Here is a 144179-nt window from a genome sequence, read left to right on the forward strand (position 1 = left end):
TTGCCAGCAAAGGTCTGCATAATCAAAGCTATGGTTTTTCCAGTAGCGATGTATGGAAGTGAGATCTGGACCATAAAGAAAGCTGACCGCCGAAGAATTGATGCTTTAGAATTGTGGTGCTGGAGGAGACTCTTGAGAGTCCCCTGGACTGCAAAGAGAACAAACCTATCCATTTTGAAGGAAATCAACCCTGAGTGCTCATTGAAAGGACAAATCCTGAAGCTGAGGCTCCAATACTTTGGCCATCTGATGACAAGAGAAAACTCCCTGGAAAAGACCCTGATGTTGAGAAAGTGTGAAGGCAAGAGGAAAAGGGGACAACAGAGGACGAGATGGTTGGATAGTGTCATCGAAGCGACCAACATGAATTTGACCCAAATCCGGGAGGCAGTGGAAGACAAGAGGGCCTGGTGTGTTCTGGTCCATGGGGGTCACAAAGAGTCGGACACGACGTAATGACTAAACAACAACATGGGGTCCAAAATAATTCTTAGCATTAAAAAAAGTTTTCTGAATATTATAGTAGATTTTTATCTCTCTCCACTTTTTGAGGCAGAGCAATAAATTTATGCAGTATTCCAGTTACGTAAGTTTATATTCTTTTATTTAACATGGATATAAAATGTCATGAAAAGTACATGCATGAATATAGCATAAAGGTTTACATAAAATTATCACAAAAGTAAGATAGTCTCTTTGTCAAAGACATTCTATTAAAAGATTCCTTGTTACAATAGTAAGAAAAATCATTCAGAAAATGAAAATTATTTTGTTTGAGATCCATGAAAGATCTGTTATAATTATAAAAATAATTTCCTTTTTGCCATAGTGAAACAACAACTCACAATGCAAAAAAAAAAAACTTGTTGTTTAGTCGTGTCAAACTCTTTGTGACCCCACGGACCAGAGTCAGTGTAAGATTAGAAGTGTCAATTCATCATCTCTGATTTTCTTCCTGTTCCTGAATCTCATTTGAGATTTGCCTTATATTTATACTCCCTCAGTCAATAACACCCCCACCAAAGTTATCTCTTTTTTAACCAGTCAGAGAGGTTGTAGCCAATAAGGCTTTTATCTGCTGGCAGCAATCAGTTTTTACAATTTCATTCATTCATTCATTCATTCATTCATTCATTCATTCATTCATTCAAATTATTTAAATAACACCTTTCTCCCCATAGGAAGCTTTTTAGTCCTTGCTGTAAAAGGTCAGTTCATCTATTTCTGATTTGTGTTCTTACCTGGGCTGTCCAGTCTCCTTTATTTATATTGGTTATGTGTTTACAGTGTTTTATTGTTTCCTATTTTGTAGTGAACTGCTATATTATTTTAAAAATTGGAACCAGTAAACAATTGTTTTACATTTCATTTCTTTTTTTAATTAATCTATTACTTATGGTACCTTATGCATTTGCTTCCCAAATTTCTATCTGCAATGGTTCTTGAATATACAGTTTGGTGTTTTATCAGGATTAATTGTCCAGGCAGCAACATACCCTGGGGTTACAGTCTTTGCTCATAGGCTCACTATCTAATTGGCAGAAGGAAAGAAGGAAGGAAGGAAAAGAAAAGAAAAGAATTAGAATAATTGGTTCTTCGCTAAACAAGGAGCACAGTTTCCTTTGGTCCTTTGCCACTTCATCAACTGATGAGACCAAAGTCTGCTTCACTTTCAGTTATCTCAGGAATAAAGAAATAAATAAAATTTCATCTGTTCTTACAAGGTTCTTGGTCTTTGAAAGCTGCAACACAAAGAGAGAAAAAGCATATGCAAATATCCCCATTACAGTGTCTCCATTTTGAACAATGCTAAACCTCTGACATTTCTGTCTAACATCTCTGTACAGAAAACCCATAGAGCAAACTATAGTGAGCCATTAGTTTTGTAGCTTTTGCTTGTGGTTTGCATGGCAGAGAGCACAGGGGATGTTATTGTCACTCCATGTTAAAGCAATATGTAAAAATGTACTTATTATTGTGTATGCCAACCAGGCTTTTCAACAATTATGAGGAATTATGCTAATCATATGTGGAGGTACTAAGACATTTTGCAGGAATGCCAGGGGTAAAGTCATGTTTAATATAAAAGGATGCCTCTTTTAACAGAATGAATTACATAAAGGAAGAAAAGCGCTGGGTATTTGTAATTTAAGCACAATGAGTGAGCTTTACAAAAGAGATCATTAAAGCCATATGATCTGAAGAGCTCAAAAAAAAAATCAATAACTAACACTTTGGCCAATAAGCATTGGTTTGTGTGTGTGTGTGTTTGTTTTTCTCAAACTATTGTACTTAAACTGTTTTTGTTAGTTACTTGCCTAATTGTGTATGACTCCCCACTGACATTGGGGCTTACAGTTATCTCAGGAATGCTAGCAGATGGAAGAATGCTTTTACACCCCACACATGAAGCACCAATTATTGCAGTATGGTCACCCTTTTATTGTAAGTGATTACACACAGCGGTTGCTTTGAGTCTGGAAACCATGGGATGTGATTGTAATGCCAACTTCTTGGTCACACAGCTAGAGTGCAACTTCAAAATATGGAGCTATTTGCTTGTGTTCGGAGATAAAAGACGATATGGATTGACTCATCATTATATTTTAGAAACGAACAATGTGAAGCTGGTTATATTGAACCATCAACAGATCATTGAAGTTATAGCTGTTGTTTGTGCATATTATATATTGCAGTTTCATTTTATTTTTCCTCTCAAAAAGGGACTGCCTGAGAAACAGTCTGTATTTCTGAACCACAGCTCAATGGGTTTCCAATTTGTGATTCTAATTTTTATACCCAATACTTTTCTTCTTGTCCTCAATGTTTGTATTTTTGAGGTTCCTGCTGATCCCACCAGAAAGCCTTAGCTAATAGTAAAGTATTTGGACAACCTTTTCAACACATGTAGCCTGATCTTCTTTGCACCTGCGGATGTTGCACAGCTGGAAGAGGCTTAAGTAGCTGGATTTCCCTGCCAATGGCTTTGTTAGACCACCGGCCAAAGGAAGATCATACCAATGCGGTCAGCTCAGTGCTGCTCTCCTGGTTCCTGGTACTGGTCAGGAGTACCTTCTTCCTTATTGCTGTGAGGGGAATAAAAATCTCTTACCTTTTAATTAGGACATTGATTTTCAACAATGCAGACAACAGACAGCTGCCGCTGCTTCTGTGAGAAGGCCAGCTCCAACCAGAAATTCTTCTCAGCTTGAGTTGGAAAGAGTTCTCAGAGATCCTGTGAGATGCAATTTTCAATGAATATGATTCTAGGAAAGGGAGGGAGGTGGCTGTAGTGGTCAAAAGTATTGGTTTAAATAAACTTCTCAAGGCTAGGAAATCACAGGAGTTGAGGCTAGGAGAGACAAGGAGATTTCTAAAGCTTACCTTTGTGCCCTTAGTTCTAGAAAGTGTCAGTAAGAGGTATAATAAATGTGTTGCCATGGTCTCAAAAACTGCTTTTGGGTCTGTCTTATTCATAAGAATCAATAATGAATTCATATAAGATCCCAAAGAACATGCAACATAATACCACGTACGGTATCTTAAAAGTAAGTCCCATTGAATTCAAGCAGAATCATGAACCCATATATATATATATATATATATATATAGGTTCATTTTATATATATATATATAGGTTCATATATATATTCATGAGTCTGCTTGAATCACAAATAAACATGAAGATCACAAAAGCTTTCTAGCCTAACATTAGCTCATTACTCTTTGAACTTCCCCCGCCATAACATTGAAAGGAATAAATCTTACTAAGCATATTCATATTTTATTGACTTTGTATGATGTTATTTATGGGTAAGCGATTGAGGATATGTGGCCAAGTAATATCAAGATTGAGATCAATAGCTGTGGTGTTTCAAAATGACAACGCTATGTAATCCTCTGATAATTGTTTCCTTTGTTGTTAATTACTCAGGATGATTACTTGGTAATGAAAGATGATTATATTGTAATGAAAAAAGTATTATAAAATAGTATGGTCTTTTTTAATCATAAACTTTAATAAATCTAGTTCCCTTATTGTAAAATATTAAAATATAGCTAGTAAAAATTATGTTCATCTATGTTTGAGATCTCTCCTTTTTTTCCTCTTTTTAATATTTTCTCAGTTTTTTCCTCAGGGAAATGGAACAGCTTTAAAGGATGATATTTACACCAATGTTTCTAGGGAAGAAGGTCATGGCATTTTTAAAAAAAAAAAAAACTAATATTAAATAAAACCAAGCTGTCTACTTTAAAAAAGGCAATGTGAATCTTTTATAGAAAAATCTGAAAACATGTTATAAATGCAGTATTAAAGGATACAATTAATTTTCAATAGAAGGCAGCTAAGACTGGACACACAGAACAAATGTTTTCTTTGATTTTTTTTTCCTAAAAGAACTTTTCAAATTCCCAGATGCCTTCATAAATGGAACGGAAAAATGTAAGACTTTAAAAGTCTGAATGTTTAGCTCTCAAATATCTGGTTTTGAAACTCTGTATATTCAACCATATGTCCAGAGCTGAAATAAAGTTGTCACCGGCAAGGTGGTGGGGAAAGATTTTACACTTTTAACCTTGGCAGGCAGGTAGAACACAAACTTCTCTGTGCTGGGAATATCTTCTTGTTGTTTAATTTGGTTAGCCCATGCAGCTGAGAATTTTGTTTGTTTGTTTGTTTAATAGGAACATGTCAAAATATGCAGATTTTATTATGTGGGATTTTGGCAACACCAAAATCAGATTGATTATGTTCTCTGCAACCAAAGATGGAGAAGCTCTATACCAGTGGTTCTCAAACTTGGGTCTCCAGATGTTCTTGGACTACAACTCCCAGAAACCCTGGCCAGCACAGCTAGTGGTAAAGTCTTCTGGGAGTTGAAGTGCAAGAACATCTGGGGACCCACGTTTGAGAACCAGTGCTCTATACAGTCAGCAAAACCAAGACCTGGAGCTGATGGTGGCTCTGATCATCAGCCTCTTATAGCAAAATTCAAGCTTAAGCTGAAGAAAGTAGGAAAAACCACTGGGCTAGTCAGGTATAATCTAAACCAAATCCCTTATGAATACACAGGGGAAGTGAAGAACAGATTTAAGGAACTAGATTCGATGGACAGAGTGCCTGAAGAACTATGGATGGAGGCTCGTAATATTGTACAGGAGGCAGCAACAAGAATCATCTCAAAGAAAAGGAAATGCAAGAAAGCAAAGTGGCTGTCCAACGAGGTCTTACAAACAGCAGAGAAGAGAAGGGAGACAAAATGCAAGAGAGATAGGGAAAGTTACAGAAAATTGAATGCAGACTTCCAAAGAATAGCAAGGAAAGACAAGAGGGCCTTCTTAAATGAACAGTGCAGAGAAATAGAGGAAAAGAATAGAAAGGGAAAAACCAGAGATCTGTTCAAGAAAATTGGAGATATTAAAGGAACATCTTGTGCAAAGATGGACATGATAAAGGAGAAAAATGGTAGGGACCTTACAGAAGCAGAAGACATCATGAAGAGGAGGCAAGAATACACAGAGGAATTATACCAGAAAGATCTGGATGTCCCGGACAACCTCGATAGTGTGGCTGCAGACCTTGAGCCAGACATCCTGGAGAGCGAAGTCAAGTGGGCCTTAGAAAGCCTGGCTAACAACAAGGTCATTGGAGGTGATGGCATTCCAGTTGAACTGTTTAAAATCTTAAACGATGATGCTGTTAAGGTGCTACACTCAATATGCCAGCAAGTTTGGAAAACTCAGCAGTGGCCAGAGGATTGGAAAAGATCAATCTACATCCCAGTCCCAAAGGAGGGCAGTGCCAAAGAATGCTCCAACTACCGTACAATTGCACTCATTTCACATGTTAGCAAGGGTATGTTCAAAATCCTCCAAGGTAGGCTTCAACACTATGTGGACCGAGAACTCCCAGAAGTACAAGATGGATTTAGACAGGGCAGAGGAACTAGAGACCAAATTGCTAACGTGCGCTGGATTATGGAGAAAGCCAAAGAGTTCCAGAAAAACATCTACTTCTACTTTATTGACTCCGCAAAAGCCTTAGACTGTGTTGACTACAGCAAACTATGGCAAGTTCTTAAAGGAATAAGTGTATCTGAACAGCTTATCTACCTCCTGAGAAATCTATATGTGGGACAGGAAGCAACAGTTAGAACTGGATATGGAACAACTGGTTGGTTCAAAATTGAGAAAGGAGTACAACAAGGCTGTATATTGTCTCCCTGATTATTTAACTTATATGCAGAAAACATAATGTAAAAGGCTGGACTGGAGCAATCCCAAACTGGAATTAAGATTGCTGGAAGAAATATCAACAACCTCCGATATGCAGATGATACCACTCTGATGGCAGAAATTGAGGAGGAATTAAAGAACCTCTTAATGAGGGTGAAAGAGGAGAGCACAAGAAACAGTCTGAAGCTCAACATCCAAAAAACTAAGATCATGGCCACTGGTCCCATCACCTCCTGGCAAATAGAAGGAGAAGATATGGAGGCAGTGACAGATTTTACCTTGAGCTCCATGATCACTGCAGATGGTGACAGTAGCCCCAAAATTAAAGGACACCTGCTTCTTGGGAGGAAAGCGATGACAAACCTTGACAGCATCTTAAAAAGCAGAGACATCACCTTGCCAGCAAAGGTCTGCATAATCAAAGCTATGGTTTTTCCAGTAGCGATGTATGGAAGTGAGATCTGGACCATAAAGAAAGCTGACCGCCGAAGAATTGATGATTTTGAACTGTGGTGCTGGAGGAAATTCTTGAGAGTCCCCTGGACTGAAAGGAGATCAAACCTATCCATTCAACCCTGAATGCTCATTGGAAGGACAGATCCTGAAGCTGAGGCTGCAATATTTTGGCCATCTCATGAGAAGAGAAGACTCTGTGGAAAATCCCCTGATGTTGAGAAAGTGTGAAGGCAAGAGGAGAAGGGGATGACAGAGGATGAGATGGTTGGACAGTGTCATTGAAGCTATCGACATGAATTTGACGAAACTCCGGGAGGCAGTGGAAGACAGGGGGGCCTGTTGTGCTCTGGTCCATGGGGTCACGAAGAGTCGGACACGACTTAACGACTAAACAACAAGTGGCTTACAGTCCGAACTGGTAGAGACGTATTCCTCTCATGAAAGATGAGCTCTCCAAAGGGTTGAGTTCTATCTTAGGCTATTTCCACCTCTCTGAGGCTTTGCTGAATCTTTATCATCTGATACCACATCTGGGACAAAAGGTGGCACATGAACCTGGTACATGACTCAGCTGATCTTTGGAGTTTTGCCTCAAAGCTGACTCAGTGATGTGGAGACCTTTGCCTGCCACTCACCTTTACAGCTCTGGCAAGAAGCAGTACATAAAGTCAGTGCCGGAGTTGGTCGGCGAGAAAGCCATTTCTTAAATACAACCTTTCTCTATGCAGAGAAAGATGTAGAACTCTTGCCTTTTCCTACACAGCAAAAGATGGAGCTGGGAGAGGGAGTGGGACCTAATGACATTGAGAAGGAGGGTATTGCCATTGCCTGTACCACCAGATTGGTCCCAATAGGGCCCACAAGAGCTAATTGGTTCCTTATCCCTGCTCTGTCAAGTGATGCTCAAACATTCAAAAATACCTGCAAAAACCAATTAGATGAGGCATTCTAGGTAATAATGAGGCATTCTATGATGGGATGAAATATTGCAGGGAGTGGGTGTCAAGAGAGCTCAAGACTTTGTTGGAAAAAAACTGAATGTATCTAGATATACAATTGCACACAGACAGAGAGAATCACAGTTCTCTCTCTCTCTCTCTCTCTCTCTCTCACTCACACACACACATACACACACACACACACACACACGCACACACACACACACACACATCCTTGGACTTACACATTCAGGGTGCCATCAAATAATGAAATAAATATATACAGGCATCCGTTGTTTTGTACTTCTACAAGGTCAAAACGAATTTTGTGGCTTTTTTATTCCATGGTTTGAAGGAGTGCTTCAGGAAATACAGTGCTTCAGGAAATACAGCACTATTAAATTATAGAGGAAACTGGAGAAGTTATTGTTTAATGATTTCTTTCTCTTTTGCTTTGCTGTGCTCAAGAAAATTTCAGATCTTAGATCAAACTCCAGAAATTGGTCTCGTATCTAAAATCCCTAATAGCAATACATCCCATGGAAAGTGCACTGTAGTCTACTATGTCCTCGCCTTGAAGAACTTTGTAAATAACTTTAATAAGCTGTAGAATTTATCCCCATGCACCAATGACATCCAAAGGCATAACTCAGAGAGGGTGCATAAAGACGCCTAAGAACATGGAAACATGTTTCTAACAAACAAAAAATAGTAGAATTCTAATTACTGGTAATTACCAGCTAATGAAAGGAACAGAGGGTCAGTGCTCACAAATCTTTCACATTTCTCTAACCACTTCATTGTAGTCATTGTTCTACATCCTTAGCAGTTGCTTGTTCATAGCAAAAGAACCATCCTTAATTCATTTCAGCAGAAGATAGAATTTTATCAACCACTGCAAACATAACAATGTGTGTGGAATATTATTTTATCTACATAAGGGTCAGGTGGATTCACAGCTACTTGATGAACAGCCACTTGAGAAATTAAGACTTGCTACATGGAGCCTAAGGACTTTTTTTTTTACATTTCTTGGGAGCAAGATCTTAGACTGGGGCTTTACACGTAATGAGGGAGTTTAATGAATGAAATCCCCCAAATATTTTTCTACCATTCAGGTTATGCGGACCTGGATGATTAATTTTATTTTCCTTACTGCACTGGGTTCTCAAGTATGAGTCAGCTTTACAAGATTCCACCATTGCCACAGCAGTTAAAATTAAGTAGTTAGATTACTAGAGGTGCCTGGCCTAGCCTTTTGCTCAGATGCAATTCAATTCTTTCTCAGCAACATCCTTTTGTGCTTTTCTAGTCTCACAGTCTCTATTCCAATTGTTGACGGACTCTGTACGCAAATGATCTCAGACAATTGAGTCGCTGGTTTAATGCTGCATGCCTTTGCTACATTGTTTCATGCTGAACATATCACTCATGAAGCACTGAATATTCTCAGTCTTGTGAAATAACTACAGTGGAACCTCAACTTATGAACGTCCCTACCTATGAACATTTCAATTTACGAAGGGCTCCGTTTGCAAAAATTTGCATCAACTTGTGAACGGAGCCTTGACCTATGAACAACAAAAAAAGAAAGAAAGAAAAGGCAAGGGAAAAGGGTGGGAAATTCACATTTTCCCTTCCTTTTTTTTTGTTCTATTCAAACCATTGGTGGCGAAGAGGCTGCTCTTTCGCCCCAATGGTTAGGAAAAGGGACCCCCAGGAGGTCTCCGATGGCAGTGGGGAAGCCCTGCGAGGTCTCTGCAGTAGCAGGGGACCCCCAGGAGGTCTCCGATGGTGGCAGGGAAGCCCTGGTAGACCTCCTGGGGCCCCCGCTGCCACGATCACAGGCAGTGGTCACCCACTGCTGGGAGGCTTGAATTGGCCAGGTTTCTTTGGCCGTTTCCCTCCTGGCTCACCTCCCGCTCGCTCCTCGCCGCCCTCCACCATTTGAATTTGCCACCATGGGCCCATGGAGGGTGGAACAAAGCAAGTGGGAGGTGAGGTGGGAGGCAAGCAGGCGAAACCTGGCCAGCTCAAGTCTCCCACCACTGGGCGACCGCTGCCTCCACCATGGCCAGGGGCGAGTGGCCGAAGCACCCTGGCCAGGCTCAAGCCTCACGACGGCGGCAATCGCAGCAGTGGGGATCCCCAGGAGACTTTGGACCGGTAAGTGCTGCTTTTTTTCTTTTAAAAAAGTTGATCTGGGTGGGTTTTGGAGGGTTGGTTTGGGCTGGGGGGTATGTTTCTGTGTTGTTTTGTTTTTTGGTTTTTTGGTTTTTTGGTTTTTGTTTGTTTGTTTTTTTGCAGTCCCAGTGTGAGACTTGCTCCAATGTTTATTTTTGGATTTGTTTTTTTTTGTTTGTTTGTTTTTTTGCAGTCCCTGTGTGGGACTTGCAGGGGTTTTTTTTTTTGTATTTTTTTTCTTCCCCCGGAATGCATTAATCGGTTTTCAATTCATTCCTATGGGAAATGGTGCCTTGACCTACGAACTTTTTGACTTGCGAACACCGTTTCAACACAGATTAAGTTCGTAAGTCGAGGTACCACTGTATTTGGCAACACTTTAGTACAATGGCTCTCAAATTTGGTGTCTTCTTGGACTGCATTTCCCAGAAGCTGTGCTGGTCCAGGCTTCTGGGAGTAGCAGTCCAAGAACATCTGGATTACACAAGGATGGGAACCACTGCTTTAGTCAGACCTAAGTTTACCCATTCTATTGACCTGGAAGCTTTATGGAGTCTTCCTGAGGATAATAAAACCACTAGCTCAGGACTTTGGCTCACTAGCTTCCTCTTTTTATGTACCTTTTGGTATCTTCCAGAGAAGACGGAATAACGTGTGTGTGTTGGGGGGGGATTATGGCTTTATTTGACACTACTTAAGTCACATGAAACCAAGCCCCCTTCTCTCTAAAGCTCTTCTCTCAGTGTCAAGTTATGAGACACTCAGCTCCATATTTAAAAATGGAACTCCTCAAGTGCAAAAAGACACTTTGTCTTGGGATGAACTTTTCTTACCATCTGAGTTTTCAAATTAACTTGCTTCTTTTTTTTTTTAATGATTGGTTGTCAGGAGGTAAGCATGGGGTTCAATTGCATTTCTGTCCAGCTGTCCAGGCATGGCATTGCTGCAGGACAAGTGTTCTGCCAGCTCCAAATGCAAGCTTTTTCTCCAGCTGTCCTCCCACTTACATACAGGCCTTATTGGCTCCTAGGGCTGTACCTGACATTCAGGGTCTGCCTCTCCATAGATACATCTCCCATTAAGGACTGCCTTTATAAGGCACTGGCTTCTGTGATGTGACCTTTTCCCCCCTTCTTCCTTCCTCTATTGTCTGCTATTGTCCTCTAGATTTCTTTATAGGAGGGAAACTCTTAGGAGGACTTCTAATAAGAGGTTGGTTACAATTCTCTTTAAGGCTCTATCTATAGCCACTGCCTCCATTTCCAGATTCTCTCTATCTTATGTTCCTGTTAGGGTGGCTATTGGTCCAGATTTACCTCCTCTTGATCTAGCAGTATGCTCATACAGGCCAGAGAAGAGCTGAAGCATGGTGTGCAACTGTAGCTTTGTTTGTTGGTTTGACTGCCAATCACACTGTGTTTCCTTTTTGTATTGTTATGATGTTATGGGTTACTCAGAAGCTTTGCCAGAAATATGTACCCTTTAGCCACCAAGGATGACTGACCCTCAGCCTGGGCATCTATGACAGCCCGTAAGAAAGAAAAATCATGAGTCCAGCAAACAAGTGAACCCTCCTATTGGCTGGACCTATGGCTGGACCACTCTTATTAACAAAGAGCAGGAAGCTCTTATTGTAGCAGCAAAAGCAGGAACACAGCCATGATCTTGCATTGCCTCATAGTCCACCTCACTTTGGCTCACAACCATTTAGCTGCAGGGGAAGATGTGGGCAGACAGGACCACATAAGAGGCAGAGCAATTATATTATCAGTCTGTTGGCAGTACGACTCAGAGCCATGCAGGGCAAAGAGGAGTTCCATGAACAAAGCTTCCCCAACCTTCACCCTTCTATCAGGAGGTGCATAAGTCATGTGGCTAGGTCACAGTGTTCTACACAGCATTTGTACAGTATTTCTATATTCAACTGTAGTAATTATGTCACATTAGGACTACAGATGCATATATTAGCTTAAATTAGTTCATGAAATTGTAACATAAAAATGACTTCCTTTTTTGGTGATCCTTGGTTTACATGTCCTTTTAAGCTATTGCAGTTCTCTTACGTGGTGATACATTGGTGGCCATTTAACATTTAGCTTCTTTCCTCCCTGCTTTCTGGCTTCCTTGGTTCTATCAGTTTTCTTCCTGTCAATATTCTCTTTGATTGTTTCAGTCTCTCTCACCTTCGTTTTAAAAGCTCTTCTTCTCCTGTCATCCTACCTCTAACTATTTCATTTACTCTGTGGGCTGCCCACATTGGCATATAGATATGGGTATATGGATCACTGAAGTCACAGTTTGGATCACTCACACACACACACACACACACACAAAGACCTTGTTTGCAAGTGTTTCTACTTAAAATGATCCACCCTTCCCCTTGAAGAACAGTTGTGCACCTTTCTGGCCCAGTGATAGGGCATGCATTCTTTTTTGGCATACTCAATTTCACTGGGAGATAGCAGCCTCTGGCACCTAAAGATTCTGAGGGAGAGTTAGAAAGTGAGGGCAGAACGAGGGAAGGGAAGCAGGTGGGAAAGGGAGAAAATATAATGGAGCTGAAAGAGGAAGAGAGGAGTAATCTTAAAAAAAACCTAACTTCCTTTGACCCCTGGAAACAATGAGGGGGAACAGTTAATTGACAGTTGGTTGGGCTACAAGGTGTTGTTTGGTTTCGGATGGGAGAAGCATGTCAGATGGAACATTGCTTCTCCCTCCCCATTTTCAACAGACCCTTTGTAGCATCCCACATCCAGTCTGGACAGGTCCTTTTGTTGACCTGCTCTGACTTCTCACTCTCCAATAGTTTATCCTCTTTCTGGCCTCCTGATGTTTTGCTATCTGATTCTGCCTCTTCTCAGTCAATATTCTCTTCTCATCAGTTACAGCCATAGTGTGTCCTTACTGCTACTCAACACATGAAATATGCAACACCCAGGACTAACATTGTTTTGGGTACCCTCAGTCAATTCTAGGCCAAGCAAGCCTTGACTTCAATTGGGAAACTGGGAAATGTCCTTCAGTGAAACTTCAGAAAACCCAAACACATTTTTTTCTCAAAAAAGTATCTTCTGTGATAGAGAAAAGATAACGTAGGCATCTCTGTCTCCCATATAGAAATATGTATCTCTACTCCAAAAGAGATAAAGAAATATGTCAGCATTCTCTCTTCTACACTAGTGTTAAAATGTTCTTTTTGACAGAGATATAGGCCAGGTGAGTACAGTATACCATTTCCAATTTTCTACCTTGGTTTGTGACAGAGCTTGGAATATTATTTTCTGAAAGGAAGTTGTGTCACTTATTACTTCTCTCTAGCCAGGTTGCTCTTACTGCTCTGACCACATAAGTAATTTCCTCACTTGCTGTTAACATGTGGCTTTCTTACAGAAAAGCTATGTGATCCTTGTACATAATCCAAAGGCAAGAAGGGGATGATATCTCTATTAATAATAATATAATTTATTGTCATTGTAAGTATATACACAGTATATCATACAACGAAATTAGACTACTAAACACCTGCAAATGAACACTTGTTTTTGGATAATACAGGCCTTCGTCAGAGCACCATTGTCTGGTGCAAAATAAAATAAAATAAAATACCAGAATCCCATGATCTAGCCACATTTTTTGGATCTCATGAATTTTTACATGATGCCTAGCCTGATGAAAGTCCCTATGGGCTCAGAGCTAGCATCTGTTGTAATTTTTATAGTGGACTAATAGCGTCATCACCCCTTCCTTGCCTTTGGATGCTGCTGTTACCGGAAGGCCAGAAAAATGTAAAAATAATAATACTCTTCTGGTTTCTTCTAGCGGACAATTCAGATGGTTTACTTCATAAATATTCACCAAAAGACAAAAGGCAACACTAAAGATTTCTTCCGTCACCACTTAGGATTACTAAGGAAGTAGCATAAAAACCTGAAAAATATCTGTCAAAATGCATCTTATAATACCTCTGAAGTACCTTTTGATACTAGAAAGTGTTATACCTAAACAGTAACTTTGTAATTATTTGGCGTATTACTTTTACCATCACTTTGCAACTACTCGTGCCTTATATCTTTTCAAAAGGAACTAGTTACAAGTAATTTGCTGCTGCCAAGCTCTGATTTGTGGCTGTCAGGGCATCATAAAGCTTGCAGGGAGTAAGAAGCCTCAGCCCTTTGCAAGCGTTTGCAGTAGTCTGTAGTCAAACTGAGATATCTCTGAACTTTAATGTGACTTGGCATGGCATGAATAATGTAATGCGATGAGCTGGCTAAAATGAAGAGAAAGGGAGGCCATGCTGGTCCTGATTGGATTGCCACTTTTGATCTGTTATCTCTGCTCCCTCTGACCTGCCGCAGGACAAGGTGAATAGCTCAGTGAGGGTGCCTGCAGCATTTAGCAATTGGCTCATACCAAAAACATCAAGCCCAAGTGAATTATTTATAAGTGATTCAGCATAACGTTTCTCTTTGCAACGATCCAGGGGTGGGGGTGGGGGGTGTAGGATGACTCTTGCTTGTTGTTCAGCATATGAGAACGGGATCATATTAATTTTGTTTTAAAAATAAGAACCAAAGCAGAACGTCTTTTTTATCATTACTATTTGAAAGGCATAAATAACAATAGCAAATGAATATCTATGGCCTGCCGGCCGGCCTGAAGCTATTTTAAAAATACAACATCCTTTTCCATTTAATCTAAACTGCATTATACGACAGTTAACAATACAGGATATATTGCTGAATGTGCACTCCTTGAATTCCTACATGTATCTCCAGGGGGATGACTGGTGCAGAGTAAGAATATTTTTCAAAACATATTCAGAAGAGTAAGTAGGATCAAGAGTTATGCAGAGGGCATGAAAACTAGACGATCCTAGACGTCTCTCTCTGTGGGATTTTCACAGATTACTTTTACCTCTCCATCTGCTTATAGACTGGAAAATGTGTCATGGGGCAGTGAAGAAGTATATATGATCTGACACTGAAGACTGCAGGAAGAGGAAGGACTTTGCACACATTACCACCCATCTCTTATCCTCCAATTGGATCTGAACTCCCTCGGCCAACAAAATAAGCCCCTCTTTTCCTGGAGCAGTATATTTGGATATTCAGCACTGCAAACCACCCTATGTAGATTCCCGCCATTTTTTTTTTTAAAGGAGGGTTTAGGATGGTTTGCAGAATATAAAGCATAAACTAACTTAAAACTGTAACTTACATTCAGAGTAATCCATTGTGTTATTTCTCTTCTATGTGGTTTGAGCCCAGTACAGTCGTGCCCCACTTAACAATTGCCTCGCATTATGACAAATCCGCTTTATGATGTTTTTGCATCGCAATTGCAATTGCAAAATGTTTTAAATGGGGTTTTTTCGCTTTGCGAAGATCGGTCCCCTGCTTCGGGAACCAATTCTTCGCATTACGACAATCAAAATAGCTGATCGTTGGGTTTTCAAAATGGCTGCCGGGTGCTCAAAATGCCTCCCCGCTGTGCTTAGGGACGGATTCCTCGCTATACAGGCACAGAAAACGGCCGCCATATGGAGGATCTTCGCTGGACAGTGAGTTTTTAGCCCATTGGAATGCATTAACCGGATTTTAATGGGTTTCAATGGGTTTTTAATTTTCGCTCTACAGTGATTTTGCTGGAACAAATTAATGTTGTGAAGCGAGGCACCACTGTAGTGCTATGATTTTAAAAAGGAAAGAAAAACCAGTGCCTCTTAGAATACATCTTAGAATGCCTTTGAATAAGTGATCACTGGCGCAACAAGGTCACTGAGAGGGCATCTCAATCTCAGGCTACCACAGAAAATCTCAGAGTGGTGAACCCGAATGTCTAGAATGTACTAAGAGGCATGCCGAGAGAGGTTGTTCATATCATGATTCATACCCTTCCTACTTCCCAGCCAATGGTGAATTTACACAAGCTGACATATATTAACTGGGATTTTTTTTTGTAAATCTTACATTGTGCTCTATTAAATGGTTTGCCATTAGAATTTGTTTAATTATATACATTTCACTGGATTTAAAAAAATGGCCATTGCTACCGCCTCTTTTCCACTCAAGTGCTTTCTTTTCAAAAGTTTGCTTTACTCAATTTATTGATTGTGTTTGTGTGGTTTTTTAAAAATTGGGCTCCTTTTCCAGGCCTGCTGGAAATAGTGAGGGCTCGCACCTTCACCTCTCTTCACTACCACCCCTGGGATCACCTCAACCCCACTGGCATCCACTTTAGGCTGCAATCATCTGAGATGTCTTGTAAACATTTCAAAATCTGCCTACCCTCTGTGTTATAATATGTTAATATCTGATAAACCAGCTTGACAGGACAGATTTTCTCTGTGTGGGAAAGGCAGTCTAATTCTGCTACATAGCTTTTCTATGGGATGTTTGAAATGTAGTAGCATCTTTTGACTCATACCTGAAATGCTTCGCTTCTTTGGGCATGGTGTGAAAATAAATGCAGAAGGAAGATATTTTGCTATTCGTAGTCCCTGTGGTCAATTCCCTCCCTATCCTCAGAACAGATTTTCTGGAGGTTTTGGGGGGGGCACCTGCAGATGGGGGAGCAAAGTAGCAATATGCTAGAGAATTTCTGATTAGGGCCACGTTCAGTCTTGTCCATTGTGCTCATTTAAAATTAGCTAACCAAGAATCATCAGCCAACAACTCCGGAAAAATCAATCAAAGCCTGTTTCTTAGCACCAAATAAAGTGAAAAATAACAAATGAAAAAGACCCAGAAGAAAGAGGACTGCTTTTTGTTAAAAATAAAAATACTACATTATTAGTCCATCTCAGTAGAAAAGGAAACATGCTAGGTAATCCAGCAATTGCCAGGATGATCAATGGCTCATAGCAATGTATTGTGCTAGAAATACAAATTGCTTCTTTTGGGTTCATTGCAGAGGGTAATATGTTAGGATATTTAAACTTCTTGGAAAACATATTGTTACATACAGCACTGATGGTACCTGTCTGTCATGGGTTTGGAGGGAAAGTTCCATCCTATGGGGAGTGGAAGGCGGGACATCAGGGAGGAGGGGCTGTACTGTATATATATTTGGAGCTTGTGTGGAGAAGTTTAGTTGTAGGAGTTGGAGTCTGTGTGTCAGACTGAGTACAACTGTGTGTCAGTTGGTACATACCTGATAGGTTCAGGTTTCTTTATAGGTAGCCAGAACTGATAGGTTCAGGGTCTGTGCTTTACTTTATAGTGTTCTGTGGGAACCAAACTGTTGTATGTATGATTGAGACTAAGCCACGTTACAGTATCTTATTTACTTGATCTTTTTATTTACCCTGTTTGTTGTTTAAATAAACCTGGTTCTTTTGTTTGTTAAAAATCCATTCCTGGTCTGTGTGACTCCTTATAGGGAATGGTTGGTGGCAGCATAATGAAAGTGTGCCATACTCCAGTAGGTCTGGGGTTGTAACACATATTATAACAGATATGTCTGCTTTCTTTGTACATTTGAAGAAGAAAGCAATCGGAGAGTCACATGGCCTTTTCAATACCAATCTGTCCCTGCAATCCAATAAAGCTGATTGTTTAGATCAGTGGTGTCCAACCTTGAGCCTCCAGATGTTCTTGGACTTCAACTCCCAGAAATCCTGGCCAGCAGAGGTGGTGGTGAAGGCTTCTGGGAGCTGTAGTCAAAGAACATCGGGAGGGCCAAGGTTGGACACCACTCGTGTAGATGGTTCTAGGTGAGCTATTTGCATGACACCTTTCAGAGATAGTTGTGCATGGTGTAGAGAACACACATTTTACTGCTGGGATGGTGCATGCTGAATGAATGGCACTAGTTTAAATCCTGTTGTGTGAAGAGTGTCTCCTGGTGTGTCAAGAGGCAGGGTAGAACTCTCATTAAGTGGATGCAAGTGGCTAATTTTATAGAATTGTCAAGAAAAATGTCACAGAATGAATGCTTTAAATTATTCTCAAATACGCAATGAAAATAGGAATATTTTGCTAGTGTATTGCCAACACTGCACATGTCTTGGGGTGTGTTCTAAAGGTAAGTGTAGTCACTGTTCTGGAACTATAAGTAGCTGTAGGTCTTGCCAGTGTCTGGACAGGAATTCATTTGGAAATCCATCTATGCTGCAATGTGTTCTGTTTTTCGCAGAAAAGTAGGGTATAGTTGTTGGAGAAATTAACAATCTTGCATGCTTTGTAATATTGAGCATCAAAAGAGGGAACTTTTTTGGATCTAAAGAGATTCTCTCTTTTCCTATTAAGTTGTTTTTTGTACCGGTAGCTTGTCATTCCCTTCTTCCTGGTTCTCTTGTTTGATTTCATGTCTTCTTCTTCTCTGACCATCAGTCAGAGCAGACAGGTAGCTGCAATGGCAAACTGAGCCTCCCATACGGTTGAGGCTGCAATTTCTTTATTTTATCCTTTTTTATTCTTCTGAATGTAACTAAAAACTATCTGTAAGTAAAAAAAATCTTTTGTACTTAAGCTACTTATAAAGTGTCTTTACTTTTATACAGAAAAGTCTAGTGAAAACAAAGGGGCTGAGTGGAAGCTTGGATTTTTAAATATTCTTTCCATGTTTCCCTGTGTTGTAACTGTTTGTCTTTTATCTTTTACACTTAGCTTTTACACATGGGGATGACCAATTTCCACAATAAGTGTATTAAATATAAGTAAATGCGCCAACGGTTGTTGTGGGTTTTTCGGGCTCTTTGGCTGTGTTCTGAAGGTTGTTCTTCCTAACGTTTCGCCAGTCTCTGTGGCCGGCATCTTCAGAGGACAGCACTCTGGCCGTCCTCTGAAGTTGCCGGCCACAGAGACTGGCAAAACGTTAGGAAGAACAATCTTCAGAACACAGCCAATGAGCCCGAAAAACCCACAACAATCATTAGATCCTGGCCGCGAAAGCCTTCGCAAATACAAATGCGTAAACACTTATGACAGCCAGAAAAGAGGGCCTAAATCCCATTGCTAGTAAATGGGATAAGTTTTAAATCACCATTTAACAACTGACTCAGCAATTTGCAATTTAATTGGGAATACCAATTAGATTCAGGCCAATATCTATAATATACATATACTTTCATTCTGTATCTTTAGTTCCCAATGCTGGTAATGTGCTGTTTGTCAATCATTCACTAATGATCATAAATCACAAAATTGTTACATTCATTGTATTGGAAAGGTCAGTTATGTATGAAAGTCATACAGAATAAAACATAAAACACTGCTCACAGCATCTTACAGCACTAGCAATAAACTCCTCCCTCCCTTCCTTTGGCTGATTACATAGGAACAAACATCTATAAAACTAGCTCCCATGTATTTGTCTTTCTTTCTACATGTCTATTTATGATGTATGTGTGTATGTTCACATGGGGAGGGAGGGAGAGACTGAAAAGCTACAAAAGAAAGATAGCAATATTCACAGGAGGAAATAATACTGTGTAAACTACATAGGAAGAAATCTATGAAAACAGGGAAAAATAGACTACAATATCTTCATATTTCTTTTTTTGCAGTCTATTCATCTATGTTTTCTTTCATATTATATTCTGTGGGTTGGATGGGGTCAGAGACAAGGCTGGCTGGATAACTCACTGATTTATGTATCTAGCTGTGGAGTCAGGTGCTGGGAGTTTGATTCCTCACTGTGCCACGTAGGAGAAGAACCAGTCTGTGTATCCTTGGACAAGCTTCATAGTTCCCAGAGGTCCCAGAAGAACGCAGGGGCAAAATACGTATGAATACTGGAAAGGGTGGCCAGAAATCAGAATTGGCTTGACAGCACATTCTTATTACATGTGGGATTATTCTTATTGTATGTAGGATAAAGTGAGTGATGGAGAAAGAAAGTAAAGCTGTGAGAGAAACACACCAATATCTGCAGTAGCAAATGCTGAAAAAAAAACAAGGGTGATGAAATTGTAATGTCTAAGAAAAAAGAAAAGGGAAAGGGGGAAAAATCTCCCAGAATGTTTTTGTTTTTTTGTCAGCCACAAAACCAACATGATCTGAGCACAAAGGAAAACCTGCTGGACAACCAGTTCTTGGGAAGAATGTTCTCTTTGTGGACCTTTTCTTTCCCTGTGATAAGTAAACTGCCTCTTGTTTTCTTTCTAACAAATCTAGAAAGCAATACAACAAACTGAATCACATTCTGTCACCCCAACAAAGTGCCTTTTATTGCTGTCCATGCTGATTTCATTGTTGAGCACTTTGGGTGAGACTGTTCTGCTGCATCGCAGGAGATTTCTGAAAGGATTTTCTGTAGTAATTTCCATGGGAGGCAACCGCATTAATCTGTTACAGCAATATCTGCAAGTGCCTTATGGCACCTTAAAGGTTCACAAGTTTTGTCTGCCATAAGCTTGAGCAGGTTCACTGAAGCCCACTTCTTTAGAGGTAGGATTATTCAAGTGGCATCTTAAGAAATGGGGTGCAGTGTTCTCATCGCTTGGAAGCTACCGGCTTGATCCATTTATCTGTTTTGAACATGAATTGCTTGTGACTGGAGACCACAGAAAGTGCTTATATAACGTTCTTCAACATAGTTACTGTGCCCCCTTCTCCTTACACAACCTGGAAGACAATCGCTGACAATCACTGCATTATGCAGTCATATCATATACTGCTATCTTGATAAAATCTGTTTATCCTGAAGGAGCATCAGGATTCTTTCTTGTATCTCCTATGGTATCTCTAGGCAGAGTCTTACCCGAACTCAGCAAAAAAGATCTGAGTAAAGAAGTACACTTTGGCACATCTGGCTGATGCTCATGGCAAATGTTAAACTGCTTGAGTATGTCCTTTTACATGTCTTTCATGCAACTAGGACTGCAGTTTCATCCAGTGATGAAAGTTTGCGCATAGCAAGAGCTGTGTGCATGTATGTATGAATTATGTATGCATTACAGCAACTGAACTGTGCCATAATATGGCTGATACCTGCACATTTCACATTCTTCTGAAGAAGCTGCTTTTACCTAACAGTGTTCCCTTCACCATATTTGAATCTAGAATATATTCATTAAAAAAGAACAGAAAGCTGTCAAAAAAGAAAGTTTGTCTTAATACAGTAGATCTACATTTTTGCATCACATGAATTTGATTTTCAGAATGAGAAAGACTGTTTTTAAAAAGAAAAAAACAGTAATAAATATTTGCATTTTTTGTAGAAGACAGATTACAGAAATCAACCCTACAGATTTCTTGATCTGTAGATAGCATTAAAATAGATTAAATATAAGCACTCTTCATAGTGTGTAGATAATTCACAAGGAGAGCTATAGGGGGAGGAAGGGGAGGAGTCAGCAATTGGTCAGATTTTGATATTTAATTCTTCAGACATTAAAATTCTGGCAAATAAAAAACAACCCCCATCTCAGGTTCCTTAAGGGATTCTTTTCTCTGTGTTGTTTTTTTAAGAAGCCATTTGCTTCTCAAAAATGAACTGGGGGTGGTGGTGAGGGGGTGAGATTGTTTTTCAATAACTGGCCTTTGGGGAATGAATACAATGCACGTACCCACATTTCTTCAGTGTTCGTTGCTCATTTTTGTGAGTTCTTGCTGCTGTACAAGAAGGCCATGCTTTCAAACTTGTTCTGTTGGGCTTAGGTATTAACTTTTAACTTTTTCCTGATCATCATCCAAAGTTTAAGTTTTTTTCCCAATACAGGAAAAACTTAGATTTTCTCAATAATATCTGAAGTGGGCCACAGACAATGTAATTTGTAGTAAATGGAAGTGAAAGCTGAGATTTATAAAATCATCAAAAATGTTAGTATTGGACTAAGAGCCTTGCTTGAAAAAGAACAATTAGTGGTTTTGGAGGCCATCAGTGGTAGAAGTAAACAGGATATATGAGGTTAGAACAACAGTGCAAACCAGCAATTTATATATGGGAGTGAAAGATAGCAAAATTACTGGAACATTTGAGTATGTGCTATGGTAAAATTGCAAGCTAATTCCAAATGCTGTGAGATTATAGAGTAGTACCAAAAGATGGGAGTAGGAGATTCTGTATGGCCAGAATGGAACAAACAGGAAAACTTGCAACTTGAAGGAACCACATTAAGAAAGAGTATAGCAGTTTCCCCCTCATCCACTTTTCCTGCTTCCCAGCATTTCTAACTTCCATGCTATACAGTGGTGCCCCGCTTGATGATTACCTTGTTAGATGAGGAAATCGCTTAACGATGAATATTTTGTGATCGCTATAGTGATTGCAAAACTATGTTTGTATGGGGTTTTTTGTATGGGAACCAATTTTTCGCTTAACGACGATCAAAACAACTGATCGTCGGGTTTTCAAAATGGCCACCTGCTGTGCAAAATGGCTCCCCGCTGTGTTTTAGGACGGATTCCTCGCTATACAGGCACCGGAAAATGGCTGCCCTATGGAGGAGCTTTGCTGGACGCTGAGGTATTTTGCCCATTGGAATGCATTGAACTGGTTTTCAATGCATTTCAATGGGTTTTTTTTACATTCACTTGACAATTTCGTTCTACAGTGATTTTGCTGGAATGGATTATCCTCGTTAAGCAAGGCACCACTGTATGTTATATAGACTGCCAATTCAATAATTGTCCCTTGGCAAGATGCTAATGGGGATGACAGCAGCAGCATCACCAAGCTCCAGGATTTGCCAAGGGCCCCTACTGAGGCTTGCTGCACAGACAGCAACCCTTGTTGCCATATGAGCATATTTCTTCCAGTGCCTACACTATTAAAAGATAAGTTGGTATGACACTTACCTTTTCAGATAAGCAAAGTGAGTCACAAGTCTACATTATCTTTCTTTTGTTGATATAGAAAAAACATAAGTTATTCACCAGAATAAGGGGGCACCAGGTTGCTGTCCTCTGAAGATGCCGGTCACAGAGACTGGCAAAACATCAGGAAGAACAACCTTCAGAACACGGCCAAAGAGCCCGAAAAACCCACAACAACCATTAGATCCCGGCTGTGAAAGCCTTCGCAAATATATTATTCACCAGACATCAGTTTTCTGGAAAATGATATACAACACCTTCAGTTCTTCCCCTAGTCAGACATCTCACCATATGACCATTGACTGGCAATTTAGGAATCTCAAATGGAAAATGCACTGAGAAAACTTCTATATACAAACAAAACACTGAATGCATTAGTACCACTAAGGTTAGGAACCACAAGGATCCCAAGGATCTATATACCTCTCTCTTGCACCCAGTTTCCATGATGGGGGAAAAATATCAAGCCCTTCAGTGGCATCTATCTCTATTTGTCTTCGTAACAGGAGAAACCCCATCCACAAACACACTGCGAGAAGAAATCATTTTAGAAGTAGAGAGTGTGTTTTTCCCTTGCTCAGCAGTGAAGTTTTCTCCCTTTTACATTCTTCCTTCCACACACGATTGTCAACATGGTGGCAAGATTTTTGCTTTGAACAGGGCTGTACAGAAGATTGCTTCCCGGAATGTTTTCACTGTTCTCATTTAACATGATGCAAGAGAACCTCTCTGAAAAGAATTTCAAGGGAAGAGAAATTCAGGGGAAATTTTCATGTCCGAGGTTCTGGATTCTTGTGTTAAGGTGGCCAAGGAATACATTGCCTTTCATTATACAGTCACGAGTCAGCAATATCCCTAAGTTAATTTAAAGCCCAGAGGAAGATGTCATTCTAGTTCACTGCACACAGCTTTTTCAGGTCAACTGCTGGGCAGGCAGGGAATGTGTAGAGTGATGAAGAAATGTACAACAGAAAGGGGGGAAACCCCAAATACCAAAGGTAGCATTGTTGGTCACTTTGCAGTGTTATGGCAAACTCAAAAGCATGAGAAATAAAGGTGAGCATGGAGATTGTGGCAGAAAAAGAGAGGCCTCTTCAATAAGGAAATAAAGAGAAGTGGTATAGTTCAGCACTAGCTTCACAGGTTTCCTGGAGCTGGAAACTTCACTGCCTTCCCCCATTTCTGCCACCGGACTTCTTTGGGAGATTCAAAAAGTGCAAAACTCTGAAGAATCATAACCAACATTTCTCAGAAGTTCTGTTTCTAAGAGACATTTTGAGAGTTTTCTTTCTCGTTCTATCCAAAAAAAAAAGATAGGGTTTGCAGAATTTGTTTTCCAAAATTTATCCTACCCTTTCCTTTCCTTTCCTTTTTCAATGTCTGCCTCCCCGCTACCGCCACCACAATGACCTAGAATGCAGTAAGTAGGGGATATTGTGCAGAAAGCAAAATTATGGCAAGGCTGCCGGTGCTGTTGTTTTGTGTTGCACTGGAAGAAAAGAAAAGAAAAAACCTTGGAGAAATTTAGCGAAATGGTTCTCCCAGTTATCTGCCCACAAAAAGCTGGAAAATTCCCAGTGCCATATGCACATGACTACAATTTCGAAAACACCTATGCACAGCACAATCCAAGGGGAAACTCTCAGCTCAGCTCCCAAGATTTCCACAGATATTACGTATTGCAACAGATTGCGTACATGTGATATTATTATTGCTACCTTATGCTACCTTTCATTGTAATTTTTTGTTATAGTTACATATCGATATATCTGTTGTTCTGCGACCGTAATAAAGCTCATTCATTCATTCATTCATTGATATTACGAAGCAACAAACTATCTTGAAGCTGAGGTACTCTGGAGTCCTTTTTCCTGTCATGATGCACCACAGCTCTAGAAGCAGGTTCTTAGCACAGGTTATTCTAGTACATGTCTATTCTAATGTCCTACTGTCTAAACCTGACCCGTGTCAGTGAGATATGGTCCTTAGTAGGCAGGTAGCTGGTGATGTGAAACCCTTGTCCAGGTCCCTGCTACTGGGTCTGGTGCAAAGATCTGTCAGCCTAGAGTCAATATGTGATTGTGCTCTCATATGAAATAAATTCTCCATATTTCAGTGCCATATCACTAATATCTTCTGACCAAATATAAACGACCAACAAAGTGTACAGAGACATTATATTTGGTCTTATTCAAATCCACATACATAGTCCAATAAATCTTTCCACCATGTTGCCTGTGAATAGGTACATAATATACAGCAGTCTGCAAATCTGTTCCTTCAGCATTCACTTTGGAGTTCACTTAATTTTATCCTCTGTACTTTGGAAACACAATAAGAATTTATTTGGATTGTCTCTTCAGAATTTTTCCTTGCAGGCTTCTGTGGAACCTGAGCTATAGAAACACTGCAGACTTAAAAAGTCTAGTTACATAGCTGAAACTGCAGCTTTGAATATCCGTATGTTCAACTAAGGGCTTGATCCCACTGATGATAAAACCCACTGTTGTACCAGGTTCTGCTAAAAACAAAACAAAAACACAAAAACCAGTCCAACTTAAATTTATTGTACACATGAGGTACGTGCATGCATGGAGCACTGTGGCAAGGGAGTGAGGTGTTTTTTTTTTGCTTCTCTGCAGGAGGTCCATTTATTTGAGAGGGGGGCAAATGTGGACTTGATTCTGCATATGTGAATGCCCCATCTGCTTTTTTTAAAAAAGTTCTGCTATCTGATACAGTTATATCAAAAAGCAGGCATTTAAAAAAAAGCTGGTGACTGCCCACTCTCCCCCACCCACCTGATTGCCCCTCCGCCCACCCAGTCACCCTCTCACTTGCAGTTGCCCCCTTACTTGCTTGCCCCTTCATCTACCCAGTCACCCTCCTGGTCACCCCTAGAGACATGGCAATATTTGACTCCACCCAGTAGAAACATGACCTTGGAACAGCATTGGCATGAGAAAACAATTAGTTTGTACTGAAGTATTGAGAGAGAGAGAGAGAGAGAGAGGCGGGAGACAACATGGTATAATCATTGCTGCTGAACACAAAACAGAAAAGACTATTTTCTTTCTGCCTAATTTATATAATCCAGTGAGATCAGCATTTGAGCTGCTGTGGCAAAAGTCAAGGTTTTTATCATGGCATCGGGGAAAAAAAATCTTATACTATGCAGGCAGTCAAGAACTAGGAAGTACACAAAATTCAGTTTGGAAGAGCTCTTATTTGAAACCTGTTATGAAAAGTCAGAAAGCAGTTCTATCAGGCTTGGACCACTATGGAAACCAGTTCTTGGGACTGAATGCACATTCACATCAGGGCACAGGCACCATTTGGATGGAACTTGCAGGGCTATTTATGTTCACCTTCCTGTCTCCACCTATTTATTATCAATAAAGAATAATACTGCTGTTTGCTAAGGAAAGAGAAGATGAAAACAAATTTACAGTATAATGAATACAGTCAGAGAGGGAGAGAGAGAGAGAGAGAGAGAGAGAATGAGGCAGAAAAAAAAGGAGAATGACTTAGTTCCACCACAAACTCCCAACCTCTGACTCTACAGCTAGAGACTTAAACCACTGAGCTATCCAGCAGTCATTCCACCACACACTGGGGCTTAGCTTTTTTGCATTCTAGTTGGAACTACAGCTTTGGGAAAGTCAGGGCATCACCAGAACAATCACTGTTCCACACTGATGTACACTAACTATACCACATAGTTACAGATCAAATTGATGGTGTGATTCACATGTTCATTTTTCTTTCAGTCCAGAATGCTGCTTTTCTGTTGTCCACAGAGTGGGTGGTATTAGCAAAATTTCTCCTCTAATCTTCCCCTCAACCTTACCTGTCATCCTCCTCTGTCAATATAACTACCCTCTCTTCACCCTTTACCTTTCCTTTTATGCTTTGTACCTGCCTATCTGCTTCCTGCTCTGTTGCTTAAATGGGTTTTTAAAATACAGGTTTTGGATACATAGATTTACCTTTTTGTTGGTGTTGATCCTGTGTTTCATGCTCTTTTGAATATAACTCTTGTTTCAATGTCCTTTTAAAAAGTTCATTTTAACATCGATTTAGTGCTGAAATGGTGCAGCAATACAGTGCAAAAATTGTAGCCATAATTTTAGCTAAAACTGCAGTTTTCAGACACATGGGCATTTTTCCTGTACATGTATCTCATGTTTCAATGCCATTTGACTGTAAGACAAACTCTTTAACAAACACTACCAACAACAAACAATTAAGGCTGAAATGGATTAATGGTATATCAATATAGCATAAAATTATTTATTTTACAAACTGGAGCAATCATTTCACTGAAAACTGTCAACTGATCTAGTGCTTTTAAAAGGTGTAAAGGGAAGTATGGTTATTTTAGTGGGAGCCCACACCATGACTTACTGTATATATCTTGATCTATGTTCTTAAGACACATCCAGCAATATTGCAGAAGAAATGAAAAAAAGGAGTCACACAATTTAATTCCAAGCAATTTAAATTTCAGCAATTTTTGGATATCTGAAAAAGTCTAGCTTTAGCTGGGGAAAAAAGTATCTTGTATCCACCTCTCCCCGCCCTCAAGAGTCCTGAATAGCAGTGAGCTCACAAAGTATGTGTGCCAGAGTTAAGGCCAGCAACACAGCAATGGTTTAACAAAGAGCACCATTTTTCTGCTTTTCGTTAGTTTTGGCTTGAAAAGGCCACACATTACTCTACCCTGCTGAACAGTTTAGCCTTTGTTCCACTTGGACTGTAAATTAATATGCTAAGCTGATGGCAAAAAATGTGTGAACCGCAAGAGCTCCAGATGACTGACAGGTAATTAGCAACTGGAGAAGCTATGCTTTGTGAATCACAGATAGGACAGGCTGTGGACGCAGCTTTCCTTAATCTTAGTCCTTTGTACTTTTGTTCGGCTACCAAGAGCAATGCGACTAAGAGAAGAAAATGTGCTATTCCCACTTATGTCAGCTGTCAGAATTTCAATGTACCCAACTAGTCTAGCATAGAGTTTTAGGGCTGGCTTGAATGTGTAATCATTAACAAAATACACACATTCAGACTTCTCAAGATGTTGTAAGAAAGAAAACTTACACTTGTTAGAAAGTGGTTTGAAAGCTCATTTCAAGGCACCTGTTTATTATCTCCAAGTAGGCAGATACTCGTACAAATATATGTATTTCCTTGACTGTATTTCATTGTTGGCTATATGCACACCAGACATGAAACATTTAATTTTAGGGTACAGTGTTTTGCTTTCCAAACAGCTTCCTCCTTCCTTCCTCTCTACAAGAGGGGAATCATACAGAGACACCAAAAACAAGGGGAAATGGTTCTGCAATTAAAAGCAGGCAGGCATTAAAAAGAAAAGAGAAAGCCGCAATGGAGGTAAAGATGAAGTTCTGTTTTGATCTAGCCAATCAGCCCCAGATGAGATCCTTGCAGTCCTAGTTGCATGAATAAAATAAGTCTTCTGTTTGCAAATTCTGAGCAGTGCTGTTAATGACAGAACCTTCTTGAGGTCATTAATTCATAATACACTCACACACATACCAATAAATACTAGTTAAATGTTCCATTTTGTGCCCTTCGCACCCTACTATCTGCAGGCTCGGGATCACAAAAAAAGCAGGAAGTTTTGAACACATTCCGTTAGTATCCATTTTGGGTTTACTAGTCTTTATATTTTGGAGCTTCATTAAAATTCAAAGCTTAGAAAAATTACTTTTTTATACCAGATCCCCAGAATCCCCTCAGCCAGCATTTCCACTATTCATAACAGGCAAAGGATTTTAGGAGTTAAAGTTTAGAAATAAGGTTTCCATGCTCTGGGGCAAACCCAGTGATGATTATGGCCCAGCAGTCTGAGGTTTGAGCATATCACCCTGCTAGGTTCCTGCCAATGAGGCAGAAAACAAGGGGAACTGGCATCTCTTCCTCTTCCTCCTTGTTTTATCTCTTGTTGCTCTTCCTCCTGCAACTGATGGGAGAGAATGAATTTAGATGACATACAGGCCCAGGCCTGGTCTACATTCCCAACCCATCTGAGGTGCTGATGACTGAAACTCTTCCCCTGACCTCCAAGTGGGATTTCTGATCTCTCCTGAAGCCCATCAGAGACCACAGGATTGCACTGTATGGTGCTGTTTGAAAGGGGGAGGGGGAATATCACATAAAGAAGTTATCAAGTCCGAGGTAATGTATTAATAGAGAAAATTGTTTTCAATGCTAGTCTAGATTTTGTGACACTTAACAAAAGTCTTAACAAAAGTCTTAATATACAATGCTCTCTCTTGCAAATGATGATGTCCAATGGCAGTTTAAAAAACATGCCAACAAACCAGTTCCCACAAAATCTGAAATCATCTGTGAAATAATAAAAAAAGCTAAAGAGCACACAAGTTTAGGTTGTAGAAATTAAATATTGTTTTTAGTATTTTCTCTGAGAACTAAGCCCCATGAGAATGTCTACAAATCAAACATTTGTGAAATCTATTAAAACTTACCTTACAATATAGTGTTTGTCTCGTTTTCTCCTTCCTCTCTCTAGCCATTTTTTCTAAAGTTGAAAGAGGAGTTAATGAAATAAAATTCAGTAGACAATTTGAACAAACTGTATAAGGGCTGGAGTTTTATCTTTCATCTCAGGCAGCAAGTTATTTCTGATCAATCTGACTACAATAGTGCAGTTTAACCACAGCACCACACTTACCCAGGTCAGTTTATTTTAAATAACCTGCATAGATTGCTTAGCTTGTCCGAACCATGAAAGGTAACAAAATATTAGAGAGGGGACATTGATATAATTCAAGCACTTTATCATGGTCATGTTATTTTCAAGGGCCACATATTAAAAGTTTCATATGACTTTCAACTTGATTTTCCTGCACCATGCCCTTGATCCACAGTTCTCCTTCACCGACATGGACTCAGGATCTCACTGCTACTCCTTCTTCGATAGCACTGGTCCTTTAATTCATTGTCCCTCGGCCTGGTTTGTAATTGCCCCGGATTTCTTTCACTGAAGACCCTACTTTGAAATGAACGAGTGGCTGTCAGGAAATGTCTCCTGCTGTCGCCTTCATTTTTAAATATGAGTTGTTTTTAGAAGAAGTTGCTCCATTGCCAGAGCTTTATCTGTGGAACCCATTGTGCCATGCAGCACTTACTTCATTATGTGCAGCTAATTTTAAGGTCTGTGGAAGTCTTTTTGAATACCCTGCCCCAAGCAGTGCACTGAAACAATTTACGTGATTCAAAGTACAGCTGATAAATTATACATTGTCTAAAAGACCCCTCTTTCCACATGAAGACTTAAGAGAGTGACATAGAGTCAAAGCAAGAGCGGATGTTTTCCTGTTGCAGATTCTTTTGCATTCTAAAATTATATTGGTGTATATAAGCCACTGTAAGAGTACATTTTCCTGCCACTCGTCGACTGCTCAGAGACCTTCACTAGATCTAAAGAACATTTGCTCAATTACTCACTCTTGAAGAGACCGACTGTCTCAAAACATGGTGGCAACATGCTGAGTTTGTTAACCCTCATGAGATTTCTCACCTTCAGTGTGAGAAAAAGAAAAGGTTTTTTTGTGGGGGGCAAGGGAGATTTGAAGGTTTCCACAATTTGTACAAATGTTTTTGTGCAAAACTAATGAAGCAAGGCATATATATTCTACACACACATTTGTGCATGCAGGCACACACTCAAAGGAAGCACAGAAGCTCAGGTAAAAAAGATGCAGAAATCTGTTGCTTCTGTCTATGCAACAAGGCAAGGCAGCTATCAAAATTTAGTTATACCATTTGCATCATCTGTGCAATTTGTACAAAAACTGTTACCACAAATACAAAACCAGAGATTACCAGAAAATATCTTGCATGTGGGGAAAAGGTTTGCAGTTGTTGTGGGTCTAGCCAGCTTGCATCCACATCGAAACATGTGGGGACAATATTCATAGGTCCTATTTGTTTGAAATCCAACTGATGGCCCCCCAGCAAGTCCATGCATATTCAGTTCCCATCCAGGTATGGAAGAGTTGCCAAAATATACAGTATGTCAATCTGGGTATGTGTCTTCAGGTATATCTTTCTCTTTTTTTCTCTCTTGAGATATGCTGTGAAGGATAAGAAGCATCTCTTAAAAGTGCAGAAACATTTATGTGAATGTTCTTATTGAAAAAGGTAATTAAAAAGGATAGGGTGATAAACATCTAAAAGATTTGCAGGTATAGTTGCTATTTAAATATGTATTTTATAGAACTATAAACATATGAAAAAAAAATTTCTGCACCTCAAATGTTTGCTGCATGTGTAAATTGCATGAGATGTATAGATGCACTGAACAAACTAAAAAAGTGGCATTAAGCACATTTGCTCTTCCAAAGGGGCATTATATGTATTATTCCCAAAATGTCCAGTAATTCAATATTTCAGAACACTTTGATATAAGAAACTACAGAGCCTCTAGTTTAATGGGAAGTTAATCATCCACTATGGTGTAGTGAATACAGCAATGGTTTAGGACTTACAAGAACTGGGTTCAACCATGGAAACTCACTGGGGGATGGGATGAAATGATAAAACCACTCCTTAAATACCTCATTTACCTTGAAAGCCACAGTAGGGTCTAACATGATGGCACATCACACACACAATCTTAAGTAAATCTCTATGCAAGCACTCAACTGCAGAAGCAAAGGTTAAAAGTTTGTAAAAGCGTCGGTTCCCAATCATGTGCATCTTTCCAGCCATGTTTAAATAAACAGAACGCCTTCATAGATCATGCATGACAGAGGAAAATCTTTAAAAGAGTCTGTGTATCCAAAAAAAGTCTGTGGTAAGCATTGTGTACCTTTCTCTGAAACCTGGGTATGCAGGTGAATGCTTACATGGCAGTTTTGAAGAGGCAGAAACTCTAATTATGCATGCATGGAAACCAAACAGCAACCTGTCACCATTTTCCTGTCTCCAGGATCTGTCCTGGTGCTAGTATGCCAACCTTTAAGTACCTTAGAGAGACAAGAAACAAAAATAGTAGCAAGTATTCCACCAGATCAGAATTAGAACCCCTTGGTGCTGAGCTTGACCTCATTTCCATGGCACATATCATTGCACGTGCATTATCTTGGCAATATCTGAAATCAGGACATTAGTTTAAATGCACATTACATTCATTTACCAAGGTTTTTTTTATTATTATTTGGATTATTTTTTCAACATACAACTTCATGTAAGCTACAAAAGTTGTGATATGGCAATAAAAATGGAAAACTAAAAATAAGAGGGAATAACCACTAAATTTTGATTTTTTTTAGAAAAGGAATACAAACATATCTCTTTCCTTAACTAAGGTGATCCACATTTTGATGTATTATTTAATAAAACATAGCATACATTTGAGAAGGGACAATAACATTAAAGAAACTAATTCTATCAACAGCATGAGGAACCATTCATTGTTCATGGTTAAGAGACAGAAATGAAACCTCTAGGCACAGTTTGGGGCATTAGAGAGGACACAGAGAGGCAATAGGTTAGTGTGCAGTGTTCTGTACAAAAATACAGTCTGAATAAATTACATTGCTAGCCATAAGATCAAACTTCACTTGTCAGTCATTTCATGGCATGTTTAATAATATTCAGTTTACATGCTAATCTGTATATTTATTTATTTATATTTATATTTATATATATCTCTCACTTATATTTCAAACACATAGATCTCTCTATATTTATGTCTTTAAAATTTACATGTTGAGCTTACAAAAGCTAAACGTAATTGTGCAAGAAATCCAAGAAAGGTGCCACATAACTTGTCAGCACCAGACGGCATACTTTAAGCTTTAAAAGTACAAAGATCTAGCCCTGGTTGCAACATACGTGTGTGTGTGTGTGTGTGTGTGTGTGTGTGTGTGTGTGTGTGTGTGTGTGTGTGTGTGTGTGTGTGTGTGTGTGTGTGTGTGTGTACACATACACACATATTTGTAAGATAAAATAATACATGTATGAGGCAAAAATTAATCCTGTCAGTATACAAAGCCAAATAAGACAGAAGTGCTAACCCTTAAATAGAATGATTATACATTAAAATGTGGCCTTTTACACAACGACCTAAGTATTTAATCCTTTGTGAGGGAAGGGTATTTCTAGTCTGCATTGCATCTATTCCTAATTCTGTTCTGAAATATTCTTGTTGCTTGAATCATCTGTGTTTAAAAGAACATGAAAATGCAGCATCAACATTTGCATTTATATGACCAAAAATGGTGTGGACAAGATTGTGGCATTATCTTGTTTACTGAATTAATATAAAATAATAACCTGGAATTTCTGTCTCATTGTGCTTCCCCAAACCACCCGTTCAACTTGGTGAATGTTTTATTTTGTTAAGAGATTGCTCCTATAAATGCCAGATTGGTCCTACACATTCCATAAATGGAAGTTCCCAGTCCTAATGCACACAAAGTCTCACAAATGCATAGCTAACATCCCCCTGTTGAGTACAAAAAATATACACTACTAGAGGAACTAGACATGAACCTAATCTAATGTCATCCCATTTACTTCAATGGAACTGAATCATTTTGTATCTGAGGCAGGGTTCCTCACAATATTATCTTCCCTACATTCTTCAGTAGGTGCACATCACTGAACAAACAAACGTAAATGTAAAGCAGCCAGCTGAAGATTTTCTACTTATCAAGGTCACTAAAGGCTTTGAGATTATGACTAATTCAAATTTAGAAATATGCAGTTGGGCCTACTGGAACTGATTGAGGGATGAAAGTAGGTCACATCCTAAGTGCCTTGCCTTCCTCATTTGAAACATGAGAAGACAAAGGCTGCAACCCAAAAGATACTGACTTGATGTAATTTAGCTGAATTCAGCGGCTGATTAGGATAATCTTGAAAGGCCATAGTCATGAAACTGCAGAGTTATACTACTGGTTTCTGTGAGACCACTACAAAGAATAAATAACCAAGGCTTGAAAACTGTGCCTCAAGAAACCTGCCCGCATTGCAGAACTACTATATCCCAACCTCATTTTATAACCAAGTTCACTTTACAACCAACTTTCCTCTTGGGCCTAGTTAGTTAGATAACTCTAGCAACTGTCACTTTATCCCAAGATAACTTGCAGAGAATAAAGGAAATTAAGCCACTTCCTCTTGTTTCTAAATCCTATGTAAGGCAGCAATCCTCAGACATGGGTGAAAGAAATAACAGAGGCAGCAGAAGTCTCCGATCAGTCTGAGAAAGCAAAGGGCTACAGGTTATGCTATGGAGTCTGGGATTAGGTCTCCAAATTTTCAGAGAGTTCTTTTCCGAAACTATAAACAAGTGTGGCCCACAACTTAGCCTGGATGGTTCTTCATACAATGCGTGGTCACTATGCTCTTTAATGCCTATAGGAATGGACATTAAAATGGAAAATTACCACCAGGAGGGTGTAGCATAATGGTTGAAAAAAAAAAACTGGCCATCACTAGACTCAGTAATAGCTTAGTTTGCACTAGATGATCTCAAAAGTATTACTATACTTTTAACAACTATCCGTACCCAGATACCAGCCTTAACACCCCTGCAATGACAGAACATTTGTCACCTGTATTGTAACACTGTGCCGCCACCATTCTTTCACACCCTATTTTAAAATACTTTGGCTTGTTTAAGCTTCAGTGCCCATTGCAAATACCAGTCATCAAATATCCTCAGCTACCAGCATAATATCCCCAGCTACCAGCAAACAATTCTCTATCGTTCTTAGTATCCTCTGCCCTTCCTTTTGAGAGGATGATGTGCACCATGTATAATCCTATACTGCAGCCAGGTTGCAACTCTCATCACCCCTTAGCATGGGCTATGCTGTCAAGGGTTGATAGACAAGTTGCAGTCCAGCAACCTCTGGAGGACCAAAAGTTTACCACCTAACTGAGAGTTTTGTGTCCAGGGGAATTTTGTTTCTTTGTTTGGTCTTGTCCAATTCAAAGTGTGATCCATCACCATGAATAAGCATCTATTCAAAGTGGGAACTGATACCCTAACAGCCTGTTCTATCATACAAAAGTCATACTAGATCACTATTGACATACTGCTGCTTGTCAATGTAGAAGCTGTTGCCACCTGTTATGATGCGCACACAGCCCCTTTCTGTGGAGGGTGAAGTGCTGGTGTCTAGATCCTTATAATGATCTCCCCATAGGAAACAAAATATAACACAATCAACATTTTGTTCTTTGCTAATGGTATGTATAAAGACAACTATTCTAGCTTTAGGATGTGTCAAACACTGTCTTTTGGTGCATGTGTGTATTTTTCAGTAACTAAATATTCATGACTTTGAGGTCTTGGGCAACAATACTGAGCAGTACTTCTATCATTTCAACAGCTGTGCTCTTAAAGGACATCCATGGTAGGGTACATTTTAATTTCTGTATAGCAAAAATAATTGTTTCTAAAGTTGTATATTAGAACTGTATACACTGTATAAAAATATTTTCAGGATAAATCGAAAATATTGAAATAAGCTTATTGTAAACAAAAATAAATGGCATGTTGTTTACACCAATTTAAATGTCCACCCCAAATTAACTTGAGTCTTAATATCTTTATATATTTCAGCAAAATTTAAGTAACCAATAAAGGAGCCATGATAAATGCAAATAACTGTTGGTCAATCTATAATATCTGATGTAGAAAATGGAATAAACTCACACTACCCTGCTAATGTGTTATTTTCACAATTAGGTCAGGTCACTGGTAGCCTACTATGGAAAGTATGTTCGCTGGATTATGCTACAAAAATCAAACCTAAATCAGCTATTTGTCACATGGGCACAGCTCTTGCCTCTCTGAAATATAATGTTGGCATTTCTCTGTTAATGCCAGAGTATAAATATTCACCTACTGAGACAATCAAGTAGCTGCACTCCATGAAGTAGACCTGATAAAAGGTAACGGCAGCCCAGCAAAACTTACGCCAAATTAAACCTTTTTAGTCTTTAAGGGGCCACAAGTCTCTTTGCTGCTCAAATATAATGGCCTAGTTGTGGCACAGCAACCACTTTTATCATTTCAGTTACCAGGGAGACTCTAATACCTGCTAGTGCCACACACAATCAACATGGATGTGAACTAAAGACACATGCAAAACAAAAGGTCCTCCCACTGATTAGCAAAAGCCTTTCGGATCAGTAGGCACCATTTGGAAAGTTATAGAGCTATATTTCTTTCATTATGTCTAAATATATTAATTTTCTATAGATGCTACCATTTTTGAAAAGCATAGTAAAGAAGGCAACATTATGTTGGCCTTTATTTTAATCTTAATGCCTATGCCAAACGGACATACTGACTGCATTTGGGTATCATGATAAATCACAGTTTACAAGCTGAGGCAGGCCTTGCTCCACATGCCCTCTCTCTTCAGTTCAGAGAAATGTCTGATATTCCCTTCACAGCTAAAAAGGAGAACACAAGAGCGTGAGCACCTATGGCCCTCCCTTCCTATTATAACAATCCATAACTTAATGTAATGTCTACATGCAGTCAACGTCATGTTGTCTAACTGCAGGGGCACAGCAGCTGTTGGCATACCCTTAGTTAAGCTTTTATTTGATGGCTCATCAAGTTTGTAAATCAAAGAAATATGACAATTAAATCATTACAGGAATGTTTTCACTAAATTATTACAGTTCTATCCAATTCACCTAAGAAGCTCTTGAACATTTAAATTCACTCAACGTTTTTCCCGTTCACTCCATTATTAAGACCAAGCTGGAGTTTCATATGTTTTCTCTATACATTTTTCTTGATAGTAATAGCAACAAATATCTTCTGTAAAAACAATGAGAGTGTTGCTTGTGAGGACTTTACCGTGATGTTGGGAAATCAAATGTGTTCAGTGAAAAGGCAGCTCATGCATGTATTCTCCTTCTCTTTAAACTTCTATTGAAGGAGTCAATAGATTCCATTTAATTCTCCATGCTTTTTACCAGCACTTGGTTACTTCTGAGACATGAAGTCCAACCATATAATTAGAAGAGTGTGTTTGATATACCACAACTGACTGGAAAATGTGGATTGATGGATGTACAAAGGTGTGTTGCAGGAAACTGCTACATGTATTGATTAAGCATTACTCTTCACTCTTCTTAGCATCTGGATGTTTACAGGTTTAATTTCAGCAAAAGCCCCAGAGGATGAAAACAACCTTGTGGAATAAACGGACAACCCACCAGAAGGTTTGAATCATTTTTTGATAAGCAACCTTCTACACACTTCTTCTTCCAGCAACTCCTTTGCAGGCTATAGCAGGAACTGTGTTGTCATTCAATCTTCTCAAGATGGCTACTTACATTTATATACTTCAATGGTGCTGAACTTTGCTTCCCATAATGTATCAACGGCTTACATAGTCTGTTTATGCGCTCTGGTAAGCAAGTGTGATTTTTGCCATTCTTGGAAAAGGATCTTAAAAAGCTACTTGAAGTACTTGTAATCAAAGGGTAAAGGCTGACAAATCAATAGAGGAGACTGCTTGACACTCTACAAAAGTTCTAAAAACACTGATCTAGAAAAGACAGAACAAGTCCTTATGTTATTCTTTTCCTTTAAAAGAAGAAACAGCTTCTTTAGTAGTAGTCCTCATAGTTCTTAGGGTTCAGGCAATAAAGTATGGCACCTCCAAATGAAAATATAGTTGCACCCCAGGCTAGGCCATAGCCCCAGTTGAACTCATGGTATATTCTCAAATTGACAGTTTCGATGAACTTGATTGGGTAAAGGACAAGACTGCACACCTGAAGAACCACTGGGAAAAGACAGAAAAAATAAAGAATAAAAAAGACACCATGTCACATGTGAGCCTTCAATTGTTTTCTTAGAGGAAATCTACTACTAAAGCAACAAGACATATAATCTGGATACGTTCATACAACATATTTAGAAGTATCGTGAAACTGAACTGTATGATGGAAGCACATATTTGAATAACCTCAGTATAAAAATAACATTTATAAAATCAAAAGGGTTGCAGATCTGCTCAATTATATTATTTCTTGCTACAGTACTTTTTTAAAATATATATATATATATTTAAAATGTTAAACTCTGTCTTTCCTCAATAACCCTGACAATACTAACATAAGTTAACATGTCAATAGCTTTTTGAAAAATTAACAGCTTGGTAGTCCCATTCTTGTGTTAGTGAATTATGGTAACTTTGTCTATTATTTGTACCACAGCTTCATCATGGGCCTACACTAGGGCACCTTACTACACTAAGGAACCAGAGTTTGGCCATTAAAACAGAGGGAAATAAACAAATGAGGCAAACAATTCAAACAACATTCAAAACAGACATAAATTTCAGGAGCATAACGTGTGATAGTTTGAGATTCAGAAGAATGAACAATAAATACTTTCTATTACCATCCCATAATTCCTTTTCTTTTCATACATGCTTAACTGCAGCAGAACCCAGGTAACTAACTTAATGCTGTCTATAACTACAGTATATCACAATGGAGTCAGAAAAATAATAAAAGTTAATGAAGAAATCTAATACAGGAAAGCTCATTTATCTTGCCTGATCCCCTGAAATAAGTAACATTAATTAGCAGCTAATTATAACAGAATTCACGTGGAATTGTATATTAAATACATATAACCTCCAAGTTAAATTCTGTTTAATATTTAGCATCCCTACCAAATACATATACTTATCATCTTTGTAATAGAATAAATGTTTCCCAGTAACTGAACACTAAAATACTTGTTTTGCACAGTACATACTGAGATCAAAAATTTATCATGTTTTCTTTTAAAATTGTAAAGCAAAGGTATGATAGCAGAAACTTTAATATGGATGTCTAAGCAACTCTCGTAATGAGGGTGAAAGAGGAGAGTGCAAAAAATGATCTGAAGCTCAACATAAAAAACTAAGATCATGGCCACTGGTCCCATTACCTCCTGGCAAATAGAAGGGGGAGATATGGAGACAGTGACAGATTTTACTTTCTTGGACTCATGATCACTGCAGATGGTGACAGCAGCCACAAAATTAAAAGACGCCTGCTTCTTGGGAGGAAAGCAATGACAAACCTTGACAGCATCTTAAAAAGCAGAGACATCACCTTGCCGACAAAGGTCCGCGTACTCAAAGCTATGGTTTTTTCCAGTAGCTATGTATGGAAGTGAGAGCTGGACCATCAAGAAGGCTGACCACCGAAGAATTGATGCTTTTGAACTGTGGTGCTGGAGGAGACTCTTGAGAGTCCCCTGGACTGCAAAGAGAACAAACCTATCCATTTTGAAAGAAATCAACCCTGAGTGCTCACTGGAAGGATAGATCCTGAAGCGGAGGCTCCAATACTCGGCCATCTCATGAGAAAAGAAGACTCCCTGGAAAAAAACCCCTGATCTTCAGAAAAAGTGAAGGCAAGAGGAGAAAGGGACAACAGAGGATGAGATTGCAGGACAGTGTCACTGAAGTGACCAACATGAATTTGACCCAACTCCGGGGGGCAGTGAAAGACAGGAGGGCCTGGTGTGCTCTGGTCCATGGGGTCATGAAGAGTTGGACATGACTAAACAACAACAAGCAATTCAACAAGCAATTCTCCAGAAAAACTATTGGTTTTCTGAGAACAGCTGTGAAATCAGCTTCTTTTAAGCCAGATACTATTTCCCTATTAGGTTTAATATTAAAATAAGCGCATTGTACCTTGAAAACATGAATGTCTTGATACTAGTAACTAATCAAGAGGCTCATGGTGGAGTGGCTAAATTACAGTACTGCAACCTAAATTCAATCCTGACAGGCTTGGCTAGCTGGCTCAAATGGACTCAGCCTCCCATCCTTCTAAGGTCAGTAAACTGAGTACCCAGCTTGCCGGGGAGGGAGTGGTAGGCAGCAATGTGTAGCCTACATACTTAAATTGTAAACCACACAGAGAGTGCTTTTTAAGCACAGTGGGGCAGTATATAAGCAGCACACTTTGCTTTTTTTGCTTAAATCAATCAGTCAGTCAGTCAATAAATAAGTAAAATGAAGATGATGTGCATCAGAGCTCTCCTTCTCTTTCATTTTCTTTCCTCTGCCTTCTTGCTTCTCCCCACAGTCTGTCCTTCTGCTCACTAGTTTCCTTGCTTTGCCCTTCCATCCCCCATCTTGCATGTTTTCAGTGCATGGCTGTTGTACATGGCGGAATAGATATAGTGGTGGAAGCAGTCATAAGAGTGAGTTTTGGACACTGAGGATATAACAGGCTTATACTGGAATTGATCACAAAAGGGGCAGGTCGCAAAGCAAGTTAGATTCCCTGTATATTTTTACCAAAGTCCAATGCTCCAGGAGAGCTGATAATTTTCTTTTAAGATCATAATCATTATCACCCTCCTCCAGATAGCTCAAATCAATGATTCTGTCTATGTCTTTCATTTAGGGTGGCAAATATTCTGTCCCTCTCATTAGAAGCCCTAAAGTTTTCAGAGCACTATTACAATCAGTAGCTCTCTGTTCAGAATATTACTTGGTCTAACACAGCTTTTGATTGGCTCTCACTGATCCAGTTCATCCATGAAACACCACGTAAGTTTGGAACTGCCCATAAGAACTTAAGAGCCTCATGGCGCAATGGTTAAACTGCTGTACTGCAGCCAAAACTGTGCTCACGACCTGGGGTTCAATTCCAGGTAGCTGGCTCAAGGTTGACTCAGCCTTCTCTCCTTCCAAGGTCAGTAAAATGAGTACCCAGCTCGCTGGGGCGGGCGGGCAATGTGTAGCCTGCATAATTAACTTGTAAACTGCCCAGAGAGTGCTTGAAGCACTATGGGGCAGTATATAAGCAGCATGCTTTTTTAATGCCCAGCTTTGAAGAAGATGATTTATCATCAAAATCTCACTATTGGTTTATTTGTTTTTGTTTTGTTTAATATAATATGCCTAATGGTCGATTAAATATATCATCTGTTCCTGCTTAGCCTTAGATTTTCTTCTCCTGTAGTGGGCTTTTGAAGAATCTCCTTCCCTTACACTTAAGACTCTGAGCAAGCAGATTATGCCTAAAATATCTAAATTTAAGAATACTGAGTAATGAGGAGCTGAGATTGTCTCAGAGAACGTACATATCACAGGTAAAACAAAATTGCTGCTTTCACCACTGCAGATCTCTGTAGCTTTAGACCAGTGGCTCCCAAACTTGGGTACCCAGACGTTCTTGGACTACAATGCCAAGAAATCCTGTCCAACATAGCTTAGTAGTGAAGGCTTCTGGGTTTTAGTCCAAGAACATCTGGGGAATCAAGCTGGCAACCACTGCTTTAGATCCTCAGTATACACATACCAAGAAATCCATCCCACTTATTTCATCAGGACATCCTCTCAAGTAGGTCAACACAGAATTGTTGTCTACTTATCACTCTGCAATTCATGTATTTTCTTGGTAGTGCTGGTAGTGCTGAAGAAAGTCTTTATTTTATTTCATGACTCAAGAGTTTTCTGTCAACAAACTGAGATAGTCAACATATGTGAAATGTTCTACTCCAAAAGGTGAGGATCCATGAGACCCAGAAGCAAAGGTGTGTAAACTAACAAAAAATTATTTTCATGTCTATTCTCTTTGGACATTTCACAGGAGATGCCTGGATCCCAGCCCAGTTTTCTCTTTGGCTGGAAGTCTATATAATTTCCCATGCCCTGTAAAATATCAGCTGGGAAACTGATCCTGCTTCCTCAGTTTTTAATGTCAACGGCACTTTCATGTATCTTGCTCTCTGCTATGGGTCGCATTTTGAATATCTGCATTACCGTGTTTGAGATATAGGGTTCAAGGTGCAAAGAGAAGCAGCATTTGAAATGTTAATGGGAACAGGTACTCTGGAATTAGCTTTTAAAAGAAGACACCATTATTGGACTCGACCAATAAAACAGCATGAAGAGCAACATGTTTTTCATGAATCCATTTTGGAAACTTCTTTGAAAGATTATGAGAATTCTAGTACACTGGTTCTTAACCTTGGGTTACTCAGGTGTTTTTGGACTGCAACTCCCAGAAGCCTTCACCACCAGCTGTCCTGGCTGGGGTTTCTGGGAGTTGCAGTTCAAAAGCATCCGAGTAACAAAGGTTAAGAACCACTGTGTATACATAAACATATTGTCCAATTTCCTTAGTAAACTGCAATGGTTTAAAGAAAATAGTGGAAACAGCAGGGGCAGAATATAATACCCCTTATAATTACAGTTCTTGAAATACTTGAAGAGCCTATCTTTCAACAGCTTTATAAATGAATTTCTTAAATCCATCTAGCAGAGTAGAAATTTCTGTCATTCTCTCCATTATGGGCTATTAGAGTAGCCCACTGTTTCAGTTTCTGCACACACATGATTGACAGAATGAAGGAAAACTATGTTTGGAAAAAAACTGGGAGGGGAAGCCCCCTTTATCATTGGACAATCCAACAGACATTGGAATGCACAGAGAAATATGATTTCATTGTGGCTTTTTTTTTTATTGTATTAGATCGTGTTATTTATGTTGCTCTGTTTATGTTTTTTAAAGAAGTATTTCTGTGCACAAATTCTTTCCTTTGATGCTTTGAAAAATGAAATAAAGGGTTTACAGTGTGAGGGTTGTTGAAGTTAATAACAAAAAATAAACCTGAGGCAATGAAATTTATTTTTCCTGTGGAGTGTGAGGAAGCTATAAGCACCTTTCAGTTTAATCTGATTTATTTTCCTATGAATATTTTCTAAAGCTAATACTTAAAAAAGTTTTCTTTGACAAATTTAAAGAGAATAGCATTCAGCTTATCAGAGAATGCAAAGACAGCAAGTTTTTTTAAAAAAAAACCCAACACCATCAAAAGTTCATATAAACGACTCAGCCTACAAAAACTCATCTACAACATAGTGTGTTTTAAAGCAGCACTTGATATTACAAAACTCTAACATATAATAATGCTGGCTAGATAGCTCAGTGGTTTAGGTATCGGGCAGTAGAGCCAGAGGTTGGGAGTTTGATTCCCCACTGTGACTCCTCGGAGAAGAGCCAGCCTGCGTACTCATGGGCAAGCTACAGAGTCCCAGGGTGCCTCTAAAAGAATGGAATGGTAAACCACCCCTGAGTATGATCTACCTAGAAGAGCCTGGAAAGGGTTGCCATAAGTCAGATTTGACTTGAAGACACATAATTACTATATTAACATATAATAACAATGTAGGATTTATTTGTTCTGATAGTTAGGCTAGATGACACAAGTGTCAACCTTCTCCAGGCAGTGCTATTCCTGGAGACTTTATATTGTGAATTAAGCTTACTGTGAACTGTTGGACATACATGTCCCTATTGAGGGGGGAGGGGGATTGACAAAGCAAGAGCAGTGTCTCACTCCTAAATTTTAGATGGATTGCCCCACCCAGTTCCAGTCATGAGCCACTTACGATTTCCCACATGGGTAACTTTGTTCATAGTAGGCTTCCATGACACAAACATATACATAATTCTATTGAAGAATTTAATGGTGTGAATTTTCACTTTGGGCAGGAGCCACCATTAGTCATTTAAACGGATGAAATCCCATTAGGTTTAGTAGGTCTGCTCTAAACATGATTAACCTTGCAATTCTGATTGGTCAAAATGCCCAAAAGCCAGCTTAACATAAAGCTTAGAGATAAAGGCAATGTGTAGCCTGCATAATTAACTTGTAAACTGCCCAGAGAGTGCTTGAAGCGCTATGGGGCTGTATATAAGCAGCATGCTTTGCTTTTGCTTTGCTTTTTAACCGGTGTGTGCTGAATTCAGACCTCACCCAGCCTAGAGATGCTGGACATTACTTAAGACCATTCTTCTCTGATCCTAACTTTGAGCTGGCATTGTGATTATCTCCTTGGATCTGGAGTAACTCAGCTCTTTTCTTGCTCCATATCTTGTATGATCCCGTTTTGACTTTTCTGTTGACCGAACTTAGCTAGCAGAACAAGTCTTCAGAGTGCTTTGTTATAAAAACTCTGAGAACAACTGGCGGAAGCAGATTCTGATGGGACAAGGAGCTTTCTGGTGGCAGGTGAGTCTTTTGCTGAATTATAACCTACTACAACCATTACCGTTTTGAAGTAGAACCACACTGCTAAGTCTGGATCCCACATTTTACTAAAAACAGTTTAAATACTGTTTAAATTAAATTAAATTCAGTATTGGATTACTAGGTAAAGGTAAAGGTTCCCCTTGACATTTAGTCCAGTCGTGTCTGACTTTAGGAAGTGGTGCTTATCCCAGTTTCTAAGTCGTAGAGGCAGTGTTTGTCCATAGACAGTTTCTGTGGTAATGTGGCCAGCACGACTAGACACGGAACACTGTTACCTTCCCAGCGTGCTGGTACCTATTTATCTACTTGCATTTGCAAGCTTTCGAACTGCTAGGTTGGCAGGAGCTGGAACAAGCAACACCCCGTTGTGTGGATTCGATCCTACGACTGCTGGTCTTCCGACCTTGCAGCACAGAGGCTTCTGCAGTTTAACCCACAGCGCCACCACGTCCCTTGGATTACTATTGTTTGGCACATGAGACTGAAGAAGGCCAAAACGTGAAAATAACTGCAAAGAACTGCTGAATCACTTGAAACTCTCCAGCTTTCATCAGAGAAACATGTGGTAGTCTTAACAGTAGACTTCTACATGTTTTAGTATACGAGTTAAGAATTCATGGGAAAAATGTGACCAGTCTGTGTTCTAGAATGAAACTGAACCATCCTATGATTTTTCTTGTCAACATAAAGAAAATCTAATTATATTGAATATTCAACAACTTGTATACAACCTAAGGCAATGAACTAATTATTCCTGGATCACAGGGTGTAAGTTACATCTATTCTCTGCACAAGTGTAAAGCTTCACCTATATATGAGAATTAAAACTTTATTAGTATATTCACATATTAGGCAAATGCAGCTAGACCACAAGATTGTTAGTCAGGAGTATACTTTTCAAGTCAGAAAAAATCTTTCTTTGCAGTTTCCCAACTCTTATCTGAGTCAAGACTTATATGTAAAATATAAATCATCAAATGTTTATATATTTGAGAGAAGCAATTTGTTTACCTGCAGCAAACAGCATGACAGCAACTGGCCTGTAGAACCGCCTCCGTGATCCAACACAGATAGAAATTAATCCAACCAAGAAAGCTATAAGAATTATTGCAGCACCACCCAACAGCATAGAAAGTGTAGCGATCTGCCAATCTGTAGAGAGACAGAAATGATAGTACTGTAGTTGAAGGTGGACACTAACGTATACAAATATATATCTGTGGAGGTGGCAGTAGATACAGAAGATCTTTAGTAAATGCTCACTTGGAACATTAGAACAAATAAGTTCATTTATGCTTTTTTTCCAAGAGCTTTACCCACAGGTTGACAATTTTTCTCAGATTTAAGATACTCTCAGAGTGTATTTTCCTTTAAATATAAAAGAAAAGCAAGACTTTGTATATTGAAAATATGTTCACTATTCATCTTACCAATCATTCAATATGTACAAACACTTTTTTTTTCTGGACAAAATGTTGATAGGAACAACTGAACATACCTTTGACTTACAGCACAACCCTGGCATGCTTCCTCAGAAGCATATCACATTGTGCTGTGTAGGGTTTACTCTCTGGGAAGTGTGCACTGAACTGAATCTCAAAATAGCAACAGTTTAAACAGTTTGGCAAAACTTCATGAGACAAAGATAGATTGGGAAAATTCATGGTAAAATTAACAGGAGCTATTTGCAAATTAATACACCTTGATTTCAACAATTAAATAGTCACAATTATTAATGGCCTAATAAGTTTAGTTACATCCTAATGATGAATGAAACATGAAGACATGAAGGTGAATTTACACTTCTTGATTACTATTTCAGAGGCATCTGTTCAGGGTCTGGTCCTATGGAATCCTGTAAAACAAAATCTCACCAATCCACTGTTTGTCAGGAGCAGGGGTGGACTCAATTCAAGCCTCCAGTCCTTATGGTTACATTTTGGTATGTAGTACATGTGCAATACTGAAATAATGACTTAAGCAGAGCACATAAATGCAAAATACTGACACTGGCAGAGGCAACATGTTAATTCCTTACGTATGACCATACCATGATGGAATTATATATAAAAAATGTGCTGCCAAGTCATATGACTGATGGCCATGCTAACAGGGGTTCTCAAGGTACATGAGATATTTAAGGAGGAGTTTTACCATTGCCACTCTGCCCCACTGTTTCTCTGTCTGAACTGGGATTTCAACCAAGGTCTCCTGAGTCCTAGTTCAACCCATTATCCACTACATGACAGTGTCTCTCTTTGAGGTATATACTCTACAAAAATTGTATATGGAAGTACTCAAACGCTGGAGGTATCCAAGTGAAAATTGGATAACTATCTCTCAGATCTTCTTTGATTTGGGTTCCTCCATTGATCAGGGTGTGGGCCCCTTGCAACTCAATTATTCTATGATTCTAAGTATAATTGTCTAGGGATATGCTTATGTTGCTGGGGACCGAATGCTGCTAATGGGCATAGCAAACTGTCATGACTCATTTAATGAGGAGGACTTTTTTAAAACAATGTTTACTGAATAGGACACATTCTTATAGGTGCATCACTAATGGTTACATAACCAGGTGTCATTTTCATTTATCTAGAAATTGCATTGAAATCAGAATAGCAGAAAGTGCTCGTTTTTAAATTTTCAGTTAAAAAAAATACTTCATAACAGTTTAAGCTACATGAGAGTTGGTTTTATGTCAGGACAAAAGTTTATTACAACTTTTTGAGATTTCGTTTTCCTGCTGCCTAATCTCAATGTTGTATTAATTTTGAAAAAAAGACTTCTTGACATAAGAAATAGGGCACTATGTTATATAATTGATTGCACAAAACCAGGTTGAACACAACACACCAAATCATTCTGAGATGGAATTTTCAAAGCCAAGTTAATGAGTGCAGTGGGTTAAAATCCCCCAGCTAATTTAAAATATCTTAATGCAGAACCTCTGAAGTCTCTTCAAGCTAATGAAATTTAACAAGAGCTTAGGCTGTCATCTAACAGCTTCTACATACTAGCACTAGTGCTGTGGCATATGTATAATATTTATCTTAGTTTATGAATAAAAACGCAATACAACATTAAAAGTACAGACTATAAAACAGAGTATCTTTCAAAATACTGTGTGCTGTAATACCCAAGTTAAACCGAAAACCTATCTTATTTTTGGGACATCATTAATCTCATAAAAGTAGCTTTCTTTCTTTCTTTTTTTGAGACTTTCCAATGCTGGGGTGATGAATCTTAAGAATTTTGCACTGACACTCCCAGAATTCTGCCTTGGAAATTTTTGAAGTATTCTGGAAGCTGAAGTATAATTCATTTCATGAATTTATCAAACCTCATATTAAATTGTTCTTAAATTGGTCTAAGTAGTTACATTGAGCCATCAAGGGAGTATGATATTGCAAGCCGCCCTAAGTAGACTCCTGTCTAGAGAGGCGGGATAAAAATCTAATAAATAAATAAATAAAATATGAGCTAAAGATGACAATGCTACCATATCAGCATGTTAAATGGATTAAATTCATGTCTGTTACATCTATACATGGTCCTTTGTCAACTGCAACATGGGGATCTGATTCGGTTGGAAATTTCATTAAAATACATTTTTGTTTCTCATATTTATTTTCCTCATCTGAGGCATGGGTGCCACATGGAGCTCAAGTCTTTTTTTGCCAATATATAGTAATGTTGTTGCTTTTTTATTTTGTTGCATAATTCAAAGAGACAGAACCTCGTGGTTGTCACTGAAATTCTCTAAGCATATATGTATGTAATCTACATTGATGGTCTAGCCACAGCTGTACAAGCATGCATAATCTCTAGATTACTCCAGTGCACATTTATGTAGCTCCTCCTTGAGTTTTGTCTAGAAGTTATAGTTAATGCAGAATGCAATTGGTAATGCTTCCTATAAACATGCAATGTTGTTGCTGCAGGTTTTGCTCTAGTTGTTTATTTGTTACCAGGCCAGGGTCAAGCTTCTTTTATTAGTGAAGACAACCTTAAACAGTATGTGGTCATGACACCTAAGAAATGTCTTCTCCCCTTTCATCCTATCTTATCCCTGAGATCTTTGGAACAGGGACTCTGTGGGTCAGAGAGCCACATGGAAAGCACTAGGGAAAGAATCTGTAGGGTATCTACTCCCATTCTGTGGAGCGCCTTTCCAATTGGGGATAGACACACACCTACACTTATTTCTTTTCAGTGTTTGCTTTCCTTTCCTGACTGGTAAACTTCATCCCAATTCATAAATATACTTATTTTTATTTGGTTGTTTTATTTATTGATTGATTGCATTTGTACCCCGCCCATCTAGTCAACTGACTACTCTGGGCGGTTTCCAACGCATATAATAACAATATAAAAATATATAACATTAAACATTTTATTTTACTGTACACTTCCCTGAAATATACATTCTGTAAATAAATAATAAATCAATATTCCATTTAAAGTAATAAGAAATTAGAAGTCCCATGTGTCATTAGAGTTGTGTTTTCATGGAACATGCACACTGGGCAGCAACAATTTCAGTAAGTGGTAAAGCAACGGACATAGACGTGTTCAGCGATTTCAGAACTGGACTCGGGGGGGGGGGCTCAACATTAGCAACCTGGCTATGATAGATTTTACCTATTTGCAGGAGTGTTCTTATGTCTGATTATTTTATGAGGTTAATAAATAGCCTGGCATATTCAGGTCAATAACTTTAAAACACATGATTAGAAACATACATTCATTTGACTAATAAAGTATAATGAAAGGGTACCAACGGAATGTAACTGCCATGAAGGCAACAACAAAAGAACTGATGTTATAAAATTGATTAATGTATACAATCAGTATCTAAAGCACAGGGAAAATATATATGACAATATTAAAGAATACGCAGATGGCTATTTAAGGTCTCCCATCACATATCTCCAGTGCAATTACTTTAAGAGCAGCTGCTGTGGAGCCCTAGTATGTATGTTTGCTACAAACATCCAGTATCTTATCACCTCCAATCTATCTGTTTCAGAATTTGCCACCGCTTTTGTCTTGTTTTAGGACCTCACATGTTACTCTTCTATAAGACAGATAGGCCCTTGTTACCGAAAAAGGTAGTAGTAGTGTGTTCTAGTATGTTCTCACTGTACTGTCCAAACAAACATTTTGTAAGTTACCTGCTCTACATTCACCCCATTGCCACTTCCCCACCTCCCATAACTTGCATTTGGACCAAACCCAAAGTTTGGAAGTAACCAGTATCAATAATCAGCTACCTCTGATTAGTCCTTTTTCCAAATTAAAAAAAAAGATATGCATGTTAGACTATGAGAGTAATGTAATGAAGAATATATTTACTTCTTTTGCAGTGTAACTCAAACATTTTTGTTATTTGTATAGCTACAAGGGTGTGGCTGCACTAAATAACAGAAGAGAAATATCACATGCTTTGTGTCCCAGTTCATCTTGTATATCATTCTGCTATACTCAGATTTTTCAAGTAACTAAAATAGTTACATCTTCATAAGTGGGAAACAAAAGAATTGCATTTTAAACATTGTTATTATTGACCAACTATTTTTGGGCCTTGGAACTACAGCTTATCAAAATTGACTTTTCAAACCTCCTATTTAGAGAAGCAGGCATCTGGTCCAATTTCTGCTTACTGATCTTCAGATCAAGTCCTTGAAGAAGGTTGAAGCTGATTTTGTTTTATTTGCTCATTCCTGAAAAGGGGAAATTTAGGGCTTTCTTAAAAAAAACAAAGGTTTCCAAAAATTCTCCTAGCTGGCACAGCCATTGGGTAAGCTGCTGGGGGTATTCCAGCACCAGCCATCCAAAACAGTTACTTTTTCTCACATATAGCTTGTTTTTATTGTGGTAGAGCCAACACATGGACACATTAGGTGTTTCATAGTTTGGCTGGGACCTAATCCTTTACAAGCAATTTGACACCCCACCTCATTTTCCTCAGGTCCAACAAAACTTTCAGATCATTTGTTCATGGAAAATCAATGGAAAAAAATATGTGGTTATTCTAATTTTTGATTCCGGTCTGTTGCACCCACCTGTTAAAAGAGTATCAATTCTCAAATAAATGTTTAACAAAGTGGTTTGCTTTTCATAGTTTTATTCCATTATCTGATTTCGTGCATATTTTGTTTGTTAGCTACATATTATTTTTTTAAAAAAAATGTAAAAAAGAGTGGACAAGGATACAAGCAGAAAAGCAAGGAGACTTTGTTTTATCTTCAATGTATTGCATGAAGGGGTTGTGGATCACATTTCTTCACATACTATGCAACATCAATTTAACAGAACTTGATTCACAAATGATAGATTCAAGGTGCCATTTTTGGACAGAGGTCTTGGATTTTTGGATCAAAGAACATGCCTCCTGCTCCAATTCCAGATTATCTGTAGTTGGGTTTTAAAAACACAGCCCTATGAAACACTTTGTTCTGCCATGAGATAGAACTGTGAGAGCTGAACTGCTTTTCTGACTGGTTTTGGGTGCTATGCAGATTAGTGAATTGATTCCAAATGTATACAGTTATGGATACCCTCAATTTTTGATGCTCCTTTTGTACTGCAAGACTGACCACTCTGGTCTGAACAGTATTTACTTCATTATTCTCTTGACTTGTATATATCTTACCTTCAGCTGCTTTGATTTATTGTATTGCTATTCCTACGAATAATGTCTTCCCTTCCTTCTTCAGCAACTGGATTCTTTTTGTTGTTTGATGTTGTTTAGTCATTAAGTCATGTCTGACCATTCATGATCCCATGGATGAGAGCACGCCAGGCCCTCCTGTCTTCCACTGCCTCCCGGAGTTGGATCAGATTCATGTTGGTAGCTTCAGTGACACTGTCCAATCATCTTGTCCTCTGTCGTCCCCTTCTCCTCTTGCCTTCACACTTTCCCAACATCATGGTCTTTTCCAGGGAGTCTTTTCTTCTCGTGAGATGGCCAAAGTATTGGAGCCTCCGCTTCAGGATCTGTCCTTCCAGTGAGCACTCAGGGTTGATTTCTTTCAAAATGGATAGGTTTGTTCTCTTTGCAGTCCAGGGGACTCTCAAGAATTTCCTCCAGCACCACAGTTCAAAAGGATCAATTCTTCGGTGGTCAGCCTTCTTGATGGTCCAGTTCTCACTTCCATACATTGCTACTGGAAAAACCATAGGTTTGACTATGCAGACCTTTGTCGGCAAGGTGATGTCTCTGCTTTTTAAGATGCTGCCTAGGTTTGTCATTGCTTTCCTCCCATCTTTTTGTCTTACCTTTTTATAATTTAGATTCTCCTTCAATACCATAATATATTTTACTGACCAGCATGAATTATTTGGTGTTGCTACTATTGTAGCTTTCATGGGGTTTTATTTTAATACAAGGAAGTATACTGCTTTTCAGAGACTCCACATGCTATATTAAAGAGCAACATCCAGACTGACTAGGGTGGGATGAAACAAGTTTACCACCTCCATATGTACTCTGCTAGTTTGTGCATCCAAGGCGCATATGAATGATTTTGGTGGGCTTTTCAGCCCAATAGATCCTCACACTTTTATTTTCTCCCTTTTTATATGGGATTTGTTCCTTCAACTGCAGGCCTTGCATGGCTGACAAAATCAAATCAGGCCATCTGGGTCACTAAAATGCCAGCCTAACATGTTCTAGCCATCAGCATTCAGGGATTAGAATTTCAGTGCAAACCTCACTTCTATGTACAGTTACTTTCAAGTAGTTCTATAATCAACACATCTCATTCTGCTATTTGCATTGTTTGTTTTATTCTAATGTTGAATTTTCTCATTCAGCTATTTGCTCGAGGCACAAATCCACCACCACCCCAAACCTGCCTCTGCCATTAAATTTCAGCTTGAATTGATTGTTTACTCAGAAATAAGTTCTGTTGCACACAACGGGGCTTACTCTCTGATTAAGAGCCAGTAGTATTGCAACCTTAATTAATTAAGTAATTGCAATGTTTGTTGCAATCCTGAACCTTCACTGCCACAATAGATCGATATTATCCACAGAACAAATGGTCATATTCTGGGAATGCTATCTTTCTGTTTTCCAAAACATCTTCTTCCAATATGAACAATTCTTTCCATTAATATTTTCAATCAACCTAACAGAAATTAAACACTTTCCAACCCTACTGATCTCAGTGAAAATGATGTGCCTTGTGCTTATTTCTCTCTGAAATCTATGGGACTTAAACTGTATTTAACTTTACATGTAATGAACCAAAATTTGCCCATGGCATCTTGAATCCATTACTTGTCCTCTCTTCTGCTTAATTCCAATGAACAACTTATTCCTTTCTTCTTTATGGTGGTCTTTGAGAAAAAGAAAAGTATTGTGATACCCTTTTTAGTGCTATTTTAGGACTGCAAGCTTCTGAACTAGCTTCTTTAGGTTTTTTTTAAAAAAGACTCTTTGATTTAAAAAGCTTTACGTGTTAATTTTGCACATTTTTCTTTCTTTATTCTTATTGGAGTGCAAAGCAAAGCATTCTACTTACATACAATCCCAGAAGGTTTAAGGCTCTCTTTAGGCAGTTTACAATTTAATTATGCAGGCTACACACTGCACCACTCCCAGCAAGCTGGGTACTCAATTTACCAACCTTGGAAGGATGGAAGGTTGAGTCAACCTGAAGCCAACTACCTGAGCCCAGGATCAAACTCAGGTCCTGAACAGAGCCTTCACTGAAGTTTAACCACTGTGCTATGAGTTGCACAATTTTAATTGTACAATTCAAAATTATGGACATATATAAAATATAGGTAAAATTTAAAACAAATTAAAATATTAAGAAAAATAGACTAGTTTTGATCAGATGTGAGCTACTTCAATAGCGTGATCTTAGTTCATTTGCTAGATCTTCTTCTGCAGATCTAACTGCTTTAAAAAGGTACAACAGACTGTTAGGTGGTGTCTTTAATTGTTGTTGTGATGTCTACCAACAAATGTGGTAGACAGCACAAATGTTTCATAATCCCTTTCAGATTTATCCTTTCTAAATTATTTGCACCTATCTTAAAATGATGGTGCTTTTAAATGAGCTAATTTTCTAGCTACAATATTTAAACATAGTTTCATCACAGCCTATATCTTTGGATAACAAAGGAGAACTGCAAGAAGAACATTTAGTATTTGTTGATTTCTTTAGGTTAAATGCAACCAGGGCTTGGATGGTGAGGGGATGCGATAGGGCCTACGAACCCTAGGACTCTTTTTAACTTTCTAGAGCAAGCATGAGAGAGTATAATAACAGATGTTCTGAACCATGTTTAATTTGCCTCACACATAGTATAAACGTCTGAAGAAACTCAACATATTCTCTCTTCCCCAAGGAGCACAGACAAACACCCATTGATTAGAACTGAAAATATATTAGTATTGGAGACATGTGATTCAGGCTGATTTTCACTACTTAGGCAGGCTTCAAAGGAATCCCAAGCTTAAATCCTGAAGGAATCCCAAGCTTAAATCACAAAACAAACCATGCTAATTTGAAAATAACTTGAGATGACAAAAGCTTCTGCTGTGTACTCAGACACTTCCAGCAGTTAATAATTTCCCTCTTCTAATGACAGATAGGATTATCTGTATCTGTTTCTACATACAGCCTAACAAGATGGACATCTAATTAAATTCTTCAATTCAACTCCTATTACTATATAATATTTGTGAAGATGGGTCCATGAATAAAAAAAAGGATATCATAAAGCTCTCTGTCTATAACCATGCAATAAGTATGAATATCTTAACAGGAAATCCATATATGTATAGGTTTCCCATATACAACAAACAGGTGCTGGAGGGTTATGGGCAGAAATCAGAAGGCATGGAGCTCTTCATGTAGTTAATAGGTATAGAATGTTAATATGTATCATCATGTGTACTGACTTTCTACCAGCCATTGTTAAAGGATTCAAGCTCCTTGTGGTCTGGTGAAAGGTCCTCCAAAAATCACTTCTCTTTCTCTCACACACACACACAGACACACACCATGTGAAAAATGCCTGTAGAGGAGTTTGCTATGATAGCATCTTCTATCAGAAAAATTAAACATTGTCTATTCCACCATACACATACAAAAGCATTGTATGCTCACTTACACTGGGGCACATGGGGGAGGAATCCCACCCACTCTATATTAAATTATGGTCTTAATTCTTAAGAGCAATTAATTCTTAAGAGCTTTGTGGCACAGTGGTTAAACCGCCGTACTGCAGCCAAAACTGTGCTCACGACCTGGGGTTCAATCCCAGGTAGCTGGCTCAAGACTGACTCAGCCTTCTATCTTTCCGAGGTTGGTAAAATGAGTACCCAGCTTGCTGGGGGGGGGGGGGCAATGTGTAGCCTGCATAATTAACTTGTAAACTGCCCAGAGAGTGCTTGAAGCACTATGGGGCAGTATATAAGCAGCACGCTTTGCTTCTTTTAGTCACCTAGAGTGGTCGTTTCACCAGATAGGCGGGATATAAATAAATAAATAAATAAATAAATAAATAAATAAATAAATAAATAAATAAATAAATAAATAAATAAAGCTTTCATCATGCTCAATATAACTTGTAGTTCCTTTTGTTTTTGAAGCAGAACAGATTAGAAGAACAGTGTCACTGAAGATAAACACATTTTAATCTCAATGATTCCAACAGAGAAATTAATCATGTGACAAAACCTTTCACCAAAAAAATACCTGAAATTCAGAAGTACAACCTTTGATAGGACTGTGCTTCTTCTGTGTATATTCTCCTTTCTTCTGTGTGGCTCTCTAATTAAATGTTGACAGCAATATGTTGTAAAGGTACTTGTGGAGTATCACCTGTTACTGCCTCTCAGTTTGACCATGATCCACCAAAAAGTCCTCCTTCTGATATTACCAAATAAAGTATGATTCCATAAAACAATACAGATCCTACCTCCTTCTGATTCTGAGTATGAATCCTACTGCATCATCTTTCAAAACAGATCAACAACTAAGAGATGAGGTTACAGTCCACTTGCTTTTAAACAGAAACCTCATAAAATATTTAGGCTACTTCTATTATCACTAGAAGTAAAATCATTCCTTAAACTTCTGAAACCCAATTTAAAAATATTTAAAGGAGAAGCAGACATTAAAATTTTAAATGCAGCAATACAAAAAGTGGTTACACTGAGATAAATTAGTTTAGGACACACTTCACTGAAGCTTGCTTCCATGCTTTAAAACAGTAACATGGTTATTTTGTATATCCAGTCAAAGTTATACTATACGGTCCAAGCTCAGGTTTTACAGAATGATCTAGAAGAGAATCAGGAGACATTATCTCATTTCGAATAATCTAAAGCAAAAGGCAGATGCATTTTGTATATGGATTTATGGCAGAATGCCAAGGATTTATTGGATCAAGAGGGTGATCAGCTGAAAAGTAATCAAACAAATGAATAAAAAACCCAGGAAGGTACAGATATCGAGAGCTAGAATATTTTGGTCAAAAAATGTGAAACATAAAGTACAGATTATTACAGCTAATCATTCAAGGTAAAAAAAATGGGAAAAGAAATGGAGGAAGTAGAAGAACATCAAAGTTCGGAGCTGCTACATCTCAACTCAGAACAGCATGATTGTGCTCAAGTTCCAGTAAGAGGGGAATAATGAAGGAAGAGGAGCATTCCAAAACCAGAAATGAGACTAACAGCCAGAGTTCTTGGAGTAGAAGTAAATTGTGGCACAAAAAGCCCCTTTGGGGTGCAGTGGTACTGCAGTGGGGTGCAGTACTGTAGCCAAAACTCTACTCATTATCTGGGTTCAATCCCAGGTAGCCGGCTTGAGGGTGATTCAGCCTTCCATCCTTCGGAGGTTCATAAAATGAGTACTCAGCTTGCTGAAGGGGGCTGGGGGGCAATATGTAGTCTGCATAATTAACTTGTAAACCAAATATGCAGCCTGGGGGCCATTGGTGGGCCGCCGGATGATAGTTTGTGGCCCCCGCCTTGCCTGCCCTCCCCAAAGCACCTACGCGTCTTCTGCTGTCAAGAATCAAAAAAGCCCCGCTCGTGGGCTCTCTCCCAAGACAGCGCTTCTTGCACCCTCCATCCAGAACTGCAGCCTGCCAGCCAGCCCACCTTTTTTTGAAGGTTGCTGGACCTCCGTGTGTGTGTGTTTGTGTGTGTCCGCACACGCGCACCTCTGGGGGCCCAGCCCGTTTTGTTCAATTTCACGGGTACCAATGGGAGCTTTTCTCCTTTGGCAAGGCAAATTCTGTGAGGTTTTTTTTTAATTTTATGTCATGCCCTCCTCCTCCCCCCCCCCCGGCTAGGCAGTCGCCGGCGTTCCCTCTCTTCTCCGCTTCTTTGTCCTCCTGCTGCTGCTGGTGGTGGTGGTAGCGAAGGAGCCAGAGGGGGTCATGGCTGGCGAAGAGGGCTCATGCGCCCCTCCTCCACCTCGGAGCCCCAGCTGGGCTAAGGAAACTCCTGGGTGGCTTCCTTGGGCTCTTGCTCTGATTGGCAGAAAAACTGATGCGCCTCAGCCTCATCCAGACTTTGCCTCCAGCGGCCCCCAGGTAAATTGAGTTTGAGACCCCTGTAACTGTCCAGAGAGTGCTTGAAGTGCTGTGTGGCAGTATACAAACAGCATACTTTGCTTTCTTTCTTATATATATCTGTATTTCCACTGTAGCAGAGCTGTGCCTATATTTCATTCTTACAATTTAACACAGGTAACATGGATAACTTGCAACTTATCTCACACTGGCCAACAGCTGCAGGTACCATTAAAAGTTGTAATTGAATATAAGTGTTTGTGTATGGGTTTCTTTCTATCCATTGTTTAGGGACATTAAAGTATGTCTCTGATACTCCTTTTCTCCTTTCCCTGTTGAACTTCCATCAACTCCCACCCTACTACTTTTTATTATAAATGTCTGCAAACATTTGTTTCCTTATATCTTCAAATCATTTGAGAGAACTCTCCTTACAATCATGGTTCTTAAAGTCCAGTTGCTGAGCTGTGCAAGTTGCTCCCTGAACAGCCCACCCATGTATATGTTTGTGAACATCTCTTGCCTAGAATCTGTGATAAAGTTCTAACACCCAGGATCATAATCAATGCGACACAATTAGCTTTATATTTCCCCAAGTTTTGGCACAAGCTATTAAAAGCCATGAGTGCAGTAATCTTCCTTGTCTTATAGAATTCTCACCCAATTCTTGACTCTTTAGGGGACCCCAAGAGATTTCAAGCAGGCCTGAAATTACTGCTCTTCTTTCAGTAGATATAATAGCCGCTGGTGCCATTCCTATTGTCAAGGAAGTCTCCTGTAGGGTGAAACACTGAAACAAGACTGACGATGGAAGGCTCCAAGCACCAGCTTGGAAAATATGTGTTGCCATTATTGTCCTAGACAGGCATCATGAGTGGCATACTTCTCTTCTGCAAAAATTCTCAGCTTGTCTGAATAGTGTATTGAAGAATATGTGACATAACAAGGAGTGCAGGACAACTTGTCATATGGGAAGGAGCTCAGCTTCTAGTTTCAACTTGCCTGTCCATAGCCATCTCTAGACAAAGGGCATGATTTGGGTCCCATCTTGCCACTTTTAAATCTTCCCAGTATATAGGAGATCTTCCTGAATCTCATATCAGGTTTGGACCTGAACCTTCTTTTAGAACATTTGGATGCAAAGATCTTCTCACCTGCACCATGTGCAAAAGTTATCCATATTTGCATTTTTGCATACATCTCCTCATCCCATGTAATTAATGTGGGAGATCTTTGGACAGGACATCTTTGGGGTGTGAGCATTTGTTTTTAAATCTTCTTTTGAGCACATTTCTCTTAATTCTCTCTATGATGGAATGAATGAAGGGACTGTCCATGCAGTCATTAGGTTTTGCACATTGTTTTTTTACATCCTATTACATTATCTTTCCTGTATATATCCCAATTACTTCTTTATGTAAAGGAGACATGTTCTGGAAAGCTTTAAAAGAAAATCTTCTAAAAACCCATTTTCTATTAATGATGAATAAACTTTCCCCCCAAAAAACAACCTGTTGGATTCTGCGTCTGTAAGTTAACTCTTAATTTTTCCATCTTCGTCAGCTACCATATTTCAGCCTTAACAAAACACCATTACACCATTTATGACATTTGCAGTGAGCCAGAAAAGAACTGTGTGTTGTGACTACCAGTCTAGCTGAGCTATTTGTAAATATCCATCACTACAATTCAGCTAAAGCATGAGCTACATATTCCCAGGGGGAACTGCTTTGGAGCTGTCAATTTTGCTTTAGAAATAACTGTTCTCGTGCAAAATGCATATGCGTGTCAGCTGTGACTGTTAAAATCTGGGTAGATCACAAAACATCTAGTTTACATTAAAGTAAATTATTTTAATATACACATATGTAAGGCTAAATCTCATCAGCTCTCATCCTGTCTCATACAAACACAGCAGTCTTAAGCTACTTTTTCTTTAACTGAACATTCATTAAGGTTGAATTTTGGATCACTGATATTCTATCAAGACTATGGAAATAAAGAATCTAGTCATTTTATAGAACGATCTTTAGTACTGCTTTTAATTACTAGATAGGCAGAAACGCAGTCAGATATTTAATCTCATGGTTTCCATAAATTATATGAAATACATTTCCTGAGGTTCAGAACATTGTATAAATATGACAATATATGGTTCATTTGAAAGAAAGGTGTAACAAAAATGCCCTATAAAGCAAAAAACTTTATACTGCTTATTTGTTTTCTCCCAGTTATTTTAATCATTTCCACAAATCCATTTGTGCTAGTTTAAGCCAAAATAAGAATGTTCCAGAAAGATTTCATCTCTAATTAGCATTTAATTTTTGTTAGTGTAACAAAGCTGGTATGGTTGAAATATATGGGATACTAAGTATAATTCAGCAGCATAAGATCCTACAATATGTGCCCTGAGAATTTGACGCAATGATGCCATGCAAGCAGACCATGTACTTTAAAGACATGTTCAATGCCACCTGAAAATTCACAAGCTTTTGTACATAGCTTTGATGTATTACTGAAGCATGTCACTGCTGCTACTGGCACAAAGATCTAACCATCTACATCAAATCAACAAAATCAGATTCTTCATTCTTTTATTCCAATGTAGCTCCACTGAAATTAAGGGGCTGCTCTGGAAGAAAAAGATGCATCTCTAACTGAATTTTTTAAACAAAATATTTCCAAAACTGTACATCGATATGTATTTATATTATTATATACCTTATAATTTGTACAAATGCTTGACAATTGCATGTTAAACTTTTTCTAAAGCAAATCAAAATATTATGGGCCTTCTAAATATTTAAACCATATAAACAGCCCTCTTTCCTCCTTTACTGTTAGCAGTGTTAGCGGAAACATGTTGATGCTCAGTTAGCATCACAGAAAGCATACCATTTAGTTAACAAGAGATATGCTGGCCATTAGGAAAACCAGACAAAGGGACTATTTCCTAGTACAATTGATCTAAGCACTCAGAGGACATTCCAAATGCAACTAGATCTGCTCGCTCTGAGAGCAGCCAGGGCCTAAAGTCTAATTAAGACAAAGGTTTTTAATTAAACCTGGGATATGCTTTAGTAGGTTTCAGTGTGTGTCTCCCCTTGATAGTGCCACTTGAGGTGCTCTCCTTCAAGAGACAATGAAGCAAATGTTTTAAGACAGATGTGCTGTTCCTACGTTTTCCATCCTGCTCTTCCAATAGCAACACTCCTTGCTCTGGTACCATAACTTAAAAGTCTTTCCATGGGAAACTCTTTACTTACTTCCAGTATATCCAAGGTCTTTCTAAAATGAAGCACACAGGAAAGGGATATTCTCTTTTAAAAAGATAGAGAGAGAGAAACCCAGGATAGGGCCTTAACAACCAAGGACTATATTCAATGCAAAGCAAGCCACAGACCCCAGTCCATTAGTCCTCAAATGCAGTAAGGCCCTTCTTTTCCAATTCATCAAGAGGGCTTGCTCCTATGGAAGGATGGCCTGTCAAAGGATGTGCATGTACATGTGTGTGCAAACAGTGAAGACTTTCCTATTCAAATGAAAGGAAAGGTTTTGCTTAACTCACTGAGCATTCACATTCCTGGCAGCTTATGAAATCTGGGGAACTATTTTTAAAGCAACAACAATAAGTCAGTGCCTTTACAGAAGTAAACAGTCTTGACATCCTGAAGTGGAAGGAAGTCATTTGAGAAGATGATAAATACCTATTTCCTCATTTAGTTATCATTTAAACATGCTACAGCCAGACATTAATTTATACATACATACATACATACATACATACATACATACATACATACATACATACATACATACATACATACATACATACATACATACATACATACATACATACATACATACTCTGCCTTTCTTCTCAAAAAAGGACCCCAGATGGCTTACACAGTATTAAAAAGTTGATATTTTAAAGCTAAAAACAGTAAGCATACACCCTCTACTATCACTTCTTCTATTAAGCAAAGAAGCAAGCAAGCAAAGAAGCAGGCAAACTAGATTTTTAAAACCCAATTCAAAGATTCAGCACTCCCCTAAATCCTTCTCTATGCATTATTTAACCTTCTCTAATTCCCACATACTTCTTATAGGTTAGGGAATAAAGAGAAAGAAAAGCAGGGGATTGAAACTTGGCCACTTGCACACCCCCAGTCCCCACTCAATCCACTCAATTAAGGGGATATTATTTTGGGAGACAGAAAAAAGGGGGCAAGGAATCCTTGTTGCTATAGAGACATGTCAAAGCTGACACCCCTGTATAAAGTGGGAAAGGGGAAGGAAGAGCTAAAGCTCTCCTACAAAGTTTGTTTAGCCTCCCTGGTAACTGCACAAAGAAGCAATTCTTTAAAAACAAGACACAATTCAAAGCATACCTCACTAACACCCAAAGGGCACTTGATGGAGCACTAACAACCACAAAAGAAAGAAACCAGCCTCTGCTGTAGTTTTGAAGCAAATGAAAATAATTTTAGAGGGGGCAAAAAGATCAAGAACACATACTCAGACTATACAACAGGCAGTCAATTAAACAGAAAACTTTTCTGTATCTTCTTTTCTTGGATAACTTTTCTCCCAATCCAAAGGAGTGGGTGGGTAAAAGAAACATCAAGAATAAAAGTGGAACAAAAGATTCATGAGCTGAATCTGTGTAAGCTACAGTTTAACTTGCAAAGGATTCCAAAGAAGAGTACAGATATTGCTGTCCATGGGGACAAATTTAAAACAATTTACGAAATGCTTTTCTTGTGTGTGGAGGGGGCAAATTGAACAAGTCACTCATGGAGGAAAAGAGATATTGTGAAATCATGTCTCTCATTTACAGTAAGAAATGTTACATTGAATTTTTTTTTAATTCATGAAAGCACATGAAATGCTAGGAGAAACGCCAGTAAAGGCAATCCAGTATTGGATACAGATACACAAGGGGAAGAGGCAGAGGGAAGGAAACTGAATATGCTGTCTAGGGGTAATTTTCAGAAAAGACCGCAGAGGAGAATATGGTTGGCAGGATGGAGATGTCAGAAAGAATCTTGAAATAAGAATGTTGCTTTTGTGTTCAGTAAGGATTCAAAGAGTGAAAGTCACAACCTTTCTGCCAGCCTGGGTTCATGGTATAAATACTAAATGGAACAGAAAATTACTATTTTCTGTATTCTATTTTCTGTACCACCTCCACATCCAGCAAGCAGGAGTCCAGGCTCCCTCATAATCTGCCCATGCAAACTGAGAAAACCATGTGATCATCCAATGCAAACAGTTTTCAGAAGCTAATTCTGTTTTCTGACCTTAACTTTATTTTGATTTTCAGAATAGAGCAAGGCCACATATAATAACAGTATGTGTATAATCTGTGCCTGTAATGAACAGTCTGCTTTCGAATGGCAGAAATGTACTTTCCTGTCAACTGGCACCTACAAGGATGTGGAGATGGAAGGGCATCTGGAACAATAAGGATACTGACACAAGGTGTGGAACAGAGCAGGAGCGAGAGAAGACAAGAGGGCTGGAACACAGCAGAATGGCAGACTTAAGACAGATGGGAGCTATGGGAGATGTGGGTGGCAGAGCATGGAGGGCTAGCAGGACAGAGCAGTGATCAGTGATGGTAGGTTTCAGAGTTTGGGTATAAGAAAAAAATACTAGTCTCAGAATCCGGGATGAGTTTGGAAGGGATAACTGTGGGATAAGTGGCTGGAAAACGGAGTGGCTTCGAGAGATTCAATTAGGATGCAAGGATGGGTGGGCATCCCTGTGGTGGGAAGTCAGGTGGCACGGAAAGTGGTAACGGGGAGTGGGGGGAGCGCGTTACGCGAGACCCTGGGGGGGGGGGAAAGCAGACTACGGTGTGCAGGTAATTCTGCGATCCCGCTCCTTGCACATCATCGGCGTAGTGCTGGGCGCCGCATGACAGGGCTAATCGGTGGGTTGGAGTCGGGAGAAGCTCGCCTCCCGTGTGTGGGGGGGCTGAGGGGTCGCTAGAGGGTGAATACGGTGGCAGGAAAGGACCCTGGGGCGGGTTCAACAGGAGGAGCATAGTGGATCGCTGCCATGGCAAGGAGGATGAAAGAGGGATGAGGCTGGGGGGGGGGGAGAGCAGTGCAGACCTGAGGGGGCAAGCAAGGTGTGTGGGTGAAAGGGAGAGAGGGAGGAGGAGGCGCGATTCCAGGAACCGGCTTGGGGCGGCAGGTGGGGAGGGAAGGGCAGCACGAAAAGGGATGTTTCGTGGAGCGCTGCTGCAATGGGTGGGGTCGGGGAGGAGGGCGACGGTGGGCAGCGGACGCCGTTCGTTCGCGGGTGGATCGAGGGGAAGGCGGGCAAGGGGGGGCGGCAGACTGGGCTGGGGGAGCCGGAGCGGGGGAAGGTCGCCTTTCTCACCGCTATTCAAGGTAGTTTTGCAGCGCCAAGTCTCCGGGTTGCCGAGTTTGGTGCAGGACTCCCAAAGGGACAGGTAAGACTGGTGATCGGCCGTCACCCAGGCCGGGCTCAGCACGGCCCCCAGGTCCAGACACAACGCCAGGAAGATGCACACCAGCCCCACCAGCTTGAGCGGGGTCAGCACCGAGACGCGCACTTCTTCCATGCCGCTGCCGGCTGAAGCCATGGGCGGGCGGGCGGACGGGGCAGCAGGGCAGAGGCGCTTCGGCGAAACCGGGCGCCCCTTCGGCTAGGAGTCCGGCTGGAAGCGGGAGGCGAGGGCGACGAGGGCTGGCGCTTCTCTGGGGCTCCCGCCGGGTCCCAGGCGGTCAGGTCGAGCGGGCGAAGCGGGCGGCGGCGTCAGCTGCTCCCTCCAGTCGCCACTTCTCGGCTCGCGCAGCTCCCCAGCACCTCACTCCTCCTCCTCCTCCCCTCCTGCCTGAATCCCTCCCCGTCTGGGGAAGGGGCGGGGGCAGCGGCACCGGGGCCAGCGCCGAGGCGCCGCACACGTCACTCCCCGGGCTTCCTCCCGGGAAAGAGGGCGGGGAGGCGCGGACGGCTCCGTGGTTGCGCTCCCTGGCCGCGGAGCTAGAGGGTGGGTTCGGCTGCCGCCAGCCACGGCCGGCGGCGGCAAGAACCCGCTCGTTCCCTCGTCACCCCCGCCCACCGGCCGCCCCATCTCCGGCTTGGCCTCGCTCCAGTCCTGCCGCCGGACGTTCCGGACGGCGACGTAGCCCCGCTCGGCAGGGCGAGAGCAATTAATGCGCGCGCGGGGGGGGGGGGCGCGGCGCCGGCTGCCGTCGTCTTTGGGGCGGGTTGGGTTGGGTCGGGGCGAGAGAGCGCCGGCGTTTCGGAGGCTCCTCTCGGCGGCGTAAAGAGCTGGCTTTGAGGAACGGCCGGTCGGTGCAGGGAGTCGCCCTCCGGAACTTCTCTCGATGGGCAGCTGCGCCTTTGCTTGTGAGGCCGCTCCTGCCTTAAGCCGTGCCTTGGGATCGCGTTCTTAAGCGCACGCCTTGGGTTGTGTCTTTACTGCTTGTTGGGCAAGACCTCCTTCTTCTCCTCCTCCTGTCAGGGGCAGCAGAGGTCCCGCTCCACAGGAGGATCGTGACCACCGGAGCCCCCCTCTCCGAAATGTGTGGGTGAGGTGCGGTCCCTGCTCCGGACTGCAAGCCAGACAAACCCAAGCAACGGAGGATGATGGGCGGGCAGCCAGAGCCGAATGCCTGGCGGCGTGAAGCTGCCCAATGAGGGCTGGTTCTGGACGGAAAGGCAGCTGTCCATGCCCTCCCCGCCGCCGGGTAACTTTTTACAAATAAAAACAAGGACGAGTCCTGAGGCACTTTTCAGGCTAATTAATTGTTTTGTTTTACTTATTGCTTTCTTTTCCCTCCAGGTTAGGAGGATAGAAGATAAGGCCTAGAATCCTATTACTTACACCTTTGCTGTAACTCAGATGGTCTAAATTGCTGCCAGGAATTGCTGCAAGTTGAGAAGTTGGAATTCCAATTTCTCACAGGGATGTCAGCAGGACGGGGCACAGAAATCTAGAAGTGAACGTTCTGGTAATGTCAGAAAAATAAACACCTAGTGCTGTTTACAATATACACTTGGAGGGAAGGATCACGTCCTCCTCCTCCTCTTGGAGCATTTGTGCCCCTGCCTCCCAGCGGAGTGGGCAGGAGTCAGGGCCTCTTTCCCAGGTGTTAAATTTGTTAGCAGTGCCCCCATTTGTTGTGCACAAAGTCAGGAGACTTAATGTCTTAACTAGCAGCCATTTAGTGCTGCAATTCACTTTGCTGGATGAGTACCAGTCTGGCTAAAATGTAAGGAAACATTGGGACACAAATAGCTCATCAGCATGCTCAACCTCTTACGTTTCACCTTCTTCCCACCACTGTATAAAATAACATAGAGGGTACTTGTTCACTGAAAGAAGTGGGCTGACACAAAAGCTTTCTTGAGAGAGAAGAATTAATAGCACTAGATCTTAATTCCAGAATAGTGCCAGGAGCCAGAAGTGCTGCTTCTGATTGAGGTTGGCAAATAAATACCAAATAATAGTGTTTTGTGTTGTGTGTGTCATTGTTGAGATATGTGTTCTACAGGAAGAATAATTCAGAGCACCTCTTTTAGACTAAATTGCCATGTTGGGATTGGATTCTTCTTACAGACAAATGACAAATAATTAAACAAATAGAGTGGAACAGCATATATATCTAATAATCATATTTATTGAATTTTTAGGTCAGTCACTTGAGTTCTCTAAGTAATTTCCTGCCCATACCAAAACGTATTAAAAACATGAAATAAGACAATAAAAAGGGGCACATCATAAAACTAGAATAGAACCATAAGCAAAGAATAAGAATAAAAAAACTAGAATAGAACTATCAGCTAAGAATAAGAATAAAAACATTGTAACAAACAAACCCAAAACAAGATAAGCACCCTAAAGAGAACAATGCTAACATTTAAAAGCAAATTTTAGCATGTGTGGGGAATATAAAAGGCCTTCACTGGGCACCAGTAACATATGGGAGGAATGTGCCTTCAAATAACCTGTCTCCATGGTGTTCAGGGTTTCTGGATTGGGGGCCTGCAAGGGGACTGAACCAAAACAGATAGCATGGTTTTTATTTTATATTTACCCCACCTTGCTCCTTAAAAAGACCCAAGGTGGGGTACATAGAACACACTGTGTTTCTTTTAAGTGATGTAGTGAGCACCCAGCCGCCCCTTTCAGGACTAACTGAAGATTCTGGACCATTTTCAAAAGCATCCACACACATACACACTGCATTGCAGTATTGTTGTCACCAGGCTTTCTCTGTTCAGGCAGGGTTGCCTCACTTGATAAATAAGAGTCTGCACTACTGAGATCATGTGTGCCTCTTATGAATCTAAAAGCACCCCCAAACCAACACCCTTTAGAATAGAGCAAATATTTCTTTACTGGATGGGCAAACACACAAACCTCATAACAGTTATCTCCATCTTGCCTGGACTGTGTCTCAGTTTATTGGCCTTCCTCCAATCTGTTAACCCATCTAAGCACTGAACACCTGCCTCACCTGTGTTAAAGGAAAAGGAGATAGGGAGCTGCTTGTCATCCATCTGTTAGTAGCTCCTTGGCTTTTATCTCCAGATAAACTCTCCCAGTGGTTTCATGTAGTTGTTGGAAAGCATTTGAACTAAAGCAGTCATGAGCCTCTCCAGTGCAGCTGACCTGGGACAGAGCAGGCCTGCTTTTTCAAATTTCCAAATTAACTTCCCAAATCAGAACAAAGCACTATGGTGCAATACTTCCTCATCCCATCTCAGTTCCACAGCTGAGGGCATCAAAAGCCACTGAGAGAGCAAAGAAAATGAACACAGTCACAATTTTCTCCATTCCTTTTCCCCCATCATGCAATCTGAAAAGGCAGTCGGAGCAGTTCCTGGTCTACAACCCAGCCAGAAACTAGACTGGAATAAATCCAGGAAATCAATTTCCCTAAAGTATGTGTGGAGTAGATCAGTGACTACTTTGTACAAATACCCATTATAAGGAAAATCCTAATGCAAAGGAAACCTGGAAAAAAAACTCCAAACAATGCAAACAGAGTATATGTAAATAGAATGCTGATTGATGGCTGGCAGAAGCAAAGATATGATAATGATCAAAGAAGATATGATAAACCAGTTGGAGGAAGAATTGTGTAATAAATTCCTGAAATAAGCTATACTTAGAGCTGCTCTGAAGACAAGTTGGGAAGTTTCAACTTTTGGTACCTACAATTCTGACCTGTTTGTTTAGTTATTGTGTATTATGTATCCTTCAGTGAGCTCAAGGCGGTATGCATGATTCCTCCCTGCTAGGGCAGGCTGAGTTCTTGTGAGTAGCCAAAGGTTATACGGAAAGGTTCAAGGCTAGATAGTTATATCTCCTGAATTATAATCTAATACTCTAACCACTGCACTATTATCTATGTGGATCCATATTACCTTAATTCAGAAAGAGTCGCAGCAGCTGCCAAACTCAATTCAAGATACTAGTGCTTGCCCATAAAGACGTAGGTGGTTGGGATGCAAATACCAGGTCTCTTCTGCCATATCTTCAATTGATTGTCAGATGTGGCCCCTTAATAAGTTTTAAGCTTGAAAATATGTAGGGCTCAAAGACAGTGGTGATGTGGGAATGTGACTAAATCTACTCCCACAGCTCCATAGAAGGTATGCAGACCATCACATGTTCAGCATAAGTGCTATAAGTGCATTCAATTGAATGAGAACTGCCCTAAACTCTTTCAGGCTTCTAACTGATTTTATTTTTCAGCTGGTTCATTGGTATACTTGCATTGTCTCCTGCTACTCAGTTTTATTGCTAAGGGGTCTGAAAACCAGCCAAATAAATAAAACGTTCCGGTGCAGGCAGAATAAGGATGTAAGCCTTTATGTGTCTTATTCCCACGAGAGAAAAAAATGCAAACTTTTTCTCAGCCACAAGATGATATAATATTTTCTGGTGGTGTGGATGCTCATGTTTGTGAGATTGGCTTCTTTTTATCCCTAGCATAGATGGTGTTTAGTAGCCATAGAATGTTGATGGACAAAAATAAATGAATGAATGAATGAATGAATGAATGAATGAATGAATGAATGAATGAATGAATGAATGAATAAATAAATAAATAAATAAATAAATAAATAAATAAATAAATAAATAATCCCCCCAAAAAATGAGGGGAAGGGAGTATCATGGAGAAAGATGTCGCTCAGTGACGGGAACAATAAACGGGCACTACAACACTTGGTAGTTGGTCTCAGTTGTGCCTTTTACTGCCATTCTGTTATAATTAAGTGCCTCTTAGTCTTGGTGGCTTGGCGCTGGGGTCTCGAAGATGAACCCAGCGTGGAGAGGTGCGGAGGAGCTCGCTTGCTCGAATGGTGGGGCCCCAGAGAGATCGCGAACACCAGTTGGAGGAGGCGTGGTGAGCCTGGAGTTGGGGACTGAGAGGCTGGCTAAGGACTAGTGAAGTTGGTGCCGGCTTGTGGTGGGACTCTTTTGGGAACTTTTCTGGGGGACCGTTTGGAACTGGGAGTCATTGATATCTATGGCCGGGGAGGCTCCTTTCCAGCAGTGGACCCTGGCATATTTAAGGGGGAAATTTTTGTCTGTTTCCCCATCGCCATGTTCCCAGCGGCTCTCCTTCAGCTCCCCCTCCTTCAGATGTTACTTCCTGCTTTGCCTTTGCTTCTGACTGCTTGGCTTGGTGCCTCTGCCCCCATAAACTCGAATTCATCTCCGACAGCCTCCTTGAGGTAAAGAAGATCTGTGGCCAGTGTGTGGTGGGACAGGTCCATTTGTGTGTGGGAGAATCTTGGGTTTATTTTGTTTATTATTTTTGTTTTAATGTATTTTTGTTATATTTAGTTTATATTAGTTGTTATATGTTTTTATTCTATTTTTATTTTTTGAAACAAATGTATCTTTATTTAAATTTTATTTAAGTTGCCCAATTTAAATTTTATTTAAATTGCTAATTTGATAAACTGCTTAAATTAATAATTTGATTAATTTGATCATTGATAATTGTTTGAGCTTGTATTATTGTTTAATGTTGGATTTATTTTGTTAATCTTGTTATTGTTCACTGTATTAATTTAGTGTATCTTGTTTTTTTCTTTCTTGACAAGAAGTGGAAAGCTTGCCCTCCCAGCAGGGATTCTACATCAGTGTGATTACGGGTAGAGGGAGATATGGCATTGGCACAGTACCTACTCGTTGTAGAACAGTGAATAGATATTTGAAGGATGTTCACTGTTCTGGCACTGTGACCAACTGCCAGTCTCAAGGTAGCCAGATTAGCCAGCCCTCCACTCTAAAACTGGTGCTGTTGAATGCCAGGTCTGTGTCCAATAAGTCCCAGATTATATAAGATCTTATTCTGGAGGAGGATGCAGACCTGGCGTGCATAACTGAAACTTGGATGGGCAGGGAAGGGAGAGTTCCTCTGACCCTTGTCTGTCCTCCTGTTTATGCAGTCCACACTAGGGTAGACTGGAGGGGCGGGGGAGTAGTGATTGTTTATAGAAATACCTTGAAGGTTTTTATGTGCTCTTTGGTGAAGTTGGGTCTGGAGGCCCTCCACGTGTTGATTGGGGCCAGGGATGGTATTGGGATCTTGCTGGGTTACTGTGCTCCCCGCGACCCAGCCACCTCCCTACTGGAGCTGGCGGACTTTGTCTCCGCAGCACTGTTGGAATCCCCGCGGCTTCTGGTCCTGGGTGACTTCAACATCCATGCAGAGGCAGAGATTGCCAGTCCAGCTCTTGAGTTCTTGGAAACCATGGCTTCCTTGGACATGTCCCAACATGTTAATGTCCCCACCCACATGAATGGCCATATGCTAGACCTGGTGTTCTCCACTGAGTGGAGTGAGTGTGGTCTCATGGTGACTGATCTTGTCTCGGTTCCCTTGTCATGGTCAGATCACCACCTAATAAAATGTAACCTCTCAGTGGCTCTCCCTCCCTGCAGGGAGCATGGACCTATTTTAATGGTCCGCCCTTGAAGACTATTGGATCCATTACAATTCCAGGATGCCATGAGAGGGATTCCAGCTGATCTGTCTGGTGCTCCTGTTGAAGCTCTGGTTGATGGCTGGCTTGCTGCCACCACTAGGGCTGTAGGCATGATCGCTCCTAAACTCCCTCTCTGGCGCAGAGCTCGGTCAGGGCTCTGGTTTAATTAGGAACTGAGAGCTATGAAGAAAAACAGGAGACAGCTAAATGGAGACAGAAACTGGTGGTTTATAATAATAAAGCTGTCAGGATCGCGACTAACCACTACCTTGCTAAGGTACGGCTGCTAGACGATCACACTTCGCTAATCGGATAAGTGAAGCTTCAAACCAGCAGGTGGAACTCTTCCGTATATTTTGCAATCTATCTGGAATTGGTCTAGGTAACAGGCCTCCTACTAATATCTCACCTGACCAATTTGCAGCATTTAAAAAATCTAAAGTGGAGGCCATCCACCGGGATCTCTCTCCTTTTTTAAATACAGTGGATCAAGCAGAGATGTCCAGCGCTCCGTCTTGCCCAGTGAAATTTGAATTCTTTCAGCCTGTGATGCCAGACATAGTGGACAAAGTGCTTGACCGCTGTCAGGCCACCACCTCCTCCCTATAAAAATTGAATGGGCCACAGTGATAATTAATGGGTCAATTAATGAGTGTCAAGGAGACACTCATTAGGCCCATCAGGAAGAAAACAAATTTGGTGGTGGACGAAATTGGCAATTATAGGCCCGTCGCCAATGTTTCTTTCCTTAGCAAAGTTGTGGAGAGGGTGGTGGCTGATCAGCTTCAGGCTCTTTTGGACGAAACCAAATCCCTGGATCCATTCCAGTCGGGCTTCAGGCCATGCCATGGCACAGAAACAGCACTGTTCGCACTGTTGGATGACCTGTTGAGGGAGGCTGACCGTGGCAAAATGTCCTTGTTGGTCCTCCTCAATATCTCAGCAGCTTTCGATACCGTTGACCATGGTATCTTCCTGGGGAGGCTGTCCGAGCTGGGAATTGGTGGCCTGGCACTTGCCTGGCTCCAATCCTTCTTGGAGGATCGTCCCCAGATTGTACAGCTTGGGGAGAGTGTTTCGGCCCCGTGGAGTTCCGTAGGGGTCGATCATCTCCCCAGTGCTGTTTATCATCTATATGAGGCCGATGGACGGGGTCATCGGGGTATGGGGATTCGTGCTATCAGTATACTGATGATACCCAGCTCTACATCTCCTTTTCACCTACCTCAGTGGATGCCCTTCTGTCCCTTCAGCACTGTCTGGAGGCTGTGCTGCAATGGATGCAGCTGAATGGGTTGAGGTTGAACCTGAACAAGATGGAGGTCTTGAAGGTGGGCAGCCCCTCCATTTGGCAGTTTGGGAAACTCCCTCTCTTTTGGGGGGGTGACTCACCGCAAAGTGTGTGGTGCGCATCTGGATCTGGCGTTTGTCATGGAAACCCAGGTGGCATTTGTGGCCTGCTCCGCCTATTTCCATCTGTGGTGGATTGCCCAGTTGCGACCCTATCTTGATGGCGGGGCTTTCACCACTCTCATCCATGCGCTTGTAATCTCGAGATTAGACCACTGTAATGCGCTCTACTTGGGACTACCTTTGAAATTGATGCAGAAGCTTCAAATGGTGCAGAATGTGGTGGCCAGACTCCTTAGTGGGGTGAGAAAATACCAGCATATCTCTCCCACTCTGGATGCCTTGCATTGGCTACCCATTTGCTTCCGCATTGACTTCAAAGTGTTGATGATGATATAAAAAGGTCCTAAATGGTTTAGGACCTCGATAGCTGGCAGATCACCTTGTCCCACCTAGATCTACTTGAATCACTCACCATAGCCAGGAAGGACGGTTGAGGGGCCTAACGCCAAGAGAGGCCCGGAAAGAAAGAACAAGAAAATGGGCCTTCTTGGCAGTGGCCCCTCGGCTCTGGAATAGCCTCCCATCAATGATCCACCTGGTTCTCTCGCTGGGTGTTTTTAAGAGCCAATTAAAAACTTGGCTCTTCAGGCAGGCTCTCCCTCCTGTCAATACTTGACTTTGTTCTTATTATAAGTTTGTTTTCCCATCTTGAGCATTACTAACATTATTGCTTTGAATTGTTTTAATTGTTTTAGTTTATAATGTTTAATGGAACCCTCCCTGAGTAGACTTTGTCTAGAGGGGTGGGATAGAAATCTAATAAACAAACAAAGAAACAAACAAATAAATAAATAAATAAATTTAGCACCAATCTTCTCTAGAATCAAAACACGCAAAGTCGTTTAATCTAGAATGTTAAAATTAGGGTGGGGGGAGAATACTTACGCCACACTGGAGGTTAGACAGCTTTGTTCCACTTACATTGTATGCTAGACACCGTCAATCTATCCTTATTTGTTATGCCTGTCATGCCTTTTCATCATTCCTCCTTTTTTTTAATATGCCCCAGAGGCCTTTGAATCCCTGGTAGACTTAAATCAATTTTCACACTTTTAAAATCAATCCGTTTTCCAGTTTATCCCTACACTTGTTCTCTCCCACCCCCACTCCTCTTTTTAATTTGGCTGAATTCATTTCTCAAGCAATTTGTTCAGACAAAACCCAAAACCAAACACTTTCAGGGGTATGATTGAATCTGCAGTGCTTGTTTGGGAGTGATTCCAACTTGGCTGAGAGGCATGCTCCATTCCATGCCGTGTAAGCAATAAGCAGTTCACTGTGCAAAGGGATGCTTCTTTTGAAGGCATAGCCTCTGCAGCCTTTTATAAGAGATTCCAACTCATCTTTTAAGAGTGTGATTTGACCTTCACACCAAATCTGATCTCAAGCAACCGGGATGAATAAAAGTCAAACCATGTGCCAGCTAATCAAACAGCTCATCCTTGGCTTGGCCTAAACTCTGTATTTATTATTATGTGAAAGAATCCACCCAAGATATCTTTGAACAAAGCTATACGACTTTTCCCCTCTTTCATTTCAGAAGCTTGTCATAGTCTGTTTCAGTTCTGATGAACCATTCTTTCTAGGTCAATAATGAATGGGGAGGGGGTGGCAGGAGAGAAAACAAGAGCACTGAAGAAAACAAGAGGCAAAGGAATGTGTTTGAAGCCAACAGTTTCCAGCTGTTTTGTCTTGATTCAAATGCAATTATTTTCCAAAAGAACTGAAGAAAAGTCACAGAATTATGTTTCTGGGTCAGGCTTTGCAGTAAAGTATCGCCTACTAATTCGTTGTGCAAATCACAAAAACAGCATAGCTGCTTCATACTGAAAAGTATTTCTGACCCATAGTACTATGTATTTGACATATTTAGAATATTCAAGGTCAAGACAAGGTCACTTTGGGACATTCTGTGAAGCACATTCAGATATGCTTACAGTTTACAGAAGAATCTGAAGCTACCATATTTGTATTCTTTTCTTAAGTTCATAGTTGTGTCCGTGGAGAGTTTTTGTCTTGTCTTTTTGTTTTGTTTTGTTTTTAATTATCGCAAAAACTCTATGAAGCTAATAGCATGGAATTAGCCTTTTTATATTCCAGCAAGAACAATAAAAACTCTGCAGCACTTTGCTAATGAACACATTTGTTGTGCCATAAAGAAGCTTGTAATGTCATATCGGCCAGAAAGAGCATCCTGTTGGTATTCCTGTAAAGCTTGCACAGCTTGCCATGGCTAATTGTGGCAAACTAACAAGATGCTGACCACATGTCACTTTTATGGCTCGTCATATGCCCATTTGTGCAGCCGAAATGCATCTGGCACCTTGTCATTTAGCCACAGCAAATTATACAAGCTTCTCATGCACATCAGTAATAATAATTGCAGGTCATCAAGTCCATTCTCACTTACGTCAACCGTTTCCAGGGTTTTCTAGGTAGAATATACACAGAAGTGGTTTGCCATTCCCTTAATCACGGGGAGTCCTGGAATTGTGTACCTTGCCCATGGCTACAGAGGCTGGCTCTTCTGACAGGAGACACAGTGGGGAATTGAATCCCCAACTTCGGGCCCCACAGCTAGATGCCTAAATCACTGAGCTCTGCTGCCTGCTTATTGGCCCTCAAGCTGAGGGACATTTTCTTCTTGTGGAGTAGACAAGGCTAATAGAGATGAGAACGGGACGTGGTGGCGCTGTGGGCCAAACCGCAGAAGCCTGTGCTGCAGGGTCTGAAGAACAAGCAGTCATAAAATCGAATCCATGTGACAGAGTGAGAGCCCGTCACTTGTCCTAGCTTCCGCCAACCTAGCGGTTCGAAAGCATGCAAATGCGGAGTAGATAAATAGGGACCACCTCGGTGGGAAGGTAACAGCATTCTGTGTCTAAGTCACCATGTGACCACGGAAGATTGTATTCGGACAAAACGCTGGCTCTATGGCTTGGAAACGGGAATAAGCTAGAGTTGAACACGACTGGACAAAAATTGTCAAGGGGAACCTTTGCCTTTACCTAGAGATGGGAATGAATATAAAAATGGGTCGTTTTTTTCAATGAAAATAGCCAATTCGTTAAATATTCATCAATCCATATTCATCAAATTTTAAGTCCCGATGAATATGGCTTGACAAATATCTCTCCATTTTATTCATCCTTCATAATTTTTTTTAAAAAAACATTCTGCCTACCAGCCGCCAATCACCTGATGGGCAGCCACCCAACCCCACAGCCTACCCCCACCCCCTTCCTCTCCCTACCTTAGCCCCCCCAACCCCTGCCAACACTCCCTTATCATAATCGCTGCCACCACCATCAAGGTCTCCATCTGGCCTCAACAGCCAAGGCATGTAAAAAGGGAGACTGCAGCTGCCATCTTTGCAAAGTACAGCCTGGATTCCCGTAGCCTGCCTTAAGGGAATCCAGGCTGCCCTTTGCAAAGATGGCAGCTGCAGCTTCCTTACCCTAAATGAAGCCACAGCCCCCATCTTTGCAAAGGTCAGCCAGTCTCCCTTTTTACATGCTGTAGCTGCGGAGGCCAGATGGAGACTTCGGCAGCGGTGGCAACAATTACAGTAAGAGGGTGTCAGCGGGGGTAGGGTGTGTGGGGGTGGCATGGTAGCGGTTGGGTGGCAGCATAGGGGTGGCAGTGTGTTTTATAACCCCCACAATTTGACAAATAACTTCATTATTCGTCACTTCATGGGGGCAACTTTGTGCTTTGTGAGTCGTCAATGTTTGACGACTCACGAAGCAGGACGACTCACAAAAATGGTGAGTCATCCCATCTCTAATAGCCATGTGACTTCCCTAGCCCTAACCCTTGCCCTAACACAAGGCTTTACTCTACTTCATGCAAAAGTAATGGATGACATATTTCTGCTACGGAGCAGCAAATTTGATGCTACTGAGGGTCCCAGGGTCTCAGGGTAATAAATTAGATGGAGACCAGTTAGACTGAAGATGCTCCAATTAATCTTATTAATCTCAGTGGAATTATGTGATTAGATCAAAGTTCCCTTCCACAACATTGCTCCATGCCTTAATGAAAGTGCATATGAAGTTCTACATATCGGTAGTCTGTAGGTCCTAACGCCTCAGGAGGGAAGTATTTGCAGCAAAGTACATGGAGTGATAGTAAAAATTATGTTAGAAAGTTATATTATTTATTTATTTAATTGATATACTGCCCATCTGGCCAAAGCCCACTCTGGGCAATTTACAACACAGAACAACAATAGACAATCCAAAACCATAAAAACAGCACAACTATAAAAATACATCCATTAAAATGCATTCTACAATGCTCTAAACAACTAAAACCTTTGGGTTGATGGTCATTTTATGATATTTTGGGTGTAATAGCAGATTAGCTGGGCTCTGTAGGTGCCATATTTTAAAATGCCTGCTAAAAATAACCAACACTTAAGTTGTTCCTTGAAAATCTCCAACGAAGGGGCCAGGCAAATGGTGAATGTTAACTGATTCCACAGCTGAGGAGGGACTGATGAGAAGGCCCATTTTTTTTGTTTGTTTTGTTTTGTTTTATTTGCTAGCCTCTCTCAGGGTCAGCAATCTCAGCCAGAAAGTGTGAGTAGGAGAGGCAGTTAGGAATAGGTGTTCGGCCAGGTACTGAGGTCCCAAGCTGTTTAGGGCTTTGTCCGAAACCTGAAAGCAAGCAAAGGAAACATGAGGCCACCTGTTATCGTGATGCAGTGAACTGTATCCAAAACAGGGAATCTCCTTCTTCCTGCACTGTGAACCAGGGGTCCTCTGTGGTTCATAGCCCCCTTCACCATGTTACTCCTTATGTGGTGGTTTCCATACTTTTTGGAAAGATCCCACCTCTCACTTCTGAATGATTCAAGTGCCTGTTCAAAGCTTATTTACTGTCATAAGCACTTTAGACTAAAAGGCTGTATTTTTCTAGAACAAAAAATGTTGGATTTAGGGAAAAATGTCTGGTTCACCTTTTAAAAATTCCATGTTTTACCTCCATGTTGGGAAAACAGATCTTTAGCCACTAACATCCATTTATCACCAGGCATTGGTCTGTATTATGATTAAAATGGCTATTTAGAAATGGAAAGTTGAAAATAAATTTCTGGTAGAAATTCAATTAGTTTGTCCAAGATATGTATCTATAAGCCTACTAGACTGTGAGGCCAGTTGCTGGAGTCCTTTTACCTGCTGGTGATTATTAATTAGAACATGAAAATTTAGTTACAAAGTAAAATGGAATTCTAAAATAATAAAGATATACTTGAGCCCAGCAATAAACAGTAATTCTGGACTACAAAGATAATGCACAGTAAAGATTTAATGTCTCCCCCTGGTTATTTTAGAAAGGATAATTACTAATAGTAATCCAGGCCTCTTGGTTGAGTTGAAAATAGTATGGGTAAAATTTGGTCTTGTTGATCCCTTTAAAAACTGAACACTCATAAGATACAGTGGACCCTCTACTTATGGAATTAATCCATATTGGAACGGTGGCTGCAGGTGAAAAAGTCTGTAGGTCGAAACTGATTAATGCGTAACCAGCCATTTTTGTTCCATTTTTGTTCCATTTTGGTTTTTTGTGGTCTGTAGGTCGATTCTCTGGCTGCAAGTTGAACCTAAATTTTGCGGCCAGAGAAGTCTGTAATTTGAAAAGTCTGTAAGTCGAGCCATCTGTAAGTCGAGGGTCCACTGTAAAATCCACACATCATTGTCTCTCCTGTGTACATACTGTTTTGAATTTTGTACCGGGATATTGTATTTCTTACTCTATGTACCCCATTCTGTGTTTTTGTACTCCTGTAGATCAGAGGGTACTTGCAGACATTAAAACATCATCCTTCATGAATGAAACTAAGATAAATCAATTCAGTCACCTATCCTAGAACTGAAAACAGATACAGTGGAACCTCTACTTAAGAACGTCCCTACTTAAGAACGATCCAACTTAAGAACAGCTCTGTTCGCTAAATTTTGCTTCTACTTGAGAACGGAGTTCCAAGATAAGAATGGCAAAAAAAACCTTTCCTGCCCTATTTTTAACCTTAGGTCATCTTAGGTTTTTTAAAAATATCTCCCCTAGTGGTAGAGTACGGATTAACCGGCTTTGCATTAGTTCCTATGGGAATTGATTAATCGGTTTTCAATGCATTCCTATGGGAAATTTTGCTTCAACTTAAGAACACCATTCCAATACAGATTAAGTTGTTAAATAGAGGTTCCACTGTATAAGAAGGCACAGCCTGTGTTCAGTTAATTCCTTATTGTGAGTTTAGTATTTGTCCTTTTCTGATTTGCATACCTAACATCAGGTATCTCCTATCATTGGTCACCATAATATTTCAAAAGGGAGTATGCAAGGGCTATTCCTGGTCAATCCAAATCACAAAGTATTTTTTATTTAGTTCATGCTAAAAAGAGAAAAAGGTACAGTAGATAGTGTAGAGGAAATTGACTGAGGTGCTGCTATACATTGTGTATATGATGGTTATTGAAGAAGCAGAGATGATGGGCAGCAAATGTTTATGACTTTATCCAGCAGCAAAGAGGAGGAGGCTGTGAATATGAGAACTCTTTATTATCTACTGACATCATATCACCCAGTGCAGCCAAGTGAGTCACCACAAACCCTTCCAGCCAGAGCACTTGAGGAACTGGCTGAGCTTTGCTCTTTTGTTGCTTGTTGGAATTCTATTCACATTAAATCTTGGAATCCTTTCCTCCAGTCGTTAGCATTTGTGTCACTGATGGAGTGTATTTGTTTCTCTTGCAGTCTGAAACTTCATGTGTGCCTGGAAGCAAACACGAGCAGGAATCCATTTGTTTCTGATGGAATTGATGTTATTGCTGAGGAATGGAGGCATGTGGGGTTGCTTTTCTGTTTGTTCTTGGGGGTGGGTTGTGCACCTGCATGTGATTATGTTATTTTATTTTATTTTGTTTGTCTGTGAGACCTTGAACTCATTCTTTGCTACTTGTCTGCTCCAGATGACAGTGCTTGTAAGAAGCACAGGCTTACGTAAAGTTTATTTTATGCACGCAATGCTAATGCTTTTAAACCCTAGCAATAGGACGATGCTTGTAATTAATGCCATCAGGAGACTAGTAGGGGAGAGAGCGTTGCTTAGTTAAAATATACTTAACACAGGGAGTAGTCCTAGGATATAAAAATAAAAAGCCAATATTTGCCACTTCATTCATAGATGTGCCACAAATAGACTATGTGGTCCTCTTCTTGTATTCCCAGTGTGTAGGAGAAGGAATGAAATAGATGCCTTCGCACATGGTCCTTCTTCATCAAGTGATCACAAAAGGATCACTAAATAATTCTTTTCAGTGCACTTTGCCTCTCTACATGTGGTATCACCTCTGTACTTCCCATCAATCACATTTTCTTCCTATACATGCACCCACATAATCTTGAAAATGGCCAAATATACTGTATCTCTCAAGATTATCACAATAATGCTGTGTACTTTCTTTTACTGGGACTATGCGGTAACTGGCCTGAAGTACTTTCTCCTTAGTATTACAATAAATATGGACTCATTCAAATGTGATAATCTTGCTGGCACCAAAAAAAGAGCACCTTACAGAGTAACTGCAGCTCCAAGACAGGTTGAATCACACCTGTTCATTCTGATTTCAGTATTGCGCTCTCATTGTGACCCTTGATGGATACCCAACATGTTATTAAAAGGCAAGGACATCTAACACTCTGGGACTATCTAGCATAATTTAAGTACTGTTTTTGTTTACTGTGTTTAACATGATATTTGTTTCATTCTTTTTAAAATATTGCAATCATTCATTATTTTTATCTTGTAATATTATTTCTTTTTAATGATGTAAGCTATCTGGGTCCTTTTGAGGAGAAAGGTGGGATGAAAACATTTAACCTACCTACCTACCTACCTACCTACCTACCTACCTACCTACCTACCTACCTACCTACCTACCTACCTACCTACCTACCTACCTACCTACCTACCAAACACAAGCAGAAGAAGGAAATTTGCTGATCAGACCATTTCAATTAAGGTAATGAGTAGCAAGTAGGTTAAGTGTGCCCTACCATTTCTTCTTCCCTCTAAATAGCTCCCTGACCAAAGCTGCTTTTTAAATGTGTTATGACCATAATGAGCATTGACTCCTCCTTGAACCTTCACTGTTGGGAGGAGTCTGTATAAAAGAGGACACTGCCAAGCCCCTGGTGGTGAGAGAGAGGATGACGAGGTCTTTGGCTACTGTGATCTTTCTGGTCCTCAGAGGTTTGTGCCACAAAAAATGTGTTAGTTCTTAATGTCAACTACTGCACAGTCACATTCTTACAGTGATAGCAATACTAACAACTCAATGGATTGATTGTCATTGCCTTTTGACACAGAAAAAAACTGTAAATGTATCATGTGTCAATTTTCATAAGTAAGTTCAAGAGCCTTCTATCAAGTACCTTGTTGATTGATAGCTTGTTTTTACAGAACAGCAGCACATGACTGTCAAAGAAGTTCATTAGCTGCAAGGACAGTGCCTTGTAGCCTCTTGCAAAGAACACCCTGCTATTCAGTGTAGAGAAATATAGCCAGCAGTGTGACTAAGCAGGTTTGGAGTTCTAGGTTTGAGAGATACAGCAGTTGCAATATGAAAAAAAAAAAGATTATGTGGTATATGATGAAGTGAAGAGCAAAAGATAATGAAAACGCTTTGTTGCTTTTGGACCTGCATCTAAAAGAAAGGCAAGGACACAGAGAAAATGTCAAAACATTTTTCCCCACTCTACACATAAGGAATAAAATAATATTCCTTTTTATTTCTAGACTGCAGTGGAAGATTAGGAATGGCCTCCTTTCCTTCAACACTTCAAACCACACAAACAGAATGGTAGATAACCAATGGAAGTTTGCTAATTCCTCATCTGGGGTTCAACTAGCATATACAGAAGCACATCAAAAAACTGTGCCCTTCTAGCAGGTAGCCATGTTACTCTGTTGTAGCAAAGGAGAAAGCAGAAGTCATATAGTACATATAAAACGAACTAGTTTTTATTTTTCATAAGCTTCTGTGTGTCCAAGCAGACTTTTATAGATGAATAGAACACCACTATAGTCATCTGAAGAAATGTGCTTGGATACACAAAATATTATGGATAATAGTCTTATATGCCCCTCTGTTATGTGTTACGTCTTGAATCCATTTTGCTATGGAGTAAGTGATGTATTTGGTGACTGAAACTTTTGTGAATGTTTACTAAGGACTCTGAATAGCAAAGTAAGTGTCCAGATTGAACTTTTAAAAGCCTTGTTTCTTCTCTGAAGGAAAAACATTGCTGAAATCCTTGCAAAAGATCCTTAGATACTCACTTTAATGCTTTGATACTCACTTTAATTCTCTCGGCCAGCTGTTTTTAGTATGCTTAATGAAAACGTAATTGAAAGCTTCCAACTGGCTGGGTGGACAAATGCTTTCCTACCCTTGAACTCCCTTTGCTTACAAGCAGGCAGTTCTTGCACCAGGTATTTTGGACTGAAGAACTACAGAACTCATGGTCTCTTGGCATGATGGCATATGAGTTTTAACTGTTCTAACTGCAGAAATGACATGGAAAGTGTCATAGCACTCAACCTTGCCCTCCCCCACCCCCCAGAGAATTTGAGACAGGATAAACCATGTCTTGTGAGTAGGAGAGGGAAAAACCCAACAGTTAAAAGTAACCAAAAAGGGAAGGGCTAGTCTCTGTACAAACCAGATCAAGAGTGATGCCATGTGGACAGCTGTTGGCATGCTTGCCTTTCTCTAAACAAGAAGAGCAGCATGTTATTCAAGAAGAACATTTGGGTCTAGTCTTCCTATATTTTATTTATTTATATATTAGATTACTATCCCACCTTTTTAGACAAAGTCTACTCTATAACATGCTTGTTTTGACCATATAGAAAGTTTTAGATTTTTCTCTAAAGATGCATCCATTTGTTAGCCCATATGCAATACTACAGGTTGTTCATGAAGGATTTCCGTACATATATTTTAACTTGGAGACAGGAGACAAACCATAATTGTAGGCTCCCCCACCCATGGGTATAAAAGTTGCATAATAGAAACATCACTATTTTGATCGACACACCCTTCCATTTTGAGCCCACTACATTTTGGACACTGGGGTCATTTTAAACAGAGCTTGTAAAAGTTACTTTTGGAACTACAAACTGCCCATTCTGACTGAGGGACACTGGAAGTCATCATCCAGAAAAGTAACTTTCCCATGCTGTGGCTTCAGAAATCCCAGACCATGGTAGCTGCACATACTGCCAGCATGTGGAGGCACCTATAAATGATGTGGGTGTTATTGGGACATGGTATCAGCAATGCCATCTCAGTGCATATGATGTGAATCAGCCCCCTGTAGGTATCAGATATTTGAGGGTATCAGAATCCCATTGGTATAAATTTAAAATGACATAGAACCCCTATAGAAATAGATGGGGACAGGGGAGGCCACAGTGGTGTGAGTAACAGGAGGAGATAAATCTATTATTGTCTTGTAAAAAGCAAGTAAGGAGCATTTATTATTGATTTGCATCATATAGAACCAGAGGGGACAAATGAAATTTAGATTCAGTGTGTCATGAACTGAAATTGAGGGCCTCACAAATTTCACTCTGGGGATAGATAAACATTATTAAAATGGCCAGTCTTCATATATAAGCTGTGGTATTCAAGGCTTGCTGGTGATAATTCCACATAAATACTTCATTAGCATTGATCAGATCGTTATGAACTTTTTTATGGGGTCTTAGGCACAGGTTATGGATTGCTTACTAAAAATTACCGTTTCCAGCCAGAAAGAAGAGCATAATTTTCTGAATATATATTTCTATTGTGTGACATTTCTTTTAATATATAGTATAAAGGGGACTATTGCTGCTGCTGTTTTAACTGATGGACATCCGAGTTCAATAGAAGGCCTCTGCGAAGCCATTTTTGTAGCATCCAGTGTGTCTCCCAGTTGCCAGCATGCTGACAAACCAAGCTGTTGAAAATTAGTGATCCCACCCCCTTCCAAAAGGCAAAAAAGCGCAATAGCCATTTTCCTTTGCTCATGCCTGCAAGACCTTTTAAGGCTGCCATTTCAAGCATACTGTGCCCACTGCACATTGCTTCTTTTCTAGGATATTAGACCTTCTCTTTTCTTGCCTTAGATTATAAGAAGCTTTCTGATTTTAGATATAAGCATACAGAAGTATACTTTGGAGTCATAAAAAGCAAGTTGCACACTTATGATAGATATAGTTTGTATCTCTAAAATAGATTATATACTCAGAGGCATCCAAACATCAGATCAGGCATGAATGCTAGTCATAAGATATAAAGCATAAGAAAGGTTAAGCACAGAGTAAGAGTATGTAAGAAATATGGTATTAGAAGTTAGGTTCTAAACCATAGATAATAGCACTTTGTTGTTGTTTAGTCGTGTCCGTCTCTTCGTGGCCCCATGGACCAGAACACGCCAGGCCCTTCTGTCTTCCACTGCCTCACAGAGTTGGGTCAAATTCATGTTGGTCACTTCGATGACACTGTCCAACCATCTCATCGTCTGTTGTACCCTTCTCCCTCTGCCTTCACACTTTCCTAACATCAGCGTCTTTTCCAGGCAGTCTTCTCATGAGATGGCCAAATTATTGAAGCCTCAGCATCAGGATCTGTCCTTCCAGTGAGCACTGAGGGTTGATTTCCTTTAGAATGGATAAGTTTGTTCTCCTTGCAGTCCAGAGGACTCTCAAGAGCCTCCTCCAGCACCACAATTCAAAAGCATCAATTTTTCAGCGGTCAGCTTTCTTTATGGTCCAGCTCTCACTTCCGTACATCACTACAGGAAAAACCATAGCTTTTACTATTTGGACTTTTGTTGGCAAGGTGATGTCTCTGCTTTTTAAGATGCTGTCTAGGTTTGTCATCGCTTTCCTCCCAAGAAGCAGGTGTCTTTTAATTTCGTGGCTGCAGTGATCATGGAGCCAAACAAAGTAAAATCTGTCACTGCCTCCATATCTTCCCCTTCTATTTTCCAGGAGGTGATGGGACCAGTGGCCATGATCTTAGTTTTTGTGATGGTGAGCTTCAGACCATTTTTGCACTCTCCCCTTTCACCCTCATTACAAGGTTCCTTAATTCCTCTTCACTTTCTGCCATCAGCGTGGTATCAGCTGCATATCGGATGTTGTTGATATTTCTTCCAGCAATCTTTATTCCGTCTTGGGATTCCTCCAGTCCGGCCTTTCACATGATATATTCTACATATAAGTTAAATAAGCAGGGGGACAATATACAGCCTTGTCATAATCCTTTCCCGATTTTGAACCAATCAGTTTTTCCATATCCAGTTCTAACTGTTGCTTCCTGTCCCACGTATAGGTTTCTCAGGAGGTAGATAAGGTGGCCAGGCACTCCCATTTCATTAAAGACTTGCCATAGTTGGCTGTGGTCCACACAATCAAAGGCATTTTAGTTGGTAGTTAAAGTTAAGAAATACTGGAAGAGTTATTTGGCAAATAGATTAGTATGAAGAACAATTTTTATACAAATTAGTTGGAAAAGTAGTGCCTTGAAAAACAACTTGTCCGGTCAGGACCCAGATACAGAGCCAAAAAGAGTAATAAGGCCATAAGGCAGCACTCCTAAGTTGTGACTACAAGACTAACTTGTTCCAAGTTATCAAAATATTGTTATAAATAGGCATAAACACATTGACCACAGGTAGGGGATTTCCCACTGCTTGAAAGGAGAGACTAAAGTCCCATATTGCAGGAAAAGGTGAGCTAAAACTGTGATGAAGGCCAATCATTAGACTCATTTTAGAATAACTATGCTAAGTAGGCAATGCTAATTTGATCATGGGGTGAGGGATCAAAGGGGGGATAAAAGCTGTGGTGGATTCAGACAAATCAGCCTGTCATCTTTGGCTTGGGGCATCTTCTCAAGATTGCATTCTTTTAAGAGCATTGTTCTTTCCAGGGCTGAATGCTGAACTTTTAATTCTTATAACATCTCATTTCATTTCTGTTGAAAGTGTTATTTTAAATAATCTTCGTTAATTTAACTGGAATCTCTTTTTGTGTCATTTTCTTAGAGTGTGGGCCAATGATCAAGGCCTATAATAAGTGGAAGGAATGTAGTAAGACCTTCTTTCACTGAGCCAGTGATTTATACAAGCCCTGGACTCAGATTCCATGATGATCATTCTTAAATCTCTTATAACTTCTTCCTCTCCTGCCTTTGTTTTCTCTGTCCCACAGTACTAGAGAGAGCTGGACTGGACCATTTTTTTGGTGGGGGATGCAGAAGTTGCAAATCTGGTGTGTTCTCACAGGTCCAGTGCATCCTTTAATCTTGCAAAGTTGTCCACTTCTGTTTTGGAAAGCCTTTCTCATAATCATGGTTTTGTTTTTAATCAGTCCATTGTTAGAAAATGTCCATCAATGGTAGCTGCAAGATCAGATTGCGCAGGTGTGTTTTGACCTTCCCCCCCCCTTTTTTTTTCCATGCAGTTTCTGCTTCATCAAAGAAATGTTCTTCTGGAAATCTTGGCCTTTATGATACACTTCCTTTTTTAAAGGAGGTGGAGAGATTTTTTTTAAAATTATCTTTCTCAACCCTACTCCTTCTGTTAGCCCTTTGAACCTGAATGAAGAGTGGAGAAAAAGAACAAAGGAGTCCCCACTCCCCCAGTGCCACTGATACATCTTCGGAGACAATTTAAAAGTTCACTTTGAAATATTCAAAGGACTGTCACATATACACCAGAGCAACTTTGCTCTGTTTTTTCTTTTTCTAGAACATAGGATCTGAATCCATGAGTTTAAATTACATGGAAAATGACTCAGACTAAATGTGAGGACGATCTTCTCTGTGGTATATGCTTTTGTTCCATTCCAAGTTGTCCTCACATTGTGCAACCAATAGCATGACCAGCCACCAGAAACATTCTGTTACACACATACACTTAGACGCATGCTGATTTGCTGCAGGATTTTGGCCTTGGCATTTGGCATTCTTCCTTCTGTGATTTGAAGATACCTTGACTTATTAATTATTGAGTCACTTCTTCTTTGCTGTCCCAGCTTCAGGGGAACTTCTTGGTTCCTTAAGGCACCATTTTCTGATATCCGAACTGAAAAATCCACAAATCCAAACCACAAAACAATACTGGTTTGAAGGAAGTTATTTCAACCAGAATCCTCTGAGTCTTCCCAGATTGTGTCTGTTTCGTCTTCTTTTTTTGCCTCTAGTTCTATCTTATTAACCTGTCTCCTACCTTTATATAGAAGATTTTCCTTTTCAATTTTAAAGGAATACAAAATTACATTGAAGGTGGGGAGGGGACAGTGGTGAGGATGTCTCTGTCAGCAGGCCATTGCCTTCCTGCCCAGGGCCCAGAGCATGGACCAAACTATCTGAGGGGAATACTGAGGGCTTGGGAGATCTGGTGGATGTATAGGTAGACTCGGGCAAGGAAGAGAAGCCCCACTTCTGGGAAACTGGGTCTCCGATCGAGTCCCTGCCTGTGGAGGTGGTGGTGGAAACCCAGAAGCAGGGAAAATGGAGTAGAGGAGGAAGGTTGTTTGCCCCTGGCATAGGGGGAAATGAAGGCAACACTGACATGAGGAAGAAGAGAAACCTCAGCAAAGAAAACCTGTTGAAAACAGAGATGCCAGCCTGAAGATTAAGGGATAACTGGCTAAATAATAAGGATAGAATAGGAAATACTAGAGATACGGTATAGTATATAAAGCTGATTACAGTCTACATAGCTTATCAGATGTACAACCTTACTATTATGTCATTTTATTGTGTATTTTAATGTATATGTACATGTTCATGGTTTTAATGGCCAGTGGCTATAATAAACTTTTACAGGCCAGCCTGAAGAGATTGAGGAAGCAAGTTCTTTCTCGAATGGGAAAATGGAGAAGCAAAGGGGCCTAGGGAGATGCTCAGGGAGACCTCTCAGAGGCATATACTGCTGAGGTGTCCCCAGAGGAAGAACTGAGAACTCTCTGGAGAATGGGACTATATCTATAAGGAAGACCCTGGAGAAGAGTCCTGGCACAGATGAGGGTCCCTGAAGTAGAAGGAGAAAAATACAAACACCCCCAACTCCCATATAAGCCATCCTACTGGAGGGAGAGTATTCAGCACTGGAGCAGCAGAGGAAAACAGTGCCCAATCCTGGAGCAATGATGGCCACCCAGCTCCAATGATGGTGGACAAAGGAACACCAAAGAGATCACCAGCACCAGGAAGAGAGGGAGGGAACTGGGCTGTTGGACCAGGGAGCTAGAGACTGTGACAAACCCAGACCTACTGGGATATGTCACACAGTTTCACTAAGCTGCCACCAACCATTCCCTTTAAGAAGTCACACAGACCAGGGATGGATTTTTAAACAATAAAAAGAATAAGGTTTATTTTAAATACACACAGGGAAAAATAAACAATCAGGTGAATAGGATAAAGTAACGTGGCTTATTCTCATTCATACATGCACACAGTTTGGTTCACACAGAACCCTTAACTGGAAGCACAGACCCTGAACCTATCAGTTCTGGCTAACCAACAGACACCTGAACCTATCAGGTTGGTACTCTGACACACAGAAGTACCCTGTCTGACACACAGACTCCCACAACAGCTTCTTCTTCCCAGCTGCTGCTTCGTCACATCCCAGTGTCTCTCAGCATCTCTCAGCATCTCCTCTTCACCACACAGGCTTCACATTTATACAGTACAGCCCCTCCTCCTGATGTCCCGCCTTCCACTCCCCATAGGATGGAACTTTCCCTCCAAACCCATGACAGACAGGTAACATCAGTGCTGTATGTAACACCTCCCCTCTTTATAAGTTGTTTTGTAGGGGGAAAGCTAACGTGCTTTTCACCAAAAAACAACCTGAATAAAACACACAACAACAGTTATACATTCCATATTATACTTACTTATACTTACATTCTAAGTTAACCATAGCAATTAGGCATTTAAACATTTACCATATACATTACATCAATTTACCTTTATTCATACAAACCAATTCAAAACCAGGTACATTTAACTTTTTGTTCACAATATATACACATAGTCCATGTTCTTTCGCCGTCTTCATTCTTCAGGTCTTCTTGATAAGGCGTCAGCAACACAGTTCACTGACCCTCTGACCACTTTCACTTCAAAGTCATAGTCCTGTAGGTTTAAAGCCCACCTCATAAGTTTGCTATTGTGGGTTTTCATTGTCTTTAACCATTGCAATGGTGAATGGTCAGTACACAGAACAAAATGTCTTCCCCAGATGTAAGGCTTGGCCTTCTGGATCGCGTAGACTATGGCCAAACACTCCTTCTCCACGGTTGCCAAATGTCTCTCACCTTTTTGAAGTTTCCTACTCAGGTAGGACACTGGATGCTGGTCACCATTCTCATCCTCCTGGCACAGAACTGCTCCTACGCCGCTGTTAGACGCATCTGTGTAGATGATGAACTCCCGGTCGAAGTCTGGAGCCCGCAGGACTGGATAGTTGATTAACGCCTCCTTCAACCTCTGGAACGCCGCCTCACAGTCGCTGGTCCACGGGATGCGGTCATCAGCCTTCTTCCTCGTCAGATCGGTCAGCGGAGCCGCAATCTCGCTAAACCTCGGGATGAACTTTCTGTAGTAGCCCACCAACCCAAGAAATGATTTGACCTTTTTCTTGGTGTTGGGTCTGGGCCAATCACGAACAGCTTCTATTTTGGCCTCTAGGGGTTTTATCATTCCTCCCCCTACCATGTGACCCAAGTATTTTATTTCTGGGCTACCCAGCTGACACTTGCTGGCCTTTACTGTTAGCCCTGCTGCACTTAACCTCTGCAGCACTAACTCCAGGTGTATCAGGTGATCTTCCCAGGTGTTACTGAAGATCCCTATGTCGTCAATGTAGGCCACTGTAAAGTCACTGAGCCCTGCCAAGGTCTGGTCCATCAGCCTCTGGAATGTGGCTGGTGCATTTCTGAGACCAAAGCTCAGGACTCGAAACTCATAGAGACCAAAAGGGCTGCAAAAGGCAGTCTTTTCTTGATCCCTGGGATCAATTCTTAATTGCCAATATCCCTTTACCAGGTCCAATGATGAGATGAACCGACAACCCCCTATGGTTTCAATCAGGTTGTCTAGCCTGGGCATTGGGTAGGCATCAGGAGTGGTTACACGGTTTAATTTCCTGTAATCGACACAAAACCTAATGCTCCCATCAGGCTTGTCCACAAGGACTATCGGAGAGGACCAAGGACTAGAAGAGGGGACGATTATGTTCTCCCTCAGCATTTCGTCCAGCTCCTTCCGCACCTTGTCCCTATAGGGTCCCGTTACTCGGTATGGGGATACTGCCTGCGGGGGTGCATCCCCTGTGTGGATCCGATGCATCACTCCCTTCACTATCCCCGGCTTGTTGGAAAACACCTGTTGATATTTACTAAGCAGCATTTTTAGTTCTTGCTGCTGGTCTTGGGTGAGTGCAGGACTGATCTTTACCTCCTCTGGGTTGTATTTTACTTCCCCTCTACCCTCCCAGAAGGGTAATTCCGCTTCCTCACTCTCAGCTGCTTTTATCGCGAATAAAACCCTCTGTTCCCCTCTGTAGTAGGGTTTTAGGGCATTCACATGAACCACCCTCCTTGCTTGGTTCTCCTCCTGCTCTATTAGGTAGTTCAGGTCTGACATCTTGGAAATGACCCTATATGGTCCTGCCCATTTGAGCTGCAGTTTGTTCTCTCTGCAGGGCCTAAGCCAAAGCACTTCCTCCCCTGGGTCAAAGTGCCTCTCTCTAGCTTTGTGGTCATACCATGTTTTCTGTCTGACCTTCTGAGCTTGCAGGTTTTCTGCTGCCAGCTCTAGATTTCTCCTTAGGTCATTCATCAAGGTGTCTATGTATGTCACAACGTCTTGTGGGTCATCCTGGGTGATCTGCTCCCAATTTTGTTTGATCAAATCAAGGGGCCCTTTCACCCCTAAGTGTGCAGCAGACATGTCAGAGTGACCCCTTTTTAAGATCATGGGGCGATACTTTTCAGGTACCACCAGCTGACTTCTGATCCCATCTCCCCCTTTTGAGATATTCCTCAGGGTCTCTCTATATAAAATCCCCTTTTCCTCCAGAAATCTCACTGGGGTTTCAGGTGTTAGCTGGGCGTCAGTCACCTGTTCAAAACACTTTTGGAGAGTGGCGTCTGCCTTTTGCTCCTGTCCAAATCTGCTGTCTGTGGTTAAGGTTTCCACCACAGCTTCTGAACTCCCCTCGGCTTCCGTCTCTGGCTCAACATTACCCCCCTGAACTGTCCCTGTGGTGGCTTGTGAGCGTGTAATCACTAGCACCCGTTTCACATGTTCAGCCAGGTCATTTCCCACGAGCACGGCTGCTGGCAGAGTCGATGAAATCGCTAGCCTCCAAACTCCCCTCCAGCCTTGAAAGTTGACAGGTACCTCTGCTACTGGCAGAGAGATTACCTGCCCCTCAATCCCTGCCACCTTCATGCTCTCATTTGGGATTATAAACTCCCTAGGAATAATATCTGGATGGCACAGGGTTACCTGGGAACAAGTGTCCCGCAGCCCCCTATACTGACGGTCAAGTATTCCTACGTCCACCCCTGCTGTCTCAAACAACTGAGAATCTGTTTTTATCAGCAAGCAGCGCTTTACCTCCACAAGAGGACCATTTTCCTCAGCCTGTTCAGCAGCGGTAGCTGTTCCAGACTGAGTAGCCATGGCAACAGGCTCCCTCTGTGACACTGAGCCTTGCTCTTTCTGGACACAGAACACAGCTTTTGGCTTGGTCCCACTAGAATTCTGAGGCACCATTCCTTTTAGCTGCTTTAATTTCTCACACTCTGAGATTAGATGACCCTTTCCCTGACAGAAATAGCATTTTCTGGTGTATTTTGATTCTCTCTCATCTTGTTTTTGTTTTCCCTCCAAAATCTGAGGTCTTAGTTTCATGTCTGAGGGCTTCCCTTCACCATGGGCCCCTCCCCCTTGCTGGCTTTTCCCTGGTCCCTGAGAGTACTTGCTGTAGGTTTCTTTGGGTTTACCTACAGATTTCCCCTCACCCAAGGGCTTTCTTATTTGGGAAATAAAATCTGCGATCTCTGCGGCTGCTGCCACAGATTTCGGTTTCCTTTCCCTCACCTGGAATTTCAATTCCCCATGCAGGACTGAATAGAACTGTTCCAGTGCTATCAAGTCTTTAAGCTGCTCATAGGTCTCTGTTCCCTCCTGCGATAGCCATTTCTCAAGCAGCCTCACCAATTGGGCCCCCACTTGGGTAAAAGTTTGTTCTGGTTTCTTGGTGAGGGACCTGAATCTTTGTCTCAGCTGCTCTGCATTTATCCCATGTCTGGCAAACACCAGTTTTTTAAACTCTGCAAAATCTTTCATCAGTTCCTCAGGCATCTCGGCATAAACCTCAGCCAGGCTACCACTGATTAAAGATCGCATGATGGTCATCTTCTCAGTTTCCCTCACTGAGAAGTCCACAAACGCTCTTTCCACTAAGGAAAAGAACACCTCAGGACAATCTCCCTTGTGGTACACAGGGAATTTCTTCAGGTCAGCCTTAGACAATTGGCCTCCCTCAGAATCCCTATTGTTATTATTGTTCTGGTTCATCATTTCCAATTTTCTTAACTCATACGCCATCCTTTCTTTTTCCAGAGCAATTTTCTCTCTCTCTAATCTTTCTTCTCTTTCCAATCTCTCTCTCTCTAATTCAAATTGCCGCTGTTTCTCCCTTTCCCTTTCTTCTCTTTCCCTTTCCTCCATTTCAAATTGCCTCATCCTCAGTTCATGCTGTTGGGCTATGAGCAATTTTCTAAGTTCTGGGTTCTGCTCTACTGTGCTGTCACCCTGCACTGAGCCAAATTCATCCTCAGAACCTTGGTCAATCTGGGGGTCTTTCACTTCACTCATTTCGGCCATCTGGCTTCGAGTCAAGGGCATAATCCCCCCTCAGAACAGGCTGCTTTAAAAGTCAAGCCTCAAAATAAAACGACCACTTTTTTCCTTCTTGCCTCAGAACCAGCTCTCCCTAGAGATTGCTGCTGTTCTTCAGCACTAACTTGCAACAGTATCGAGTCAGAGCCTACCCCCCTCTGCTGGGCCTCTCAGCTGGCAAGCTAGCTCACTGTTACTACGCAGTTTTGCCTCAGCTTTTTCCCGCCAAAACTAGGCTGCCTCAGAGCACCTTAATCTAAGTCTCCCCAGTTGGCACGTTCTTCTACTAGCGCACCTCCCCGTGAGGTACACCTAGAAGATTACCTACGCGCCTCAGACTGTCCCTGACTAGACCCCCCTTGCTCTGGGCACACTTGCCAAGGCTTTGCTGGACCGCTGGACAACTGGACCAGTCGTATCCCACACGCTGGACACCAATCAATGTGACAAACCCAGACCTACTGGGATATGTCACACAGTTACACTAAGCTGCCACCAACCATTCCCTTTAAGAAGTCACACAGACCAGGGATGGATTTTTAAACAATAAAAAGAATAAGGTTTATTTTAAATACACACAGGGAAAAATAAACAATCAGGTGAATAGGATAAAGTAACGTGGCTTATTCTCATTCATACATGCATACAGTTTGGTTCACACAGAACCCTTAACTGGAAGCACAGACCCTGAACCTATCAGTTCTGGCTAACCAACAGACACCTGAACCTATCAGGTTGGTACTCTGACACACAGAAGTACCCTGTCTGACACACAGACTCCCACAACAGCTTCTTCTTCCCAGCTGCTGCTTCGTCACATCCCAGTGTCTCTCAGCATCTCTCAGCATCTCCTCTTCACCACACAGGCTTCACATTTATACAGTACAGCCCCTCCTCCTGATGTCCCGCCTTCCACTCCCCATAGGATGGAACTTTCCCTCCAAACCCATGACAGACAGGTAACATCAGTGCTGTATGTAACAGAGACCTCCAGGGAGACACTCTCCATATTATTGCCCTCATTGTGGGCATAGTGAACCTCATTGCTAAAAGGGGTTTGATATCAATAAAGCCTCTCCACTTCTCCAGTGATGAGAACTGGGGTTGTTGAGGAATCTCCCAGTGAAGGGGACCAGAGACCTAAGAGTCAGGTAGCTGACCAGTGCCTTCAACTAGGTCAGAGGACTTGAAGTGTTCTTTGAATCCATTGCTTGTTAACTCTCTTTATATTAAAATAAATCCAGATTCAAAATAAATCTTCTTGTCCAGAGTTTGTAGAAGAAAGGATGAGGGAAAGGTGCCCACCGAACAAGCAGGAACTGGTGGGGCTCACGGAAGGGAAATCATTCCTTCCAGGGCTTATTGGGTCCTTGCACTGAAAGAGTCCATCAGTGGGTTTCAAAGTGGCAATTTCCTCCTTTCTCATGCAGTGCCAGTACACCCAGAACAAAACTCTTCCATTCTCTTCTTCCCCTTCCAGTTGGCCGCAGCATTCAAAACCCTGTTCTCATCCACATAAGAGAAGATATTGAAAGCATTCAGGAACTGCGTGGGGAGGGGAGATCTGCCAGCTCTGAAAATCTCTGATGGATGTCTTCCATCAACATATAGATTCAATGGGACCGTGGTCAATGTATTTTTGTTAGCAGAATGTTATATTTTGATCCTGGTTGCATATAAACTATCATTACATTGCTGAAAAAGAAAATAAATTGCTACTAAGCCTTATTAAAATCAATAGAATTTTCATACATATGTGGGATATGAATTATGCCCCATAATAGTTAAAGCATACAGTATGTTCATGAAGGATGCTACATGTAGGTGAGAAAGAATGGTGTCTATTAGTGCATTAATTTCTCTTAAAGTCTTCAAGGTTGACAGAAATCATAAGATAATGGGTGGAATGGACAATTTGACTTTTCAGAACGTGATAGGGAACAGTGTGATACTAAGTCCAGTCTTGGCCGTTTAGAGTCCACACCATATACACTATCAGAATTGCTGCTGAGTTTTGGACTTCCTTGTAGGACTGGTGCTCATTGGACTTGCTGGTTCCAGGCCAGGGACCACTGCTGCCAGCACATTCATACTTCCAATAATTAGCCTAGGTTGGCTAGGTGTCCATGGTGTTTGGGGAAAACACGTGTGAGCAGGATTGTGTACACACAAGGGTACTTTCTCATGACAGCCAAGGTATAAACCACTATCACAGTTATGGTTTTGCAGTTCTGAAAAAATTAAAAATGGTTTTTAGTGACTGCAGAACTATAGAGTCAAGTAATGTAATTTTCATGTATTACATCCCATAGAAGTGAAACAATTCACTATGTTGGATTTATATGCTCTCCTTTGTTCAAACTGAAGCAAATCAGAGTATATTTCAAACTGTAGGACTTTTTTTTAAAAAGGCTTCTTTTTTATTGGTACAAAACATCAGATGTAAAGTTACTTAAATCCCAAAGGACTTTGCAAATGGTTAAATTGATGAGATACTGCTAAGACCAAAGCACAACCATTGACTGCTTCTGGCCAGATGTACAGGAAAGCTACAGAAAGCTGATGGTAAATAATCATGTATGTTATTTAAAGAGCAGAATCACAAGGTTTTAAAATTGCACATCCTGTCTTGACTTAGATATATATGCCAGAATTTATTGTAAAATAGTACACATTGCTTGTGTGCATCCCCATACGCCTGAAATACATGCATTTCTGTAGACATTCTTTTCCAATGTCCACTTTTTTGTTACATGCTCAGAGCTGTCCATCAGTGTGAGAATTTCCGAGTGGCAAGAGTTTTTGTTCTATGGGCAGTGTAGGAGCTGTGGACTAAGATCAGATTACTCACACAGGATGTACCTGAAACTATCAAAAGAAATGAAAGATTTCAAACCACCACTCCCGTCACCCCCAGTATTGTAAGTCACAGTACCAGTACACAATGTGCTAACAGCCGCCTCCATTGATAACAGCTGATCATATTTGACATGGCACTTGCCTCTAAAATGAAACAGTGCAATTACACGCAGCATGGTGGGGGAGAGCTTTAGATGGCTGTATTGCAGGGAGACATCATATTATATAGGTCAGATTTAAGGGCAACCTTTAATAGGATGTGCTGGTAATGAAGGGAAGCAGCTGAAAATTTTATAACCGCCATTCAGCAGTCTTGCTGAACATTGCAAGTATGAGGCCTTATAGAAAAATTAATAAGAGATAATAGGACAGTTGAAGACACAAGGGAACCAACTTGTCAAGTCATCTTCCATAAGCTCCAGTCATGCACTAATGAAAGTTGTAACTCCAGAGTGTGAAAAACCATAAAGACACAGCAATCCGATTTATTTGACAGCAGGAAAAGAGGCCTCTTGTCAAATTGCACTGATAAAAAAGAGGGGCGCTCGGAAGCAATGAAGAAAGAACTGTGGGACTATACTCACATTAGGTTCGTGCAAAGAGAGAAAGTAGAGAGGTCATCCAATTTTTTTAAAGGAGAACAGAAAATCTTTGCATCTGGCTGAAAAGGAAGGCAAAAACAAAAAACAACCTTCCCACCCCACCCCCATAGGTCAGAGAAGATGACTGTATTTCCAATAGTGGAAAGGTCATCTGGAGTTTTCAGAATGGGTAGGATGGCAGCAAGAACACAGTAGGGACAGTTTAGCTAGTCCATGATGGAAAGAGACAGAATTTAAATATAAATATATGCTAGTATTTGCGAGCAGAAGTAACCAGTCTGTGATTTTTCTTCCAGAAAAGAAAGTGGGGTGTGGAGATACTTTGCAGGAGATTCTAGGCCCTGTGATTTAAGACACAAAGAGATATGTACCACTCTTGTTGGGGAAAAGGAAATGTAGAGCAGGGTGTCATCAGTGTACTGATGACATGAAGCCCCATACCCCCGGATGACCCTGCCCAGCGGCCTCATGTAGATATTAAACAGCATTGGGGAGATAATCAAGCCCTGCGGAACCACACAATTGAGACTTTACAGGGCCAAAACACTCTCCCCAAGCTGTATTCTCTGAGGATAGTCCTCCAGGAAGGATCAGAGCCAGGCAAGCACCAGACCACCGATTCCCAACTCAGAGAGCCTCCCCAGGAGGATACCGTGGTTGACGGTATCAAAGGCAGCTGAGATATCAAGAAGGACCAACAGAGACATTTTGCCCCGTCAGCCTCCCTCAGCAGGTCAGCAACCTATGATTCTGGCTCCCTGATTTTTATTTATAGCCAGCTCTGGCAAAATATACATCAGTGATGATTGATCTTTAGAAAATTTCCTCTGTCCCTGGGAACTCAAGCCGGGTTTTTTATGCACTCTGAGCACCAAAGGCTAATAGCTTGGGAAGTTATATTTAGAAAGTAATTAATTACACTTGCAGCTTCAAAAATACAAAAAAGTTGTTTGTTACTATTGCACTTAGATTTTTTAAATTTTTTTTTAGAATTATGCTTTTTAAATGTTTTTAAAATGTAACTCTAGTAGTACTAAAAATCCTCCTTTCTCCTCATTATTTTTCTACAACACATCAGAGTATGCAGCAGAAGCAAAAGGCTGAGCATGAGTCCTTACTTGAATCACAAGGCATTCTTGCCCCATCATTTCACAAGGTCACATTTCTGTAACTGTAACAGTAACCTGAAAGTTAAAATCGACACTTCACAAAAGGAGTCAGGTTATGCCCAAGTTACAGTTTTGTAGGGGAAAAGAATTAATCCTAAGTAACTAGCAATTTGTAGTCTCTTGTGCGCTGCCTGGAGGCTATACTGCGATGGATGTAGGAGAATGGACTGAGGCTGAACCAGGACAAGACGGAGGTCCTGAGGGTGGGTGGCCCCACCATTGGTGGTTTGGGAAACTCGTGTTCAATTTTTGTCCAGTTGTGGTGCTCATCCCCGTTTCCAAGCCATGGAGCCAGCGTTTGTCTGAAGAGAGTTTCCATGGTCATATGGCCAGTGCGACTTAGACACGGAACGCTGTTACCTTCCCCCCCCCCAGGTGGTCCCTGTTTATCTACTCTGCATTTGCATGCTTTCAAACTGGTAGGTGGATTCTACAGCTCAAGATCTAGAGGCCTTACACTGTGGTTTAACCCGCAGTGTCACCATGTCCCTTATAAGTGGCCTTAGGAGAGTAAATATTATCTCACCCTCAACATCCATGTGCAATGCTGAGGTAATAGTATTGAGTTATTTCAGAACAGGAGTGGGGAAAGTGTAGCACTCAAAAATCTGACCATCTCTCACCATCCTTCACCATTGCCCATGCTGATGAGAAGTGCAGTCCACCAACATCTGGAGAGCTGTATATATTCCCCTCCAGCCCCTTAGGAAACATTGTTAGTATATTGCATGTTCAGCACTTCGTAACATTTTCACACTTAAAAAAATAATTTTGTTTTTAGAATTCTTCTAAGCAATCAGAACACAGCATACCAATAATCAAAGAATATTTTTACATTTGCAGATAGAGTGAAATGCAAAGTAGGACCACCAACAGAATCACAGAAGTGAGTATAGTGATGCAAAATTTAAACCCATTCTTTTCTTTTTCAGTCATCACTAATCTGTCTCAGCATCAAATCCATGGTCCATTTATAATCCAACAAGATTAATAGCTCTGCCTACACAGAGCCATTTTGATATGGTAAAATATAAGTTGTGGCCACCAGGTAGACCTGCGGAACACATTTCTATTCTGTTAAGCAATGCCTACCCTGCTCCCTCAATTCCATTCTGAGGCAATGATGTTTCACATGACTGCAGTAACCTTGCTATATATCTAAGATAAATCCAGTGATGCAGTTTTGTTTGCTTGTTGAAAAATAGCTTGCATATAAGCAAATTATATTAGATATATTAATCTTTAATGCCCCAGACTAAGACAGTTGGAAAGTGCTTATTTGGCCTGAAATTCAAAAATACTGAAAGGCTGTATTTTATTCGTTTATCTTTCCTGTCACATGTACACATCTAGCTCTAGAGAAACACACTAAAGGATCTGTCCTGGCCAACAAATGTGTGGCTGGATATATTTCTCAATGTCATGCCTTTTTTAAAAAAAAAAGACTATGGAAATGAGGTACATTAACCAATTCATTCCTGTAACAGATACTGTATCAGAGACCTGATAAGCAGTACTTTGTTCTGCACTTTCCACTGCAGTGAGAGCATCATGGTAGGGAGGATTATACCTAGGGTCATTTTACTGACCACCAAACAAACAAATCAAAAACAATCACCCTATGTTTCCAATATATCCTGGTACGTTGGATTTGAGAGGTGTGCAGCCCTGAAATGGGAAAAGTTACTCTTTTTTAAACCCAAACTCCCAGAATATCAAAGCCAGGATATCCATGGGCATCACCTGTGTAACCAGCTCAGTGAATTGGTTTCAGTGCTGTAACTGATTTGCAAGACTTTAAGCTGCAAACAAAGTCTGGAAAAAGGAACCAGTCAGTCATTTTCTTAACACTTTAGAAAACAGGAATTCCCAGAGCTCCTTAATACTATGGAACAGTACCTCTGTTCTTGTTCCCACCTCCAGGGCCAGTGGACAGAACTTCTCAGTTTCACTACAATAACCATAAGCACTTTCTGGTTCTTCCTCTAGACCCTCTTCTGATTCTCCTTCAGAATGGCTTGTGTGAGCACAATCATACTACAGACAGCAGGGAAAGGTAGCTGGCAATCTTGCCACTGTACAAATGCCTGGCTGTTGTCACTTTCTTGTAAAGCAAGGGTGTCCAACCTTTCACCTTCCCTGGGCCACATTAGAAGATGAAAATTTGGTTTGGGCCACACATAAATTTGGTTTGGGACGCATGGGGGGGCAGCCCTAGCCGTTCTCTGCAGCCCTGCTCAAAGCGCGCTTACCAGCAGCTGTGATCTCAGACAGCAGAGGCTGCCAGCTTCGACTCTGGTGGCTTTATGGGGCCGGGAGGGGGTCCACCTATTGACAGGGATGGCGCAATGCAGTCACACAGCCCCCCTCTCCCCTCCCCTCCTGCTCCTTCCTTTCCTTTCTCCCCCCTACCATAGTGATGTGCCCCGGTCACATTACAGCCGCAAGCACCAGTAGTGTAACTTGAAACTTTGGAATTTCTTTAAAAATAAAAAATTGTACTGGGCTGCATTACGAGCCGACCTGGGCCGCATGCGGCCCACGGGCCGCAGGTTCGACAAGCCTGTTGTAAAGACGATAACAGGTGCTGTGAAAAATTAGAGAGACTTCAGTAAGAATGGGTTTACCTTTTGAAATGGCAATGGTCATGGTAATTAAATGTCTCTTTGCCACTATAACTATAACTTTTAACTAACTTTCTAAACTTTAGGATATTTGAATGCTTCTTTGTTATTCGTAACTATATTTAACTGTGGGGTGCATGGGGTTTAGGATAAAAGCCGACAAGCAGATTGATAACCCTGCACCATGCCACAATCATAAGAAAACTTATGCCCTTAAGTTGGGCACCTGGAATGTTCAGACAGTGACCCCTGGTTTTTCTGATGACCTGCAGGAAATAGACGACATGCACAAGACAGCTGTCATCGACATGGATCTGAGTAAGCTGAAGATGGACATTGTTGCCCTGCAAGAGATCAGAGTGCCAGGCTTAGGATCTGTCAAAGAAAAAAATTCTTATTCTTATAGCAGGAAAACCATTGAATGAGACCAGGGAATACGGTGTTGGCTTTGGGTCAGAAATAATCTGCTGAGATCCATTGAGATCTGCTGAGATCCTGTGGGGAGTGAAAGAATCCTGTCTCTTGAGCTCCACTCATCAGTGGGACTGGTCACCCTCATTAGTGCATATGCATCAACATTGTCATCTACAACAGAAGTCAAAGACAAATTCTACGACGATTTGGCAGCTGCTATCAAAAAAAAAATTCCTGAGAGAGAGCCACTGTTCATTCTCTGAAACTTTAACGCTAGAGTTGGTGCTGATCACAATTCTTGGCCCACTTGTCTAAGCTGTTTTGGCATTGAGAAGATGAACAAAATTAGCCAACACTTGCTGGAGTTTTGCTGTTATTATGGTCTTTGTGTAGCAAACAGCCCTGCCCTCAGCTGTCCGTCACAGCAGAACAGTGGAGTAGGAGCCAATGAGAGGACGGAAGGTGGAGCCAAGGGGGGAGGGGGCTGGATATAAAGGCTGGTGTATGGAGTATGAGAGAGTTTCTGGTAGTGAGAGACAGTGTGAAATTTAAAAGTGAACTAAGAGCGAGTTAGAGATCTGTGAGAATGATGAATGAAATAGTTAAATTAGAATTGATTCAAATATAAGTGATTAGCAACCTGTGATTTACCTATTGAATATTAATCATATATTAACTTCCCTGATCTAATAAACTTTTAAGTTTTAAAAACACACATGTATCCATGTTTAAATGGTATTAAAGCAGTAATACCTGGTGGCAGTGAAGAAAGAAGAAGGGTGAGAACCTCGTGAAGACCTGAGGGGATAGGGGCTTCAGAGGAGATTGCCATACTTTGCGTCAGCAACACGTTCTTTAATACGAAGCTTCAACACAGAGTTTCCTGGAGACATCCCAGATTGAAGCATTCACATCAGCCTGATTTTATCCTCACTAGACGCTCTAGCCTTCCTACTATTACAATCAGTTATCAGGCTGCTGATTGCGACACTGATCACTCCCTGGTGTGTAGTAGAGTAAAACTATGAACAAAGAGATTGTATCACATGAAAAAGGAAGGAAGACCATGTATTAATATCAGCAAGACTGAGTCGCGATCAAACAAAAGTGGAGAAACTTGCCCAAGTACTTGAGGAAAGCCTTCCAGGCCCGGCTGATGCAAATGCACCTGAACAATGGGAACATTTCAAGAACACTGTTTATAACACCTCCTTCTCCACATTTGGCAAAAAGACCAAAAAGACGGTAGAATGGTTCAAAACCCATTCGGAGGAGTTGATGCCAGCCATCGAGGAAAAGAGGAGAGCTCTAGCAGCACACAAAGCCTGTCCTAGTGTGTACAACTTGCAGGCTCTTCAAGTTGCTAGTAGCAAAGTCAGGAGATGATCTAATGATTACTGGTTTCAGCTCTGCTCTCAGATACAGATAGCAGCAGACACAGGTAACATCAAGGGAATGTATGACAGTATCATCCAGGCTTTAGGTCCAATACAGAAAAAATCTGCTCCTTTGAAGTTTGCTACAGGTGTGATCATCCAGGACCGAGCAAAGCAGATGGAACACTAGGTGCAGCAATACTCTGAGCTATATTCTAGAGAGCATGTAGTAACCAAAGAGGCATTACGGTAAATAACATTGAGTGCCTGCCTGTCATGGAAGAGTTGGAGAGCGAACCAACTTTAGCAGAAATAAAAGTGGCCTTGGATTATTTATTTATTTATTTACAATATTTTTTAGCCGCACCATTACCAGTGGCTTCCCTCTCCTCCGGCAAGGCACCTGGAAAGAATAACTTCCCTGCTGAAGTGCTGTAAAGACATCATCACCACTGAGCTGTATGAATTTTTTTTGTTTGTTTTTGCTGGAGGGAAGGTGGAGTACTACAGGACATGAAGAATGCAAACATCGTCACATTGTATAAGAACAAAGGAGACAGGGGGGAACTGCAATAACCACCATGGCATCTCTCTTCTCAGCGTTGTAGGGAAGCTCCTTGCCCGTGTTGTGCTGAGGAGACTCCAGGTGCTTGAGGACAGAGTCTATCCAGAATCACAGTGTGGATTTTGAGCTAATAGATCCACCACTGACATGGTATTTTCCCTCAGACAGTTGCAGGAGAAATGTAGGGAACAACCACAGCCACTCTTTGTGGCCTTCATCATCTTACAAAGGCATCTAGGCCTTATTTGGTTAGCAGGGACGGCATTTTTTGCAGTCAAGGTGAAGCACAGCTTTGGAACAGCAACAGGTGTCTATCTCCGGACTAGATCAGATGGAAAGCTCTTTAATTTCTCTAGACTGAGAGTAAAGACCAACATCCAACTGAAATGCATGCGAGACTTCCTCTTTGCCGATGATGCAGCTGTTGTTGCCCATTCTGCTGAACACTTCCAACAACTCATGAATCATTTTAGCAAGGCCTGCCAAGACTTTGGATTAACAATCAGCCTGAAGAAAACACAAGTCATGGGCCAGGGCGTGGACTCGCCTCCCTCTATTACCATCTCCACACAAGAATTGGAGGTCGTTCATGACTTTGTGTACCTTGGCTCAACAATCTCTGACACTCTCTTCCTAGATGTCGAGCTGGATAAACGCATTGGCAAAGCACCTACCATGTTCTGTAGACTCACAAAGAGAGTATGGCTCAATAAGAAGCTGATGACGTATACCATGATCCAGGTCCTTAGAGCCTGTGTCCTGAGTGCACTCCTGTACTGCAGTGAGTCCTGGACCCTTTGTGCATGGCAGGAGAGGAAGCTGAACATGTTCCACATGTGTTGTCTCTGATGCATTTTTTGTATCACCTGGCAGGACAAAGTTCCAAATAGAGTAGTCCTAGAATGAGCTGGAATTTTTAGCATGTATACATTACTGAAACAGTGACATCTAGTATCTGGGCATGTTGTGAGAATGGCTGATCGTCAGATTCCAAAAGATCTCCTGTATGGAGAAATTAGTGGAGGAAAGTGTCCCAGAGGGAGACCACAACTGCGATACAAGGATATCTGCAAGCAGGATCTGAAGGCCTTAGGAATGGACCTCAACAGATGGGAAACCCTGATATTTGAGCTTTCAGCCTGGAGGCAGGCATTGCATCACGGCCTCTCCCAATTTGAAGAGACCCTTGTCCAGCAGGCCGAGGCAAAGAAGCAGTCATGAATGCAGCAAAATCAGGGAGTTGGACAGGGGACAGACTGTATTTGTCTTCAGTGTGGAAGGGATTGTCAATCTCGAATTGGCCTTCTCTGTGATACTAGATGCTGTTCCATCTATTCAGAGCATGTTACCATAGCCCCCCAAGACTGATGGATGCCTAATCATAATTTAGTCACATATACTCTCTAGCTCAATAGAGCCTGCATGCACTGATTTTTCAGGATCCCCCATCATAGGGAGGGACTCCAGGTGTAGCTGAAGTTTTCCTTTTCATGATGTCTTTCTCTGTGTAGCACTAAAATTCACTTCCTACTCATAATTTCAAATTAAGCCCCCCCCCCCCTTTGACTGCTGAATAGGTCTATAGAGTTAAGAATTGTGACCCCAGAAATTCTTTTTCAGAATCAGAACTGAGATAAGTTCATGATCTTTTCCCACAAAACCCACTCCTGGACAGCCTAAGCATTCTTCATTTTAGAAATATAATTTAGAGCATTGAGGGTTGGGAGATGTCAGTTATTCCTACTCTTAAATTATTGGCAAATATTTGCCGATCTATCACATATCATTGAAAAATACATTCTGCCCAAGCCTAATTTAGGTAGACAGGCCAATATAAATTCTGCTTGTTTCATTGAATCATGGCTTTCTCTGTTAAATGGGGGAATCAGCTAAACAGGTTGTTTGATCCATTGCAGCAGAAAGGTGTCTATAAATATCTGTTTACAATTGAAAAGTTCAATGACCTCAGTTGTTAGACATTTTCTATGATAAAATGACAGATAGTAGTTTGTTAAAGTCTATATGCCAGTTGGGAGAAGTGATAATTTTCTAAGCTAGAGACACAGGAAATGGAGGAAAGAAAAAAAGAAAGATGATGTTGACTTTCATGAGCCATTGTCAGTAAATATATTATACTGTATTCACAACTTGGAAAAGTTATGTTTTCAGCTTACACTTACCACAATCTCCTAGCCACCATTGGCCAGCAGGTTCAGAGGCAGAGTTATTAGATATTCACTGTGATAAAATGAGGGATAGTTGCCTGAAACTCCGCATGGGAGTTAAAGTAGGGAGTTAAAATCCAAAAATAAATGAAAGAAAAAGAAAACTTCTAGAAATTCAATTTCTTTCCTAAATTAAGTGCCAAAAGGTCCTGTCTGGCTTAGAACAGTGTTTCCCAACCTCATGATCACAATCACCATTCACAAAGTATTTTCTGGGGGTTTGTGGGTCACCTTATATTTGTTGTGGTCCTTGTTTAATAATTCCTTCCTTGACCTTTCAGAATGGGATATAAAAACTAGTGTATATGTGTATGCATGAGAAACAGACCCTTGGGTCTTATACTTGGCTATTATAAAAGGGGGTCACAACTTGAAAAAGACTAGGAACTATTGGCCTAGAAGATGGTGCTCAATAGTGGTGACTGAATTATAGGGATCTAAAAATATTTTCTCATTCAGTAGTTAATGTTTCTTTTTAACCTGCATGTTTTTTAACACACATAGCACATGATGTAAAAAAATGAGCTGTGCTAATTAATTTTGACTTCAAGGTATTGCAACTGCCAATAAACAAGACAGGGAAAATACTTTATTCGTATGCAGTTCTGCTTCATCTCATATGCAGAGCTGCTGATGTTTGCTTATATCTCTGAAAATAATTAACGACAAGTAATGTGATTTGTTTCATAAAATTAAGAATGCAATTTTAACCATATCATTAAGTTTGCAGGAATTTTCTTCTGTATAAATGTAGACAGTAGCAACAGGGAATCTTTGACCTGCCTGATGGTTTGGGCTACAACTCTCACAGTTTCTTGCCATTCATTGCCCATGCTGGGTGAAGCTGACAAGAGTTGTAGTTGAAACATTTGCTGGTGTCAGTGGCTGGGCTGTAATTGTTTTGATGTTGCAGAATGCACAAGAAAACCTGGTTGTCATCCACAATTCACCAAAATTTAATCAGAAAGCATTGAGATGTAATTCAAAGCACGGGGCAGGTCAGTCCTAATCTGCACAGCAAATATTTGAATACAAATTGAATCACCCAGTACTCATACATTTCTCTCTCTCTCTCTCTCTCTCTCTCTCTCTCTCTCTCTCTCTCTCTCTCTCTCTCTCTCAGTATGATACCATAAGTCATGAAAAACTATTTTAATTCTAAAGTTACTCTAACTCTCTGAAAGTTATTCTATTTCTGAAAATTGTGTCTTCGCTAATTTTTTAAAAAAATATTTGGAGGTGTAAATGGTTAGACTGTAATTTGTTTAAAAATAAGTGTCCTGCATGTTTGCTAACTATAAATGTCTGATCTTTAATTGAGAGTATCCTATCAGAATCCTGAGTTTGATATAATTTGAACATCTCCCTGAATATCTTACAATAATCTGGAAAATGTACCCAAGCACCTGGCATTGTATACAGTAAATGACTTTATGTTTGAAACCAAGGTTCCTGCTAAGTTGGGCATGCGCACACGACTCCGCTTTCCTCCGCACAGCTGTCTTCCTCCTCCACACAGGGATTGTGTTTAGTTCTGTTCATGATGAAACCCAGTGTGCGGGGGGGGGGGGGACAGAGTTGCACACGTGCACAGGGGCGAAGCCATGCATATGCAAGGCAGAACCCTACCCAGCAGGGCTGAAAATTAGAGGGTATGTTGTTTGAAACATTAATTTTAAGTTTTAATTTTAATCAAAATCCTTATTGGACTCATCACAAGAACTTTAGGAAATACATTCTGATTGTTTCAACTTTGCAAGATGACAAGATGACAAGATGAACTAAAAACCACAGCAGAGTTGGACCTTGTACTCAAGGTCAGAATTTCAGCAAATATGTATTTTTATCAAAAAAATGTAAGTTGCTTTATCCACCTTTCTGGCCCATGATGGACATGGTCCTGTCTTGTACTGATAATTCTTGCATGGTCACACCTCGTTTCCTTTTGCTGATGGAGTTTTTCTCTACCCCCAATACGTCGTTGTTGTTTAGTCATTTAGTCATGTCCGACTCTTCGTGACCCCATGGACCAGAGCATGCCAGGCCCTTCTATCTTCCACTGCCTCCCGTAGTTGTGTCAAATTCATGTTGGTTGCTTCGATGACACTGTCCAACCATCTCATCCTCTGTCGTCCCCTTCTCCTCTTGCCGTCACACTTTCCTAACATCAAGGTCTTTTCCAAGGAGTCTTCTCTTCTCATGAGATGGCCAAAGTATTGGAGCCTCAGCTTCAGGATCTGTCCTTCCAGTGAGCACTCCATATCTTCCCCTTCTGTTTCCCAGGAGGTGATGGGACCAGTGGCCATGATCTTAGTTTTTCTGATGTTGAGTTTCAGATCGTTTTTTTTTTTTTTTTGCGCTCTCCTCTTTCACCCTCATTACAAGGTTCTTTAATTCCTCCTCACTTTCTGTCATCAGAGTGGTATCATCTGCATATCGGAGGTTGTTGATATTTTTTCCGGCAATCTTAATTGCCGGAATACATTCCCTATTGCTGGAATACATTGCCCCCAATACATTCCCTATTTAAAATATGATAAAATTGAGCAATATGGAAGTGTTCTGCACCATGTCCAAGTGTGCTTCTGGAACCTCCTTTTCTTATTTACACAATCTTCTTTGGAGGTTGAATTTCCAGGTCTGCATGGAAATCCAACTGGATTTTACAAAGTAATTATTCTTCCACACTATCCTAGCATTAGGTGAAAAAGATCCATAGATAAAAAGGGGATAATTGAACTCATATTTTTAATTGCAGATGCAAATTAGTTTTTATTAATCGTATCTAACTTTTTTCTCCCTGATTAGTGTAGGAGATGACTGATGAACTCATAAAACTCCTCTAAATTACATATATAAATACACAAGAGATTATTGCACATATATGCATAATGATTGCTATATTTAGGCAGGCATTTTGTCCTCAAACAACATTTTGTGGCATCTGCCCTGTAACCAAGTGGTAGCATACTAATCAAGTCAGGAAAAGAAACTATATAGGATCTGGTGATGAAAATTATCTCTCATTGACTAATTGTACTAATCAATCCTTTCCATGTAAAAGACAGTTGATAATTATAGACCCTATTAACATAACAGAGTACAGGAAAGAAGAATTTTAAAAATAAGGTATACAAAAAGTAGATCTCCAGAGTAAACACTGTGAAGTTTGCTTAGCTTCATTGAGAGTGTGTTTACACTGTGAAAATGGATCAATAGGTTTGGAATACAAGCAGATTTGGGGCGGGGCTGAAATCAGGTTAAAGTCACATAGGAGGCACATAGTATTTGGGATGAAGTGTGTATTCTTTTGGGAAAACCTTTAATCCATTTTTAAGCTTTGTTGTGTATTGGTTGAGGGGGCTACATGGGCTTTAAAATTAATGCAACTGAGGCTTTGTCCTGTGCCTGCCCATGTGGAACATAATACTTTAACTCAGCCTTTTATTGTTCTTACTTTTCATTGGTATTTGACTCCAGGCAATGTCCATGTATACCAGGGACGGGGGTGGGGTGGGCTTGAAACAGATGCTAGTGTGAAAACTGAACATAGTATCAAGGCTGTGGACTGGCCATACAACAGATCTCTGGAATAGTGGACTTTACACAGGTCAGCCGCACGCATGAGCATATGGAAGCCTGATGTGGCAACTTGGGTAGAAGAGACATAGTCTAGAGATAAAATATGAATCTTGACAGACTATGACTATTGTGATTAAGGAGTTTCACAACATTCATTAATAATAAAGATATATAAACCATGACCTCATCATGATGCTTCTTTCTGTTCTCAACTCCAGCTTTTAATGTCCTGCAAAAATGCACCAAAGTGGGATTCCCATCGCTCAGCACAGCACTGTGCTCCCCTAAGGTAATTTTCTCTGTTTTTCTGCAGAGAACTCTGCAGTTTTCTTCCTTGTTCTCCTTCCTAGCTTCTTCATTCACACAATCCTCTTCAAATCAAAAGCGTGTAAGCTGAACTGCCATCCTCATCCCATGCTAATGCAGCTCAGCTTGTTAATTCTTTTGTTGGCTCTTTGAAAATGGCCGGTCAAGATTTACAGCCCCTCCTGTTCCTGCAGGGTCTGTGAAGATGGAAAGCCATCCAGATGGTGTAACAGCATCCAGCAGCTGCCCAACCCCTTGTGCTCTGCCAAAGTTAGGAATGCTGCTCAAGGCACCCAGCGCCTCTCAACACAAGAATGTCCACAATCCATTTGCATCTGTGCAGAAATAATAATGAGCCAAAGGGGGACACAGGGACTCCCCTGGGCTTCCTGACAGCAGCAGATGGGGGAGAAATCAGTGTCACCTTTTGCATAACTACCATTTCAACTTGACAGGCCCCTGAAATGGAGAGAGAGAGATTAGGAACAACTAGCCAAATAAACATGCCCAGAACCAACTCATACTGGAAGTCATGAGCCATCTGGTTCAGACTACCTGCAATGCTTTTCTGGTCTGACTTTTAAAAAATTGTCAGCAACTGGCAGTTACCAATTTCATCAAGAATGTGTTCCACTGTCACTCCTGACAGGAGAAAAAGAGATAGGAATGTTTTGGAAACTATCCGAACTAGACAGAAAGAGGACATGAGATCCGTTTCAGTATAATTATTCTTGGTTATTCCTAATCAATTTAAGTTTTCAGTTGAACAGTTTAAAGTCTATGATAAAATATATGGCACAAAGAAGTTTTTGTATCTAGACTCGAGACAACAACTTGCAGAACACACTGCATCTCCAAAATTACCAGCCTGACAGGAAACTACTTGGGCTTTCAATGTCCCTTGGTCATGTCCCTGAACTCTTTCCTTGGCCCATAAAAAGGTCCATGGAGGATTTTTTAAAGGCAGTATCTGACCCCAGTTGGTTAAACTAGTGTAACTGACTGGGATCAGTTGTTTATTAAATTATTAATTCTCAGATGGAGGACTCAAATTTTCTGTCTATCTTTCTGTCTGTCTCTCTCTCACACAGAAACAGAAACATACACAAACACAGACATAGACAGACAGACAGACACACACAGACAGACACATAGACACAGACACACAGAGACACACAGACACAGACACACAAACACAGACACACAGACACAGACACAGACACAGACACAGACACAGACACACACACACACACACACACACACACACACACACACACACGGCCAAGCAGAAACCTATCTATTCCAAACAAAGGCCAAATAGAGAAGTGTAGGCACATGACCTTTGCTTCTTCGTTTGGAGAACTAGGTTGTTACCCTCATTCCACAGCTGCCTAAGCTGTAACTATAAAACAGCAACCGGATTCCTGGTCTACATCTAAGAGACAAGCCTGGTGAAAACCACCTTGCCAAGAACTGCTGGACTTAACATCTAAGAGCAACTTTCCTGGCAAAATCTATCTTGCCATGTATGGTTAGAGTTTACATTTTGGACTTTTTTTAAAAAAGCAAAGTGTGTTACTTATATACTGCCCCATAGTGCTTCAAACACTCTCTGGGTGGTTTACAAGTTAATTTTGCAGGCTACACACGCCCCTCCCCCGAGAGCTGGGTACTCATTTTACCAACCTTGGAAGGATAGAAGGCTGAGTCAACCTTGAGCCGGCTACCTGGGATTGAACCCCGGGTCATGAGCACAGTTTTAGCTGCAGTACAGTAGTTTAACCACTGCGCCATGAGGCTCTTCTTTAAATTCTTCACACTGGTACACTCCTGATAAAGTAGTGTTTTAATTCAAAATGTTCATTTATTGTATGTAGTGTTTTAATTCCCAAACCAGAATTAAGATTGCTGGAAGAAATATCAACAACCACAGATATGCAGATGATACCACTCTGATGACAGAAAGTGAGGAGGAATTAAATAACCTCTTAATGAAGCTGAAAGAGGAGAGCGCAAAAAATGGTCTGAAGCTCAACATCAAAAAAACTACGATCATGGCCACTGGTCCCATCACCTCCTGGCAAATAGAAGGGGAAGATATGGAGGCAGTGACAAATTTTACCTTCTTGGGCTCCATGAGCACTGCAGATAGTGACAGCAGCCACAAAATTAAAAGACCCCTGTTTCTTGGGAGGAAAGCAATGAGAAACCTAGACAGCATCTTAAAAAGCAGAGACATCACCTTGCCAACAAAGGTCTGCATAGTCAAAGCTATGGTTTTTCCAGTAGCGATGTATGGAAGTGAGTGCTGGACAGAAAGCTGACCATCGAAGAATTGATGCTTTTTAATTGTGGTGGCTTGAGGACAGTCTTGAGAGTCCCCTAGACTGCAAGGAGAACAAACCTATCCATTTTGAAGGAAATCAACCCTGAGTGCTCACTGGAAGTCCACGAAGAGTCAAACATGATTTAACAACTAAACAACAACAAAGTGTTTTAATCCACAAATGCTCATTTATTGTATGATGATTTTTAGTGGTCTACAAAATATTGCTTATTTTTGCATTTGGATTTTATTTTGATTGAACATTTACTTGAGTGTGACTGTTACTTCCTTTCTGACCTCTCTAAAAAAGGACAATGGGGGACCATTAATTATAAAGTACCTGGCTGAAACTGGAATCACTTGGTAGAGGAAACCTTCCTGAATCTTAAAATATCTAGTCATGCTGTTTACTTGGTTCCAACTGTGGAGTGCCCCAACAATGGCAAAGATGATGGAAGACAGAAACGCACAGTACTTCCTAACAGAGCTACTGCAGCAGCAGCAAGGAAGGAACTGAGACACCCGGTGCTGGGGGCAGGGTTTTAGCCAGTGTATGGGAGGTCCTGGCACCTTGTGCTCAAGCTCTGGAAAGTTCCGAAGCGGCTCTGTGCAGGTGCAGATTAACCCATTAGTGTGCATCCACAGAGACCACAAAGAACAGCAGGTCATATCAGACTTCTTATACCAAAAAATCAGTTGATGAAGTGCTGTAGATGTAGATGTAGTGTATGTTGCTGTCAGCAATGATTTTGAAATGACTCCTCTTGATATTTTTACAGCCATGCTAGTAAAATGTTGTAGGCTAGATGATGTTTCTGTTAATGGGCTTTTATTTGCAGCTGGTTAGTGGGCCACACCCAAATAACTTTAACTAATGATTCCTCATCCTCCTGAAGACGAGTGATTAGTGAGGTGCAACAGGGTCCTCTCCTGAGCCTTGTGTTGTTCAACATCTATATATATTATTTGGATGAATGTGTGGAGGAGTTATTCATAAAATCTACATATGATATCAAACTGAGATGCATCAGAAGACAATTAGGATTCATGACCTAATACATTGGAGAACTAAGACAAAATAAACAGCATGCATTTCAACAGGGGAAAGTGTCAAACTTTACTTGTACAGTGGAGCCTCGACTTACAGATGGCTCGACTTACAGACTTTTCAAGTTACAGACTTCTCTGGCCGCAAAATTTAGGTTCAACTTGCAGCCGGATAATCGACCTACAGAAAAAAACCAAAATGGAACAAAAACGGAACAAAAATGGCCGGCTACGGATTAATCAGTTTTCAATGCATTGTAGGTTAATGGAGACTCGACCTACAGACTTTTCGACCTGCAGCCACTGTTCCAATACGGATTAATTCCATAAGTAGAGGGTTCACTGTAGGTAGGAGCAGATTATAAAGTAGTCACTCAGCAAACACCTTGAAAACAATGCAGCAATAACTAAAAGGCAACATGGGTTTGTCAAGAATAACTCCTGCAAGTCTAATTGTATCTAATTTTTTGATTGGGTAACCTCCTTGGTAGATGGTGGGAATGTTGCAAATGTAATACATCTTGACTTTAGCAAAGCTTTTGACAATGTGGCCCATGATGTTCTGATTAGCAAGATAACTAAATGTGAGCTGGATAGAACAACTGTAAAGTGGATAACCAGTTAGTTACAGACTCATGCTAACAGTCTGTAACTAACAGGTTTATCAATGACTCCATCTCAAATTGGGAGGAGGTAACAAGGGGGGCTACCACGATGCTCAGTCCTGGGCTTAATGCTCTTTGACATTTCTATTAATTACTTAGATGAGATGGTGCAGGGAACAAACAAATGTGTGGATGACACAAAATTGGGCAGAAGAGCTAATACTTTGGAAGTCAGGAATAAAATTCAAAACAATCTTGATAGGCTTAAGCACTGGTTCTTAACCTTGGGTTACTCAGACGTTTTGGACTGCAACTCCCAGAAGCCTTCACCACTGTAACGGGCAGACATAACATCACATGTCCATCACAGCTGGGCAGTGAGTCATCAGCCAATGGTGTGACGGAGGGTGGAACTTAAGGGGAGGAGCTAGTATAAAAAGGGGGGTGAAGAGTGTGTGAGGGGAGATTAGAGTCTGAGCTGAGAGTTGAAAGTGATTGTTAGTTATAATGAGTGAGAGAGCCTGTCAGTGAGAAATAGTCTGTGTGAGCCAGTGATTTAAGAACAGTGATTGATTAATTGATTCTTTACCAGTGATTTACTATTTTTACTTCCTGTAATCAATAAACCAGTTTTTGTTTTTCAAAGTTACATTTGTCCTTCGCTTGATTTTCAAAGATAAGTTGGTGGCAGCAAGATTTTAAAGTTAAGTAGCAACCACTCTTTGAGGTTTGAGAGTGGCTGTTACAACCACCAACTGTGCTGGCTGGGGTTTCTGGGAGTTGCAGTTCAAAAACATCCGAGTAACAAAGGTTAAGAACCACTGGGCTTAAGTACTGGGCTGAAAACAAAAGAATAAAATTTAACAGGGACAAGTGCAAAGTTCTACACCTAGGAGAAAAATAAATACACCGTTACAAGATGGGAGATACTTAGCTCGAATGAAAAGGATCTAGGAATTGTTGTAGAACAGAAGCTACATATGAGCCAACAGTGTGATGTGGCTGCAAAAAAGGCAAATGCTATTTTAAGCTGCTTTAACAGAAGTATTGCCTCCAAATCCCACCAGTGCTCTATTCAGCACTGGTTAGGCCTAATCTAGTGAACTGTGTCCAATTCTGGAGATATGAAGTTGTACCAAAAAAGGAAGAGGGATGTTGGGGACATCACAGGGAGGAAATTCAGTAGTGCCACATAGCGTAAATTGCAGAACTAGGCCATTTCTTGTGCAAAATAACCAGGTGAAAAATGAAAGCAAGAGGGAGATAAGACTGGGGTTTCATGTTTACAGGAAACTAAGAAATCTCACTGATGTGGCAGAAAGTCTTGGTAATACGTCTCAGACTGATATATTTGTTTACATGATTGGTTAGATAGCTCAGTGGGATAGTCTTCTGGCTGCAGAGTCAGAAGTTTGGAGTTGGATTCCTGCAAGAAGAGCCAACCTGTGTGACCATGGGCAAGCTGCACAGTCCCAGGATGCCTCCAGAAGAAGGGATTGGAAAAAAGGCTTCTGAGTATTTTCTACCTGGAAGACCCTGAAAACGATCCTTGTAAATCAGAATCAACTTGATGGTATGCATGCACGCACGCACGCACGCGCGCACGCGCACACACACACACACACACACACACACACACACACACACACACACACACAGAGAGAGAGAGAGAGAGAGAGAGAGAGAGAGAGAGAGAGAGAGAGAGAGAGAATGTACTATACGTATGGGTGAGCTAGTTTTTCAAACTTAGAGATACTGCTTTTAATATTATTACACACTGAATGTACTATGTGAGAGTCTATGACATTTTTCAAAATGCTCCATGCAGTTAAAAGGTTCAAGAAAGGTAAAGACCTGTAGAAATAGTTCCCCAGTTTTGGGGCTCTGGAAATAGCATCATAACCACAGTGGAAATGTGCATGCATGTACTGACTGAATGCTATTAGACAAGCATTTGACACGTTTTTCACTTTCCTTAAAGCACAACAATGTGCTTACCAATCCCTTCTTACTGTTGGACATTCATGATTTAGTCCAACTTGTCTCGTGTGAATAGTTAAGGCAGTTATAGGCATGCAGAAGATGATGAAAATGTTATAAATGACACTGTGGGGTGTTTCTTAAAAGAAAACAGCATTTTAAGTGCCTCTTCACTGGAGGCTATTACTCTCATCTTGTCATGTTCTTCTTTTTGCCCTCAAGCAATATTCACAAGCTCTATTTCCCAGCCTTTTATAATTATTATTCATTGTTTTGTTCACTTTTCATGGGGAAAAATGCTCAAAGTGCTTACATATTCAATATTTTCAGTATGTAAATTCAGTAAAATGGTCAAATTAGTTATTGATGGTTATAACCTATGTAGTATTATTCATTTTGCTACAGAAAGTAAATATCAATACTGTTAATCCACTTACCTAACCAGCCATTTGTTTTGAATGCCAGTTATTGAACCAAATGCTAATCCATTTCCACAGAGTTCTTAAAGTTTGTTGGAATAGTCTTATTAGGTTTGTAGCTATCTGTGTGCCTTCACTTGTTGCTAAATATGTGTCCTCCCCAGAAAGAAAACTCCTGATTGGTACATGATACCTGAGTGTAGTGCGGCCTAGTTAATTGTCAAAGCCTTTTAATTTAGTCCTTTCTTCCAGGTGCATCACATACAGATATTTACAAGGTGCCTGTAAGGTAGGTCGAGTGGTCCTTATGGTATGAGTGGTCCAGAAAATTCAAAAATCCCATCCCTAGAAAGTGCAACTTCACTTACTCACACATTAACCAGATGGATACATGTGCACTATGGTAATGACAAAGAGATAAATTTTATAAATACTCTGAGTATACTGTAGAGCTGCTAAAAAGAAAAAATCAGAGCGGAAGTGATTTTGTTTGTAAACAAGAGATTTTTTTTTTTTGAACCAACGGATACGTTGCCTACAGTACTATCACACTGAATTTACATATAAGTGGAAAGGTGTCACTGGAGTTACAAGGAACAGCATGAAAAAACAAAGTGGCAACCAGTATTCAGACAAAGCAGGAAATGTGGACTCCCAAAGACTATACTTTAGATACTTCCCAGTGTCTGCCACAAGGATTTATTTGCTGGCACAGCAAGTACTAGGATCATATCCCAATTTTAAACATACTCACATCAGTCAATCCAGCTTATTTCTAATTAAGTCTGCCAAAATGGCATCTGTAGAGATCTAAATTATCTCATAGTGGTAGTTTAGTATAGAAGATGAGGTTGCAGTGGGTGTTCTGTAGTGACCTTGAGAAAGCTATTAATTACTTTCCACATTTAGTGTTATTAATGCTGTCACCATGAGCTTTGTTCTAAAACATGTAACTGGGGAATTAATCTGCTTTAGTGTATAAAGCTTTTTTTTAAATCAATGTATGCATCGTCGCAATTTATTAATGACCTCTAAAGGATAAATTACTGTCAAAATACACATTTTGATACCTCTTGTTATCAACACATGTTTAACACCTTTTCTGCTTTTTTTTTCTTTCCAGAAGAATAATTCCATAAAGATTTTTAATGTTTTGTCTGCTGGAGTATACCGGAAGTAAAGCAATGGCCTGATCATGTTGTTGCACAGGTTTGTTGCCCACTCTCTTTTGCTTACCAGACTACCAGTTTGGTAGTTTGTGTTGGTTCGTTTAGAGGCCAAACAGGTGTTCGGTGCGTCAAAGCCCTGCCTCCTTGGTGGACACCCACTCAGTGGCCTGATTTGCCTGCCCCATCTCCTCTGGTTGCTGCCTCTGAGTAGGCACTCACTAGAGGATCCGGGTCTTTGAAGCGCTGCTAAACGAACAAGTGGTTTGTGCCCATTTCTAGTCACATGTTGAAGCAGACGTGTCTCATATTTACTCCTAACTAATGCTTTCTTTTAACACTGTTCTTTCTTCCACACCTACCAAGGCATTACATATCCAAAAATGTGGACTGAGATTGGTCATGTAATCATTGAGTTGTGTAGCTGGAAGCAACTCCAAGGGTTCAATTACCTGGCAAAGCAGGAAATCCAAAGCTAAAGCATCTCTGGCACATGGTTATCCAACCTCTGTTTCGAAACAGTGAAGTACAGTCTACTAACTTCAGAGGTACTGAATTCTTTAGTCAGACAGCTCTTAATGTCAGGATGTTCTTCTTAATGTTTAGTAGAAATATTCTTTCTCGTAATTTGAATTCATTTCTTTCAGCCCTTCCAATGTAGCTATAGAAAACAAGCTTGTTGCATCTTCTACATGATAACCCTTCATATATTTGAAGATGAGCACCATATCATATCTCATTCTTATCTTGTCCAAGTTAAATATAGCAAACTCCTTCAATCATTCTTTATAAAGCCTGATTTACAGACCTTTTACTATCTTGGTCACCCTTTTTAATCTGTCTTGTACAGAATTAGACATGGTATTCCTAGTGAGGATTGACTAAAGCAGAATACAGTTAATACAGTTACTTTCCTTGATTTAAACATACTATTTCTGCTGATGTGGTTTAGTACTGTACAATATTCACATTTTTGCTAACTGCATCCTAAACATGTGGTCCAGTAAGATCTCTAGTTCCTTTTCACATGCGCTGTTGCTGAGACAAACACTAGCTCTATGGCTTGTAAACGGGGATGAGCACTGCCCCCTAGAGGCAGACACGACTGGACTAAATGTCAAGGGGAACCTTTACCTTTACCTTAGTCTTTAAAGTGCCCCCATGTTTTTTCTCTTTTTATTTGTTCCTTTATTTCTATTTTTTCATTTTGTTTTTACCTATAATTTTTCTACTGAGTGTGAAAACATTGTTCCAATAACTTTAATTCCCAACCAAATGTGAAGCCATAAGGGAGCCATTGGGTCCATCAATAATGGCATACAATATATCTGAGCAGGTTCTCAGTCATCCAGGTGAGGTTATCTGGAAGTTGGGTCGTGGCAACTGGACTTCTTTCTTATTAGGCTGAAACGCATCACTACTCATCGAAGTAGCTTCTTCAGTCTGAGGAGAGTTGGTAGGAGATCCCTGATATATCCTCCATGTTGCTTTCACTTCCCCCTGGTCTGAATAGGCTCATTAGATGGACAAAGGACTGGGGGTGAGGGAAAATCCCACTTCTGAAGTCCTTCTCCACCCAATGTCATGGATCATTAAGAGTCATTAACAGTCTTTCCCAGAAAGATCTGGACCACACACACAAGAAAGACCCCATGAGAATGGCTGGAGAAGGATTGCAGGAATTTTCACTCCCCACCCTCATCCATCCTTTGTCTATCTAATGAGCCTAATGTTTCAACCTAATAAGAAAGAAGTTCAGTTGTCATGACTTAATTTCCAAAGAAAGACATACAATATTGTCCAGCATTTGAAGACATAATGTTTTGGGAAGAAAAATGTGTGAAGGCTGTGTGTGCAGGATTCAGTGAAAAGAATAGGACTGTCAGTCATCATTATGTTTAATTTCTCAACAACCTAGTGGCATTTTTTTAGAATGATTTAAAGAAACTGGAATGGAACAATGTGTCTCAGAAATCCTACAATCACAACCAAAGAGAAGAAAAGCGGACAGAGTCTGTGGGAAATCAGCTCAAATCATTATGCAGATTTTCAGTCCAGCTGAAAAAATGAAAGAAAAACCAAATATTTTGGCACAGTGCACTAAACATCTATGGGAATAGTATGATGTTCTTTATTTGTATTGGAGCATTGCACAATTTAAAATTATTAATGTATATGAAATATAGATAACATTAAAAACAAAATGTTAAGATAATTAGACTATTTTTGACCAGAAGTGGGCTACTTCAATAGCATTATCTTGTCCATTTGCTAGATCTTGTTTTGTATATATGGCAAGGCATAAATCACATACACACAAGTGCTGCATTGATTGTATTTGAAGAAGCACTTTAAGAAAAAGGGGGGGAAATGACAAACTCAAGAAAGTGGCAGAAATAGCTTTTGAAAATGAGTGATTGTCTGTGGTGATCAACCATTCTTCCTGGGATTTATTGCTAAGAGATAAATTGAAAGGTAAAATTTGGTGTATAAATTATAAAGAGCTTTTAGATTCATAGACCAATGTACAAACCCTATTTTCCTTTAGGAAAGGAAATCTATGGGATTTTCCTTGACCAAAGTTAGTGACCCTCACTACTAACTGTGGTGATCACCCTGCTTTGGCTCAGGGAGAAGATTATTTGCATGTACCAATGACAGTTATTGGGAGGTGGAGTCAGCTAGATAAAAAGGGGGGCTGTAGCAGAAGATAAACTTAGACAAAGTTTAGAAAGGAGATAGAGAGAAAGGTTTGAGGAGAAGAAAGGTAGTTTGGGTTTGATGCAGTGAAAGAATATAAGGAGTGAATAGTCAGAGTGTCACAACAACCATCAATGTTCATTTAAAAATTATCAAGTTTTAGGACCCCTGCCAGTGTCCCTAAATATGTTTATAAAGTAATAGGCTGTAACACAGATTAGTGTTCCAATAAACTAGTTGATAACTAGTGAAATGATTGCTTTCACACAATTTACTGCTATAATAAAACATTCTCTAACATTTTGTGAGTTTTCTGAAAAAAGTCAACTATTGAGAAGAATACCCTTGGCAAAACTGTTGTTTACTGAAAATTAATGGCTGCCTTTCCAATATGTTGAAGTGAGAAGTTTGTGGTGTAAGTTTTTCATTTTTGCTTTTGCATTTACTGCAGTCTTCATAGGCCTGAAGCATGAGACATAATCACAAGTAAAATTTTGTAAGTACTGCCACCAGCTTGAACTTATTCTGCTTTGAATGGTTTTAGAAAAAATGGAAGGAGACAGGATTTTTAGCATCATGGGCAAAGATCTACCCAAGGAAAACAGAAATGGAAAGCTAAGTTGATGCCAACCTTAAGGTTAAACAGGATCTTATGTAATCCCTCTTTAATGCAAACTTTTGACAAAGTGCCGAGCTAGTTGACTTACTAATCATCTGGAGATTTCACACATTTGCATTTCTTGTACTACTTTAGACTTATGCTTATGTTTTCCTTTTCTCCTGTTAAAATCTTGTGAAAACTATATTTCAGCTGCTTTCAATATGCCCATTCACCTAGAGAGAGGAAATAAGCCACAGGCAAGGAGACAGAGGTAGCATTGGTGATTTTCTTAATGTTCTTTTCCCCATTCTATAAGATTTATTCACAACTTGCTCTTAATATATTAAATGCCACACTTTTCTATGTCTGTCTCTGAAATAAGGAAGGAACTTCAAAACCGCTCAATGGCCACCTTGACTTCACCACAGTAATATAGTACACTGGCGTTTGAGTAATAACTACGTGCATGACTCCATACACAATTCTGACTGAATTTCAACTATGTTTTAATATTCTCCAAATTCCTATCAAGCTTTTTTAGAAACTAGAAATATATTGTTAAACAAATTTTATGACCTACTTCTGCTGCTGTGGTACACGTTGCATTACACCCAAGTAGAAGAACCAGTTGCATGTCATTCGTCTTCTCCACCATTAAAGTATGTTTTCTATATCTTCTACACATTGGCAGTACAATGTGTAGAAGAAATAGAAAACCATGAAGGATGATGGAGCCATAAGGGTTGTGAGAGTAGAGGGCAGATAATTAATTATTAATGGCACACTCTTCTTGCCTAACATTGACATTTCCACTTCCAGTCATCAACCAGTGTCCAGATCATGGTCCGATCTGATAAAATTAGAAACACGGGAAACTGTCATTCTGAATCAAACATTGATCCAGCTAGGCCAGCATTGAGGAGCCTGACTCACAGCAGTTCTCCAAGGCTTTAGGCAGTGTCATTTCCTAATTCTATCTGAAGATGAAGGGATTGAATTTGTGATTTTTTTGCCTGCAAAGCATGAGCTCCGCCTCTGAGCTATGGGCCTTCACACATAGATAAACCTATAATCTTTTCACATATGTGAACTTACAATTGGTGTGGAGCCTAAATATTCTTTGTTGAATACTATATATTAAAAAGTGGTATAATAGCTAATTCTCTCCTCCTCCATAGGTCACTCAGTAGATACTTGTATCCATACCCTAACTCTGAGGAGTCTATAAACTAGAGTTAAAAAACCTTTTGACCCAGGGACTATATTCCATTTCCTGAAGACACTTGGGGAGTGCACTAAAATAGTGGGTCAAAAGTAGCTCTTACGCATATCGACAGTTTTTTACACAAAACATGTAAAGTAGAGCTCAGTGCTAGGAATCAGTTCTGCTCAGAAGGAATCCTCAGTGCATCAACTTCTTAAAAGTACAAAACAAAATGCAGTTCCATTCAACAGTTCTCTGGTATGCATACCAGTGTTCAAGCTGCAGAGCCCAAGCCTATGCAGTTGTTCAACTCTGACTTAGAAATTACAAGTGGCCTCACAGAACATAGGCAAAGACATTGATCTTGAATATGCTGTTTTCCTACTTCCTGTCTTGTGGTTACAGTGAAAAAGCACATAGATATTTTCTTACTTAGAAGGTAGGTCTCTTGCATGTCATGCCTCACCTTGATAAGTCAGCTTCAAAAGAGGAGGAAGTCCTCATGCAGGCGTGGAAGGATAATTTAGTGGCCCAATAGTCAGTTTTGTTTATGAAGCTTCCAGAAGCAGCATAGTCAACGGGAAAGTTTCAGAGGATAAAGGGCATGCAGTAAATGGGAGGCCTAGTTGTCCCAGGAAGAGGCACAGACTGAACAGATTAGAGCAAAAGCACAGCCAGTGTTTCAAGGCTCTCCAGATGGTAATTGGAAACACTTGGACACTATGGAGAGGTTGGCTGGGAGCTATAAATTCTGTATGGAGAATTTGTGGAGACAATATTCCTTTCTTATCTACTGCTCATGCTGCTTGTCCAAATCTCTGGAACCTTTGACAAATGGATCACCAATGACCTAATCTCTGCCTCTTCCCCCATCGTGAAGGTGACTGATCTGTTTGGACTAAACTACCAGCATGACTAATGTACTGAAGCTGTCTTGTGAGTAAGGCCTGGATCAAAACAATACAGCCCCAATACTTGTTGAGTAACATATAACACTAGACTGCTTGGTAAGGTCCCGGATTTAGGGAAGAAAAGCTTCTCAGCCAAGAAGTAATGAAGGAGGAATCATTCTAAAGTAAATACCAAGACAAGCTCCTGCCCATGGAAGAACAATGTGAAAACAATATTTTTCACAACTCCTATAATTTATATTGATTTTATTGAAAACCTGCACTAAAAAGCAGGTGAGAATGAACCTGCATAAACAAATGCATAAATTAATGCAGTCTTTACTCTAGGACTTTCCTGTAAGCCAATATCCCTGCCCAGAGGCAATAAAAAGGGAACTAATGTTTAAAGTGGTCTTCTGACCACTTGCCCTTATTTACTGTTGCTATTTATAAAGGTTATCTCAAAGCTGCCAGCTACAAAAATGCAGATTTGCAGAATACTTGGTATCAACAATTTCAGCTTGACAGCACTAACTGTGTAATCTCAGAATATATTGAGGTACTCAGCTTCTGAAGAACATAATGCAGTCTTCCTGATTCTACTGGTTGAGAAGCCAGTAGGTTTTTATGGTGATATATATGAAATTATTATTTTGCTTGTTAGTCCAGTTTACATTAATGAATGCATTTTATGTGGATTACTAAGAACCTATAAGATAGTTTTCTTTTTTTAAAAAAAAAGATAATATACTTTACTTGCTTGGGTATCAAAACTATTAAATGCAGTGGAGCTTATTTCTGTCAAAGTCTGAATAGATTCAAGGAACATGACAGCAACACTGAAGAGTAGATACAAGAAGCAAGAGTTCTTGAACTTGGAAGGTTTCATTTCCAAGTAAATGGCTATAATATGAGGTGGAAAGTCTGTCTATAAACTATTTTTATCAGCATAGCCGACTGCTGGAAATGAATGTAATAAGTTTTTTTCTGGTATTGGAAACATGGAGAGACCCATCCGTGCAAACTTTTCCAATGGAAAAGTGTGTATGTGTGTGTGGGGGGGGGAATAGTGGACACCCTGGTTCCTAATATTTGTATTGTAGTGGATCCTTATGGGTTAGCTCACTAGTCGTAAATATTTATTTTTCATAAGTCTTAATAATGGAATATAACTCTCAAGCTTCTTTGGTGCTTAACTTCATATGTAGATATGAGTCTACACTTGAATACATTTTTTTATGTATATATATCTCTGTCTAGAAGACAGTTGTCAAAAACTCACCTTCGAGAATTCCTATAACTCTGGCTATGATATTCACTTAATTCATTGTAAATATGCCTGTATATTCCTTTGAAAAATACTGAATTTTCAGACATGTTTGGGAAAATTATAAGATTTTTTTCCTTTTCAGCATGGAAGACTGCATTTTTAAAGCATTAATTTTAAAACAAATTGCCAGAATCCTGTTGTATTACATGGCTGCATAAGAACAATAGCTGAAGTGGCAAGAGGATTTTGCTGTGTCCTTGTCATACATCTCTGATCATTCCCTGAATGTGCACCTTTGATTATGCATCTTCTGACTGATGGAGATTGGATGTATGACTGACAACTGGCAAGCCATGAAAACTGCTTGCCAATTGTTCTTACACATGCACTATGTGACAATAGGATTTTGGCCAATGAATTACAATACATAGTGACTGAAACCCTATTGCTTAGCATTGTAAGCAAGGACACTTGTGTAGGTCCATTGATGAAATGAGGATTTTGTGAGTAAACTCTTCTGTAAGTTCCCTTGGCCTACTCTAGTTGTAATTTACTATACTAACGTAAGTCACAACTAGAATAGGTACACTTGAATTATGAGTTACTACATTATGGCAGGATTTCAGCCAGTGTTTGTGTTAGTAATCACCCAAAGCTTGAATATTAAAGCTGCATTCCAACTTCTTAGGAGGTTAGAGGATGCTGCTGACTCCTATTTACAAATAAGGCAACTGGGACACCAGTCTGCATATTTGCAGCTGGTACAAATTAGTACAGCTGTACTAAATTCAAGCATGTCAAATCAGTGTAGCCAAACAAATATAATCCAGCTGTAGCCCTGACCCAGAAAGTTTAAACTTCCTTGGCGACACCCATCAAATCACTGACAGAAATGGATGTGTGCCTCTTTGTTCTAATCCTCATTAAGGCAACATAACAGAAATTAAAATGGATTAAAACTTTGTATGTAAAACTCTTGTTAGAGAAAAAACGGGCTGTTGGAAATGAGCAAATCCAGAGCTTGATATTTAGTTTGGGAAGAAACCATTGCTTACAGAAGAAAACTGGCCTCTTGGGTGCCATATGCCAATACTGAATCATTTTTGAATATTTACTTTCATGAAGAACAAAACAGATTTGAAGCCAAAATGATACTTCTCTCTAAGAAACACCCTGTGTGTGCCCAATGTATATACTTCATTAGAAGTTTTTTTAAAGTGATTAAACTTCATAATATGTTCCGCAGTTTAGTACAGTGCATTTGGTGGATTACAAATTAAGAAATTAGGAAGGACAAAAAACCTATTCCCAGTTCTCATTACGTTGCACAACATTCACAGTACTGCCTTGAATTCTTTTGTTGGCTTTTAAGAGTTTTGTGTTCATAAAGATGGAGAACTATGCTCATAAGTAAACCAAAAGAATAGCTAATACGATTTTACAGGCTACAGTCACCTAGCAGAAATGCTCCCCTATTCTCCTTTTTTTCAGCATCTCAAGAAATTGATTGCTTATCTTTCATAATTAAACATTCCTCATGGTAATTACACTATTTCAGTGAAATTAGTGCCTGCCACCAATTTGACTCAAGTCCATTGTTGGCCAGTATTTAGTATAGTATAGTATAGTATAGTATAGTATAGTATAGTATAGTATAGTATAGTATAGTATAGTATAGTATAGTATAAATAAATAAATAAATAAATAAATAAATAAATAAATAAATAAATAAATCGCATGCATCCATCCATCCATCCATCCATCCATCCATCCATCCATCCATACATACATACATACATACCCATATGGTATTATATAAAAATTCCCAATGTGGTGTAGTGGATAGAGTGATGGACTAGAACTCTGGAGAATAGAGTTCGAATCCCTGCTTGGCCATGGAAACTGATTGGGGAAGTAGAACTGGTGAACCACTCTTCAAATATCTGTTACCTCAAAATCCCTATTAGGGTTGCTATAAGTTGGTTCTGATTTAACAGCACGGAACACACAAATACAGTATTACAGAAGAAAGTAGTTCTCAGCTATCAAAACCATGGACTTCTGTTCAGCGTCTCTTATTGGTAGCCCTGGATTTGTTCAACTTTGTGGCTGATAAATTACCCTTGAAAGACCTAATGTTATTTTGAGACCATTAATTGCAGGGGAAAACCTATCCTCATCACATAAATTGGTCATCCATATTACCTCTCCCTTCATGTTATAGTCACAGACCACAGTCCTGTGCATACATAACAGAGAAAGCCTCACTTTCTCTGTATCTCATGGGGTTTATCTCTGATTAGACCTATATAGGAATGCACCGATGTGTCCAGCATCTCTGTACCCCATCTTTGTATGTGCTACACACACAGTGGCTCACATTTATAAGAACAAAAATATATGAATACTTCTGTCTCCCATGAAAATTTATTGTGTTGGCAATTTATTTTTTTATAAAAAGCAATCCAAGACTTCCACTATGCATATCTTTTTTTAATAAAACACCCCCTTTATAGATTAAGATAGCAAAACAATTTGTTACAAAACCTGTGCATCTGAATACCAAAGGCATTTATGACTCTTATTATGAAACATTAGTTCTCAGGTCCATGTGTTTCAGGGACACCCTCTGACCTAAATGATAAATGGTGACACTTTATTCTATGGCGTGTTAGTCCAAATACTTGATGTGAACCCATATATGGAGTCTTTGATCGCATTGTTGACCACAGAAGTTGGGAATACAGAACTTTTGGCTTGATTTAATTTAATATGAAAATCTACTGACTATCAACAGCTTGTGGAGCTGACAGGTGTGCGCGCTCCCCCATTACATCACCAGTTATCACCATCCATCACCAGTGCTGAATCATCTGAGAATTTCTAACTCCATAGCTCCATTCTCTTTAAGAACGTCAACATTGCCCCGCCATGTAAACTGACACTGAAGCAAAATTATTTTTCAAAGGCTTTCCTATGGATGCTTCAGAAAAAGATTAGATTTCAGGGTAGTGTGCTGATTTATCCATTGTAATACTGTACCAATGCTGTGCCCTAGTCAAGGTGCATGTTGTCACGTTGCACATCAGAAAGAATACAGATCTCTATTATTTATATGCTTGAATTGAACAGGGGAGAAACTATGTATACCAAAATGATCTCTCAGTGTTTAAGGTGAGGCTTCCTCTTTACACCTGCCGTTTCTTTCCAGAAACCTACTACAGTTTATCAAGCCAGCACAGCAATGATACATTCTGATGCTCCAGTTTTCTGATTTGTGAAATGTAAAACAAATGCTAGAACAGAAGAATTCCAAAATGGTTGTCTTTATGTATACACCTAGCTATTTAACATTACACTATATGAACAAATATAGCCCCTTTCTGTTCTTCTGTCATGATTAAAACACAACTGGCATGTCTTATTAGACTATTTAAATTCCATGCAATTCATTGACTTTTAAAAATTCTGCATAGTATTGCCATGTATTGTATGCATTAACTACACCAGTACATTTATGTCTGAACCAAGAAAAGGCTATATTTCTTTGTCTGCTTTACAAACACTAACATTAATTAGTACTGTGGCAGCTGGATCAGATAATACTTTCTAACAGAACTGCAAGCTTCTGATTTATCATTTTGATATATAACTGTGCCACAATCTGCTATCACAACCTTCTGATTTAGTATTGCTTAGTGCTAAATTTTACAACGTAAATTTTAGAAGCCCGGTACAGCATATAATTTTTTTCCTGACAGTTTTATGACATAAAACAATCTACAGAAACATAAAACAGAATTTTTGTGCAATTGGAGGATACTAAAAATAAAAAGAAAACAGAATGGATTTTGTGACATAATGAATATGATTAGGCTTCCTTCTTTGCCTCCTAATATTTCTTGACTTGGATCAGGTCAAAACAGTAAATGTTTTAATATTTTAAGGCCACCATATTCTAGTTCTTCAAATCCAGGTACTGTAGTGTGTACACGGTGAACTGGATAGCTTTAAGTGCACATTATGCAAAACTGCTTATTATGCAAATTATACACTTTAATTATTGTAGTATTTTTCTACTAATATCTGTGCTGGAAAGTACATCAACATTCTACAAAGGAATTGTAAACATAAGGCAGTCGAAACAAAAACTATACCTTTGAAACTGGATATTTGATCATCATGAAATTGGCACAGATATAGCAAACAGTGAGTTCTTGCTCTTAGGGACATTTGGCCAAAGGGTTTTTGAGTTGTGATCTTTTTTTTTAATGTAAAACTGTTTTACCATCACCCACCATGCAGAAACAAATGACCTTAAAAATCACCAGATTTAAAACAAATCAAATAAATTGAAAATAACTCCTATATTGTCTTGAAAAAGAATGATTGGCCCCACCTTCTTGTTTTATTTGGAAGAAAACCAGGGTGCAGGGGCTGAAACACTGAACTTCAAAAAAGGCCTTTCAAAAGGGAAACAGTGACTTTCTTATAAACTGAGTATGTGCTGAACAAGCTTAGGCTCAAGACCTTTCCAACGTAGATACATTGTGGCAGCTTCATGGCAATGAAAGGTCACAAAACCTGTCAAAAGACAGGGTGTTTTTGAAGAGGGAAAAAAGGCTTGCTTTCAAGAAGTCTTCCAGAAAGAGACATTTTGCCATGTATCTTCAGGGAATTAGCACACAATTTTGTAAGACAATTTCAAAGTATTTCTGTACTACAAAAACACAGAGCAGTTGTGTTTGTCTGAGTCCTGAGTCCTTTCAATAAACATTTCTGAAACCTGGCTCCTGACACCAGTCTTCAAAGGAGAAATCAGGTCCAGATCTGGAGCAATTTGAACTTTTGAGCTTGTCGGTCAGGACCCAATTAGTTTGCTCTCAGGAGGAGAACTTTTTAACTCCTTCCTGGTCAAACAGACATTGGTGGTGGCAAATGGATTCCTTGTCACTTGTAAAAATATTTTAAAAGATATTTTTAAAAACAAAACAAATATTCAGAAATTCACTTATTTAATTTGTGAAATTCCTGTTTTTTATTTGTCATTGGGGATGGTCTTACTTGATATTAGTAGTGCTTTGGCGTCAATATCCTGTCATATTTCAACCATTCAAAGGAGTTTATGTTTCTCCATTCTATGCTTTGTACAGTACTTAACTGATACCTTTGCTTCACCACTTTAAAACAGTACGTCCAAAAATAACCTTTCAAAATATTTTGGCACAGAGAGAGTATAGCACATCCTAGCTGTTCTTGCTTCTATCCTCTCCCAGGAACCATTGTGCAGATCATGTGCTCATCTTCTGGGATTCTTTAACACTGATAATTCTACAAGAGGGATATTTCTGTTCAAATTTTAGGTACAGTTAAGGTTAAAAATGACAGCTGCTGCCTAAGTGGTGTGAGGAGGATAGAGTGCCCCTGCTGGCAATTGTTCTCTGACTAGGAGTCTGAGACCCCCAACCAGATTGCTACCCTAATAGTTACAGAGAGTTTACAGGGCCTTGGCCCCTAACCCTCCCCCAAGATGCTAAAACGCAAAGACAAGCCACAGAGGTGGTGGTGTCAGTAATGGGAGTTTGGCAGTGGTCCATGGGGGAAATGACAGAAACTAGTCTACTCCAGTGAAAGAAGAATATAAAAGCAGCTTTGCACCACAGGAGACAGAAGATTGATGGGAAACTAAGAGAGAAGGGAATAGTTGTTAAGTAGAGAAATGACTGGTGCTCAAGAAAGGAGGACCAGTTGCCCCAGGGATATCCCTGAGCCAGATGTGGATGCAGTGATGGAGGGGGAGGTGATGGAGGGAGAGATAACTCTGCAAAAGAGGAGGAGAGAGGTTCCCTTATACCAGAGGGGGAGGAAACCCCCCACAGACCATATATATAAGGAAGAAGGAAGGGTGAATATATATATATATATTCACTATTCAGCCCCTACCTGTCAAGGGTCTTCCTTGTAGGGGCTGAGCCCAATTCCAGGTGCCTAAAGGCCTGTAAAATGAATATAGGCTAGCCCCACAACTCTCTTATTTGAGAAGAGAGAGAGGAGAGAAAAGATGGAATTAATAAAGGAAGTTGCCTTGACTTCCTTCCCACATAAACGCTGATGAAGAAGTTGCAACTGACAACAAAGAGAAGCAAGGGAACAAGTGATACTCGAGAAGGAGTGCCAACATACTTACCCTTGGTGTGGGCATATTACCCCTTGCTCAGAGATATACCCCTAAGAATGGAAGACCTTGTGTCTTAGACTGGACTGGTCAAATTGATTAAAACCTAGTCACCCAAAAGACTTTGAGCGCCTTGGTGAACAGAACCAGAAAGCAACAAAGCAATAGAGAGAATGTGGGGCCAGCGTTTGGAACTTTGGACTGTTTACAAGTGGTTGTTTTCCTTTTCCCTAATCCAAGTTTCAATAAATCCTGTTGAGTTTGATCCATTGTCTACTGATTGTGTGGAGAAAGGGACAGAAGGTGGGAACCCTGCTAAAGGTGCCAGGGCTGAATGGGCTCACAATGGCCAATCATATTGAATTTCCTTGCAAGAAATGGCTGCAATCTTGAACAAGCTTAAAGGTTCCCCTTGACATTTAGTCCAGTCATGTTTGACTCTAGGGCATGTGCTTATCCCCATTTCCAAGCCATAGAGCCAGCATTTGTCTGAAGACAGTTTCCATGGTCACGTGGCCAGTGCAACTAGAAACAGAACGCTGTTACCATCCCACTGGGGTGCTGCCTATTTATTTTCACGCATTTTACATGCTTTCAAACTGCTAGGTTGGCAGGAGCTGGGACAAGCAACGGGAGCTCACTCCGTTGCATGGCACAGTGGTTACACCGCTGTACTGCAGCCAAAACTGTGCTCACGACCTGGGGTTCAATCCCAAGTAACGGCTCAAGGTTGACTCAGCCTTCTATCCTTCCGAGGTCGGTAAAACTGAGTACCCAGCTCACTGGGGGGGGGCAATGTGTAGCCTGCATAATTAACTTGTAAACCGCCCAGAGAGTGCTTGAAGCACTATGGGGCAGTATATAAGCAGCACACTTTGCTTTTGGATTCGCTATTACGACTGCTGGTCTTCTGACCCTGCAGCACAGAGGCTTCTGAGGTTTAACCCGCAGTGCCACCACGTCCATATGCTTGACGTGGACATGCTTACTTTGTAGTAAATCGCACTGATTTTACTGCACAGTAGGATGGCACTACTAGCCCTGTTCAACTCAATGGGATATATTGCTCCAGCAACATGTGCAAATGTGAGATGTAAGAAGAATGTAAACCTGAGCTTTTTTCCTTTAATAAAACAAAACCGCTGAAAGTGGAATTCACTTCTTAATAAATATATTTAAGGCTAGGCTGCAATAAATATTTAATCTGAATTTGACAGTGAACCTGGATAACTACATAATACTGACTGACTGTTCAGGTTTGGGGGATATAAATTGATTCACTGGTTTTACCTTTTCCACCTGAGTAGAATCCTTAAACATATATTTGGTTCCAAAGCACACACTGGAAACAAAAAATACTTGTGGAGAAGGAGGTTATTAATTACATACCTGCTGCAGTTATTTATTAATTCCTTAGCAAAATTTTATAAGATTTATGATGATCTGTTTTGTGTTCATCCTTTCTATTCAGTGTTAACTTACTGTCCATAGTCTACTGTAGTAAATATACATGAGGTTCCTAGTAAGATTCAGAAGACATACCCAAGGATAACTCAAACAGAATAATGACTCTAGGAGGTCCCTTGTCCTCCATAAGGTGTGATTTTGTGGTTCTCATAAATGTGGAAATATCAGCTCATTCTTAAAATTAAAAAAAAGGTCCCCCTCCCCTCCCCCATCTCCTATATTTAAGGAGTAATTTCTTATTAAACAGTGTTATGCCAAAAGACTCTAACCATTCTTCTGTGTTAAGCCTGAAAACACTGAAAAATGGCAAGAAAAGGGATAGTTTTCTATTTCTGCAAGACAAAGCCTGGATGCAATGCCTCTTGAAATATTTAAAAGTCATGCTGCCATGCTATTAGATATTACTCTTGAACATTTATAACATGTTTTATGAATGATGTGCTATCGTTGTCATATACTGTGACGTTAGAGGTCTTCAAGGTAAGCGAGACATTTAAGAAGTGGTTTTACTGATGCCACACCTCCAAGTGCATTTCTTCGGCAGAATGATGACACAAACATTTAAATGAACAAATCAAAATACACGACCACCAATTATCCCCTTCCACAAACCATTTTGGAAGTAGTGCCTGAAATCCTCTTCATGTAGCTAAACTTGTACGTCTCATGACACCACCAGGTCCTGAGGCGCCCATAAAAATCAAGTGGTGATTTTAGGAAATTTTAGGCAATTATAGAGCCCCCCATCCTGTGACCCCCCCTTCCTCCCCTGTGCCTTCTCATGGAAGCTTTGGGATCTTCGGGGTGGGATCAGAAATGTGTTAATTTTGAAAAATCACTCTAGCTGAGGACATCATCAGCCTTATAATGACAGCTGCACAAAGAGCAAATGTCATTCATCACATAGAACCTCCACTTCGATTAGTGTTAACATTAAATCATGGCAAGAGGAGGCTGTACTTGTCATTCCAAAGAACAAAAGATCATACAGGTAATGTCACAATTTCTAATGTGTTACATCCAAACATAACACAGCATGTAGATTTCTCTAGTATACAGATAGGTTCAGAACATTCAGTTTGAACTAATATGACACATAATGGAATATACACATGATAGAAAAATATTCTTGATACCTTCCCCACCACCACCACCTGTACAGTATTTCCAGGCTTTTCCATGCTACTTTTGTTAGGATTTTTGTCAGAACAACATAACAATGCTCTTCACTGGCAATATTAAGCAATGCCTTTCAGCATCAGAAATACAGCATCACACATGGCATTTTGTGTATGTGAAAATGTTGTAAGTGACAGATTTCAGCAGCACAGTTTTGGATAGCTCCATTCCATTTTCCCCTTCCCAAATTTTACTGCATTCTCTTTCTGATTTTAATGATTGTTAGCTGTGCTGAGCAGTGCATAATAGTGCAAAGGGGGCAGGAAATAAATGTTATGTAAATTAGTAAGCAAATAAATATTAAAGTATTTGGAGATATTTGTCTACTTTTTGCATTATTCTGGATAAGCAATTACTAGTGGTGAGTACCTTTATAATTACATATATTTTTTAATCCCCTCCTTTGCTTAGAGTCACAGATATTTTCCTCACTTAAAACTTTTGGTCTCAAAATGTCACACCACCATTTATGAAAGGAGTATGTAGGTAATGATCTTACGAAAATGATTCTCTCTATTCCTAAATCCGGATCTTACTCACTTTCAAAAATCCCCCAAAACTGGATTCCAGTTAAGCAGTACAGCATTGTGTTCCCTCAAGATGCTTTTCCTTGCTTCTGCAAATTCTCCTCATTATTTCCATCCCACTTAGCTTTTCTCTTGGCTGCCTCAGCTGCAAAGTGACAAAATCCTCTCAAAACCCAAAGCATGTAAGCATGGTGGTAGCTGAGCGGCTCTCCTCATCCCATGCTAATGCAGCTCCTTAATTCTTTTGTTAGCCCTTTGAAAATGGCAAGTCAAGATTTATGATGTCTCCTGTCCCTGCAGGATCTATGAAGATGGAAAGCCATCCAGATGGTGTAAAAGCATCCAGCAGCTGCCCATCTCCTTCTGCTCTGCTAAATGTAGGAATGCTGCTCAAGGCACCTGGTGTGTATTCAGCACAAGAATGTTCACAAAGCATTAGCAATTGTGCATCAGAAACAATAGTGAGCCAAAGGGAAGCACTAGGGCTCCATAGGGTGCATACTGTGGGCTCTCTGACAGCAGCATATGTGAGAGAAATTGGCATCACGTTTTTGCATAATTACTGTTTAATCTTGACAGGCCACTGTATTTAAAGAGACTCAATGGCTTTCCATTGAAACAGAGAGATGCAGCAGGGCTTTATATTGCCAGCCGGCTAGATAGCTCAGTGGATTAGGTATCTGGCTGCAGAGCCAAAGGTTAGTAAATCCGGCATGTGCAGTCTTGGGCAAGCTGCACAGTCCCAGAACACCCCCAGAAGAAGGGAATGATAAATCACTTCTGAATATTCTCTACCTGGAAAACACTGAAAAGAGTCACCATAAGTCAGAATCCACTTGATTGCACTTGATGAGGATTATGATAATTATGGCTTTCTAGTAGAGTTATAAGCCCTATGGCTTAAGATTCTTTGGCTACAAATTGTCTTCTGGGCCTGATTAATAAAAGTGACAGGAACCAATCTTATGTATTCCCTGGAGAGTCAACATACACTCCATAGTTATATCATTCTGCCTGCCATGGCTCTGCCCCATGGAATCCTGGAATTTATACCTTAATGAGTTGTAGGTTATGTTCCCTGATATAGTTCAGGGGAGTGTATTAGAGCTTTCTAACAGAGAACTGAATTATAGCTTCTTTTTGACAACCTAGATGAGCTGTACTGCTTCTGCAGAGCTTGTGTATATTTTTGGCATGGACTCACATATCTGGTTGCATCTGATCAAGTGAGCTACAGTTCATGTACGTTTTGTGTAGCCAGTGAGGTGCTGAGGTGTGTCTTGGTCACTGTCCACAGAGGTTCCAGAGAGCTCACCAAGAGGTACACTGGTAACCTGTCAATTAGCTGCAATTAGTTGCAGCAAATTACACAACAGTAGGATTCTAGCCATTGTGAAATGTGCCTCCAGTGTTCTACCGCTTCTATTCAGTTTCACAGAAATGTTTTATCTCTAGACTCTATACAATTTTTTCATCTACCTAGCTAATGTTGTGTTCCTGGTTTAGTGATTAAATGTTATGTCCATTTGTGTTCATTGAGTCTCCAGAATCCATGACTTGATGTCTATTTCAAAATGATGTGGTGTGTATTGTTAAACACATTTTTTCTGCTTATGGATTCATGGCCAAAAGTTATTTTCATTTCCATGTTTGGTCCAAGTAGTGTTGATTAAGATTTCACTTCTAGAATGAAATTTTTGTGTACATACCCCTTTAAAGAACTTTTCTTTCTTTCTTTCTTTCTTTCTTTCTTTCTTTCTTTCTTTCTTTCTTTCTTTCTTTCTTTCTTTCTTTCTTTCTTTCTTTCTTTCTTTCTTTCTAAGCCTATAGAAAAGCAAAACTGCTTACATTTGACTGATCTTTTCAATTGCACATCCCCCTTCCTTCAGGAGCTTCTAAGCTTCTCTGCTATTTTGACAAGCGTGACAAGGACATGCTTGAGGTGGAGTGCTAATTAGGACATACAACAGCTCCAATAATAAGCTTGGTGAAGGCAAAGGCGAAGGTTATTCGTTGGGGGGGATGTATTACTTTGCAGCCTTGATTACAGTGCTTCAAGACTATCACTTTGCTATAAACGAAAACATTCCAAGTGAAATTGTTTTGGTTTGGATACTTCTTAGAACTGAAATGCAGGATGCAAGGTTTTAGCTGGCAGATAAAAGGGTCCGTTGCTAATTTCAAATGAGTTTGGCACTTTGAAGATATATTTTTATAAATTAGATGTTGCTAGTGCAGCCTGGAAGGAATTTTTGCACTGTAATAAAGCTGAGTATCTAAGATGGATGAGTTTGGAAAAATGTCAAAACAGTACACTGCCCTTGACTCTTGATATCATTGCAGAAAATGGTGTTGCTCTGCTATGAAAGGGAAAGATCACTAGCAGTATGCTCTTGGGCAACCTGTCTGCCTGTAGATGTAAAAGGATAGAGATAAACGGAGGGAACTGACAGGGCAGTAAATGGTTGCTACTCATGGTAGAAAACACAGCATGTGGTGGCTATGGAAAAATCTCAAAAGACCAAAGAAAAGTACTTGAAACTTATTTATTCAAGGAACTTAGTAAAATTGAAACAACAGCCGGTACAGTCACTCTGCAGCCACCCGGAATCTGTCGTTACTTTTCTTTTTCTAACATCATTTTCACAACTCCCATTGTGCAATTCAGCTAGTTGAGTACTACAAGTCCCCTTCATCTGAAAAGGCATTTATTTATTTATTTATTTATTTATTTATTTATTTATTTATTTATTTATTTATTTATTCATTCATTCATTCATTCATTCATTCAGTCATTCATTCATTCATTCATTCATTCATTCATTCATTTATTTATTTATTTATTTATTTATTTATTTATTTATTTATTTATTATCCTGCCCATCTGGTATATTCTACCACTCTGGGCATAACCATCACCTTTTAAATTCAGCTTTTATATATGTATTATTTGTATTTACGTAATCAATTTATCAATACATGCATCATTTATTTATATATTTATTTAATCCCGTTAGTGTTGAGGCACTACTCTGTGCAGTTACAGCACATATAACAGAAAACAAAAATAAATAGAGAAACATTAAAAGCAGCAGCAATAACCGTAAATCAGATAAGCTTAGAGTGGAAGGAGGAAAAGGGGGGGGGGAGAAGAGGGAAAAAGGTGGGGGGAGTTGGTCAGCTAGGGTTGGTGTGGAAAGCCTCCCTGAAATGTGACATTGCTTCCTGGATATCAACAGGGAGGGGGCTACACAGAGCTCCTTGGAAGCTGGTCCCATAAAGTTGGATCCACCACAAAGAAGGCCCTACCTCTTATAGAGGATTTATGGACCTCCCTCAGGGTGATGACCTGAAGGAACCTTGACTTGGATGATATGAAGGCTAACATAAGTCTGCAAAGAGTATACTATAAACCATTCTTTTGTGTGCCTGAGCTCTGAACAATATTTGGTATAATTTCTAAAGAAGCATCCCCTGTTTTCCTCCATTAAGTATACACATATTCAATACATAAACTAAGTCCTTCTATGCTATATTTTAAGAGTGGTTTAAATTTTGTTTATGCCTGCAGCCTGATTAGCTAAGAAGCAATAAAGTATATGAAAGCTCCTTGATATTCTGTAAGTGTGGACTGCATAGGAAAGACCCTTTCCGTACAAGAATAGGAGAGCCTGATTGACCAAGACTCATTGGGTGACCACATGGCTGGCAGCCATGATGTGTCACTTGTCACTGCCAGCTGTCCTGTAGATAGATCAGTGCCTGACTACACAGGCATTTGTCCCACTGATCTACTCTGGGAATGGGCTGATCTGCTTCTTTTGCCAGTTATCAGGCAACATAAGTGCCAGCGTAAATCAGCTCATCCCGAGAGCGTTCCTACATGCACAATTTCTGGCTCCCTGTCAAGGGCTACTGTTTTTGGGGGTGCAGAGAGGATTGCTCCATTTTGGTTCAATTCCAGCATGTGTGATCACTGGGACTCGACTGGAATGGCTGGCTGGCCTTTTCACAATCTGATGATATTTGCCTCTTAACAATCTTGAGAAATGGAAAATTTCTGCTCAGTTCTCCTTTGGAGGGCAGGGGATAGGAAGTTTTGCATTTCTTTTAAATTGTTGCTAATGTATCAGCCAGCCAGTCACTTAAAAATGTTGAGAAATCCTTCTCTTAAAAAAGAAATATTTTAAAGGGAACAAAGATCTTGATCATACTAAACAGGGCTGCTTAAGGTGCAGTGGGGTTTCCTGACCCAAAACTTCACATTATTCTTTCATCCAGCAAACATTTATGTGACCTTTTCTGACCTGAAGCAATCTCATTTAGTGTGATTCAGCCAACTCCAATATGATCTTCTAACCATTTCCTAAGTCAGACTGTCTCTTTCCTCTGCCTTAATGCAGTTTTAAATGTGGTGCCCACACACAAGGGACCTTATCTTTCTTATGAAGCACAAGTCTTTGCTTTGTTCTCTCTCACCTTCTCTTCCAGTTGGCTGATTTCTTTACTCCCTGTTTCTTCTTTGTGTTCAACATTTTGCATGTTTTTGCTGATTTTTTTCACTTGAAAGATCAGTTCCTCTCTCCCCCGTTTCTAAAGTTTTCTTTGTCTTTGCCTTCTATTTCTTTCCTGTTCCTATTTTAATTCCAATGCTTTTTCAACTCTTTTATCTCCATGTAAGACTGCTATTTCAGCTGTTCAACACATAAAGGAATTTAAAAATGCCAATAGAGAGTGTGCTTCTCGTAGGGCTGGTGAGATAATTGTAAGAATTCATTGCAGCCTTAAGAAAAAGGAAAGACAGAGTAAATTAAACAAGGGATTATTGTTAAAAATGGGTGTTTCAGCAGATTTACAATGCAGTAAAATATAGATCTCCCTTCATGGATTGCTGCCTTGTCCTGGCGAAGGGGCTTGAGTAATTCAGATAAGCTATGGGCTATGCCATGCAGGGACAACCAAGATGGACAGGTCATAATGGAGAGTTCTGACTAAATGCGATCCACCTGGAGCAGGAACTGGCAAGCCACTCCAGTATCTTTGCCAAGAAAACCCCATGAATAGAAACAAAAGGCTAAAAGATATGATGCTGGAAGATGAGCCCCTCAGGTCGGAAGGCGTCCAACATGCTACTGAGAAAGAGTGGATGACAAGTACAAGTAGCTCCAAAGCTAATGAAGTGGTTGGGCCAAAGCTGAAAGGATGCTCAGCTGTGGATGTGCCTGGAAGTGAAAGGAAAGTCCAATGGTACTGTACAATGAAAATTACTGCCTAGGAACCTGGAATGTAAGATCTATGAATCTTGGGAAGCTGGATGTGGTCAAACAGGAGATGGCAAGAATAAACATTGACATCATGGGCATCAGTGAACTAAAATGGACGGGAATGGGCGAATTCAGTTCAGACGATTATCATATCTACTATTGTGGGCATGGATCATGTAGAAGAAATGGAGTAGCCCTCATAGTAAACAAAAGAGTGGGAAAAGCTGTACTGGGATATAATCTCAAAAATGATATAATGATTTCAATACAAATCCAAGGCAGACCTTTCAACATCACAGTAATCCAAGTTTATGCACCAACCACCAATGCTGAAGAGGCTGAAATTGATGAATTCTGTGAAGACTTACAACACCTTCTAGAACTGACACCAACGAAAGATGTTCTTCTCATTATACGGGACTGAAATGCTAAAGTAGAGAGTCAAGAGATAAAAGGAACAATAGGTAACTTTGGCCTTGGAGTTCAAAATGAAGCAGGGCAAAGGTTAATAGAGTTTTGTCAAGAGAACAAGCTGGTCATCAGAAGCACTCTTTTCCAGCAATACAACAGGCAACTCTACACATGGACATCACCAGATGGGCAATACTGAAATCAGATTGATTATATTCTCTGCAGCCAAAGATGAAGAATCTCTATACAGTCAGCAAAAACAAGACCTGAAGCTGATTGTGGCTCTGATCATCAGCTTCTTATAGCAAAACTCAAGCTTAAACTGAAGAAAGTAGGAAAAACCACTGGATGAGTTAGGTATAAACTTCTAAACCAAATCTCTTATGTTGAAGTGAAGAACAGAATTAACAAACTAGATTTGGTGGACAATGTTGCTGCCTCCCATAACATTGTACAGGAGGCAGCAACAAAAACCATTCCAAAGAAAAGGAAATGCAAGAAAACAAAGTGGCTGTCCAACAAGGCCTTACAAATAGCAAAGAAGAGAAGGGAAACAAAATACAAGGGAGATAGGGAAAGTTACAGAAAATTGAATGCAGACTTCCAAAGAATAGCAAGGAGAGACAAGAGGGCCTTCTTAAATGAACAATGCAAAGAAATAGAGGAAGATAACAGAAAGGGAAAACCCAGAGATAGGTTCAAGAAAATTGGCGATATTAAAGGAACCTTTTGTGCAAAGATGGACATGATAAAGGACAAAAATGGTAAGGACCTCACAGAAGCAGAAGACATCAAGAAGAGGTGGGAAGAATACACAGAGGAATTATACCAGAAAGATCTGGATGTCCCAGACAACCCAGATAGTGTGGTTGCTGACCTTGAGCCAGACATTCTGGAGAGTGAGGTCAAGTGGGCCTTAGAAAGCATAGCTAACAACAAGGCCAGTGGAGGCAATGGCATTCCAATTGAACTATTTAAAATCTTAAAACATGAGGCTGTTAAGGTGCTGCACTCAATATGCCAGCGTTTGGAAAACTCAGCAGTGGCCAAAGGATTGGAAAAGATCAGTCTACATCCCAATCCCAAAGCAGGGCAGTCCCAAAGAATGCTCCAACTACCGTACAATTGCATTCATTTCACATGCTAGCAAGGTTATGCTCAAAATCCTACAAGGCAGGCTTCAGCAGTATGTGGACCGAGAACTCCCAGAAGTACAAGCTGGATTTCAAAGAGGCAGAGGAATGCGAGACCAAATTGCTAACATGCGCTGGATTATGGAGAAAGCCAGAGAGTTCCAGAAAAACATCTACTTCTGCTTCATTGCCTATTCAAAAGCCTTTGAATGTGTGGACCACAACAAACTATTGCAAGTCCTTAAAGAAATGGGAGTACATGAGCACCTGATCTATCTCCTGGGAAATCTATATGTGGGACAGGAAGCAACAGTTAGAACTGGATATGGAACAACGGATTGGTTCAAAATTGGGAAAGGAGTACGACATTGTATATTGTCCCCCTGCTTATTTAACTTGTATGCAGAATACATAATGTGAAAGGCAGGACTGGATGAATCCCAAGACAGAATTAAGATTCCTGGAAGAAATATCAACAACCTCCGATATGCAAATGATACCACTCTGATGGCAGAAAGTGAGGAGGATTTATAGAACCCCGTAATGAGGGTGAAAGAGGAGAACACCAAAATGGTCTGAAGCTCAACATCAAAAAACTAAGATCATGGCCACTGGTCCCATCACCTCCTGGCAAATAGAAGGGGAAGATATGGAGGCAGAGACAGATTTTACTTTCTTGGGCTCCATGATCACTGGAGATGGTGACAGCACAAAATTAAAAGACACCTGCTTCTTGGAGAAAAGCGACGACAAACCTAGACAGCATCTTAAAAAGCAGAGACATTACATTGCCAACAAAGATCCGTATAGTTAAAGCTATGGTTTTTCCAGTAGTGATTATGGAAGTGAGAGCTGAACCATAAAGAAGGTTGACCACCAAAGATTGATGCTTTTGAATTGTGGTGCTGGAGGAGACTCTTGGGAGTCCCCTGGACTGCGAAGAGAACAAATCTATCCATTTTGAAGGAAATCAACCCTGAGTGCTCACTGGAAGGACAGATCCTGAAGCTGAGGCTCCAATACTTTGGCCATCTCATGAGAAGAAAAGACTCCCTGGAAAAGACCCTGATGTTGGGAATGTGTGAAGGCAGGAGGAGAAGGGGACGTTATGGGTGGACAGTGTCACCGAAGTTACCAACATGAATTTGACCCAACTCCGGGAGGCAGTGGAAGACAGGAGGGCCTGACATGCTCTGGTCCATGGGGTAACAAAGAGTCAGATAAGACTTAACGACTACATAGGAACAACAAAACATAGATCAGAGAATCAGTAATACATATTTCTTAATTCCTAATAAATAAATTTACACCCTTAACTTTATGCCTTTCTAGTTGTGTGTGTGTGTGTGTGTGTGTGTGTGTGTGTGTGTGTGTGTGTGTGTTAGCATGCGCACACGCACACACATCTTTCCAAAATAAAGTGATTTTTTTTAAAAAAATATCTTCTTGGTTTTAATATTTATATAGTTCCAAGCAAGGGGTTAGGAATTTGCAGTAACACAAATGTCAGTTGCATTCAAAGAAACTGAGATGAAGATAAGATATCTTGGCTTTCTTTTGCAGTGCTTGACTTATACATGGCACTGAAATGGAACTGTAGATAATTGAAAAAATTTTCCATTTCTTGTCCAAACTGCGGAAAAGCAATCTCTTCTCACTAGGTTTCAATAGAGGACTCATTTATTATTCAAATTATTACAAACACAACGTATTCCAAATGCTCCACTCCTGGGATTTTCTTTAATTCAGTAACTGTAAACGGCTTTCCATATTTAGCCACTCTGGCCACGTGACCACGGAAGATTGTCTTTGGACAAATGCTAGCTCTATGGGTTGGAAATGGAAATGAGCACCTACGCCTAGAGTTGGACACAACTGGACAAATTGTCAAGGGGAACCTTTACCTTTTACCTAAATGTACATCTTTGCTTTGTATTCAGAATGTCTGTTGTACATCTTGCATCTAAATGAAGACATGGTCATATTATTCCTTGCCTTTCTTTAGTCTTCCAGAAAAATTCTTGTATAGCTTGGAGATTCACAGTATATTTAAAATACTCATGATGCTTTTGGTGCATTTTTACAGAGAAAAACATGCACACATATACTGGAGCAATTTATATTAACCAAGCACAGGTATCTTTTTTTTACACCTCATCCTTATGGTCAGAATCACACCACATCCTTACGTAGATATGCACTGCAAAAATATGTTAGGCTAGGGACTATGTCTCTGCCCTGCCCAAAACTATTATCCCCATCCCTGCTGGAAACCACAGTGGGATGAGGGGGACCAAATGGGGCTCCCAGACTGCCCAACCTATTCTATGCAAATTCTGCTAAGCATGCTTTGAAGCTCTCCTGCAGTTGAGGATGCGTATTGTACATGGTTCCTTTAGAATCTGGTTTCAGAGCTTCATTCTCTCTATGTGAAAGTGACGAACAGAGAGCACAGATCCAGTACACACAAGGGAACTGGGGTGATACTGGCAGCTTTCCATTTCCTAAACAGTTCATGTCTTCAGATATTACGTATCTTAGCGTTTGAAGAGGGCTGATTGGGTTCTGGTATTCCCTTAAGATTTCAGTTACATGACATTGCAAAGGGAAAAGTTGGTGGTACATGCAAAGAGGGCTTAAGATAGTTGTGCTAGTTCTTTAGTCCCATCAGAGGACATCACTTGCAAACAGAGACAGGAGGTGCTTTTATGTCAATTTGTTGCAGTGTCCCTAGGGTAGAAAATCATATTCACATTTATTTTGGAGTGAGCCCCATGAACCACAGAATACAGGACCAGCCTTTGTCATTTTTGCAATGTCATGATTTCTAGTTTGATTTCAGAAGGGCCAAATATCATGGGAAGAAGTTCACAAGGGCAGACAAGATGTCTGTGTAAACAACCCCAGGCCGCATGAATTCTGATGGAATGAAAGGCCATGATCATCATGTCTACCATGGGAATAACAGCTGAATAAGCCAGGGCATTCTTGTAGGCCCCAACTCCCAGGGAAGCTTTGCCTATTCAACTTAAGCATGCAGATCTGACCTGTAAAGTATGCAGAGTATTTAAAGACCACATTGTGCCAAGTATCTCCAAAAACATTTTAAAATTAGGACTGGACTAAAGATATCCATGTACATTATTTAGTATGAAGTGGGAAAGCCATCGGCCAGAAACAAATTGCATGTTTTTGCTGGGTTCTGCAGTTCCTACCAGGTTTGACACTGCTGTCCCCCTGTCTGAGCCTGCCAAGCATCCCGAGAACTTTCTCTGAAAGGCTGAGAATCTGGCTGCAGTAGGAGTTTGACATCATGAAAGGCTACAGTGGCAAGGAGAAGGGGGCAGTTTTATAGAATGGAATACAGGAATACACCAATGGATATAGAAATATGGATCTTGGCAATTATATTTTATTAACATCCTCAAAGTATGCTAGCAAATTATTCAAATATGCATGTATGTGTGTGCGTACGTGCATTTGTCCATACACATACAAAATTTACCATCTTTGTAGCTAATATGAAGTCTTTGTTGTTGTTTCAACAGAGTCTAGCGTCACCCAATAGAATAACAGATGTATTATGGCATAAGCTTTTATGTGTGCAGTCTTCTTCATCAGGTGCATCAAACTTTGCTTCGTTTGGCTAAAACTGGCTACCACAGCCTACTGCTATGGAAATGTTTGCTTTAGAACTTCTTATATATTCTGCAAACTACTACCAAAACTATTATTTATGTGTGAATTTCTTTTTCGGAGCCAGATCTAGCAGTAGCTTAAATAGAACTGAGCATTTCCCTCGCATTATTAAAGCTTCACCGAGAAAATTAGATCTTTTTAGTCTAATGGAAAGAATTATAAATGTAAATTTAGAGACATGGCACAGTGTTATTTTCAAGCAAAAAAAAATCCTATGTGCATTTATAAATAATACACATAAAGGAATTCTTGGATAAATGAACATTTACTGCATTTAAATACAACCTTGCTGAAGTGAAATTAATTGATTCAGCAAATTACTATTAGGCTTTCCCTTATTTTGTGTTGTTAAATGGTTTCTAAAATCTCATTAATTGAGTCTGAAACCAGAGCTTCTAACTTCTTGACTGCTGATGTGTGCATTCTTTGATGCACTGCATGGAAATTTCAGGTCCCTCTTCTGAACCAAGCTAGAACGGTTTCAATAGAGGAACATTGGGCTGGGGTTTGAAGTGTGATTCCCAGCTGTTTTTTGTAGGAGAAGAGTGAGCCCATGTGACCTTCAGCAAGTTATACAGTCCTCAATTTTATTTATTTTTATCTTTATTTTATTTTATTTATATCCCACCTATCTAGTCGATTAAGACCACTCTAGGCGGCTTACAACAAAAATATAACAATGTAATTAAAAACAATTTTATATAAGGGGAAAAACTTTGGACAAGATGGGACAGACACTAGGAAGAGGAAAGAGAGCAACCCCAGAATCGAATGATAAGCCAGTACTTGAGTGCTCTACCTAGAAAATTCTGGAAAGGATCACCATAAATTAGAATCAGCTTGACAGCATGTAGTTATTATTACCAAGCTTCCTAATAGCACTGACGGCTCGAAGTAAGTACTCCCTGCTCAGATAATGTTGCTTCCTAGTAGTAAGTGTTGCTGAACCATCACTTTTGAATATTCATGTATTGATTGTGCTGCCAATGGTGCCATAGTTCTGCTATAGTTTTCTAATTTATTCCTGCGTTCATAGACCCCTACTCACTAATGGCATATGCTACATGTTCTGATGAGCTCAAGAGACCTTGTTAAGTGTGCTGACATTGTAATTGTTAAGCTTTCAGCCTAGAACTTTAAAAAAATCTTTAGCATAACTTTACAAGGATAAATCACCTTTTTTCAAATAATCTTCATAGCACTGCCATGGAAGCCAAATGACCCCATCAATTTTGAAATAGAGGTGGATTCACTAACAGAAGCTCTTCTCTGATTTATTTTAAGATTTGGTACCTCCTACACAAAGTCCACTGAAACTGTCATTATTACTCATCTTTTTGGGAGGTGAGAGATGTCTTCCCTTGAGACATAATAGCCTGTGTTTCTAATAGAAGGTCAAAACAATGTTCACTTCCTTGGACTCTTTCACACTTCATAAACACCCAAGTATTTTATAGTGAGGTCAGATGTTATGATATACAACTATCTACCACCTCTCTTTACCATTGACCAGTGCTGGTGGGAGGTGTAAATATACAGCTGCCATCTTTTGTAAGCAGCTGGGTGTAGCATCTATTTTGGACACTAGAGAGTTAATAGAGGGCATGATTACTGAGCCATTGCCCTTGTCCTCAGAAAACAGTTCAAAAGCTTCACCCAAATACTGTATATTTTAACTGGACCAGTCTGCAGTATTGGTTCCTTCTCTGTGAATGTAGAATCAGGACTTGTTAATCTAGGCAGCATGAGAGGCTGTGGATATGTTAATGTAAGCACAGTGATTGTTATAATTCCCTTTAAATATCAACCATGAGGCATATTTGTTGCTCTGTAAGATATATAATGCAACAGAGTATTCTTCAGATTGTTAGCTCTGTGCATCTGTTCATGTTTTATATAGTTTTTATGCTTCTCTTTATTCAGGGTTTTCCCTTTGTAAACTTAAAAAGGTTTTGTGCCAATATGCACCCATTGGAGTAGGAAATCTGGAAAGGTTGGAACTAGGAAAGAGGCCGAAGTATATAAATGGAAATTCTACAGAGTCTACCTATGCTACAATAGGATTTTCCACACAATGTGATATGTATGACATATGAGTCTTGTGTGGAGACTAAGTGCATGACTGCATCATTATTATGCCATTACCAGCACCCATCACTCTGTATGTCATGGAATCTATCTTTTCTTAGTATGATTTGGGGTTTATTTGGGATATGCTTGTATATATTGCTGTGCACTTCCTTTTGTTTTTCCAAAATTAATTTCCCCCCACCCTCCCAGCTGAGGATGTTATCGATTTGGAAGTTGAAGCACTGAAGGGCCTCATCTTATCCATAGAGATGCTAGAAACCCTGGAGAGCCAGACTGACACTGATCTTTTAACTAAAATATACAACTTTTCTCTTAAAATGGCCACAGTGCCAGAGGACTGGAGGATAGCACATGTCAAGCCAATCTTTAAAAAGGGAAGGAAGGGGACCCAGGAAACTACAGGCCAGTTAGCCTAACATCTGTTCTGGAGAAGATGATGGAAAGCCTCAACCAAGATAAAAGCTTAAAACACATAGAAGAATAAACCTTGCTGAGGGAAAATCAGCATGGCTTCTGTAAGGGTAAGTCTTGTCTCACAATCCTTTTAGAATTGGTTGTTGTGGATTTTTTGGGCTCTTTGACCATGTTCTGAAGGTTGTTCTTCCTAACGTTTCGCCAATCTCTGTGGCCGGCATCTTCAGAGGACAGCACATCTTCAGATCCCGGCCGTGAAAGCCTTCACGAATACCTTTTGGAATTCTTTGAAAAGGTCAACAGGCATGTGGATGCAGGCAAACCAGTGGATATTGTGTATCTGGATTTTCAGAAGGTGTTGGATGTGGTCCCTCACCAAAGGCTGCTGAGAAAACTCCACAATCAAGGGATAAGAGGGCAGGTCCTCTTACGGACTGAGAACTGGTTGAGAGCCAGGAAAACAGAAAGTAGGTGTCAATGGGCAGTTTTCACAATGGAGAGGGGTGAAAAGTGGTTTCCCCAGGGATCTGTCCTGGGACCAGTGCTTTTCCCCCCTTATGAACAAGATTTTTATTTAAATTTTAAGAAGGGTGTCGTCAAAACAGTAGTGGAATCCCATGCTTTTCGACCTGTTCATAAATGACCTGGAGACAGTAATCAGCAGTGAGGTGGCCAAGTTTGCAGATGTCGTGAAACTTTTCCAGATGGTGAAGACCAGAAGGGATTGTGAAGAGCTCCAGAAGGATATCTCCAAACTGGGAGAATGAATAGCATAATGGCAAATGCACTTCAATATAGGAAAATATAAAGTAATGCACATTGGGGCAAAAAAATCAAAACTTTATTTATCAGCTGATGGGCTCTGAGCTGTCTGTGATGGATCAGGAAAGAGATCTTGGTGTGCTGGTGGACAGCTTGATGAAAGTGTCAACCCAGTGTGCAGTGGCAGTGAAGAAGGCCAATCCCATTCTAGGTCTCATTAAAAAGGGGATTGAAAATAAAACAGTCAACATTATAATGCCATAGTACAAAATGCTAGTAAGGCCGCACCTGGAGTATTGCATACAGTTCTGGTTGCCGCACCTCAAAAAAGACATAGTGGGACTGGAAAAGGTGTAGAAGACAGCAACTAAAATGATTGATTACTGAGCTGGGGCACCTTCCTTATGAGGAAAGGCTACGGCATTTGGGGCTCTTTAGAGAAAAGGCACCTGAGGAGGGACATAAAATGATGCAGGAGATTGATAAAGGGGAT

General features: G+C 40.4%; 1 protein-coding gene and 2 long non-coding RNA genes across 3 annotated transcripts; 1 reads left to right on the forward strand and 2 right to left on the reverse strand.

Annotated features, from left to right (window-relative positions):
* Positions 1–28247: 28247 nt before the first annotated feature.
* Positions 28248–30697, reverse strand: LOC140705701 (uncharacterized). The gene is made up of 3 exons (XR_013543579.1): positions 30449–30697; positions 29089–29141; positions 28248–28562 (listed from the first exon to the last, which is right to left on the reverse strand). It is a non-coding gene; the product is annotated as an uncharacterized LOC140705701 (long non-coding RNA).
* Positions 30698–31754: 1057 nt separating this feature from the next.
* TMEM47 (transmembrane protein 47) lies at positions 31755–63064 on the reverse strand. Its single transcript, XM_020791006.3, has 3 exons — positions 62619–63064; positions 44685–44825; positions 31755–37398 (listed from the first exon to the last, which is right to left on the reverse strand). The coding sequence occupies exons 1-3, from the start codon at positions 62842–62844 to the stop codon at positions 37220–37222; spliced, it is 546 nt and encodes a 181-aa protein (XP_020646665.1). The 5' UTR covers positions 62845–63064; the 3' UTR covers positions 31755–37219.
* LOC140705700 (uncharacterized) lies at positions 62566–99015 on the forward strand. Its single transcript, XR_012085168.2, has 3 exons — positions 62566–62691; positions 96108–96150; positions 98161–99015. It is a non-coding gene; the product is annotated as an uncharacterized LOC140705700 (long non-coding RNA).
* Positions 99016–144179: the final 45164 nt, after the last annotated feature.

This window comes from Pogona vitticeps, chromosome 3, assembly GCF_051106095.1.
Source record: "Pogona vitticeps strain Pit_001003342236 chromosome 3, PviZW2.1, whole genome shotgun sequence".
Classification (NCBI taxonomy): Eukaryota; Metazoa; Chordata; class Lepidosauria; order Squamata; family Agamidae; genus Pogona; species Pogona vitticeps.

Coding starts and splice junctions, on each gene's coding strand:
- TMEM47 (XM_020791006.3), bottom strand. CDS start 62,844: ATGGCTTCAGCCGGCAGCGGCATGGAAGAAGTGCGCGTCTCGGTGCTG. Junction 44,826..62,618: donor CAAAACTACCTTGAATAGCG/GTGAGAAAGGCG, acceptor GTCTCTCTACAG/ATTGGCAGATCGCTACACTT. Junction 37,399..44,684: donor TGTCATGCTGTTTGCTGCAG/GTAAACAAATTG, acceptor GTCTTTTCCCAG/TGGTTCTTCAGGTGTGCAGT.